The sequence below is a fragment of the Emydura macquarii genome, unplaced genomic scaffold (genome assembly GCF_026122565.2).
Source record: "Emydura macquarii macquarii isolate MOO-44397 ecotype Brisbane River unplaced genomic scaffold, CSIRO-AGI_Emac_v2 contig_2676, whole genome shotgun sequence".
Classification (NCBI taxonomy): domain Eukaryota; kingdom Metazoa; phylum Chordata; order Testudines; family Chelidae; genus Emydura; species Emydura macquarii.
The window spans coordinates 48,272,377-48,416,555 of record NW_027132813.1 but is presented as its reverse complement, the minus strand read 5'-3'; the positions used below and the strand labels follow the sequence as shown (position 1 = coordinate 48,416,555).

At 44.9% G+C, this 144,179-nt stretch overlaps 2 protein-coding genes across 5 annotated transcripts in view; both read left to right on the top strand.

Annotated features, from left to right (window-relative positions):
* Positions 1–27,910: 27,910 nt before the first annotated feature.
* Positions 27,911–104,442, top strand: SHLD1 (shieldin complex subunit 1). 4 transcript variants are annotated; one of them, XM_067565335.1, is made up of 4 exons: positions 27,911–27,980; positions 34,217–34,341; positions 37,305–37,477; positions 102,949–104,442. In XM_067565335.1, the coding sequence occupies exons 3-4, from the start codon at positions 37,312–37,314 to the stop codon at positions 103,458–103,460; spliced, it is 678 nt and encodes a 225-aa protein (XP_067421436.1). In that variant the 5' UTR covers positions 27,911–27,980; positions 34,217–34,341; positions 37,305–37,311; the 3' UTR covers positions 103,461–104,442. The 4 variants fall into 4 exon arrangements, 3 of the variants coding, with proteins under 3 accessions (XP_067421436.1, XP_067421437.1, XP_067421438.1); XM_067565336.1 differs by lacking the exon at positions 27,911–27,980 and having other exon boundaries at positions 34,155–34,341; XM_067565337.1 differs by lacking the exons at positions 27,911–27,980; positions 34,217–34,341 and having other exon boundaries at positions 37,155–37,477.
* Positions 104,443–136,852: 32,410 nt separating this feature from the next.
* CHGB (chromogranin B) overlaps positions 136,853–144,179 on the top strand; it is a 15,266-nt gene continuing 7,939 nt past the window's right edge. Inside the window, exons 1-2 of the mRNA XM_067565334.1 lie at positions 136,853–136,995; positions 142,903–142,946. Of these exons, the coding sequence (XP_067421435.1) occupies positions 136,947–136,995; positions 142,903–142,946 (93 nt within the window). The 5' untranslated portion in view covers positions 136,853–136,946. The remainder of the gene's footprint in view (positions 136,996–142,902; positions 142,947–144,179) is intronic.

Here is a 144,179-nt window from a genome sequence, read left to right as displayed (position 1 = left end):
TGGAACTTAAGAAACGAATGGGGACAATCAGTCCTACGTCAATGGAATTCAAGCTGGGATTTGTCAAGACAGAGAGGGCACAACGACGCTGGGAAAAGCTTGTGTCTGAGCATTATTATTATTTTTTGCCTATTTTTTACCAGGGAAGATCAAAACTTTTTTCTTCTGGCCAAGAATATCAGCCACAGTCTCTTAGGGCCATATGTGTAAGACACACTCATTTTACAGAAAAAAAAGAAGAGTAATGCTGAGCCACTGAGAGCACCGTGGGTGTAATATCACTACCAATTCTGAAGGATATTATTTTACTCACACTTTACAGAGGTGTAAAGGACTCCACAAGAGACAAAGGCAGTAGATGACCATTCCCACAGACCGGATCATATATGTTGTATCAGACAGTAGATGTTCTTTTCAGGGATCTCAGAAAAGAAGTTTTATTCTCAGAGTTTGACTGACACTAGGAAGGAGTAAACCAGTTTGGATAAAGTAGGAGCCCTACTACAGTCTAAACTTTGATCTACACCCACACCCTGAATAGTGTGAGGTTGGATCAGTCCTCATGGTGCCTTCACTGATGTGTTGGAAGAGCTTTTCTGGCAAAATCTCTGTTGATTTGACAGAAGGCCATCTGGGGAGAACTGCAGGGTGATTTTCAAAGGGGCCTGTTGGAGAGGGTGTGCAGCAGGGAATTGGAGCGATCAATTTTTACACTTGGATTCTTCCCCCCCCCTCCCCTTTAGGCAACCTGTTTCAGAGAAGGAACCTCAAGGATGATGGTTAGTGAGTTTCCGGCTTCCCGCATGTCTCCTTGAAGGCAAATCAAATTTAGTGAGGCCACAAAGCTCAGTTGAAAATTGAGAAGCAACAACCTGCCTGGCTGATTCACACTAACCCAGATAATTGCTAGCAGTTCTTCACTGGTAGGATGCAGCTTAATATTGCCACACTGTTCACCAGCTGTCTTAGCAGCTATTTCAATTAAATAACCAATAGGACACAGGATGTGGCGAGAAGAAGTCATATGAAAAAATTAATTAAAGCTGTCCTGCCTTAAAAGTGCCGTTTAACCTGAGACAGGGGAATGCTAACATCAACCAATTATAGATCCGGTCAGTACCAAGAATTGTCTGTAATATAATGAGGATAGCCCTGAGAGCAAAGACCTCCCATGTGACCTGCTGTACTTAAATTAGCAGCCCAGCTGAAATGAATAAACAGGCCAAATAAGACAGTGAACTGTTTCAAAGGTGAATAAAAGACTTTCCTCAAGCACAACAGGAATAGTAGATTAGAGTTAAATTTAAAAATTAAAGACCATCTCACTTGAATTAAGACCCAAATCCTGCAAAGATTTACGCATGTGCTTAACTTTCAGTTTATGATTTATCCTCCTGGGCCAGTTTCTCATTCCAAGTGCTCAGGCAATGTAAAGGACCTTTCAAGTGAGAACAAGTCACACATGCACCCTCTTTAAGGCCACAATATGCCGCCAGAGTTGTGTAGGTAGGTCTAAGTGTTCAGTGGGCCTATCCAGGAGCTTAAATCAAGCATGTGCATGAACCTTTGTGGGATTAGTACTTGAAACCCAAACCGTTTGTTTAGTGCTGTGGGCCTCACCATGTTTTGTGCTCTTTGGGAAACCCGCAGGTGTTGCAGAACCAGCCTGAAAATACTGACTTGCCCGTTAGCACTAATGAGCCCACTGCTGAATGCTCTTTGCTTGATTTTTTCCGATTTATTTTAAATACACATGGGTCAGATCATGAGTCCTTCGCTCTGGTTTTATTCAAACTTTAGCATTTTTAAAAATGAGCAAGAATATCAGGATTTGAGCCAATATATTTTTATGATCATGTGACAAATGGTTGCCATTTTCTGTTCTGCACTGGCTGTAAATCTCAGTCACGATATTGTTGAGGAATCAATTAAATCCTTTACATCCTTGCCAATTTTGCAGAGCTTGATTCTGGCCTCCTAGCTGATACTGGCTAGTACTCATGTGAGAAGCCCTCATTAAGATCAATAGGACTACTTGGGTAAGTGTTACTAAGCAGGGGTGAGGGGAGCAGAACTGGGCCCGCATTGATTTATACCCATATTTTCAAGTGCTTCAGCTGTTGGGTGACCATCTTGAGGCTGAAGCGTTGATTTTCAGAGATGCAGAGCACCCACCGTTCCAAATGAAGTCAATGGGAGCCAGTGGGTACTTCTGAAAATCAGGCCATATGAGCTCAAACTGAGAACCCAAAACCCAAAGTTAGGACCTGCCCTAAAGCCCATTGCAGTCAATGGAGAGACTTTCACTGGCTTCAAATGGCTTTGGATTGGCCACTTCGCTGACAATAGGTAAGCAATTTTATGTTATTTTAGGTCTATTTAATGTAATTTAATGTACCTAACATTGTGGTATCTAAGTTTTAATGGTGTAAAGTGCTGCATACTCTGCCCACTTTTCTGAAAGTTACGGCCTTTTTGAGCGCCCATCCTCAGTCACCCCAAAACTGAAACACCTCAAATCTCCAGTCACTTTTGCAAACTGATCTCAATACCTCTGGTTCTCCTGTAAAATCAATCCAGCTGTAACAATCAGTGTTACTTCTTTTCCTATAAAGTGAAAGAAAAAAGCTGTATATTTAAAAGATAGTTCTTGCATTTACAAAGAGAAATATGGCTTGTGATTTTACATTCATTACTGCATTTCATCCATCTAAGGTACTTATAGGGCCTCCATCATCGGAGAATCGGAACAAATCAGTCTTGTGATCTGTTTATCCTGACAACACTCCAGTGAGGCAGGGAAGAGCTGTGATCTCCATTTTACATACAGAGAGCTGAGACACAAAGAGACTAAGGCCCAGATCCCCCAAGGTATTTAGGCTTCTAACTTCCATGGAAATCACCTAAGTGACTTGCCCAACGTCACACAGTAGGTCCAAGGCAGAGCAAAGATTTAAACTCACGTCTCCTATGTCTTAGTCTAGAGCCCTAGCCCCTGAACCAGCCTTCATCTTTACAGATGCAAAATACAATATTTCTTCTTACAGTCCTGTCTATTGTTTTTTATGGTTAAAATTTAAGGATATCATCTCTGCAATTCTGAAAAGAAAAAGGAAAAAAAGAAAAACAGGAAATTCTTTTTTTGATAATCCCTGATTAGACAGATACAACAGTAATTTAACTGTCAAATTACCTGTTCATTTCTAAAAGTTTGTCATACAATCTGAAGCGGCCTGTGATGATCTGGACAGTCTTGAAATCTAAAAGCCATTAAAATCTGAATAACTGTGACACATACTGTAGATGAATGAAGTGTTAGAGAGAAATAACGAACACCACCAAATGCAAAAGGGAAGTGGAAAATTGTCTTTCATCCACAATAGATTGTTTGGTGTTCACTGCCATGTCATAATGTGACTGAGGTGTTAGAACCGTGAGCAGTACATCTCTTCCTCATGGTTGTGAAGCCAACCATGAAAATAATCTTGGGCCAGATTCTTGGCCCTATTCCTCCCAGCAGCATGGGGGAGATCGTACTCTGGGAACTTCCCCCAGCTGCAGGAAGGTCTGCGGCTGCTGCCTTCAGAGCCCAGTCCAGAAGTGAGGGTGGAATCCTGCAGCCCCCCTACAACAGCTTCACGTGGTGCCCAGTGACCTTGCACTCAGATAGGCAGCCAGGACATTACCCCATGTGGCCTCTTTTTTTTTTTGGCAGAATGCTCCAGCCTCGGTGCCAGCACTGAAGCTTCGTCACCATGTGTTTCTTTAAATCTGAGCCCGCCCGTTGACAGTTGCCAAGAAAGGATGCTTGGAGAGTACAAGTGCTTGTGGGCGTTGACAGGTTGAATTTGTGTGGTTTCCATAGAAACTCAAACTGCTGCCAGCTGGACTCCTGCGACAGCAGATTCATGGCCCCATAATGACTGGAGATTGCACCTGTTTGTTCCCTGCCATGTTTCTGTATCTAGGAAATCTCCCACCATTCACCATCACCATTGATCTCCCCTGAGGGTAGTGAAATGGAGGATTTTCCAAAAACACCTAGACAGGGCCCAGATCCACAAAGCTTGAGGTGTACATTGTGCATGTCCTGAGAACTAGACAATTTGTTAAAGAGGCAACAAGCAGCTGATTCAGGAGGACTTTCTAAAGTAGATGAGAAAAAGGCAAGAGAACTTGTCATGATATTTGTGCCTCTGGCACACGCCTGGGTAGTACATTGCTCGATAGTGGAAAAGGGAGAGAAAATGAGTCATTCCTCTAGTTGCTGGCATGGCCACGTAATGAGTCCTAAAAATGGCAGTTGCCAGAATGACTAAGGAATGTGATCTTTTCCGCTATGCTGGAGTAAGGGAGGAATGCCGAAGCCTGAAGTCTAATTACCTCTTAAAAGACATCAGCCTCTTTTTATTGCGCATCCCTGTCTGCATCTGATATAAATCTGCCCCTATGTTTGTCCTAGTGTCTTGTATGGTGTCCTGGATCTATGCATTTGTGTCCGGTCAAGCCAAATCATGGCTGATCGTTACTGTCTTCATTTCTCCTATGATAGCTGGAACAGAAGGTCGATCGTTATTGGGAATGACACTCAATTGGAGCATAGCTAGGTTGCATTATTTGCTACATACTCCTGTTCTAGAATATCTGTCTTTAAGCATGTAATTAAATATTTTTTTAAATGTTAGCCACAACACAATAAAGTGAATCAATTGCAGATGATGCTATTATACTGAACGCCAGCTGCAGTGAATGACTCAACACTTCATGTAAAGTGTTCTACAATGGTTCAGCAGGAAGCTTTTATGAAATAAGAGCATCTTCAACTTAAAAGGCTTTCTTTGGCTCAGACACAGGAGCATACATTAGCAATTTATTATATTAGTTCATGTTAGCCAGCTTGCTTAGTTTCTAGTACCTTAACACACTTCTATCTGATTAAGGCACGGGAGATCTTTATAAAATAGACAGGAGGTAGGGGGAGGTAATTGGTTACTTGCCTTTGATTCCATGAAGATGAAGCATGTTAGGAATTTTAAAAGACTCACCAGCACAAAATTTTATTTTAAAGAGTAAAAACAATTCAGATAGATTCTAGAATCTTAGCCACACCAGGGATTTGTATAGATAGCTACTAGCAGCACCGATGTGGCAATCCACTGCACTTCAATTGATTCATAAACTCCAAAATATACAATGAGCATTAAAAAGCTATGAAGGCTTAGTATTCATGGTTGTGCTGAATGAGGTAATGTATCTTTTGGCAGGAAGAACTATTAGAATGCAGGGACAAGGAGAACTTTTTGCTTAGCTGATTGATTTAAGAAATCAGAGAATTTAATTTGGGGAAAAAAAGTCATGCATTCATTTGAGTTCATTCAGGACCAGAGCTAAGGCCCAGTGAATTTAACAGAAAGATTCACTGATGGCAGTAGGCGTTGGAGCAGGGCCTTGAAGAAAAAGGATAGTCTTGTGGTTAAGACTCTGGCCTAGGACTCAGGAGACATGTGTTCAATTTCCAGCTTGCAACAGACTTCATATGTGACCATAGGCAAGTCACTTAATCTCTGTGTCTCAGCTTCCCATCTGTAAAATGGAGATAATACAACTCTCGTCTACTGAAACAAATTTCTTTGGGGCATGGACTTGCAGTGTCTGTGTGTACAGTATGTAGTTTGTCAAGTGCTACTGTAATACAAACATTCCTCATGCAATACACTAGAATGAAGACCGTATCAGTGCTGCTGTGGCCTATCGTTAGCCAAGCTGGGTGAATAATTTTTCAATTAAAGAAAGTTTTGTTTTAGGTCAAACCAAAAATGATTTTTCAAAATTTTGGTAAATCACATTGTAAAATATGTTGAGTCAGTGATGAAACATTTCAACATGGCCGAAATGTTTTGCTTATTTAGGTTCACTTGTACTAGTTGGTGAAATCGACAAATTTGTGGAGAGTTTCATGTCAACCGAAACTGCACGAAGAAACTATTTCCCCTGCTCTAATCACTGGCACATCATGCTGAAGGGTTTAAACCAGAATGTTATCAGACTGCATCGCCTAAAAAACCTTATCATTGTGGCTGCACCTAATGACTACTATCACTATTGGCAATGCTTTTTTCACCCTTGCTGGCCATAAACCCTCATGCTGATTCTGAAATAGACTAAGAACATGCCTGTACTAAACATTTACAAAAGAATTCCCACTGACTCAGCTGAACCAGTAGAGGCTGAACTGAAGATGAAGCTTCTATGGTGGGAACCATTGTTAAATCCACTGAAATCAAGTTTAATTGAAACAGGCAAAAAAGGGAGTCTGACTGCAGGAAGCTTGCCTACATTAGGTCTCCACATGGTTCTAACAGCTGCACTGTTGGAAATAGTTGGTCTATTTTTCCCCAATAGAGACAAGATTTAAGACTATATTCTGACTTGAGTGGATTTAACATCCCCATTTGGTTCTTATTTACATGAAGGGCTCTTTACATGGATCTCACAGTTTAAGGGGCCTTAAAGGGGATGTCAATATAATTCACACTCACTTTTAAGGCCTTCTTTGAAGTCAACGGAGCTCTGCTAGTTGACACTGGTTTAGGATGTAACGGCCAACTGAATAAGGCACTGGACTGGAAATCCAATGGGGTACCCCCAACACAGCTTTCAATCCTGCTCACAGCTGTTAAGACTTTCATAAGATTCAAACAGGAATTGAATCTATATAAAGAGAGTTAATTTTAATGATAGCATGCATTTTGGAAAGGATATGAAACTTCATGCTTCAGGGTTTAAACTAATCTCTATTAGAAATCAGGGTGAAAGTAATGTAAGGGACAGATTATCCCATATCTGATATGGCAGGGTTCTTACGCTGTCCTCTGACCTGGTGCTAGCCACTGCCAGAGATTGGGTACTGGGCTAGGTGGACCTTGGGTCTGATCCAGTTTGGCAATTCCTATGATCCTAGTGGAGTTTCTGGCTCACAGATTTTCTGGATGCCTTTTATTTAAAAAAATAATCTCTAAGAAGGCTCTATTCTCCCACTGTTCCCCATTACTACCATACAATCTTACTGTATGTAGAGGTCTCAAGAAAGTGCAAGGGAGTACATGGAGACTTAATGCACGTTGAGCCAGGGAGACGTCTACAGCGTACTAACTTGCTACGCGCTAAAAGTTCCATAGCGTGCTGTGACACACTGCTGTGGGCCACATGGCGCCCGGCAGGTTCGTGCACTGTAGATTCACACACTGACTTGAAGGCCACTAAGGGCCCCATCTACACTGCAATAAAAAAACCTCACAGCACTGAGTCTCAGAGCCTGGGTCAGTTGACTCAGGCTTGCAGGCCTTGGGCTGTAGGGCTAAACATTGCAGTGTAGACATTTGGGCTGGAGCCTGGGCTCTGAGACCCTCCCACCTCACAGGGTCTCAAAGTCCAGGCTCCAGCCTGAGCCTGAAGTCTAAATTGTATTTTACAGCTCTGCAGCATGAGGCTCATGAGCCTTAGTCAGTTGACCTGGGCCAGCCACAGGTCTTTTATTGCCATCTAGACATACCCTAAGTCTCTGTGTAGACAAGCCCTAATATTACACATTTCAAAGATGTTACACATAGAACTATTCATTTTTTGTAAGTTTCATGTCAATTTTGCTGATATTTCAGTGCTTAGCAGTTACCCCTTTAATGTCTGGGTCTCATTTGACATCCTTTTGCTATGGAAAACTTGTATCAGTGAAACAGGAGCATGAGGCTTCATATTTATAAACAAAGACTGAATTCCTTTACAAATAAAGAATAGTAAAACAGTTTTGAAACTAAACATACAATATTTTCATAGCCACAAATATTCTGTTTTTCTTCAAATACATTTTATTTGTAGTGCCACTCATTCTGCATTTTTACTTCCCCAAATAGTTGAACGACATTTGATATCATGTGCCGCAACATACAGTATGCATGAGAACCAAGACAACTTTCTGAAGTAGTAATGAATATCTTGTAAAGGAATCAAAGCATGTTTTGCAAACTGTCCTGTTACTTTAAGAATTTGTTGAGGGGGAGGAGGAAAGCATTACTCTAAGTCTGCCTTGAAAGAACTCTATAGAAGATTTAATCTACTGTAAACATGATGTCGCATCCAAGATTTTCAGTGTCTTTAAAAATCTACAGTTTTCATAGGGAAAGCTCTTGCTGCTTAGTTAACTCTTGGGTCCAGCTTTTAGTAAGTTCCAAGGACCATGCAGATTGTAGCTCAGTAAAGGTCAGATTCAACTGCTCAAACATGAATTTAGTTTCGTTTAGAATTTAGTTTAGAATTTAGTTGGAATCTTTTATGTTTTCAAAAAAAAAAAACCTTACATGAAAATTGTAGCGAAAAACTCACTAAATGTTTCCAGCCAGCTCTAAAAGAATGGCTTGAGTGTTGTGTGGGCAAAACTAGTTTTGAAACATCTCCTGAGCATCAGAAGTTACAAGATTCAAATCAGCTTCTGAAACATGACCTTTGCAACTGAAATTACATGATTACCCAACAGGAACAGAGTACAATAGTGGGAAAGAGAGAAGGGCTGTTTATAACACAAGTAAATAATGTTGCTTAGAAATAGAGTAAGTAGAGCATGGTGTCACAGGACATTAACTGACCACAATTGATCATCTCCAGTGTTACATCACATCTGAAAAATTCCAAATCAGGGTTTATCTCCAACTGTAGCTAACCTCATCGTAATGCTGGGAATCAGAATTTTTCTGGTGCTGAGGCACTTTCAGAATGCTTTAAAGAGGAAAGGCAGAAGCAAAGGACCGACCATTGTTCTACGGATTCAAACACACGTATTTCAGAGGGTCGCTAAGGCTGCAGCTTGTTCAGTCACGCTTTAGACTTCATGCTTCTAAGGGGCTGGGGAGGATTTGCAGTGGAGTGTGTCTTGGTTCATACTTTCAATGTCTTTTTTGTTCTGTGTTTGTTCAGCACGTGGCACAATGGGATCCATCTTCATCCATGGCAATTGTTCTGAGGCATGACGGTAAATAGGTGTGGTTTCTTTTTACGTTGGCTGATTGTCTCCTTTCTCTGATTGTCCTCAAGTCTAGACGCTTTCTTTATATAAACTACTTGTGTAACTACAAAGCAGATCCTCCATTGGTGTAAATCAGCATAGCTCAGCTGAAGTTAATGGAGATGTGCCAGTTTACACCAGCTGACACTCTGGCCCTTGTTCCTAACTTGACAGTGCGCAAGACTAAACTATAGTCTCTTTCAGTCCCACAGGTTGTGCCCCAGACCGTGTAAGCCAGCATGTTGGCATCCTAGTTTAACAGGCTTCCAATGACCATCTATGCTCATTGTGATATGAGCGTCATGTCCTAAGCCTCATATGTCCATAGCTACAGCCTGGTCTACACCAAAAACTTCACCAACCTAGCTGCATCGCTTAGAGCTGTGACAAATGTTGTACCCTGTGCAATATAGTTAGGTCAGCCTAACTCCCACTGTAGATGCAGCTAGATTGATGGAAGGATTTTTTCTGTCAATTTAGCTATCGCCTTTTGGGAGAGGTGGATTAACTACATGATGGAAAAAATCCTGCTGTCAATGTAGGAAGCATGTATGCTACAGTGTCACAGCTATGCTGCTGTAACCATTGTAGTGTAGATGTACCCTGCAACTACATCAGGTGTTGTCTCATCTACCTTTTACATGAGAAATTGTCACATAGTGACACAATTAACATTGTGGCAGAATCTGTCACTGGAGCTAGAAGATGTATAAACCAGCTGTGCTCATGGCTATTTTCTACCTCCCCTTCTCACACTGGTACAATCTTATTAAAGTGATCCCATTGTAATTAACGGGACTACTCAAGGAGTAAAGTGTGACTAAATTGGTGTTTGGGCAGTTGAATCTGACCTTTACTGAGCTACAATCTGCATGGTCTTTGGAACTTACTAAAAGCTGGAACCAAGAGTTAACTAAGCAGCAAGAGCTTTCCCTATGAAAACTGTAGATTTTTAAAGACACTGAAAATCTTGGATGTGACATCATGTTTTACAGTAGATTAAATCTCCTATAGAGTTCTTTCAAGGCAGACTTAGAGTAATGCTTTCCTCCTCCCCCTCAACAAATTCTTAAAGTAACAGGACAGTTTGCAAAACATGCTTTGATTCCTTTACAAGATATTCATTACTACTTCAGAAAGTTGTCTTGGTTCTCATGCATACTGTATGTTGCGGCACATGATATCAAATGTCGTTCAACTATTTGGGGAAGTAAAAATGCAGAATGAGTGGCACTACAAATAAAATGTATTTGAAGAAAAACAGAATATTTGTGGCTATGAAAATATTGTATGTTTAGTTTCAAAACTGTTTTACTATTCTTTATTTGTAAAGGAATTCAGTCTTTGTTTATAAATATGAAGCCTCATGCTCCTGTTTCACTGATACAAGTTTTCCATAGCAAAAGGATGTCAAATGAGACCCAGACATTAAAGGGGTAACTGCTAAGCACTGAAATATCAGCAAAATTGACATGAAACTTACAAAAAATGAATAGTTCTATGTGTAACATCTTTGAAATGTGTAATATTAGGGCTTGTCTACACAGAGACTTAGGGTATGTCTAGATGGCAATAAAAGACCTGTGGCTGGCCCAGGTCAACTGACTAAGGCTCATGAGCCTCATGCTGCAGAGCTGTAAAATACAATTTAGACTTCAGGCTCAGGCTGGAGCCTGGACTTTGAGACCCTGTGAGGTGGGAGGGTCTCAGAGCCCAGGCTCCAGCCCAAATGTCTACACTGCAATGTTTAGCCCTACAGCCCAAGGCCTGCAAGCCTGAGTCAACTGACCCAGGCTCTGAGACTCAGTGCTGTGAGGTTTTTTTATTGCAGTGTAGATGGGGCCCTTAGTGGCCTTCAAGTCAGTGTGTGAATCTACAGTGCACGAACCTGCCGGGCGCCATGTGGCCCACAGCAGTGTGTCACAGCACGCTATGGAACTTTTAGCGCGTAGCAAGTTAGTACGCTGTAGACGTCTCCCTGGCTCAACGTGCATTAAGTCTCCATGTACTCCCTTGCACTTTCTTGAGACCTCTACATACAGTAAGATTGTATGGTAGTAATGGGGAACAGTGGGAGAATAGAGCCTTCTTAGAGATTATTTTTTTAAATAAAAGGCATCCAGAAAATCTGTGAGCCAGAAACTCCACTAGGATCATAGGAATTGCCAAACTGGATCAGACCCAAGGTCCACCTAGCCCAGTACCCAATCTCTGGCAGTGGCTAGCACCAGGTCAGAGGACAGCGTAAGAACCCTGCCATATCAGATATGGGATAATCTGTCCCTTACATTACTTTCACCCTGATTTCTAATAGAGATTAGTTTAAACCCTGAAGCATGAAGTTTCATATCCTTTCCAAAATGCATGCTATCATTAAAATTAACTCTCTTTATATAGATTCAATTCCTGTTTGAATCTTATGAAAGTCTTAACAGCTGTGAGCAGGATTGAAAGCTGTGTTGGGGGTACCCCATTGGATTTCCAGTCCAGTGCCTTATTCAGTTGGCCGTTACATCCTAAACCAGTGTCAACTAGCAGAGCTCCGTTGACTTCAAAGAAGGCCTTAAAAGTGAGTGTGAATTATATTGACATCCCCTTTAAGGCCCCTTAAACTGTGAGATCCATGTAAAGAGCCCTTCATGTAAATAAGAACCAAATGGGGATGTTAAATCCACTCAAGTCAGAATATAGTCTTAAATCTTGTCTCTATTGGGGAAAAATAGACCAACTATTTCCAACAGTGCAGCTGTTAGAACCATGTGGAGACCTAATGTAGGCAAGCTTCCTGCAGGCAGTGCTTTGTAGGCAGGAGAAGCTTTCCTACTGACATAGCACTACCACTTCTCAGGGAGGTGGATTAACTACACTGATGGGAGAGCACTATCATGTCAGTGTAGAGCATCTTCATTAAAATACTACAGTGGTTCTCATACTACTGAGCACCATAGTTAAATTGACCTAAGCCCCAGTGTAGACGCAACTAGGTCAATGGAAGAATTATTCTGTACACCTAGCTACCATCACTTGGGGACATGGATTATCTACGTCAATGGAAAACCCCTTTTGTCGATGTAGGAAGAGTCTACACTATGGTGCCATAACAGAATCACTGCAGCGGTAGCACCCGTAGTGTAGACATGCCCACTATGCTTTAATCAAAATCCTAGCCCCTGCATCTGCAAACAGGAAATGCTTCAGGCCACATGGCTTAGCTTTGGACTGCCGTATGCCTTAAGTATTTCCTTTTTTGTTTGTAGCTGTCTCCATTACATAAAATTGTATGCAGTGATTTTGTAGCTCTGTTGGTTCCAGGATTTGAAGAGAGACAAGGTGGGTGAGGTAATATCTTTCTTTTTTGTCCAATAAAAAGATTTCACCCACCTTGTGTCTTTGTTACATAAAGGGGCTTAATTAATTCCTTCTTTCAGAGTCTGAAAGAGTGGTTGGCACAACCACTGACTAACTCAAAGACTCACTTGATAGCAGCCATTAGCGCCTTTCAATATAACAGTATACAGGGCTGGATGACTATCAGTGGTTTGCTCTTCTGAGTGATAGTCCTGAGACAGGGTATAAACTGATGACTAAAATACCTATACTTTATATTGTAATAGTGCTTATCACCTGGAGGCCTGGTGTGCTTTACAAAAAGCGTAGGGCTAATTTACTCCACCAGCTGAAGTGTTGCCAGTTCTGGAGTGGAACATGGCAACCAGCCTGCATCAGCAAATAAGAATCCTTTGTTTTTCAAAGCAGATGTGAACGTCTCTTCCACTCCTGACACTCTAGGAGGAATTCATGGATACACAACATAATGGCCTCTTCTGGAATTTGGCCAGGACATCCGGGTTAACTCCCAAACTCTGCCAAACAGTGCTATGAGATCTGTAATAGCTCCCAGAGGAAAGGACTCTGGTTTTACATCTCTTAGAAGACACTAGAACACACTACTCTACCTGCGGGAATCAGTTCAGCACATTAACATCAAGAAGAAAGCCAGATTCCGAGTCACTAAGGTCACCTCTACACTACAGCAGTAGGGCTGTGCTGCTGCATCTCTTCCACTGCCGTGCCATTGTGTAGACACTTCCCATACCCAGAAAAAGGGTTTTTCCCATCTGTGTAGTTAGTCCAGCACCCCAAGAAGTAGTAACTAGGTCGACAGAAGAATTCTTCTGTTGACCTAGCAGTGTCTACGCTAGGGGTTAGGTCAACCTAACTACAGCCCTCAGGGTGCCAAGTTTTTCACAGCCCTGAGTGACATAGCTAGGTCAATCTCGTTTTTAAGTGCAGACCAGGCCTCATGCGTTGGTTTTAATTAGCGGTCTCCCATCCAAACACTGACTAGGCCTAGTCCTGCTTAGGGACCGGCATAAGCACCAGCTAACATAGTACAGCAAATGTGATAGAGCACTCTATTGCCTAATGAGTGCATCAGAATTCAACAGAAGCAACGTACCGAGAGTGCACAAGGCAAGCTTTCAAAGCTGTTCATCTAAAAACCATCCAAAATTAGGAGGTAGGTTTTCTGAGACCTGCACAAAGGTGAAAATACCTAGTCGGTTCAGTAATGTCCTTCATGAAAATGCCTTAGGCTCAGATTTGTAGAGGTATTTAGGTAACTAACCCTCATTGAAATTATGAAGAGTTAGGAACATAAATAAACTAAAAAAACAAAAAAACAAAAATCACCTTTAAAAATCTGGGCCTTAGTGCTTTAAGAAACCTAGCTGCTAAGTCATTTAAAAGAAGTATCTATTGGTATATAGATCCTACAATCATCCCGAACCTTTGCAATTGACCCACGTCACCTGAGGGATTCAAGTATTTAGATTTTCCTGGCTTATGGCTGAGCACTGTTTGAGCTAGAAATGTCAAGTGTCATTGGGAGCAAGGTGCATGAAACCTGACTCAATTGGTGCTGGGTGCTCATTGTATTCTCTGAGCTCTGTAAACATCAGCTACCTGTGCAGAGGTGCTTGTCCCAGGGCAACGTAGAACCTGATTTAGGGCCCCTTAACATGGGCTGGGCTCCACTAAGCACTGCCCCCAACAGCAGAGATAGCAGTAGGCAAGCAGATGGTCCCTTGCCCATCTTCTGAGGGGGCATGGGTACAGCCTCACCCTATGGTGCTTGATGGACAAGCTGTGGAGGCAGACCCCTGCTGCAGCCTATTTATGGACAATGCACAGAAGAGCAGGCAGTGTGAACTCCTGAAAGTCAGCTACAGAATTCCCTCTTTTCAGTCTCCCAGAGCATGAAGGGCATCACATCTTGGCTTGCTGGGGTGAATAGTCCCCTCCTGGCCCTAAGGTCAGCTCCCTCTTGCACAGGCAGTTAGAGATGGCTTCTGCCACCACCTCCCCTCTCCAGAGTAACCCCAGGCGTAAGTATACTGGGTAATTTGCTCTCCCTAAACTTTCAGCTTGGGAGTACAACACTATGTCTGCCCCTTTTGCCCTAGTGTTTGGCTGGCTGAAGGGGGGAGGCAGGAACCCAGAGCAGTGCCCAACTCGAGGCTTCTGCTCTGTGTACCCAGGCCACTCAAAGCAGCTCCACTCGTGACCTCTGATCAGCTGATGGCTAGGAAGAACATAGCTGCAGTGCACCCTCCTGCTTCTAGGGGGCACACTGCCCCCTGTTCATTAATACAGCAGAAGGCAAAGACGAATTAACGCCATTTAATTTCTCCCCCCCCGAGATCTCATAAATTTTTGCGGCCTGACTCAATTTTTGAACATGCAGGGTTGATAATGATGGAATTAGAAACTAATGTAAGGAACTGGAATTAGAGAACTTCCACTGTAGGTAGTTCTTAGAGGTTTGTTGCACGGTAGCAGATGTTTTGCGTGCTATTTCTTCCTGATTGTGATTAATAAAATTAGTTTAAGACTGGCTCTGTGTGGGAACCGCACACTGCAGCTTCTCTGCAAGGAAGCATAAATACTTTAACAGACTAGGCCCTGGTCTACACTGCAAATTTATGTTGGTATAACTAAGTCATTCAGGGGTGTGGAAAATCCACATGAGCGACCTAGTTATACCGACTTAATCCCCCACTGTAGACAGCACTGTGTCAAAGAGAGCTTCTCTTGCATCTTGAGGAGGTGGACTACCTACATCGATAGGAGAAGCTCTTTGGTCAGCGTAGGTAGCATCTTCACTAAACAATACAGCAGCACAGGTGAGCATATCTGTAAGCGTACACAAGCCCTGAGAAGATGGTAATTTGTATAGCAATGCTAGCAGTTCCACCACCTTCAGTTTCACTTCTCCTTGTGGCTTCAGGGTGAAGGATGCCTGTTCCCTGTGTAGCTGCAGCTGGCTGGAGTAAGAGGACCAGGTTACAATCAAAGAGGAAAAGGGGCAATGTAATTACAGTCCTTGTCGAATAGATGACTGGAACATGGATGAAGCAGATCTGTTGCACATTGTTTTAATCAAGCTGTACTGTGTCTTGAATAGATAAGCAAGACTCTGGCCCCAACTCTGAGCTCAGGCAAGTGGGGAGACAAGAGAGACTGAATGTCACCTTTGCAACACCAGATGCTTGGACTGTCTGGGATCTTCTGGTCTCCTCCATGGCAAATTAGAGCATCCCAGAGGCAGCTGAGAACAGCCAGAGTGGAAAGACACTCTGGCTACACTGCCTCTCTACTGGCAAGACCCCCTGTGCTGGGGACTAGAGAGACTGGATCAGAACCACCATGCCAGTGTATGGCATCTAGGGATTCCCCTTACATTAAGGTTTGAGCAGGTTTAGCTCTGCAGCTGGAAGACAGCCAGAGAGGGACCAGGATTTGGCCAGGTGTGTGAGATCCTGGAAGACTGGCAGCTAGGAGCCCTTTCAGCTCATGACAGAGTGCACCGAACGATGTTCTGATCATAATCTACATTGCAGAGTGCAAAGCGATGTCTGCAGGGACCGCTGCACTGTTATTTGGGCAAGTGACTTGAAGGCCTCGTAAGTTAGAAAAAAACCATTTCAACTATTTGTTTCATTCAAAGAAATATGCCAGGACATCAAGACTGACAATTGTGTAAGCGGCCTGTTGGCCCCTTATTGAAACTTAGTGGGGTGTTTTGATTGGCATCTCCCAGTACCAAAAGAAAGGGGAAGGGCCGATGAGGAATCAGAACCCTGACACTGGCCGTAGGGACTATCAATGGGGAGAGGCCAATGCTCCAGGCCTCCTGATTGACAGGGCAGGTAGACCAATGAGGGAGTCAGGAGACCAAGGGTCCCATCCTCTCTGTGAGCTGGAGCTGCCTGGGCCAGAGCGGCTGAGCAAAGGAGAGACCAGGAGGCTGAGCTGGGGAGCAGAACCGCAGCAGACAGAGAGGCAAGAGCAGCAGCCCATGGAGCTGGGCTGGAGGCAGGGCAGCACTGAGGCAGAGAGCAGCTGGAGCCGTCCGGAGCTGACTGTGGCAAGCAGCTGGAGAGAGCGAGGGGACTCTGGGCAAAGGATCCCACACAGGGAGACGCCACCAGTCAAGAAGTCTTGCAAGCTGGACTAGGAGGGGGATCGTGACCCCAACAGGGTGGCTGGCACACAGGAGAAGAGTCCTGTCCCCTACAGACTGGGGGGCATGTGGCCCCCCGTCAGAACAAGTGCCTGACTCTCTGCATCCCTGCAGGGCAGCCAGGGCAGGAGGTCTGCGACGTGCGAGATGCAGACTGTGAACTTCCCTTTTACCCCAGAGACACTGGGTGCTGTCCCCCTGCCCACAGAGTGGGGTTACGTGTTTTGCTTTAACCTTCCTCATTTTTTTCTTTTTTAAAAAAAATCTGTTGCCCTTTAATAAATCGTATTTGCTTTGAACTTTATGCAATGATCAGTAGGTCAGGGAAGTGTCCAGTGCAGAGAGCGCACCCTAGAGTGGGGACTCCCTAGCCCCTGTCCTACATGACCATGATAAGGTTGGGGGTTGAGCCCCCCAGGAATCCTGGGCCCAGCCTTGTCAGGGTTACGAGGACTCCGCCACACAGGAGAGTGCAAGGGGAGTCCTCGAGGTCAGGCGGGCCTCTGGGGAAAGGGCGTGGGAGCAAGGACTCAGATCCTTTTGCTAACCAACTCCACTGGGGTAGCCAGGAAAGTTCCCCACAATAGCGGGACCATTCCCTCATTTACAATTGCAGAGACCAGTTCATTCCTCCCCAAGGCACCAGTTGAGACCTCAATGGAGAAACGAGGGTTGATGTTGTGGGAGCAGAGCACAATGAGGCAGACAGCACATTGTGGGAGCAGAGAGGGAATGACCTACTACCCAGAAGTCCCTCATTTCATTAAACCTCATGTACTTCACTTCATTTTCTCTAGGAGCTGGAGGACCAAGACCTCTATGGTTTTTCTGCTCAACTCCACAGATTGCAGATAAATCTTTGAAATGAAATGCAAGGCTAAGGTCACTAACAACTTGTGTTGAAATGGAGGCCAGAAGTATCCATGAAAAATTCCCTAAAGAGCCTGGAGGAGGAGACATCTCAGAAGATAGGCCACTCGAGACCTGGATGTCTAGCTCCCGGAGAGGTGCAGAACTTGCAGGCTGGGGCAGTGACAGACACACAGCAAAGGGAAAATGAGAAAAAACTATGACAGCAACCCCTGCCAACTGGTTTACAGAATGGCTGTTGTCATTGTCAAAGAGAAGAATAGGCATCCTGACCTCTGATTTAGGATGAATGGAAGTAGGAAATAAAGGTATTAGAATGGGGATCAGTGCTGGCCACCACTGGCTTACACCAACCAGCATGCAGACAGGCTGGACTCGTTAATACAGTGCAGCATGATGCAAGTATTTCTGGGTTGAAGTCTGCCATCTGCTACACGCACGACTCCCATCAGCTTTAATTGTTGTTGTGTCTATCCAGTGGCAGAACTTAATTTTTTGTATTTCAGTACCAATGCTCCTCCTCTACACTCCCATCAGCCTGATGATTTTGTTCCTGCTAATTGGGCTTTATGTGCTCTTGACACAGCCAGCATCTGGCAGCATTGTGCACCTTTCAAATGCCTCTGCTCTTTTTCCATCTGCTTCCTCCTTCAGACCTACACATAGCATCAGGAGAGGATCTTACCACGGCTCATATCTCGGCCTGACAATGATGTCAGCAACCTCTAAAAGCAATCTTCTGTGTCAGCAAGAGCTTTTTCCATAAAATGTGTTTATATGCAGGCTCACAAGGTGATGTGACTGCTTGTGAACCTTGCCTTTATTTGCTGAGAAAAGATAATTAAAAATACCAAATGAGATAAGCAGCGGGCCTACTGAGTAGATGTTTCTCAAAGCTAAGCAAAGAGCCCTGTAGAATCCCCTCAGAAAGCTGGAGGGGAAGGGAATGAGAAGGATCCTCTGAGGAGCAAGCCGAAGGAGCAATTAGAGAGGTAGGAGAACCAGGAAAAGACAGTCATGGAAGCCAAGGGAGGACAAGAACGTAGTCAACTCTGTCAAAGGAGGTCAAGGAGGATGAGGGTGGAGTTCTGCATCTGAGCTTCGGCTAGGAAGAAATCATTAGAGGCTTTGGTGAGTTGTTTCAATGGAGTGCAAACCAGACTGCAGAGGCTCTAGGATAGAATTGGAGGAGGGGAACCCCAGACAGTGATGGCAAACAGCATGTCCCACAAAAAGGAGACGGGGAAGTAGCTGGAGAGGGTTTGAAGAGTGAGTAAAAGGTAGCAAAAAGGTGACTTGGATTGAGGACATGGTGTTTAAGTAATTTGCAGAAGCAGAGTTGTGTGTCTTTTCTGTTTAGATAGCGAGTTCTCCAGGGGAGGGACTCTCTAATATTGCCAGACAAGTGTTCAAAAATTAGAAGTCAGATGCCTCAAAATCATGAGATTTTAAAAATAAGTGAAGGGTTATTTTTATTTGCCTTCCAGTGCCAAAACCTTTAGTGCTCACATTTTCAAGCTTTTCCTCACAACCATAAGGACCTGAAACATGATTCTAGGACCTGAGGCGTTGAGAAAACACACCAGATATCACAAGCCTTGCCACACAGTCTCACACTATGTGTACATACAGCACCCCACACAATGGGAACCTGATCTCAGTTCGGGCCTCTAGCCACTACAGTAATATAAACATACTATTTCTCCCTCCATTCCTGCTATTGCTACCCTGATGGCTCGGACACCTGATGCTGCAGAAATAAAATCCAGCCTTTGAAAACTCCTTTAATAAACTGGCATCACCAAAAGACCCCATGGAAATTAAATAACATTTTGGTTTGTTCAAAAAAGGACACTTTCATATGAAAATATTTGCCAACCTTAAATGTCCAGTCACTTAAAGCAGAATGACTGGACATTTCTGTTCTCTGAAAGCAGAAAGAACAGAAATAAATATTTTACAAGTAGAGAAAATAAATCCAGCTCAGACTGGCTTTCAGTGGCTATGAGTTTTCCCAGCAGCTGGCTATCCCACTTTTTGCAATGTATAATTAATATGCTTACTAACAGGAAGTGCTCTCTTATTACACTGAGCAAAGGTACAATTAATAGCAGCATTTAAAGTGTTAGCTAACCTAATAAAGACCTCCTCAAATAGAGCTGAGCATTATTAAACATTGACTTGAAAATATTAGTCAAGAGCTTGAGTCATCCGTAACCACACCAAGCAAAGTCCAATCAGATTTTATTTCAGAGAGAGCGAGACTGAACTGCATTAGCCACCTATTTAATGTTCTGGTGGAAAACAGAGTATGACAATGAACTCAAATATTTTAGTTCAAAGAAAATAAACTCTGAAGAACAGTAATATTAATTATGATACAATCCAGGAATAACCAGAAAAATGTATTTCCTCATCCCTATACTTGATTAACAGGATCATGCTTTCTCCATAGTGGTCTTCATTAACAGTCAAGTGTGAGTCTTAATATTGCATTTCCTGTCTTAAGTGTGCACCACCCTCTAGTCCAGATTGATTATAACTTGTGGAGCCACTTTATCAGTGTGTTATTTTAGCACACTGTTTAGAGAAAGAGGCACAGTAAGAACCTACAGATTGCAGCACTTGACCTAATTGATCTAGGTAACTTTTTTCCTCTTGTGCTGAGAATTATCAGCAGAGTGCTCAAGAAGCAAAGGTAACAGGATCATAGTTCATGCTGACAGGGCAAGGAATAAGAAAAGCTCTACTTCACTGAGGGTGCAAGAGGAACATGTTTCACTTTCAGCAGAAAATGAAGAAAAATAGGAAAACCTCGTTTGGTCTTTCACCTCATGTGACTACAATGACTGGTAACAATGAGAAGACCTTGCTTAAGAAGCAATAGCACCCTTAAGCCCGGGTGACCTCTATGATTGCATAGGTTCCTTACTCTTCCATGGACATCACTCCCTACCTTCCTCAGTGAGCCCAGTTTCCTATCCACCCTCCCCTCTGATTTCTGTGCCAAGAGGCCTGTGGCAGAGATTCAGGGCCAGCTGTAATCACTACAGCTGATCAGCTGTAGAATTGCACACAGCCTCTGCCCACCCCCCATCCATCTGTCTTATCCACATGTTACACCATGTCTTTTACCTTATACAGTCTTTGGGGCAAGGACTCTGGCTTTCTGTATTTGTCCAGCGCTTAACACAATGTTGGTTTCTAAGTGCCACGACAATGTAAGTCGTAAACAATGGATAATAAAAATCCACAGCTGGTGCAAGTTAACATTGCTCCTGATTTACACCAGTTGAGGATCTGGTTCCGATTCCCTAACTAAGCCCCAAACTCACTTCCCCTGAAGTCAGATCTGGCTCTACTGCCTGCTCCATGGAAGGGGATCAGAACAGCAATCACCAGAGGCTCACATACAGATAAGGAGTTACCTCTCTAAGTCCTTCCCACCCCCTCAGGCAGTGGTAAGAGATGGTAATGGATGGAAGGAGCTGATGTGACTATACAACAGCAGGTGGATTTACTGGTAGGAGGGAAACAGAACATGCATGTGTTACTTTGCACAGGCTCCCATAAAGTCTAGGGCCAGTCATACTGATGAATGTGCAGGGAAACTCATATAGGAACACACCAGGGCTACTCAAAGTCATGGTCACTATTACTGTGTCTACTGTGCACTACCAATTCTGGCTGTCACCCACCCCCTCCTTGTGCATATAATCCAGGGGGCCAACTCACCAACCAGCACATCAGAGCACCCCCAGCAGCCACAGGAATTCAGTCCTTTTTCCTCCAAGACTGAATTTTATTTCTGCCAAATAAGACAGTCAAACCTAGATTCTACACAAAGACCATGTCCCTTCCCTGACCGTCTGTAGGATTTTGTCTATGCCTCACAGGTCTCATTCCCCAGGCAATTTGCTACAGGGCAAGTCTCTCTATTCATACTTTCCTCCTACAGACTGACTTATAACCTACCTGTTCCCTGACTTCAGGCTGCCCTTTATATCCCAGCAGGCCTGGATCTGAGACACAGTCTTCCACTATGTGACTCTGAGACTTATTTCCTTCACCTGGGAAGGTAGGCCAAGCCTGGCATGGAGTGCAGCTGAGCTACAACCTCTTTAAAGGGCCAGCTCACTCTGTGACAATGGGGCAGGTTCTGACTTTCACAGGTGTCTTTCATCCTGATTGCCCAAGGCTTCCCAGCTTAGGTCAGGCATTCTGACACAGTGTAGCATGCACATGTGACAGTGACCCCACAAAATGACACATGCAGATAAGTGGTAACCCCTCCATAGCTTGTTATTTTTCATAACCACAAGTAGCAATAATGTAAAGTAGATGCGCCTCCTCATACGGGAGAGATTACTAGATCTGTGCCAAATTGAAGAAAAGCCCTGGAATAACTGGGACAAACCACAGGCGACGACAGACATATTTTAGGTCAACAGAGAGTTTTCTATTAGGATTTCAAATACAATAAAAAAAGGGGGATAGAGGAAACTTGTGTAGGACAGAACCAGACTATAGATCTTCTGTTTCCTTGAACTATGAGCTATCCTAGTTTAGCCCTTTAAGCCCTGTAGATACGGAGAGAAAGACATTTACAGCCTCCCAACCTACTATTTATGTAACAGAGGAGAACTGTTATCTCCAGACATAAGAACAGCCACACTGGATCAGACCAATGGTCCATCTAATTGAGTATCCTATCTTCCAGCAGTGGCCAATGCCAGATGCTTCAGAGGGAATGAACAGAACAGGGCAATCATGGAGTGGTCCATCCCCTGTCGTCCACTCCCAGCTTCCGACAGTCAGAGGTTTAGGGACAACCAGAGCATGGGGTTGCATCCCTGACCATCTTAGCTAATTGCCATTGATGGACCTGTGACGCTGGCTGGATTAGGGGGGCCCTTGAGGTGTATTCAGGAGCTCTGATTACTCCCTTCTACACCAATCTCGCATTGGGGGTGTCACGCTGGCTAGATTGGGGGGGACGGGACATTTATTATATTGTTTAACATCAATATGTCAAAATCATCATAATTCATGTGAGATATGCCATGTCAGATACTGTTAGAAAGACTATAATGTGCTAAGTAAGATGATGATGTTTATGTTCATGTGTTATAGGTGTAATGGAAGTTAGGGATATGTTTGATATATCTGTATTTCAAATTGTGCTGTGTCTGGGACACACCCAAGACAGGATGGCTGCAGCAATAGCCTGCTTACGGCCCATTAAAAAATTCATAGGTACAAGGGGCCCAGGGGGAGAAGCCAGGGATATAGCTGATGAGTTACCAGGACTTACTCATGTGACTCTGGACTCCATTTTGGTTCCTGCAAAATTCCACAAGCAGCATGGCACAGACCAAAGGACATAAAAGGCAGCTGCCCAGGATCCATTTTGTCTTCAGTCACCAGTCTTTAATCTATATTTAGCCGCCAGCCTACCTCTGGATCAACTCATCTATAACTGAACTGAACTTAAGCTGTGAAACAAAGGACTGAGATCCATCCAGATACTGGATGTATACCAGAGGGACTATACAAGCCTGCAAACTCCACAATTCTACTAGAAACCTGATATATATGGACTTTCAAATCATTTGTACATATCTGATTGATTTAATCCTTTAACATTTCTCTTACAGTTTCTTCCTTTCTTTTTATAATAAACCTTTAGTTTTATTTACTAAAGGATTGGCTGGCAGCGTGGTATTTTGGGTAAGATCTAAACTTATATTGATCTGGTACTGTGGCTGACCCTTTGGGGTCAGGAGAAACCTTTTTGGTAAAGAGCATAGAGTTTAAATAACTGGTCTCTTTACTGGACCTAGTGGCTGATTGGGAGCCAGAGGCTGAAATGCAGTAAAGGGGGCTGTGTATATCTTTATTTTGGCTTCTTGATAACTAGTGTGGGGAATCAGAAGCACTCTTCGTGGTTGGCTGGGTGACACTGAAGTCAGACTTCCCACCAGTGCTGGGAGAATCTGCTCTCCTTTTGCATCCTGCCCTGCCCTTGGCATTTTCAGGGTGGCTACCCTAGGCACGGACGGGTCACAGGACCTATCCTCCATGAACTTCTCTAAATTATTTTTTTGAACCCAGTTATAGTTCTGGCCTTCTCAATACCCTCTGGTAATGAGTCCACAGGCTGACTGTGCATTATGTAAAGTACTTCCTTATGTTTGTTTTAAACCTGTGGGGTGACCAGAACTGCATGCAGTATTCAGGATGTGGGTGTACATTATATTTACACAACTGCGAGGCTTGCCTGTTGCTTAGGGTATCTCCATCTGGAAAAGTCCTATAGAATGCAATACAACACGATCAACTTTTTAGTGGTTTAAAATCATCCTACAGACTGTAATAGAGAATGGCACCTCTGCTATACACTTCTATAGGATGGTTCATTAAACCTATAAAGAGGAGATTGTTCTGTGGGTTATTAGAGTTTGGAGAGCTCTATTACATTTCCATAGGCCTTTCCTAAGAGGGTCAGCCTACCTGACAAAAATATGGCTATAATCATTATCACCTAGCTGACGTTAGTCCCAACACCCAGTCTCTCTTCTAGGCGGCTGAAGTAGTTCACATGGACAGAAGATGGCTGAGATAAAAAGCCCAGTTGTTTCTGGATCCAAGTCCTCCAAACTTGGTCCTTTTCCATCCTGAACAGCCCACAGGAAGGGTGAATGAATCAGCCAGCTTCTGGGTGCCTCCTGGACATACCTTCCCAGATTTAAGACTGGAAGGGGACTGGTTTTGCAAGGGTGCCCGCCTCTTTTTAAAGAGGCACTCTATAGCCCTTATAAAGGTCTCTTGGGATGCTGTTGAGGGGAAAAGTTTGGTTTAATGGCTTTTTCCTTAGCCTCACTATCAGACAACCCACCAGCTACCCTCAGGGGGGACAAAATCTTTTACTTTGGCAGTAGCCCTTTAAGATACAAAGCCTTGCTGCTGGGTTTGTTTTTAGTAGTGTCAGCTCTGCTTCCTTGGAGCCCTCCTGGTGCCTGCCTCTCGTTGGAGCCATGCATCTGATATAGCCTGGCTTCTTGAGACAACCCATCTCTGAGCTCCCTCATTCTGCTGCTAGGGGCTGCTGCTCCTCTGAGCTGTGCATCTGCCACACCTCCAGCTCTGCCCTAAAGCCTGGGCAATGGCTGTAGGCTTCCTGTCACCATTCCTGACACTGTCTCCTCAACACAGGGGCCCACAGACTCTCCAAAGTCCTCTCAGGAGAGCCTTGGTACCTCTCGAGGGCAAGGGGAATGGTACCATTTTTGTAGAGAAGCACAAGCATGCTGGATGTTGCTTGAAGAAGCCCTCACTCTGAACTCCTCCAGCAGTTCAATGTGGAAAGAACTGACCAGGCACTGAGCATTAATCTCCACAAACAGAGGAACTTACTGTATTGCAAGGCAGCCCGTCCACATAACCTCCCCTTAGTTAATCATGCGGCCTGAATTCACCCATCATAACTGGCCCAGCAACAAGTTACCCTCTAACATCCTCTCGTGGGTCATCACAGTACTTATCCTCTTCAAAAGAAAGGACTGAGTTCTAACTTCTGAGCAAACAGAGTTTTCATATTAATGTGAACAGTGGAAAACTCTAAGCAACAGTGAAGACAATCTCTGTATTTCCCTGTCATGCCTTGTGCTGAATGTGTTTGTCTTTTTAATTACCAGAATTTATAATGGTACTTTCAATCTGACAATAAAGAACACAGAAAGTAGTTTGATATTTGATAACGTACTTTAAGACCACCTTCCTGTCTTCTGTCCTGTCACCATTTGGGCCTTAGAGCCCTGCAACTTCTGGATATTAAGGTAACAGCAGTTGAGCTAAGTGGGCTTTTCACCCCACTTGTGACCAGAGAGAAGCAAGTTAAGTTTTTCCCCTGATTGTCACCTCTGTGGCACCTGATTGGTGCACAGTGTGGGCCTGATCCTGCAAATACTTACACGTGAGCAGCTTTCCGTACGCAAATATTCTTGTGCATTAGTGTGAGTACTCCTATGTGGGACTGCCATTGCAGAGTACTTCAGCTACCACAAAATGCAGCTCTCTATTTGTTGAATGAAGCCTCTCGCATGTAACACATTACATGCATGCTCATTGATCTGCACTGGCTTCCATTTTGTCTGTCGGTACAATACAAAGCTTGCGTTAGACTTATAAAACCTTAAATGGTGTGGATCTCGCCTACCTTAGTAACTGCCTCTCTCCTCACGGGGCCCTGCTGAGTTGCTCAATTGAACAGCTCAATATAAGATGCTCAGACTAAGAGTGGGTAAGAGCTGCCGGCTGGACAATTTCAGTGAGGGGCCCCATGACTCTGGAGTTCATATGCCGTCTTGGTGTTACACAGTCCTGGCTATTTGTGCTCCTGGGCTTTGACAAGGGAATCGGTCAAGGTGGGCAGAGGCAACTGAGTCAGTGGAAGCGATTAGTTCTAGTGGGTTGGATGGTGTGGAAGAGATTTTTTTAATGGACATAGGATTATGCTGTAAACTCTATGTACTATCCTATTTTATATATATTCCTATGCTGCCCTCACCACTGTAGTATCTGGCCTCTATGTTTTATTTGTGTGTTCATAAACCACACTCCATGTCCAATATCAATGAAATAATGTACATATTCACCCCTGAGGCAGGCTTTATTCATCATTTAAGTGTCTGGATGTGCATAGGGGCAGCAAATGGAGCATCTGTGTAGCACAGGGAGAATCTCACCATCCGTGTGCTACTGGCGTGGTCTCTTGCCAGCCCTGAATAAGCCAGCATGCAATGGGGACTTGGAGACTGGGGAATAGGATCCTTAATTAACATGAATCCTGTGGCCAAGAATGTCTGTGGAGAGGTTGTAGCCATTATTCCAGTCCACGGAGAGGCTATATTACAGTCCTGGGGCAGACCCAGGGGCTGTGGGACTGAATTCCAACCCTCTGACCCCAGGGAGATGTCCGTGCAAAGTCTGATTATTTTAGCTTTGTGGCTGGCTAAGGTAGGAGGGAGAGGAGGAATTTCACTCTTACTTATATAACACCTGCCTATCTACAACTATTCTGCACAAAACACCCATGTTCCTACTATGCATAAAAAGTCTGCACCAACTGCTGGCAGACCATTGAATGAAACCATTACACCAAATACATTTGTGTATACCTGTGTATCACAATGCTGCACCAAGTGTCTGTGACTTTTTTAGAGTATAACAACACTGCACTAAATATCAGTGTTCCCACACATATATAATAATCCACACTTCAAATCTGCATGCCTCTCTTTGTATTTAACAAGTGTCATCATCTGTGAATTTAGCTGTAAATATCCACAGGAAAAACTATATTCTGATTTTAAAAAATCAGCTGAGGGCAAAGAGGCAGAAACAGAACAGGAGAGTGTTTTGAAGAGAAAGGAGAGAGACAAGAAATACAGGGTTAGGAGGAAGGAGATGGTGCAAGAAATTGGGGGGTTAGGCCCCAATCCTGCATATTGACCTGCATAATCCACTTTCAGCCTCACTGAAATCAGAAAATAATCAAAACAGTAGGTGCCTGGGTCCACCCCTCCCCGCCCTCCAATATTCTGAAGAACCTGCTGCACTTTCCTGCATTCAGAAGACTTTAAAACGTCTTTAAACAAAAATTTTAGACACACAAAACATAAATAGCTTTCCCTGGAATGCTGAGGATTTATTTCTGGGGCAACAGTGAGGTCTATGAAGGCACAGGGTTCCCTTTGTGCATGTGTCCTTGTGTGTTTGGGGTCTTAGAAATGAAAGGAAAACAAGTGGAGTAAAACTGGGGGGAAGGAGGGAATGATCATGAGAAGGAATTGCACAGCAGGCAACATAGTGAGTTTTCTGTGTGTTTTCTAGAAACATAGCAGCAAATGATTCTAGAAAATTAGACTTTCAGCATGCCTGAGAAACACATTTTTTTCTTTGTGTCTGATTGTTTTGTTTTGAAATGCACTAATCTTCTACATGCAGGATATTGCACCTGATTTTCCACAACGTTCTGGGGGGCTAAAAGGATTGGTGCATTCACTGCTTTAATTATAAACAACATCTCTCTGCTGCTAGTCAGAACTAAATGTTCACCCAGGGTTTGTGTGAGTTAGTCTCCTGAATGTAAGATGCTCGGAACTATAGCATTGCAGGTACCATGCTTTGGATTTTAGGATTTGCATTTTCTTTAGACTGGCATTTAAAAAAAAAAAAATCTTTTCATTTGGCTTTTTTTCCCTCATGTTCTAGCAGAGGGACATTTGTTATTTGACTGCACCTCTTTTGATCAGTTTCTCAGTGCTCTGTTCTCCTATCAGAACCCTTTGCTTTTACCCATAACAAATATGGTTTCCAGGTAACACACTTATCATTAGCAAGACTGAGCCCCCAATTACTTCCTCTTTGGCTTTCTTGCCCTCAAGAAAAATGGCTCATGCACTTCCAGTTCAGAAGCTGCAGCTCCCAGTTTTTTCTGCTTCCCTGTGTGAGTATAACAACGAGAAGGTAATCAGGGTCTGCTGCTCACCCTTTCCCCTTGCAGGCTGAGTCTGTGGGGTGGTGTCTGGGCATTACATGCTGCTTTAATGCTGTCAGCTAGGGTGGGGTATCCGTGGAGGGGTTGCACGGGAGTGTCAGTGGATTTGGGGCATAGGGGTTATGTGGAGGCTTGGGAGACATGATATCTTTTATCTGACCATCTTCTGCTGGGAGTGAGACAAGCTTTGGAGCTACACAGAGCACTTCTTCAGGTCTGCCAAAGGAGCTCTCTGGCCTCACAGCAAAATGCAAGGAGGAGCAGATTGTTTAGCATAAGTCGTTAGCACATATTGTAAGGGAGCCTTCAAGGTACAATGGCCCGTAAATACCTCTGATATCTGCTTTGTCCTGGATGGGGCAGCAAGGCCTTTGGGAAGCTGCGGGTGCTAGTGACCAGGGGTTAGCGAGAGGCGGGGAGGATGTTTGTGTGGGTGTGGGGAGGTGTCTGGTAAAGGGGCACTGGGGCATGCAGGAGGAATGGGTGGTTAATGGGGGAGGATTGTGTGTGCTGGGGGGAGGGGAGTGTTCCTCTGCCATGAGGGGGTCTGCTAGCAAGCCCTTGGCAGGGAACGTGTGGGAGAGGCTGGCAGCTAGTGGGGTCTGGATCATGTCCGAGATGCTACTCGGCTGCCCTTTGACAACCTATCAGTCCTGCTGCCACTGTCACAGCTTTCTCCTGCAGACAGACCTGGCCCCAGGCCTCGCCCCCAGCCAGCACACGCTCACACTAAGTAGTGTTGTGGGGCCCCGCTCCTGCAAGCCCATTGGCATGCATAGATCCGTGCTGGCAGAGGGGTCCCCATTACCAGCTTTCAGGATCGAGACCACGGTGATTTGTCCCTCCTCCACCCTGGTTATGCTGGAAAGCCAGGCTTTGTAAATAATGCTGGGGGACTGGCCCCATGGCGGAGCGCTACAGTGCTTTCTACCATCAGTGAGGGCTGTGCATCCCAGTTTGAGACCAGCGGCTTGAGCTGAAGGCCCGTTTGCTCTCCTTTGGTGTCCCTTGTTGACTCTCTCTGGGAGCTCTTCTCTGTTTTGCTTTTGTTATAAGCTGGCGAGCCCTTAAACTGAAAATTAACATTAAAAAAATATATAGCTGGCAAAAGCATCTGTTCAAATCCAGCTGCCTGCTCACATGCAGCACTGAGGAAGGATAAATAATGGAACTGGTCCAAACATTTCAACCTATTTTTTTTTCACGTGTCTCCTAAATTTTAATGAAAAGTTTGGTTTATTTTTAAACCAGCTCTAATAAATACTAATCATGGAGACTGATCCCACCATAAGATTATTCACCAGCTGTTCCCTACCAGCTCACCTACTGCTAGCCACAAATTATGTTAACGCTTAAGAGGGTGGGTGGGTCTTTAATTTGGCTTGCTTGTTTCAGTATTCCAAGGAGACAGCCCTTGTGGGGATCAGGGAGATGCCCTGACTCACTTTGTGCAGGAGGAGAGGGGGTAGAAGTTGTGAGTGTAAGCGCTGCAGAGACAGTTGACCTCTAAGAACGGGATGGTCTAGAGCATCTCAAATGGCAGGCCTGATCCAATACCCTGCCACTTGGTGTAGGCCACATTCGGCAAAAGTTATTAAAATAGAAATAGACCAAGATAAACCACGTTGGTAATGACTTACATTTATTTTACACCCCTCCAAAGCCTCTGGAACGCTACTAAGTGGTTCAACCCTTGTACAGGAGGTTTTGCTGGATGGCTGCGCTGGAGTCTGGGCTATGGATTAGCTCTCCCCTGTGGACCCTGCTGGCATATGCTAAATGTTCCTCAGTGTGTGTTGATGTAGTCTTGTTTTTAGCAGGACTGCATCAGTGCACACCAGCAGGGTCTACGCAAGGATGTTGGAACACAGCACACTGGTGTGCTCTACAAGTCACACCCCGAGAGTGTGGACTCTGGTGTTGTGAAGACAAGCCTGAATATTCATGGGAAGTCCACAGTCCAGATGAAACTGTTCTGCGGGCTGGATCCAGTTTTACATTTGACACCCCTGGTCTGGTCTTTGACACCTCTCCATTCAGTTAACAGCAGTGTAATTCCATTGAGATGAGGGGAATTATACTAGGACAAATGGAATCACAAAGTGGGGAAACAGGCTTTGGAAGGCCATGGGTTTTATATCAATCTACACCAACTGCTTGTGGACCTAGGACCATATAAAAACATTGCACCAAATACATTTGTATAAATGTGTATATTACAATGCTATACTGCGTGCCTGTGAAATATTGCTTTTTGGGGGAGGGACTGCTTTTTTGTTCAGTGTTTCCACAGCTAGGCTCTTGATCCATGGCTAAGACACCAAGGAACTACAATAATATAAATAATATGCTGGGATATAACACTGCATCCAATAGCATTCCTACACATATGATAATCCACACTTGAGATAAGTGCACAGATAATGACAAATGTTAAAAATCTGTATACCTATCTCAACATCCAGCACAACATACATTTTTTTAAAAATCAGCTGAGAGAAGAAAGGCAGAAACGTGAAAGAAGAGAGGCAGAAATATGGTCTTAGGCCCCCATCGTGTATTCACATGTTCATAATGTTCTGAAATATTCCTCTTTGATGCTCTTTTCCATGCTTAGCTTCTATCTGAAGATGGACTTTCTTTCTCTTTCAGTTTAAGCAAAATCCTCTCCATGACCTCAGTTACGAGGAGGTAAAAATGACATGTTTTTCCCATAGTAAAAAACCAAAAACCAGGGAAAATGATGATTCTCCTATTTCCTTCTACTTTGTGGGTGTAAGCTGGTGGCACAGTCCGGCCGGGGCATCGCAACCCTTCCTGAGGAAGACCACAGCGCCTTCCTTTAAGGGAATAAACAGTGCCCGTTTACAAGTCTTTAGCCCCAGCCGGGCAGGCTTCCTTCCCGTCTGTAGCCCTCTGGCCTTCCCATAGGGCAGGGCTGATATGGGGTCTGTAGTCCAGCCTTCCCACAGGCAGGGCTAGTAAAATAATCTGGAGCCCCCGGCCTTGCAGGCAGGCAGGGCAGGTAGAGCTCGGTGTCCTCTGTCTCCCATACCTAGAGGATGCCAAACACTCTCGGGGTAGTTGGGGAGGGGAACGCAGGCCCACCCAACTCCACTGCATCCCAGCCCAGGGCCCTATCCGTGGCAAAGCTGTTTGCCACCGAGTCAGCAGGGCTCCAGCTGCAACACGCTGATGGGGTTTAGCCCCTGACTCAGCCACTTGCTAGTTGGCTGTCCCTGGGCCACTTCCTCCCACCCTGTCCCTAGGTATCTGCAGGTAGAAGTCTTCTTCTGGGTCACTGGGTTGGAAGGCGAGCAGCAGGCCCGCAAATCCCTCACCATCAACAGGTCTGAAAACTCCTCTGGCTCATCAGCGGAGGGCAGGTCCCAGGGGTTCTTCCAGTCCACTGGGTTCAGTCAGCTCCAGGGGGTCCCCCGCATCAGGCAGCTCCTCCAGGTCAGGGCCAGCCTCAGGGGGTATTTCCCACCCAGGAGTCTCCAGTGGCTCATCCCACCTACTAGTGCCCAGCGGCCCTACCCAATCACTAGGACTCAGCGGCCCTATCCAGTCACTTGGGCTCAGCAATCTTGGCAGGGTTCAGTGGGGCAGTTGCTCCAAACAGCCGCTGGGGCACAGCCTCCAGGAAGACACCTCTGCCTCCAGCAGCAGCAACTTCCTCTCTACTGAGCTGCTAGGCCCGCCTTTTATAGTTCCCTTCCCTGCGTTGGCTCCGCCCCTCTGTTTCTGGACAGTTTTGCCTGTAGGGCCCTGTTCTGTCCAGCAGGGGCATTGCGACCCCTTCCTCAGGCCCAGGTTCCGAGGAAGGCCACAGCGCTTTCCTACCGTGGGACTAACACAAAAACAGCTGAACTTTGAAATGTCCAACAGGGAGCCTTTGCATCCTGCAGCGTGCTCAGCCCCTCTCATCTTTGCCCTGACTTCGGGCCAAGTTATGGAAGGGCAGAGCCCCATAGAAACTGCTCTCAAAGTCTTGACCAGTCCCTTCCAGGCTAAGCGTTAGGCCTATCCCAGGCCTCCTTCTCCCTGGATCTTTCCTCTCTGTTTGACAGCGTTGATTGCGTTCCTAGAATCCCACCCGTCCTTGGTTTCAGTGATCTTCTGGCACTCTTCCTGCCTCTATGGTCACCTTTGGCAGCTCTTTCTCCTCTCAGCTTCTGTGTGCTGTCCGGATCCCTCAGGGCTGTGTTCATGGCCCTTTCTATGCTGTTGTTGGGTGACCTCCTCCACTTGCATGCGTTTAAAAACCACTTCAACGGTAATGACTCACACATACTTCCCTGCTCTGAACTTATCACCTATGGTTCAGCCTTGTCTCTCTGACTGTTTCATTTTGGATGGCTCACCCGGCTCATAAGCTTTTCCAAACTGTCTTCTCTATGTCCCTCCATTCTGTATTATGGTTTGTAACTCCACCAGACCTATCACGTGGGGGGCCAACTTTAACTCCTCCTTCCCCTTTTCTTCTCCAATACAGATTGTTTCCAAATCCTGGAGCTTTTTCCTCTGTGGCATTTCAAACAGCCCCCCTCTTCACCAGCGGGGAAATCGCTGGTCCCTAATCATCTGACTTCACTACTCCAGTCTCCCCTTCCTCGGGTCTTTTTTATGCCAACTTTGGCCCCCTCCAGGCCATCCTGGAGGCCCCTACGCTGTAAGGTTCTGCATCACACAGCCCCTGTGCGCTCCTTTGACCTAGTTTCTTTTAGCATTTCCACTCCACCAGTGACATCAACAGCTTTTATCTCCTATCACAAAGATCACTGTGCCTTCTGCCATGGTGCCCTTTATGTCTGGAATGCCCTTCGAAGCCACCTGCCTCAAATTCAAATCCTTCCTCAGAGTCTATTTTTGCTGCAAAGCCTGCGAGAAATTATGAGTTAAAATAAACCAAACAAACCCACCACCATCAAGAGGCGTGCATGATAGACTGCCTTATTTTATTATTGTCACCCTTGTCTTTCCTTTCCTCTCTTCTTGTTGTGATACATTAAATTTAGTTGTACAGTCCTTGGGGCTGCCGTTATGCCCCAACTTTTCGTAAGTGACTTGTGATTTTAGGTGTCCAATTTGAGACACTTTAAAGGAACTTGATTGTGAGAGAGGAGATTCCCAGCACACAGGTCCCTTTAAAGTGTCTCTAGTTAGACACCTAAAATCATCAGCTACCTTTGAAAATCTTGGCCCATTATTTTGTGAGGTGCCTAGTACGTTTTTTGGTTTGTTTGAAAAATAACGAATAGTAATCATGCACCGAGAATTTGCTACAGGACTCTCATTGTTTTTGTTCTAACCAGTTGTTCATCTTTGGTAGGCTGTGCTTGGATTCAAAAAGTCTGATCTCCAAGTTGGTCTGTCTTCCAAGTAAAAATAGGAATAATGCTATTTGGGGTTAATAGAGCACCTTGCATCGTAGGATTTGAGAGTGCTTTACAAAAGTGAGTGTGCATCATTGTCACCTTTTTACAGATGGGGAAACCAGGGAAGGCCACAATTTTCAGTACTGTGTTTGCATATTTCAGTTTTTGGTTCCCAACTTGAAACGCCTTGGCCCTGATTTTTCAGAAGTTCCGAGCACCTGCATCTCCATTTGAAGTCAATGGGCGCTGCAGATGCTCAGTACTCGGGTGTCTGAAATTGAGATGCTGCCAGTCAGTGGCCAATCTTGAAAATGGGGTCGTCAGTGACCTGCCTAAAATCACACAGTGAATTGTTGACTAAGTGGAAAATAGAACCAGGTATTTATGAGCCTGTTGCCAGCTATGAACGCTAGATTATATCATCTTCCTAGTATATACTTCCTGGAAAGCTTTGCTACAGCATGGACAGCTGTTATAAAACTCAGCTTATTTCAAAATGGCAGCAACAGAACATAATGAGGTAGGTGTGCTGGGGAAACAGCCGTTCATTCACACGCGGGTGTGGGCTAAGCAAGGATACCGTTTGCTTTTAGTTTCCTGCTTCAAAGTGTTTGAATAGAAGAGAGCTCACATGGCAACAACCTACATATACAAGTATAGAGGATGTTGACTTCTTAGTGAGACCAGCATCACTGTAAAAAAAAAAAAAAAAATGGAAGGTGTATGTATTGACTTCAAGTAACATGCACACTCTGGAGGGCACCTAATTTTGGCAGCATGATCAGCTGATGCAAAGAATCTAATTGACCTGTCTTTCATTCCAGAAGGCTGCAGCTGAAAGACTTTCTATAAGGGAAAGCTGCATGACAGATGACCACAAACACTGACAACCTGTTTACTTCTGGACGCTGCCCAAAGGGTTGCTCAAACGTCAGTGATCCTTTCACAGGTAGAATGCAAATGACATGGTGTGTCCCCCTCTTGTGTATCTGAGAACTCAAGGGTTCAGTCACATCATCGCTTTTCCTCTGAGATCGATTGAAAACTAGTCAGTCATTTCTGCCTGTGTGTCTAGGAATAGGATCAGTCCCTCCATTTGTTACTTCTAATTCACATGCTATTTAATTCCACAAACCAAGGCCCCAGTCTGGCAAAGGCTTATGCAGGTGCTTACTTTGTGCCCTATGAGTAGTCACGCTGAAGTTGACAGGACAGTTTGCAGTGCAGAAAGCATGTGCCTAAATCTTTGCAGGCTTGGAGCCCCACTGCTTTGGAGCAGTGTGAAAACATGGAGACAAGACATACCTCAGCATTCCTCGTGACAGTTTGGCAAGGTTGCCCCAGGGGCTTTCAAGAGTAAAAAAATCTGGTTTTTTGTTTTTAAAACAAAGGACTGAATTTCAAAATGTTGCCTTGTAAATATATACAGACTCAGAGCAGGTAGTGCAGAAAGCGGAGCATAACCTTTACATCAAGGTTCCCCTTATTTACTACCCTAACTAATGCCCATGCGGGTTCTGGTGTGGAAAGCAGTGGAGACACATGGTTTTCATCTTTCACTCTCTGTCTCATGGAAACTTTTTGTATTATGCGACAGCAATCTTATCCTTTCCTCTAGGGCAAGAAAACTGATCTCTGATGTCAGAGCCAATATCCTGCAGTTCTCTGGCAGGCGTAACAGAAAAGCAGGTTCAATAACATTCTGCAAAGGTCATGGGTGCTTTTTAGTTAGATGTTTGTTCTATGTCCAAAGGCACCAAGGAATGAAGCAAAAAATCAATCTCCCCCCAAAGGTATTAGATTTCAATTTGAAAAGCAAATCTCTCCATCTACGGTACTGTAATATCCGAGTGCTTCACAATCTTTAATATCTTCACGACTGTCTGTGAGGTAGGGAGGCAATGATACCATTCTACAGATGGGGGACGTGAGTTACAGAATGACTTAAGGTATGTCTACATAGCAAGGTTCAGAGCCTGGGTCTGCCGAGTTGGGCTTGCGCTATGGCGCTAAAAATAGCCGTGTAGACGTTCCAGCTCAGATTGGCGCTCTTGCTCCGGCCCAAACCGGAATGTCTACATGGTTATTTTTAGTGCCGCAGCAAGAGCCTGAGTCTGCAGAGCCAGGCTCTGAGATTCGCTGCTGTGGGGTGGGTTTCGCAGTGCAGACATACCCGAAGTGACTTGCCCAAGGTCATATAGGCAGAGCAAAGAAACAAATGTGAGTCCCAGGCAGGTGCCCTCGTCACTGAACCATCCTTTCTCCCCCAAATGAATGTCTCTGCCCTATGATTATTGTTTGTATTACAGTAGCGTCTAGAGCCCCCTTTGTGCCAGCTGCTGTACAAACATATTGTAAGATGCTTAGGGTAGGGATTGTCTTTTACTAGACAAGACAGACAAAGGGTTGGAGAAAACATTGTTATCCCCATTTGGGGTGTGGAAGCACAGAGAGAGATTAAGTGACTTGCCCAAGGTCATGGAGGAGGTGGGATACAATGGATCGGCATCATGACACGTCCCCCATAAGTAGCCAGCTGCAGTTTGTCTGTGGTCCAGAGAAACGGACGATCCAACTAGCAGACCGAATTCGAAGACTACCATGAATCTCAGGCAACTGGTCAAAACTGCATACGTCAGATAAAATGGAGGAGGGTCTGTGGCTGGAACTGGGGCTGGAACAGTGCTGGGAACTGAACTCTGAATCCTAATCCAGCGCCTTAGCCACTGGACCACCTTACCCTAAAAGCCCCACTCTTCACTATAATGTGAGAAAGGGGGGGGTTCAGTTCTCATAGCCCCCACATCCATTCACTAGTACCTGGTGCTGCCAGTTGCAAGGCTCTGGTAGACCAAGAGGGGGACAGAGGAGAGCTTTATTCTTCTCAGCAACGGTTTCTTGTGGTAATTAAGGAACAGAGTTGATGGGCCCTAGATGGTATCTAAGCCCCTCTGGCCAAAGGAGCTAAGAAACGGAGCTGACTCGGTGTGGAATCGTTAAAGCAAGGGAAGGCTGGACCTCCCGTGGGGCCAATCTCTGCCTGTCTTTGTGGTGATAATCTCTGGGGGGCTAGTCATAGCTGGTCTCCATCTCATCCACCAATCAATGCGAGTTCCATTTGGTTCTGAGGGTTCCCGCTTCTACCCTTCCCATCTGCCCCCTGTGTACCATCTCTCGGTGTGAGAGGCAGGCACACAGAGCTTCTCTGGGAGCTGCTCCACCAAGAGGAGTGAGAGGCACCTGATTCCTCCTCCCCAGCTATCTGCAGCGCAGCCTCCGAGCTGCCTTCTGCCTGTTTAAAAACATTGACCTCAGGGCTGGTCAAGCAGCAGCAGGGCAGGGAACAATGGGCAGGCCCACGCCTTGTTCCTCGAGCGGGCTGGGGGTTCTGTACAGGCAGCATATCCACGCCTGGCAGAAAGCCCCGTCCCATGATGCTCTTCACTGACTCAGTGTAATGATACCTTGCGCTGCAGGGTCCTGCAGTGCTGTAGCGGACAGGATAGGTAGAACATAGTCAGTCGCTACTAAAGGGCACTTGCCTCTCTGAGCGCACATCACCCCCCAGATAACTCAAAAGGCCTGGGAGCAAACTCAATGTTTAGCAGATGCCTCAGTACTTTCCTGGACTCCCCGTGTTTCTAGGGAGGCTAGGTATGTCAGACTTGATGCTTAGAGTTGCAAGTTATCCCCTCTGGCTGAGAGAAGCAAATTCTACTTATTTCACACCCCCTTCTTCTTCTTAGACCCACTCCCCCTGAGTTGAAGCAATCACTAAATGCTGAGACCAGAATTCTGCTGTGTGATGATAAAGCGTCTGACCAGATCAGCTCTTCAGGGTTTGCTTTCCTGTGGATTTTCAGGCTATAAATCAGCCCCTGGAACTCAGTAACAGTTGTGTCTTCACTGCAGCAGAGCCATGGAGGGAGATGAAACAGTATCGAGCCACCCCTCAGAGGACAGCAGCATACTGGACCTTCCTTCTGCTTATGATATAGCAGACAGCTTCCTGCCAGAAGACAGCACTGGAGTCAGCGACGAACTTGTTAGTTCTCTGGATACTTTTGCCTCATCAGCATCCTTGGGTAAATATTAAACTAACTATGAATGTAAATATTCCCATTCACACACGCACTCTCTTTGGATATAGACATGTCGGGTCAATATTTATTGCTTCAGGCAACGTGTTGTTTTGAATAAGCAGCAAACCGCATGCTGCCGTTTGAAGCAAGTGCATCAATCTTAGTGCAAAGTATGGCTTCTTAGAACTGCAGTATGGCTCTGTGCATCCTAATAAATAAAAAGTGTGCTATGGGCTGATGATACACATGAGAGCAGTCCAGACAGGAATGTTGTCTGCTAATGTTTGCTGCCGCCTAATGTCGCTGTGCTCATGAAGGAGGGAGTTACTTGAGGCCAACAGACAGAAACAATCCTGAAGCACTCATAGGCATCAGCAAAAAATATTGCTTTGTACAATTCCAAGCCAGGAAACATCTACTTTGCAAATCCTTCTACCTTCCCTTCCCCCACCTGCAATCTGTGTCCTCCTTAATCAGTGCAGGACAAATGTTCTGCTTATAGAAGGTTAAAGAAACAGGCAACTGAGCGGCTGGTTGTGCTGCATTTCTTCTGGATTAGCAATAAGCTTGCTGTGGGATCTGGTTATGCTCAGCAACTGGGGGGAGACAGTTAACTTTCTTGCTTTGTTTTGTTTCTTAGGAAGGGTGGATTTCTGCACAGAGGTCAAGAAACTAAGCTTTGGCCCAATTCCCACTTTCTCAGCTGTACTGTTGTATTTTGTAATATTTACCCATGAGAAAAGTGAATTGTGGTTGCAAGGACAACTTTAATTCTGGTATTTTCTAATTTTTGAGTCTGCGACTTTACAACCTGAAAGTTCATTTAATGTAGCTGTTATGGATGTAATGTGTATACAGGGACTGTTCTGCTCTTTGTTTCTGAGAGTGATTCTGGTCAGTTTCCCTTACCTTCATATGTTTGTAGGGTTGAATTTTTTTACAGTATCAAGAGCCCCTTTGAGAGGATTATATTAAAATGCAATATTAATATAGTTATTGTAGGTGTCACTAGGTGGCCCTGTTACACACAGTCTTCCAAGTTCTTCTTAACATGATAGCAAATTTTCAGTCATGGAAAGACAGGCTGTGTGATGGTGTTAGTTTCTGGTTATACAAGATTGTGGGTTTGGGAGCTATGTGAGCAGCAGGAGAATTTGCTCTGTGCTTGGGGCTCTGAGTTCTTGAAGCCGAGTTGCTCCTAGAGAATCAGGCATTGGTGTTGTCCTGAGATTCTTGGAAAGAGGGATTGCCCCGCATACTGTGTGATGTCTCTGTTACAGGTCTGGTGCGTTTGTGTGAACAAAATAAGTTATATTTAGAATTAGGGCTGGTTGAAAAATTTCTATCAAAGCTGTTTTTAAATGGGAAATTGGGTTTTGGACTAAATTAAATTTTTCACAAAAAGTGTCGGCTTTCCACAAAAAATTTAGAATTTTCATAACCTGTTCTAATTTGAGTCTTGATTAATTTCAGATCTTGGTAATGGCAAGGTGTCTGCATGTGAGTAATGGTGTAGTGATATATTTCCTTGTTGCTAATGAGAATATGCCAAATAAAATCTTTCTCTGCTTTGGTAGGGAAATTCCTCTGACAGTGTAATAGGCTGTATTTGTTTGTTTTTAGACAGTGTGTCATAGACTTTCTGTAAATCTTTATATGTGTATTCATAAGTGCTGGGATCTGTGGGCAATCCCTGTGATGGGTGTGTATGGTGACCTATTTGCTCCTGGTGACGCTATTCCTCTCCAGCAAGGGTTGGTGCTGTTTGAATTAATTGTGTGGGTGATTAATGTGGAGTGTAGGAGGAAAGTGTGATTGCTCTTCAGTCCGAAGACTGGTTTGAGGAGCACAGAGTTTACAACTAATCAGCCCGTCATGACACATGGAAAAACAAAGACAAACTGTTCAAGCTAAAGTGGAATTTCATGTTGTGTATTACTGCAGTAGAGGGCCAGATCCTGCATCTTTGCTCATGTATAACACCGGCTGACTTCAGTGGGTGCTTTGGGTGTGCATAAAATGAAAGATCAGACCCCAAATTTTTCTTCTTTATTTATATTACAATAGCACCTAGAAGCCTTGACTAGAGCCAAACTACAATGGACAGTGTACACATAATAAAAGACAGCCCTGATGCAAAGAACTTGCAGTCTGAGCCAACTTATTTGAGTGCAGTTTTCTATACAATTGTGTCTATATAAAACAATGCTGCTTCAAATATCTGAGTGCCTGCTCTGTGTAAAAGTGTCAGCATTTTATATGCACATTCGCCTAAGCACATCTATAAAATCATTAATGTATTTTATTTTGAAAGGAGATGTCTGCTTTCTAATTGAGGTTGTTTAAGGTAACATAAGTCCTGTGTACCTCACTGCATGTCAGCACTGCAAAAAAACAAACAATGGCAGCAAGTCTCAGAGCCTGGGTCAACTTGATTCTTGAGGTTTGCGCTACAGGGCTAAAAATCTCAATAGAGATGTTCCCGCTCAGGCTGGAGCCTGAGATCTGAGACTCCCCTCACCAGATTTCAGACCCTGGAGTCCAGCATGAGCAGGACCGTCCACACTGCTATTTTTAGTCCTGTAGCGTGAACCTGAGTCAGATGGGCCAGGCTCTGAGACTTGCTGTTGCAGGGTTCTTTTTGGTGCGTAGCTGTACCTGTGGTCATCTTGGCTGTAGAAAGCCAAGCCTTACATCTAAAGGGAACTTCCTTAGAGAAATAAATCATACCACCGAATCTTTGAGTTACAATCCTAGCTCTTTTTTCCACCTCTCATGAAATAGTGAAAATTGCTCCAGTGACTGTTGTTTATTAGTATTGCTGTAGCACCTAGGGGCGCCAGTCCTGGACAAGGACCCCGTTGTGTGAGGTGCTGTACAAACACAGAACAAAAAGATGGTCCCTGCCCCAATGATCTTATATTCTAAATAGGAGACAACAATGGACACAGACAGACAAATAGGGACCGGAAGTAAACAATGAGCGTATGTTGATCAGCATGATAGGCAGTGGTAGTATGTCAGCACCAGATTGCAAGACTGAAGTTAAGAGCAGTGATTTGCTCTAACTTGTGCTATGAAGAGTTGTGACTTGGAGACCGGCTCCTATGGTTTAGACAGTGGGAATGACAGGTAATTCTTTAAACTCTGTTTTAAATGCCATTTTTAGTTTGACAAGGACAATGGTCTGAATTGCACCAGTGTTAATTTTTCCACACATAGAAGTATGGCCAGCAGGAGTCACTGTCTCTTAGAACGTAACAATCTCTTTGTAGAGATGCAGATAGAGACCAAATACGCTTTTTCTGGCATCCCTCCTGTATTGGATTGATATTGACCAGAAGGCATGTCATTCTGCCTTCAGGCATCCAGAATAGATGTTTATGTATCGTTAGTGTGACTGAGTCGCTAGGAATAATTAAAAGTGTATATAATATAGAGAGGAGATATAATTTTATTGAAAGAGAAATGTGTCATAGTAGTTGGGTAACTCCATTGCACTGTTGAATTAGCAAAACAGTGCTCCCAGTCTCATGGAAATGCTAATAACAACAAATGTGCATGTGAATGAGTGATTTATGATTCAGTAGCGAGTGAAAGTTCTCCTGCTGTAACGCAGATACAGCATATCCAGCAGTAAACGCATGAGTTTTGTAATGAAGGTAAAGGTACGTTGGTATGTCAAAAAGAGCATATTTAAAAACACACGCACCCTCAAAATGTCCTTACTTGTTTATGTGACAATGGACCTTAGAATACTAAAACAGATGAAAATTGTACTTTTCATCCTTTTTGCTCCTTTTTTTTTTTTTGTTTAGTTTCCACTCAACTCAGAAAACAAAACTAAATGACTATGTTTATAACATTTGTAATCTGCATCATTCGTGTACTAGCACAACAGTGCAGGGTTTGGGTTTGGGTTACTGGCTCTGCTAGGGACTGTTTTAAATCCAGGCAAATTCTTTATCATTTCAAGTTTTTAAAAAGGGTCTTAAAATATTTAAATTAATACTTTGATTTTGTTGATTTTTTTCAATGAAACCTGTATTTTGTTCCTGACAGGGTTCCTTTATTTGTTGCTGTGGTCTGCATTATAGTAGCTACATATGCTAGGTGCTGTCCGGGCACAGAGGAAGACATGGATCTTGCCCTTAAGAGCCATGCAGTCTTAAAAAACAAAGGGTGTGGAGGAGGGGATACAGCATCCAAGCCAGTGATCCTGTGGCAGGTTGGCTCATCTCTAATTCATGCTGTGGAAGGGTTATTTGTAATGGAAATCGTTACAAGTAATGGCTAGAGAGGGTGGGGTTGGGTAGGTGGGAAAATGAAGTGGGAAGGAAAGGAGACAGTGTAGGGAAGAGATGATGTCAGTGGAGCAAGTGAGTAGGAGAAGACAGAGGAGAGAAGAGGCACCTCAGAAGCTTCCCTCCCTGGCCACGCAAGGTCTGTCTCCACATCCTGCAGCAGCGAGTCTCCAAGACCAGGTCCACAGATTTGGGCGCATGCTACCACGCTAAAAATGGCTGGGTAGACAGCACTTTTCAGTTGTCCTCCCCTCACCCCCCAGCTTCAGAGCCCAAGCGGCAAGGTCTACACAGCTATTTTTAGCACAATGGCACGAGCCCAAGTCTGTTGTTCCGGGCTGGGAGGTTCGTTGCTGCGGGTTGTGTAGACGGACCCATAGAGGAAGCCTCTGGGTCCCAGAGCTGAGGAGTCTGAGTGTGAATGGGCTGAGTCTGGTGGGGAGAGAAGAGTTGGTGAACCGTGCATTCACACTGCTCTGGCAGAAGCAAAAAGCCGTTCTTTCACAGTCCCCTGCTTCAGGTCAGTAGCTCTAAATGCACCGTGTGGCTTTTATGTCACTGCAGTCTGTCTCGGATTTAGGCTTGAGCTTATTGTTGATTATTTGCTGTAGCTGAGTTTGAGCACACGTGCCCAATCCCTTTGGAAATGATCGTTTATGACAGGACAGGACTGTGCTGCTCGAGAGCACAGAATATTCCTTCCACCGGTTGCTGTGTAGATGTGTTTCCTTTGATTTTCCCTCTTTGCCTCAGAGCCCGTCTCAGTGGTGGTAAATTTGCAGCACTTCTCATGAAGACTCAGGAAAAGAAAAGAAATAGTAAGAGCCACCTCCTCAACTGACACAATATCAGCATATCTCCACTGATGTCAAGTGTTCAAAAATTATCAGACCTTTTTTTTTAAAAAAAATAAGTGTGCTCATTTATTGCCATCTGATTTTCTTGACTCTCTAGGGTGCATTGCACCACATTTTCAAGCTTTACTCCACAACCGTGAGAGCAAGAATGTTTTATTTTTGTAATGAAAGCTGAGATTCTTAACTAATTCAACGCCTCCAGGGCCTGGGTCTTCAAGAGAAACACCAAATATCCGGGGAGTTGGCAACAACGAGTCTGGCAGAAGAAATGCTAGAGCTGTACAATATGTCTATTGCCTCTGTTCTGCACTGATTAAGATCTTTTTGAAGTAGTATCTGAAATGAGACATGTGCACATCAATCCCTGTTTATTCTGACTGTTCCCTAATTATTCTATGTTTACTGCTCACTTTGCCTTTTAAGAGCCTCTTGCAGCTTTTCCAATAGTGCTATGTCATGTACGCTATAAGAAGAAATGGCTTTAGGTGCTGTAGGTTTTTTCTTGTACTGGGGTAATGCATGCATGCAGTTGTGGAACGTTGAAAATTAAAGTCACAGGCTGTACTTTTAATATCCTCAATAATTCATTTGGGTCAACACTAGCACTTGAGAGGCCACTCAGAGGTTCATGGCAATATAAAAGTCAATGTATTTGTTCTTTTTTATCCTGCATATTTAAAGGAAAGCCCAGCTTAGTAGCTCAAATACCAGGAGAAATGGAAGTTCCAGAACATATTTTATCTCGCTGCATTCATTACAGAGAAAGAGCAGTGCAAAGACCACAGTCTTAAAGCTCATTAGGAGAGTCTGTATGTACCCAAAAGAGATTTTCTCCAGTCACATTATCCACGCAGGGCCAAATTTTAGCTACAATAGGACGCCCATTGCGTGAACAGTTGCCACAGTTCCATGCAGAGCTTGGATGTGCAAATGGCAATTTAGATCCTAAATGCCTTTGCATATGCACAATCGTTACTGCAAAGGTAGAGGCACGCTTGTGCATGCAAAAGGTAATGAACACAAAATAATAATAATCAAAGTATGTGCCTGCCTGCCACATGCATTCTGATGTTTGCCTTGGTTGGGAGGGATGTATAGACATACACTGTGTACTCTTTTTTTCATAAGAGAACCCCTAAGAGTCCCACTGCGGTAACCTGGTCCTGGTATTGGATGTTGGCATTTAGAATGCTAAGCTAAGGAATGCTAGTTTGATTTCTGCTGCCCTCTAGTGATCATTACTACTTACTTCCAATACATTAGAAATGTATCAAATGAAGGTGCAATTAAACTTCAGCCACTTGTGGTGGTGGAAGAAAATTGACATGGCACATTTCTGCGGGGAGGACCACATCCTCAGCTGGAGCAGATCAGTGGAGCTCTATTGGTTTCAATGGAGCTACATCAGTTTACTCCAGCTGAAGATCCTGATCTGGAAATACTGCCAAAGGAGACTTGATTGTTCATTGCTTAGCTTATAGTGTGTAGTTTCCTACACAATGTCACTCCTGTCACATGCCGGTGAAGTTATTTTTGTGTTTGTTTCTTAGTCTGTGTCTACATTGCAGCCGTGTCAGGGGATGCAGTGAGAACCAGTGCCATGACGCTTTAGAACCTGGTTGCGGCATTTGAGCATAAGATGTGACTGTACCTACCCCTGAACTGGGCCACGCCTTTGAATACAAACAATGTCTGGTGATTAACAAAGGTGCAAGGTCCTTCGTTATTCCTATTTGCTGATTTTCTCGGAATAATTCCAGGTTTTGAAAGAGCCAGGATTTGGGTTTCACAGACTTTTTTTTTTTTCCCCTCTCCCAGATTTTGGCTTTTTCGGGACCTGGGAATTTTTTGCAAGGGCTGTGTCTGGCCGAGGGGACAGTATTGATGGGGTGCAGCCTTCTGCTCCGCTGCTAGCCCCAGACTGTCAGTGCAGTCCCATCCGCTTTCTCTGCTCCCTGAGGGAGTGAGACAGGAAGGGAGTCTTGTCCTGGCAGCTGAGATCGTCCAGCTGCTGCAGGCCTGCAGGGAGAGGATGACTTCCTCCACTGCTACATTGCGGGTACCCCCTGGCCCTGCCTGCTGCACCCTGGAAGTACCAGGCACCCTCCTCCCCACCCCGCTGCTACTCTTTATTTTCTGTTTTTACCAGTTTTTCACTCGTTTTTAAAATTGGGTACTAAACACTGCAAACAAAGGGCCTTGCGTGGTGGTAAATGAGTTCTCCAATGCAGTCATAGTGGAGTTGGGAGCATGGACTCTAATCTGTCAATTGCTCTGTACCATGTGGTACAAACTGGATCAGACCCATGCTCCATCTAATCCATGTTCTGTCTCTGACGGTGACCAGCATCAGATGTTTCAGAGGAAAGCATAAGTACTCCCCAGTAGGCAGATGTGGGATAATCTCAGCCTGATCTCTGCTAGTTAGAGGCGGGCTTAAACGCCAAAGCATGAGGTTTAAAATTCCTTCCAAAATTTGTAGAATTATTTATCTCTCTGGCTATTCTTGATGTCAATGTTCAATCCCTTGTTGAGATTGTCATTTTAGTCTTGTTGTTTACCAAGAAAAGGGAAACATTCATACAGCTGGTTTGTTAGTTTTAAGATGAGAATGTTGATTTTTTTTTTTTCAGGTTGCAGGACTGATGTGTTATTGTGCTTCCAATTAATCATTATTATTTTTATTCCCGGTGCACTCACTGGAAACTCCACCAAAACATCCGTCAAGTACAATTTAAAAAAAAAATCTCCTTCATAGCTAGTTGGAGTAATTCTGAAATATCTCAAATCTTAATACTGCACGTATACAACTTGGTACAGTGGCCCAATCCTCAGATGGAGTAAATTAGCATTGCGACGCTGAGGTTAAAGGACACACCCTGGTTCACAGCCATTGAGGCTCTGGCCATTTGTGTTTTGTAGTGTCTGTTAGCAAAGTGGTGGAATTGCATCAAATATTAAATGAAGTAGCAAAGCTAAATTATGGTTTATGTAAAATTAATAGAAGTAAATTAAGCCATGTGAAATGTGAAATAGAAAACCTGAGATCTCCAGTGAGATGAGGTGCTGCATGTCCCTATTACCAGCTGTAATTAATTTTTCAGGAATGTGCTCTATAGAACATTCAACTAAAAATAAACCCAGAGAAAGAGAAGCAGATAACTTCGATATATGTAGAATAAGGAAGAAAAGTAACCACGGATTGTTTTTTTAAAATGAGAATGAGATTTAGAAAGAGCACCCTATTAATCAGATTTTCCAAAGATTTTTCCTTGAATATACTTACTCTTGATGTCTACAATCCTGTTACTGGGAGTGTCTCAAATATAGTAATTAAGCATTTTTTGCTTAACTATTAATACTTCGCAATTGACTATTGTATGGAAAATACACACTTGAAATTAGAACTCTGAATCTCATATACACTTAGCTTTGCTTCATCAGATTCTGGGGTTTTACTTGGGAGTTTGATGGCACTGCTAAATTCCTTTAGACAAATTCCTGCTCCATAGTCTGTTTCTCTTTTTATGTTGATCTGCAAGGGGTGAATTTCATTCTGTTCACAGAGCTGAATTTCCCCGATATCCATCTTGCCTGCATTTATTAAAAAGGTCTCCACAAGTCAAAAGCTTTTCATCTCATTTTTAAAGATCTGATTTTTTCCTACAGTATCCACTGATGCCATCACAGACCCCTAAGGCAGTGCAGGGAACAATACACTCTGCACTCCCTGCTTTAGATGGTGGTAGCTGTAAATCATGCAAGTAAAAAAGGAACCTTGAATTCAGGTTTCAACAAGTGACTTAATAAAAGGATTGCAACTGATTTAGAACCATTCTGATTGTTTTCAAATGCATTTATTGGTAATTCTAAGTTTAAAATGTTGTCATGGGCCAATGAGAGAGGTTGCTGAGAATGCAAGTCAGCAGAATTTGGCCCATTGATTTGATTTCTGATCTGGATCTTAGAGACTCTCACATGGGACTTTAACCCCCACCAAAAAACTGTAGAACTTAGGAAGTGCTGAAGAACATTAGAAGGACCATACTGGGTCAGATCAATGGTCCATCTAGCCCAGTATCCTGTCTTCCGACAGTGGCCAGTGCTTCAGAGGGAATGAACAGAACAGGGCAATTAGCGAATGATCCATCCCCTGTCTTCCAATCTCAGCTTCTGGCAATCAGAGGTTTAGGGACACCCAGAGCATGGGGCTGCATCCCTGACTATCTGGGCTAACAGCCACTGATGGATCTAATAAGAGTTTCCAAGAGTTTTGTTTAATTCCACTGCAGTATTCTATTTAGTTTTAAACAATTCCCTGCCAAGTTTGCAACCTATACACTGTAGCATTGTCCTAATAGCTAGTGGATGGCAGCTTGATGGTTAAACTGACTAGCTTAATCACGAGGCAGTTTTCAAGGGTAGTTTTCAATGAGTAAGAAGTGTAAGAAATTGCCACTGTTTGATAGCTGGTCATGGTTTTGTCAGTTAAGCAGGTGGATGGTTATATGGCTGCTTTTCTAAAAAGAGGTATTGATGGCTCAGTCCTACCCCACTGAAAACAATGGGAGTGCTGCTCTTGATTACTCTGGGAATAGACCCTTGGATTCCAGAGAAAATTTTGCCATGTCGGTAAAATTTTAGGCTTCAGCTATTTGATAGTGATCCTTTTACTTGGATATTCCACACTTAGGGCCAGATCCGTTGCTCTCTGACGTCAATGGGTGTCTTTCCATTGACTTCAGTGAGCGTTGGATTGGATTCATGGAGCCCAAGCCAGGAAGGCTGCTTAGCACCCACAGCTCCCATTCGTTTCACTGGGAGTTGTGGGTGCTCGGCTTCTCCCAGGATTGGGCCGTTTCCAGCACACTACGCTCAAAGAATCTGTTTCCCCACTCCAGGAACATGAATCTCTTTTCAAGCCCTGAACACAAACTTGATATTCTAATGGCACGAGAGGACTGGAGCGAGATATAGCTGCATAAGTTAAGGCTTTGCCAAATAGTTATCTGGGAAATAAAGTCCAAATGAAACCTGATGATAAAAAATTGCTGTTCATATACTTTTGGCACGAGCCCATTTTTCCAAAGGTAGTTGTTTAATCTTTCCTTAACTGATTTCACCAGGGTGCAAAACACACGTTGCAAACGCTGCGTATAATCTGTGCATTACGATTTGTAAAGGAATAACAAACTAACTCTCTGAAAAAGCTTTCATGCCACATGAAAAATATTCAGCTTTAAGGCCAAATTCTGCTCTCACTTACACTCACGCAGTGCAATCCCACTCATGTTGCATGGATGTAAATGAGAACAGAATTTGACTCTTAGCGTCAAATAGAGCTGCTGTATGGAGGGGGGAGCCTTTCAACATGTATATTGTTGGTTAACAGAGTGCGTCTCATTGCGTCCTGTGGTGCATGGCATCTCGATGTATGGGGACTGATCTTTCATTTCTTGCGCTCTCCGAACTCCCACTGAAGCCATTAAGAGTTTTGGGTGCAACAGGTATGTGCAATCAGCCCCTGCGTTTGGCCTTTAATGGCGCTGCTTTTCAAATACGTATTTTTGGGCCTACGGTCTGCTCCAGTCGGGACGAACTGTCACCTGGATTCTGCTCCCGCACATGGGAGTAAATGGGTGTAAGGATCCTTTTGTTCCTCAGCATGGATATCCTGCATTGTGGGTCGGTGAGGGGAAAATAGAGCAGCCTCCACTGCACGTCAATTCTTTCCTCATGTGGGAGAGGAGTGGGTGGAGCCTTTCCTCTGCCATCCCATCGCACCAGCCAGTGCAGCTGGGCTGCTGTACTAAGGGAGGTGATCCAGGCCAGCCATATAGCTGGCTCAGACTAGTCCTTCCCATCTCGGCGTAAGGGAAGCCATGAACCAGACTGTTATTCTGCGTCACAATAGTCATGTTATTCCCAGTAACGGTATCATAGACAATAAACCTAATGCTCTTGATTTGGCATTCATCATTTCTTTTTGATGTGAAAAGAGGTGTGGCAGGGAATTCATGCTCTAGAGCAGTGGTTCTCAACCAGGGGTACCCCTGGGGGTACACGGATTTCTTCCAGGGTACATCAACTTATCTAGATATTTGCTTATTTTTACAACAGGCTACATAAAAAGCAGTAGCAAAGTCAGTAGAAACTAAAATTTCATGCGGACAATAACTTGTTTATACTGCTCCATATACAATACACTGATTATATTCCAATTGATTTATTTTATAATTATATGATAAAAAGGAGAAAGTAAGCAATTTTCAGTACTAGTGTGCTGTGACACTTGTCTTTTTATGTGTGATTTTGTAAGCAAGTAGCTTTTAAATGAGGCAAAACTTGGGGATACGCAAGACAAATCAGACTCCTGAAAAGGGTACAGTCGTCTGGGAAGGTTGAGAGCCAGAGCTCCAGAGCATGTTTGTGTGTCCATGTGTGTTTGTGTGTATATAGTTAGATTGTAGCATTGGGTATATAAACACCCAGGCATCGCTGTCCCTGGCACAGACTGTGAAATGTTGGAATTTCCCTGGAACAGAAATTTTGGCTCCTGACCAGCTCCAATCTTAGCCCAGCTGCTAAATCATCGAAAGGAGAAATCCTCCTGTGCTCTGCCTCTGAGTCCAGGGGCGAGTGTCATGGCCTGGTCTGAAGATGAATGTGCAGTAAAAATCCCCCGTAACTTAGCCCCGTACCTTTCCATCCTCCATGCATGGCCATGGCTATGATTTTGAAAGGTGCAGTGTTTTTTTTAATGGAGCTGTGGCAGGGATTACATTCGCAGACCTGCATGAGTGCCGTGCTGCAGGAATCCTGCTGTACATCCAACAGGATGAAGATGTCTGCCAGCTTCTTTCACGGAGAGACCTTCTGTCTCTTCCTCCTGATTCTCCACCTCACCAAAAAGCATTACAAGGGGGTCAGGTCCAGCAAGATGGGGTCACAAAGGACGGATGCTTCAGTGATTTCTCGGGCCTGATTTCTCGTTTCATGACGCTGATGTTATGCTGGTGCAACTCCACTGATCTCAGTGGAATTGTGCTACTACAGAGCTGGTTACACAGAATGGAGAACCAGGCCACTTACGTTTCTAACTGTGTGTAAAGCACAAGCGTCCCCTTCCTGAGGATACTTTTTGGGGTCTGCTAAATTGATGGTCAGTGATGTAAAAGAAGGTTGGCTGACTCCTAGCAGCACATCATGTTAATGTCAATTGATCTCCATGTGGGTCTCTAGATTGCTTTCCCTCCTCCTCAGGTGAAAGGGGGCTGAGAGAGGTGATCCCAATGGGGAGGAAAGTAGAACAAAGCCTCTTGAGATGGAAGGTGGTCTAGCTGATCGGGCGTCTGTTTCCCCTTCCATGCATTGTTTAGCTAGTCCCTGCCCCAGAGAGTTTACAATCTTGTACGATTTGGCTGTACAGTGCCTAGAACAAGGGGATCTCTGGGTGCTACTGGAATACAAATATTAGCACTTTCCACTTCTCTCTGATGAACTCTTTGGCCAACTGATTAAAGCACTTATTGGCTCTTTATCAAGCCCTCCTTGGCCAGAGGAAAGCTGATAGAATATTTACTAGTCCCAATCCCACATCCTAACATAATTATTATGGTCTAAGCTAGTACTGTGTAATATTCACACTAGTTATTAAGGATATGACAAAGCTCTGGTTCAGATTCTGGTTGTATCTAGAATCAATGAACAGCAAGTCATGCATTGTCAATTCAAAACTCTGCAATACATTGGCAGCTGAAAACATGGGGGGCAGCGTGAAATAAATGGAACAGATCACCAGAATAAACAACACTGGGGGAGGGGGAGGTTCTGTATTGGATGTAATGTTCATTTCAATACTGAATTCAGTAAAATATACACTTCAAAATTTAAATGAGGGTGACAATTTTCAGTGTGTTCTAGAATTCAGGGGCCATGATGCAGCATTTAATTCTCGCTTATCAAAAGAGCATATCCTGGGTGTCGTTGCTAAGGGATTTTTAGCAAACGATTTTGGTTTCATTGTATCATTGCCACTCCAGGTTGCATGGGGATTTTTCCCTACCAGTTCCAAAGAATATTCCTTAGCCAGAATGGTAAAGCCTAGTCTTTTTTCCCCCAGAAAACGGTTTTGGGATTCATTTTGCTTAGCAATTTACAGACAATTCTGTCTCTGGGAGCTTCGTTCATAAACATTCCACACTCGTCATTTGCAGTTAGTGATCCAAATGCCCAGTACGCGTGAGTCAGCATCGCTCCGTTGATTAATGGGTTCTTGTACACTTCGTTGATTTCAATGGAGCAATGTTGATTCATACCAGCTGTAATTCACACACAGTGGAATATGAAGCAGCTTGATCTTCTTTCAGATTTTAATGGCCAAATTGGAAACACTGGGCAGAATCCGTGATTTGGGTCGAAGTAGCTTGTGAGCATGCCATTTGATTTTCTCTTTTGAGCCATGATTGAAGATAGTGGGAGGCTTCCATTGACTTTGGATAAGCATTTCTAAGGTCTTTAAAAACCCATAAGTTTGGAGATCTTAGTGATTGGAACACTGTTGTGTGCTAACGGTGTAACTGAAGCTTCCAACAAGTCTTTGCATTTTTCCTCTTCTATAACTCTGCCAGTTGGGTTCATTTTGTTGCTCTTCTTTTCCTTTCCCTGCAGAATTCCTGTCCTTTGCAGTTTTCACTATCTTGTCTCCTGGGCCATCCTTTTGTTCGCACTTCATCGTTTTCCAAACACACATCAACCTTCCTCTTAAGGATTCTGGGTAATGTGGTCCATTATGCTGTACTCAGAAATGTACACTGAACTTCCACAAGAGGGCTCTCAAAACAGCATGTATCTATTTACACAGTTTGCCAAAAGTATACACTGGAAATCGTAGGTATCATTTGTCTCCAGCACTGTACTATTTTGTATTTGTACTGCACTCTGTATCTATGAGCTGATTCTGAAATTGTCAACCTTTATTTATGATTTGCTTCAGGAAGTACCATGGCTTATTGTCTTTGCTTTTAAAGACTTGCTGCAATGAATAAGGCATTTTCAACATAACATGAGTTTTGTCTTATCTGGGTTTGCGATTGGTATATAGTTCAATTTGAGCCTTTGGTATATGCTGTTTGTCATATCTTCAAAAGTGGATCTATTGCACGTAGCTGTGGGTTATGAGTATTTAGCTAAAGGCTATTAATTCTGAAATGGCAGAGTTAATATGTGAAGAAAATCCTTTAATGCTAGAAAAAGGTCAAACGACCATAAAACAGTCAGGCGGAGAAAGAAGAAAATCAATGAGATCATGGTTAGTAGGGAGCGAAGGGATTAGTAAATGTCCCTAGTGAGAATTAATTGTCTCCATAAAGTGTCAAGATGTAAAACTACTGTTAGAGTTCATTGCAAAAGACAGTAAACCCTGTGCAAATGCTTCTGCAAGCTTTTAGGATGCGATGTGCCCAGTTCTTGTGATTTTGTTGCGAGATTCGCAATGTTTGTGGGTTGTTTTTTTTTTTTTTTTCCTTAAAACCCAGCTCCTGGAGTTATTTGATTGAGAGAATTTTAGCTTTAATTTATTTTATATATGTTTTTTCTACCCTCATGGTTGCAGAGAAAAGCTGAAAAAAATGTGACAGTTAAAGGCTCAAAAAACAGAAGACAAATACAAAGACTTCACCTATATTATATATATATTTTTTAAAATCTCATGATTTTTAAGCCAAATCTCATGATTTTTAGTGGGTCTGACCCATGCTATTTTTGAATACTTAAGGTTAACACCACAGAGGACACCTGCACGTAATGCCAGGAATTGAGGAACAGTAGATCTGTGTATATACACTGTCAATTTTTCTACCCTGTATTAGGTATACAGTGCTGTGTCTGCCATTGGGTATGTTTTGGATCTTTTAATCTTATTTTGCATCATGGTAAGGGTGAAACAGACCCTTCAGGCCAGTTCTACTTTATTTATTTGGCCTGTCACTCCAGTACTGGTCTCTTTCCCTCGCATTATAACCTATCTGTGTTTGTCCACACGGAGCACTTGCAGCACCCTAATGTAATTTAGACTGCCATGATTCCATTATGGTGATTGCTTTTAATGCGGCTCTGAGGCGATTTTGTACATGTCTACGCCAACATTATTTTATCTCACCGGCTCAGTGAGTGAGCACTGGCTGTTTATGTGAGGAGGAATAAATACTGTAAATAAATGATGGAGAAGACAACTTTGTTCAGTTCTTTGTTTGCTGCTCTACCCAATTCCAGGGCGCTAGTGCAGACTGCTTGGAGATGGAAAGTAATTGGGCAGGAACGTGAAAGCAGTTTAAAAATGTTTGTTTACACAAGAGTGATGTGTGAGTTTGCTATATAAATAAAGCTCTCAGCTTAGTAGGGTATTGTGTCTCTGACCCACTGTAGTTAGATAGTACAGACGGTAAAGGAGAATGTAAGAAGTCCTCAAGAATTCAGTATGCTTCTCCCAAGAGTTTGGTCCACCCCAGTGCAGTGCATCTATGACCATCCTGTTCTGTGTTTCAGCCCCTTGCACGCTAGGGTCCTGGTCAATGACTAGGACTTCTAGATGCTATTGAAGTACAAATAATTAATAATAGTGAAATGCCAGGGGATTGCATTGTGGTAGCTCTTCTGGTGCAACAACCTCCCCAAACTCAGTAAAGAAATGGCTAAAGAGGCAGCCCGTGCCCTGGCCTCATCCGTGATCAGCATTAGAAACTGGTGCCTGGGTTACACCGTTTTGTCAATAGGATTTTTATTTCATGTTTAGAGTAAGAAGTTTCTACTGTGGGTCTGCATTTTAGGCTCTGTTTTAAATGTTCTGTTTCTTTTCCCCTTGCACTGCATGTCCACCCCACCTGTGACCTTTGTTTCGATGCTGAAGGGTAAGGAACAGTGTTCGCAGTGGAATTGCATTAGAAGAACATCCTGGCACTAAGATTCTAATCATCTGAAGGAAAGGGTTGCAAATTTCTTCTCTTGATCCAGCCTAGCTGGCCTATGTAGTATGGCAGATGCCTGCGGGGAGCTACGTCTGACAAAAGGAGCAGAGAATTAACTGAACTCAGTGGGACTCTCTACAGCTGGAAGAGTCCACCCACTGATCCCCTGTGCAGCATCACACGGTCAGGAAGCAATTTTCCCCCAGGGCAGATTGGCATAGGCCTGGGCTTTTTTTTTTTTTTTTTTTTGCCTTCCTCCGCAGCATGGAGCACAGATCACTTGCTGGTGGATTCTCTGTACCTTGAAGTCTTTAAACCATTATCTGAGGACTTCAGTAACTCAGTCACAGGGTAGGGGTCTATTACAGGAGTGGCTGGGTGAGGTTCTGTAGCCTGTATTGTGCAGGAAGACAGACTAGATGATCAAAATGGTCCCTTCTAACCTTATCAGTCTATGAATCAGGACCCCGTCTGCAAGTTGTTTTGTTTGTAAATCATCTTAATTAAATTATAAACTCTCCAGGGCGAGGGCTATATCTCTAGTTGAATGATCAATGAATAAATAACAACTTAAGCAATGATTTGGGTTAGTAGATATAGTTGAATCTAGGTCTTTTCTAGAGTGTGACCCTAATAAGTTTTATCCAAAGGCAGTCCAGACTGATACTGGTGGTTTGAACCATTTGGAGCTCTTCCAAGGTGTGTTGCTTTCTTCCTAGATACGAGTCCCAACAACCAGGCCTGGAAGCTGCAAATGCATGGATCCCCCTGGTCTGGTGTAGCTGGTAAGATAAGGTGCAGTGCTGTGGCTGGTTGCCGGTGGAAATAAATGTATTATTGCTGCCGTAACTACTTGGGCGCCTGGTAGCAATGAGGAGACCTAAAGAAGCCCGCGGTAGGACCAAAGTAACAGTCCTCAGGCAAATGATCTCAAATGGTGGTGGATTTTATAAGAGGCAAATCCTTTGAAGAGTTTTGTCCTACCTAGCAACATCACCTCAATCTTGCCTGCAGACCAATTCGGCCATCAGCTCCTCATCCAAACGCTGGTGAGTGGGAACCAAGAAAGCCATTTGCTTCATGTGATTATAATCTAAAGTACAAGATGTTCTCGCAGGGAGACTTTAAGAAAGCCGGTTGGTAACATGGCCCCTTATCCTTCAGCAGTATTGTTGCTTGAAGTAAGGAGTTCAAGCATCAATATAAAGGAGCTAGAGGGGATGGAAACAGAGAATTTTGAGAAGGGAATTAGGAAATTGTACTGGGGATTTTAATTTCCTATGATAGAAGTTAAAACCTTCCCTAATAAAATGAATCAAAACTAATTAGATATTATTTACCTAACCAAGTAACTTAAGGAACAATTGCCAGTGTTATGTTTGAGCTGTCTACCTCTTTCAGGATTTCAATTTTTTTTCCCCTGGTTATTAATATTAAAGACCATGACATAGGAAATATTTTCCATGTACACTGAGCAGGGATAGAAGTTCCATCTCAGTCATGCACCATAGGCAGTCCATAAGTTGCATTAACTGAAATATATCCTCTCCTTTACAGAGGTGTTACATTTCCTATGTAATGTTTTACGCAATTGCTTTTTAACACCAACATGTGACAGTTAGTAAATATGCGTCCTAAGTACCTGGCATTTTCCCTCCATGCATCTAAAAGGTGCTTTACAAACATAGGGCCATAGCGATCTCTGTGCAGACAACTCCCAACTGGGGGACAGGACTTGTGGAATTTCCATTGTATCTTTTTGCCACGTGGTCAGAGGTATCAGTGAATTTGGCCCCCATACCCAGGTGTAGGGCAGGTTTACTCTGTTCCCCTCTTGTGGCTGGACCTCAGAGGTTTATGAATCTGATATAGCCTTGAGCTCATAGAACTGGGTCTTTTAGCTTAGGCCATAGAGGCTCCTGCTTTTAGGGCCGGAAAGCCCAGGATTCAGTCCCTGTGGCGGATGACCGACCCAAGGGCATTGTGTTGTACAGGATCCCCAAGGCTTGCAAAGGTACAGAGATGGACAGAGGCTCTGTTCTATGCTGATGGTGGCAACAGTTCTGGCTGCTGGTGCTACCAGTCCACCTCAAGGAGCTAAGGGCATGCTGCAGTACGGAAGGGAACCAGAGTAAGTTCAAGCTGATAGAGTCAACTTCATGGTTTGTTTTCCCCAGACTGCCTACAGGACCAGAAAGCATCCCACCAGGCAGAAAAACTGGGGGTAAATGGTGCCCCAGAAGTGGCTTTCCCCCTCTTCTGTTTCCCTCACCCACCAAGCAGAGATCTGGCAGGCTTTCCATCCCTTCCACCCACAGAAGAGGCCCTTTTCTACAGTACCAGTGCTATTGGCGTGCATGGTGCTTTACATAGGGCAGCAGTTCCCAACCTTTGAGTGTGCAGACCCCTTTTCAACCTCCAAACATTTCGCGGCCCACCACATGCTGCTAGTTTTATTTGAAATTGTACATTTCCTTGGTGAGGAGGTTATTTTTCTTTATCACGGACCCCCTGTGATAGCCTCATGGACCACCAGGGGTCCACAGGTTGGGAACCATCGACATAGGGTAACGCAGCCATACAAAGGGCACAACGGCCCAGGGCAGCTCCTGCCTGCATAGATCTGGGAGGAAAGTCTTTCTCTGTGTTTCTAATGTTAGTAGGCCTCACCCAAGCATCCCCTCCCACCTCTCATTTTGATGGGATGTTTGGCAGGAAAGACAACAAAGGGCAAGAATGTAGGGAGGGGACCCTACCGGCCTCTTATGTCCTGGTATAAACTAGCCTAGATTTTCCACTTACGCTGCAACAGCCCCATTCGTATCTGGCCTCTGTCTTTGTAGACAAACAGCCTTCAGGAACTCTTACTTTAAAAGTTCTGAGATTTTCAAAGCCATCTAGGGGATTTAGAAGCATTTTTCATTAATTCCAGTGGCAAATGTATCTAAGTCCCTGGATGGCTTTAAAATGTCAGCCCTCCAAGTCTGCCGAATTCTTCTTTGCACAAGTGTGACCTCACCCTCTGTACAGATTACAGTAAACTCTATATCAATAGGAGCTATGGAAGAAGGTAACTGTTCTAAAGAAAATACAATGGACCAAATTCTGCTCTCAGCCATGGCAATTGGTGGAGTTACTCTGGAGTTATGCTAAAATAATTAAAAATCAGAATTTGATCCATTAAGTGATTCAGATGCTTAAGAACTGGCTTTAGACATGTGAATGTACAACCATAGAAGGTACAGCTAGTCAGAAAGTGTCCCTGCCATGGAAAATTTGTCTAAATATTTCGTTAATTCTTTTTCCCACAAAAATGTGAAAACTGAAAGAAGGGAGGCAGTCAAAGCATGGACTTACCACCAGTGCACCCCTTGTGGCCGGGTGTAGTGTAGCAGGCTCTCCTTCTCTAGTGACCCCTGCTGACCGCTGCTCCATTCCTGCACTAGTCTGCTTCTTCTCCTGACTCCTCCCTCCAGCCATGTCATGTTTAGTCCCACCCTCTCTGGGGGAGACAAAAGAGTCCAACAAACAAAAGTCCCATCAACGTAATTCCTCACCCCAGTTGATGGCTCTCCAGACTCTTACCCCTTCACAGGCTCAGTAGGGTTGTCCTCCCATTCTGATGCAAGGCAATGCCTCCCTGGAGAGGCCTGCCTCCAAACTCAAGAGTCCTTCTCCCCCATGTGTCAGGCTGATTCTGCACCACCTCTTCCAATGGATCAGGTAGGGGAACCCGGGCCCTCCCACTCCCAGCAGAGGGACCATTCAGTGAGCATGCAAGGTCTGTATGTCCAGACTCCTACCCCACTGCTACATCCTGGGGCATCTCCCTTTCTCAGCCTGTCTGCAGGCCTCTCCAACAGCCCCGTCCTGGGCTTACTGTGCATCTGTCTCCCTCTAGGCTTTCCCTTCACTCTCTAGCACCAGGGAGCGTCTGCTAAATTCTTTTCCTCTCTCCTTGCAGCCTCCTTCCTTTATGCTCACCCCCTCCAGCTCTCCTGCCAGCTAGGACTCATCTTCTTCACTTGGGCCTGGTCCGCCCTCCAGGGGCAACCAGGTCCCCTAACTGAGTTCTACAGCTCACTTTTCCATGCCAGTGTGGGGTTTACACCCCATCACAGAGGAAGTGTATCATGGGAGATGAGGCTGGCTGGGGAAGCTGGCCAATAGAGGAGAATGGGGATGTGAGGCAACTAAACTAGACCTCTCCTGAGGTGCTGTGCCAGCATATACCCAAATTGGAATAGTTGCATTTTCAGCCATTTGGGTTTTTTACCAAAAAAATCAATTTTCCATAGAACAAGTTTCCTGAAAACCCCATTTTCCAACAAAAAATGGTTTTGATGAGCAATTTTTGACCAGTCGTCAGGGTTGGTCTAAGTTGGACTTTTGAGCTGGTTACTGAATGCTTTATAAATGAACCAATTCCTCATCCTGTTCCACAAATCTGACCAAATCCTCATATCAAGGGGCGATTTAGGCAGTCACATGAGCTACACTGTGCTCTATAGCCTTGTATTATTTTCCCCGTTAGATCATAGGGATTTTATGGCCCTAGATAGGAATGCAGGAATTGCCAGATCAGACCCAAAATCCATCTAGTTCAGTGCTGTGGTTTCCTTTTGCTTTTTTTCCCTAAAAAGAAAAAAATATAAATGCACGCCCCGAATTCCCCAGTTATTCAAGTACCCAGAGGAAACACGCTGTAGGAGTGTGAATGTTCACATTACGTTGACATTCATTCCTACCAGGACGCTGGTGGATTCTCTCGTTAGTGTGTTAGGCTGCATGGTCTGGGTCCGCCAAGGTGTCATACATTTTATACTTTTTGTCTAATAAAGCTGCTCCCTGTAGCTTTGCATTATGTTCTTCTCCCAGTCTTGTGGCAATGCACATTGTAGAGAAATGACCCAAATGGGTTATATCAGTGCTGAGCAGCCAGCAAATTATAAGACATTAAAATGGCCAAGATAATCTCGTTGGATAAAATGACTGTTACCTTTTCCTGCAGCTTTTAAACTTGCATTAATATTTCAGTGTTTAAATTGTTAGCTGGATCATCGAAAAGTGGCTTGTAAAGTTCTATTAGAAACAGAACTAATCTTTAAACCCCAATATTGTGCAGGTGAGGAACGGTAGCTTTGGAGGTGCAGTGGAAAAGGGCAGTGAGTCTCCACCATTTCCATGCTTGAAGACCCTCTCCTTTCCATACCAGGAACCCCCTCTTTCAGCCAGCTGGGACACCCCCTTCCATTTAGTGACACAGGAAGGGCAGAGTGGTCGTGAGCCCCTGACACCTGTTTGTGACCCCTCCAGGTTGTGAACTCCTGAATAAGAGCATACGATGTAACTGGACATAGGGTGATATTCAGTGCCCAGTGGAGTCAATGGAGATTGGATCAGACCCATAAAGCTCTGATTGCACATTTTGGGTCCTATCCTGTAGTGATTATTCTTCTGAATAGTTCTTACTTGCACAGGAATGCTATTGAATTCAGCAGGCCTAGTCACAGAGCAATGGGTATAGGATCAGACCTCTATCAAATTCCTAGTCCCAAATATGTAACCGCAACCAGACATCTCATCGTAAGTTGAACTGTGCTGTACAACTTCAGTATGGGGAGTTGTCAGATGGAAGGACATTTTTAATCTGAACCCAAGTGTTGTGTGTGTTTAATTGGTTTTCCCCAGTGGAAAAAGTGCTTAAGTGCAAGATTAGTTGCAGCATATGACAGCACACAGGTGGTTGTACTGAACAGTCAAACAGTTTACTGGGAGCAAATCAGGGGGGGCCCGGCTAATCTCCATCCAAGAATATTAAAGGAACTGGCACATGAAATTGCAAGCCCAATAGCAAGGATTTTTAATGAAGCTGTAAACTTGGGGTTTGTACCGTATGACTGGAGAATTGCAAATATAGTACCTATATTTAAGAAAGGGGACAAAATTATCCAGGAATTACAGGCCCATTAGTTTGATCTCAGTTGTAGGCAAAGTCTTAGAACAAGCTTTGAAAGAGGGAGTAGGTAAGGACATAGAGGTAATTGGGATAAAATACAACATGGTTTTCAAAAGGTAGATCCCTCCAGTCCACCGTGATCTCTTTATTTGAAAAGAAAATGGATTTTCTACCCAAAGGAGATCCAGGTAGATTATATCTACTGTATTTCAGTAAAGCATTTGATACTGTTCACATAGGAAATTATTAGTTAAATTGGAGAAGATGTGGATTAATACGAGAATGGAAAGGTGGGTAAAGAACTGGTTAAAGAGGAGGCTACAACCGCTTATGTTGAAAAGCAAACTATTAGGCTAGAGAGATGTTACTAGTGGAGTTTCTCAAGAATTGGTCTGGGGACCAGTCTTATTTAACATTTTCATTAATGACCTTGGCACAAAAAATGGGAATGTGCTAATAAAATTTCTGGATGATACAAAGTTGGGGTGGTATTGCCAATATGGAGGAGTCCCAGAATATCATACAAGAAGATTTGGATGACCCTGAAATTAATGCACTTAAGGACTAACAAGAACAATTTTTGCTATGAACTGGGGATGTATCAGTTGGAAGTGACTGATGAGGAGACAGGTCTGGGTGCACTGGTCAATCATAGATGACTATGAGTCACCAATGTGATGCAGCCATGAAAAAGGGCTAATGCAGTCCTAGGCTACATCAGGGAAGGTATTTCCAGTAGAGAAATGGAAGTATTATTACTGTTATAAAAGGCTCTGGTGAGACTTCATCTGGAATACAGTGTGCAATTCTGGTCTCCCATTCCAACTGGAACAGGTGCAAAGAAGAGCTACTAGGATGATCATAGGACTGGAGAACCTACTTTACGAGAGGAGATTTAAGGAGCTTGGCTTGTTTAGCCTAACCAAATGAAGGCTGAGGGGAGATATGATTGCTTTCAGAAATATAGCAGAGGGATCAATACAAAGGAGGGAGAGGAGTTACTTAAGTTAAGGGCTAATGTTGACACAAGAACAAATGGATATAAACTGGCCATCAATAAGTTTAGGCTTGAAATTAGATGAAGATATCTAACCATCAGAGGAGTGATGTTCTGAAACAGCCTTCCAAGAGAAGTAATGGGGGAAGGAAGGTAATAAAACCCTAACTTGTTCCAAGACTGAGCTTGAGGAGATTGCTTACAATAGCATATAGCCCATCTGCAACTACTATTAGCAAAAATCTCCAATGGCTGGGGAAGAGATACTAGATTGGGAGAGCTCTGAGTTATTACAGCAAATTCTCTCTTAGGGATCTGGCTGGTGGGTCTTGCCCACATGCTCAGGGGCATAACTGATCACCATATTTGGGGTCGGGAAGGAATTTCCCCCCAGGTCAGATTGGCAGAGACACTAGAGGGTTTTCACTTTCCTCTGCAGCATGGGGCACAGGTCACTTGCTGGTTTGAGCTAGAGTAAATGGTGGCTTCTCTGTAACTTGAAGTCTTTAAATCATGATTTGAGGACTTCAGTAACTCAGCCAGGGGCTATGGGACTATTACAGGAGTGGGTGGGTGAGGTTCTGTGGCCTGTAGTGTGCAGGAGGTCAGACTAGATGATCATGATAATCCCTTCTGGCCCTAAAGTTTATGAGCATATCTTATTTTGTAAAGCATGCATTAACTGTGATTGTGTATGCAATTTAGGTACCTGCCCATGCAAATAAACAGATGTACATGGATTTAGCACTTAGATGCACATAAAATCATGGCAAATATGCCTTTAGTTTCAGAATAAAAGTACACACACATACACACACACACGACTTCTATCTGCAAGGATCTGATACTCTAGTGATGGGCACAGCATAAACGTCCAGATTGAAAACCTGGCTCCCTGAGTCTCTTTGAAAACCACAGATATGGCTCTGCTCTTATTTCCACAGTCTACCTTCTGTGCATATTTGCATCACACATAAATAGCTTTCCTCCCTGATTGTCTACGTGCCCATCCCTCAGCCTCCACCCTGCCTGAAGTGCTGTGTGAAATCTTTCCAACAGACCCACACCAAAGAGTTTTGCCCTGTAGAGTAAGCCAAAGAACAGAATATTTTATGTTGATCAACACCATCCCACTGGAGCTTGTGCATGTACATCTCTCCCTCCCACTCTGTTGGTGTTCTCTTATGTAATTCTGTATAGTGTGGCAAGGGCAGCCTGTCCCACACACTCTTCAGCTATGCTGACAATATGCCTGGGTGTTCTCCCTCAGGCCTGTGTGCCTTGGATCCCTGGCCATACCCAGACAGGCACCCCCTCTTGTCTCTGTTACCTTTTGGGTTGTGGTAGCAACAGTGTTTGCACCAAACCCTGTAGTAGTTCTCCACTCCACTCTATTCCTCCTCTTAACTCTCTTCCAGTTGTCCCTGTCTGCCTGAGAGGGAGGCTTTTAACTGCTGGGGCAAGCTCCTTGATTGGCCTCAGTTGGCCTAATTGGCCTAATTGCCCTGGAGTAGCCCCAGCTGGATCACCCAGGGAACAGGGATTTGTTGATCCTGGGGCTAATATAGATACCCTCTGCTACTCTCCTGTAGCCAACAGGTCTGGCCCTGTCACAATAGTTACTGCTGATGTGGCAAACAGCATCGTTCTGATGACTTATTCATGTAACTAAGACATTCTGTATTACAGATTTATGGGCATGTCTTATGTAACTAGCATATGCCAGGGCATGCAGTCCTGAGATATCTGTATGTCTTGTGTATATCTGGGTGTCTTTAGGACCAAGAAGTGCATAAACCTGGTATTTCAAAACAATCTCAGATCCTAAGCTGTAAGGTTCAGTTTTGTTGTCTGAAATATTGCATTAGCTTTTCTGAATCTGTGTATACACCTTCCCTCCATTGGTCAGCCACTTCACTGACAGGCTCTGTTATTTAAACATGTCCATTACAAGCTACATTTACCTGGGCACCATCTTTTTCACCCCATTTGATTGCCCTGTGATCTGACAGAGGCAGTGAGTCTTGGTGTGAGTTAACTCTGGCCAGTCCTGCTTTATTGCACTGTTGTTTAGCAATGGAGATCGCAGCTTCTGCAATGCCTTGGACTTGCACAAATCTTCTCCCCTTACCAGTGTCCCCCTTTTGAATGTTATTTGTTCCCTAACGGGTGAACTTTGTGGCCAATCCCTTCCTCTCTCCAGCCCCACAAGGAGCAGTAACATCACAGAGAAGTGAAAGGGAATTCAAAGGGTTAAGTAGAGAAACAAATGAAATACAAATCATAAAACATACAACAGCAGGGAGGGTTTGTGGTGGTGAAAAAGCCTGGCAAGCGGCACAGCCTGTACCTACATGGGCCCTGAGTCATGTAGTACTGGGAAAGAACCACAGAAACGGTTGCTTTCTTCTAACATTTGTGACAGGGCCAGACCGCAGGGCTATGAAAGGGTGCTGGAAGGCATGTATATTAGCCCCAGGCTCCATAAAGCCCTCTTCCCTGGGTAACCCAGCTGGGGCTAATTGAAGACAGTTGGGCCAATTAGGCCACCTGGAGCCTATCAAAGAAGCTGCCCCAGCAGTTTAAAAGCCTCCATTTCAGGCAGGCCAAGTAGGCTGAAAGGGAGTTAACAGCCAGAGGAGAGGAGGCAGAGCAAAGCGAGCAACACAGAACAAAGAGGAGTGAAGTGAAGCAAAGCGGAGCGGAGAGGAGCTGCCCTGCCCTGCCCTGCCCTGCCCTGCCCTGCCCTGCCCTGCCCTGCCGCCACTGTAGCTGCAGGGCTTGGGACTATCATCCACGGCCGCTACCATACTGAGACAGAGAGGCTCCAGCCGGGGAAGACACCACAAGCCTTCACGCCGGTACGAGGGAGCAGACTACAGGCCGGGGGGGCCACGGACAGGCGGCCCAGGGAAGGTAGTAGGTCTCCAGGACTAAGCAGGGCGAGACCACTCCTTGCAGGGTCCCTGGGTCGGGGGCCCGGGGAAGAGGGCGGGACCGGGTCCCCCCCTCCCCCTGCACTCCCCTCCCCGCCGCACGACTGGCGTAGCCGCTGAAGCGCAGGATCCACAGAGCGGGACAGGCGCACCCTGCCACACTGGTGTCAGGAGTGGGATTCAGCATGCGCAGCGGCTAGAGAGAGGGAGAAAGAGAGAGAAAAAAAAAAAAAAACCCAGGAGGGTGGGGGACTTTTCCTTTCTTCCCCTCCTCACCACAATGGACGACGTGGTAAAGGCCCTCATACAAGCCACGGCGGCCCAGCAGGAGGCCACCCGGGCCCAGATGGCCACCCAGCAAGAATCACTGCGGCTTCAGCAAGAAACTAATCAGTTGTTGATCAGCCAGGCCAACCAGGACCGGGCCCTTTTGCGAGAAGTGGTGGCCCAGCTGAGGACCCTGGCTTCTCAAACCACAGGGCCGGATGGGGCGCGAACACTACGTGCCACCGGCTATCTGCAGAAGATGACTGGGGAGGACGATTTGGAGGCGTACCTCCTTACTTTTGAGCGGGTCGCCGCACGTGAGGCTTGGCCCCAGGCTCAGTGGGCTGGTATTCTCGCCCCCTTCCTGAGTGGAGAAGCCCAGAAGGCCTATTATGACCTACCCACGGCGGCGGCGGCGGACTATGCCCAGTTAAAAGCAGAAATCCTGGCTCGGTCGGGGTAACGACAGCCGTGCGGGCCCAGAGGTACCACGACTGGAGATTCCAGGAGGGCAAGGCTCCGCGGTCGCAACTATTTGACCTCGTCCACCTCGCCCAGAAGTGGCTGCAACCAGAGGTCAACCGGCCGGAGAAGGTCCTGGAGATCCTGGTTATCGACCGGTATATGAGGGGGCTGCCGGCCGACCTCCGCGCTTGGGTAGGGCAGAATGACCCCTCATCTTATGACGACTTGGTTGCACTAGTAGAGAGGCAGGTAACGGCCAGGGGTCTCACCCGGCCAGTCGGAGGGGACTTGCCCCGGGGCAGACGACCCGCCCCAGTTCTGGGGGTCCGGACGCCCGAGAACCCGGCGGGGACCAGGTGGAAAGCGAAGGGGACTGACGGCCCACCGGAGGCCACCAAGGGACGGGGTGATGCGGGCAAGGAGGACAGAGCTAGACCCCCTAGCCCAAAGAACAAAGGGGTGGCTAGGGCCCCCTACCGCTGCTATGCGTGTGGGGAGTGGGGACACATAGCTGCCCAATGTCCCAACACCGAAGAACCCATGCAGTGCAACCTGGGAACCTGGCCGGACTCCTGTAGCCTAATCCACCTCGTAGGGGTTGCCCTAACCCCCCACAGATACACGAGGCCTGTGAAGCTGAACGGAGTCAAGACCCTGGCACTGGTGGATTCTGGGAGTGCCATTACGCTCATCTCGGGAAGACTGGTGAAGCACAGCCAATTAGCACAAGCTAAACGCACGGGGGTGACATGTGTCCATGGGTCCGTAAGCTACTACCCCACCATCCCAGTGAACATTGAAGTTCAGGGGGTGTCACCAGAGTGACAGCAGGAGTGGTCCCTAGGCTCCCATACCCAGTTCTTATAGGAAGAGACTTTCCGGGCTTTGGGACCCTCCTTCCCCCAGAGGGGCCCGGGGGAGGGGAGGAACCTGAAACCCCCGGGCGGGCCCTCCCCTGTGAGGACCACCCCCCGATGTTCTCTGAGATCGCCCAGGATCTATTTCTAGCCCCAGGGAAGGGCCGAAAGACCCGGGCCGAAAGGAGGGCGGCTAAGGCTTTGGGCACAAGAATCCTGGCCCAGGGGCTAAAGCCCGCCATGGTAGGCAGACAGACCCGGGCGACAGCTAGAGAAACAGCCCAGAGCGAAGAAGGCCCTGAAGCGGACACTGAGCTGAGTCACACAGAACCGGAAGCCGGGGTAGAAACCGGTCCCTTGGAGCTGGGAGAACTAGGAACAGTGCGAGAGAACTTCGGTCGAGACCAGGCCGGTGACCCAAGATATGTCAACGCCAGGACAGAAGTGGCCGAGATCGATGGAGTCCCAGTGGAGGGAAGAGCTCGAGGCCCGGGGCCATACTTTCTGGTAAAGGGGGACCTGCTGTATCGGGCCACGGAGATAAGCGGGGAGCAGGTGTTACAGCTCCTGGTGCCGCGGAAGCATCAAAATGCCGTGCTGAGCTTAGCCCACAGCCACCTCTTTGGGGGGCACTTGGGTGTAGAAAAGACCCTGGCCAGAATCCTGAGGAGGTTCTTTTGGCCAGGTATACACGAGGAAGTTCGGCGCTATTGCGCCACCTGCCCCGAATGCCAATTACACAGCCCCCAGCCTCACTTGCGGGCCCCTTTAGTGCCCCTACCCATCATTGAAATCCCATTCGAGCGTATTGCTATGGACCTAGTGGGGCCCTTGGAGAAAACAGCCAGGGGGCACCAACACATACTCGTTGTCCTCGATTACGCTACCAGGTATCCAGAAGCCGTTCCCTTGCGGAATACCACTTCTAAAGCGATCGCAACAGAGTTAGTGAAGATTTTCGCCCGGGTGGGGCTGCCCAAAGAGATACTAACGGATCAAGGGACCCCATTTATGTCGAAGCTAGTGAAGGACTTGTGCACTCTCCTACGGGTGCGGGCCCTACGGACCTCCGTCTATCACCCCCAGACGGATGGCCTGGTGGAGAGGTTTAATAGGACTCTCAAGGCCATGATCAAGAAGGTGGTGAGCCGAGATGGCAAGGACTGGGATACCCTGTTGCCGTACCTTATGTTCGCCATTCGCGAGGTTCCCCAGGCCTCCACGGGGTTCTCCCCTTTGAACTACTGTACGGGCATCACCCCCGGGGCATCTTGGACATAGCCAGAGAAACCTGGGAGGAGGAGCCCACCCCGGGAAGGAATGTTATTGATCATGTACTCCAGATGAGGGATCGGATAGCCCGAGTGACCCCCATTGTGCGGGAACATTTAGAGAAAGCCCAGAGGGCCCAACAGGTCCACTATAATCGCCATGCCATGGTTCGACGATTCCAGCCAGGAGATCAGGTGATGATCCTCGTACCTACCGCTGAGAGCAAACTGTTGGCCCAGTGGCAGGGGCCCTATGAGGTGGTCGAGCCTGTGGGAGAGACCAACTATAAAGTACGGCAACCGGGGCGCCGGAAGCAAGAGCAGATCTACCACGTTAACTTATTAAAACCATGGAGGGCCCGAGAAGCATGTATGACCTTCACCCAGGAGGTGAGCGCGCCTGAACAAGTGAAGATATCCCCTGATCTAACGCCAAACCAAAAGGCCGAGGCAGCAGAGGTGGTAGCCCGGAACCAAGATGTCTTCACGACTAGCCCAGGCCGAACAACGGAGGTCTTTCACCACATCGTCACCAGCCCTGGGGCGAGGGTTACGATGAGACCCTATCGAGTACCCGAGGCCAAAAGAAAGGAGATTAAGGCTGAGGTCAACAAGATGTTGGAGATGGGGATCATAGAAGAGTCCCATGGTCAGTGGTGTAGCCCAATAGTGCTAGTACCGAAGCCAGACGGCACTACGAGATTCTGCAACGACTTCCGCCGGCTAAACGAGGTATCTCGGTTTGACGCATACCTCATGCCTCGTATAGATGAGCTTGTGGACCAAGTGGGCAAGGCCCGATTTCTGACTACCCTAGATCTGACCAAGGGATACTGGCAAATCCCACTAGCTACAGAGGCAAAGGAAAAGACGGCATTTTCAACACCAGATGGATTGTTCCAGTATACGGTCCTTCCCTTCGGATTACATGGGGCCCCAGCCACCTTCCAGCGCCTAATGGACAAGCTGTTACGCCCTCATGCTGACTATGCCGCTGCGTATCTGGACGACATAGTCATTCATACCCCAGATTGGGAGACTCATCTGAGGAAGGTGGAAGGGGTACTGCACACTTTGAGGCGGGCTGGCCTCACTGCAAATCCCGCCAAGTGTGCCATTGGTCTAGCCGAGGCTAGATACCTCGGATACATTGTAGGGCGGGGCACAGTAAGACCCCAGCTCAACAAACTGGAAGCCATCCAGGATTGGCCTCGGCCCAACCGAAAGAAGCAGGTCCGAGCATTTTTAGGGGTGGTAGGGTACTACCGACGGTTCATCCCCCATTTCGCCTCCAGAGCCAGCCCCCTGACGGACCTCATCAAGGCCCGGGGCCCGGACATGGTACGATGGACCGCAGAGGCAGAGGAAGCCTTCGCAGACTTACGGACGGCCCTCTGCAATAACCCCGTACTCCTTGCTCCTGACTTTACAAAAGACTTTATTCTGCAGACCGACGCCTCAGACGTGGGGCTGGGGGCGGTCCTGTCGCAGATGGTAGGTGACGAAGAACATCCCATTATGTACCTCAGTAGGAAGCTCCTCCCAAGGGAGCAGAGGTATGCAGTAGTGGAGAGGGAGTGCCTCGCCGTCAAGTGGGCTATGGAGGCACTCCGTTACTACCTGCTGGGACGCCACTTTACGCTGGTGACCGATCACGCTCCCCTCCAGTGGATGCAGCGGAACAGGGAGAAAAATGCGCGGGTGACCCGGTGGTTCTTGTCCCTCCAACCTTTCCGGTTCACCGTACAGCACAGGGCGGGACGTCGCCACGGGAATGCTGATGGTCTGTCCCGGGTTCACTGTCTGACGTCCCAAGTTGCCCAAACCTGGGGGCTTGAGCAGGGGGGGAGGATGTGTGACAGGGCCAGACCGCAGGGCTATGAAAGGGTGCTGGAAGGCATGTATATTAGCCCCAGGCTCCATAAAGCCCTCTTCCCTGGGTAACCCAGCTGGGGCTAATTGAAGACAGTTGGGCCAATTAGGCCACCTGGAGCCTATCAAAGAAGCTGCCCCAGCAGTTTAAAAGCCTCCATTTCAGGCAGGCCAAGTAGGCTGAAAGGGAGTTAACAGCCAGAGGAGAGGAGGCAGAGCAAAGCGAGCAACACAGAACAAAGAGGAGTGAAGTGAAGCAAAGCGGAGCGGAGAGGAGCGGCCCTGCCCTGCCCTGCTGCCACTGTAGCTGCAGGGCTTGGGACTATCATCCACGGCCGCTACCATACTGAGACAGAGAGGCTCCAGCCGGGGAAGACACCACAAGCCTTCACGCCGGTACGAGGGAGCAGACTACAGGCCGGGGGGGCCACGGACAGGCGGCCCAGGGAAGGTAGTAGGTCTCCAGGACTAAGCAGGGCGAGACCACTCCTTGCAGGGTCCCTGGGTCGGGGGCCCGGGGAAGAGGGCGGGACCGGGTCCCCCCCTCCCCCTGCACTCCCCTCCCCGCCGCACGACTGGCGTAGCCGCTGAAGCGCAGGATCCACAGAGCGGGACAGGCGCACCCTGCCACACATTGAACAAAGAACTGTAAGAATAAGGAAAGCAGTATTATTCTCTCTCTCTCTCGAGCCACTGCCTAGAGCCTTCCCCAGCCCCTTGTGCTGACTCCCTGCTACCAGTTTAAAGAAACTGCACACACATCCTCACATCTTCACTCCCCTCTTTGCCTGCATGAACAACAATCCTTAACAAGAAATTGTAGACGCTGATGGCTGAGCGACTTCACAGCCAGCTTGAGAGTTCTTTGCCCTTTGATTCACTTGTAGAAAGGAGTCTTGATCAGTCTCAACCACATAATGTTTTGCATTCCAATATGGCTCAATACGTCCCTTCGTTTTATTTTGCAGAGATTGGCCAGAGTCACAAAATTCAGATCCAGACTGAATGTTCCCAAAGATTGGGAGTTTGGGGATTTAATTCAGCCTCTTTTAGAGGTAAACGCCAGACGTAGCTTGAGATCTGGAACTGCATTTGAATTCCACCAAAATGTCAGGGGTTCTGATGCAGGGCATTGGTTCCAGCTCCTCTCTCTTTTTATTTCAGTAGAGTGTAGCGATGTGTGAACACAGACTGACTGTTTTATTAAGACTGGGAAGTGAAGAGACAAATAGTAGACATTTTCAGCAACTCGCAATCTTTTAGGACCAGATTTTCAGTGTGTGTGTATGTGATTATCTATCTATCTACAGATATAAATATATAGATTTTATATATATTATATAATTTATGGATAGCTATAAAAATAATCTGGTCCTAAATGATCACGAGTCACAGAAAACACATGTGTAAAAATTATAATAAATACAAAATCTGGTCCTAAAAAACTGAGGTATATCATGCACACATCTGAAAAATCAGAGTAAAAAAAATACGCACTGGCACAGAAGTCCTAAAGCTACCATTTTGTGGGATTAGTCACGTCCATCCATCAACACTTTTCAGAGCGCCACTCTGTTTGATACAATTATTCCAGTGTCTTTCACACTTGCCCCTTTCATCTGACTTGGTTCACACAAAGTGTGAAAGTTCTAATTGCATCTTGGCTATATGGGAACTTCAGAATAAGAACAAACATTGAGATGTCTGGCGTTTTCTTGAAACGTATACATTAACAAAACGGCAAGCTAGAAAAGCTTTTTCTTATGACGGAGAGAGATCGATCGCCTCATGATGACTGTCTTGAACATGTACCTCAAGAGCCCAGCTGTCAAAGCCTAATTCATGTTGGTAATCCTTTTGGAACTAATCTCATTTGAAAGAAAGGATGGCCTTGTGGTTAAAGCAGTAGAATGGGCTGAGGGAAATTTGGGTTCAGTTTCTGGCACTGCTATGAGCTTCCTATGTGACCTTGGGCAAATCACTTAATCTCTGTGCCTCAATTCCCCACGCGGCTGTGGTAACACTTCCTTTGTTCACCCCAATCTCAGTTGTGTCCTCTAAATGCCATCATAACACTAGTAACAACTAAGTGCTCACCAGCACCTTGGGTTCCCCTTCTGAACCCTGAATTGTCCATTTAGGAAAGAATTCCCCGAGGTTCTTAGCAGGACCGTGCACAGGAAGGTGGAATCTGCCACTGTTGAAGTAGCTTTCATGGATCAGTTATGCAGCCAGTCCATGGGCTTGCAGAGCTGGGCGGGGAAGTTCCTCACAGGGGAAGTGCAGCTCTTGGGCTAGGGTATGAGGACTGAGGATTTGATATGAGGCGCACAGGTCAGACAGGGTTAATCCCTTTTTCTTTGTAAAACATGTTCTCGATTTGGTGCTGGCTGAGCCCATTGGTTACCTAAAAAAAAAAAAAATCTCTTCCAGAGCCGGATGGAATGCTGCCAGGCTGAGCCGTGCTTCTGTGTTGACACTGAGCCTTCGCTCTACGGTTATCCACTAACGATAGCTGGCAGCTGGTTATTTATTGCTGTAATAAGCCCTGGCAAGCAAATGACAATGTTTTCTGCTCTGCGCTGTTCTTTTCAGCATGTTGAGGGATTTCTCGCCGGGTTTCGTTATTTATATTCGCTGGGTGAGGGTTGTTCTTTTTGCTTTTGCACAGTGGCTTCTGTTCCCATATAGGCAATCTATAAACCAATCATCTCTCTTAAAAACAACGTCCACGATACAGTGCTTCTTACAGCGCAGATAATCTCTGGGGTACACCTGAAGATAAATCCCTGACAGTCCCACTCCTAGAAATCTCCGGGGGGGTTTTCTGTACTATTATTATTTTCTGTATTATTTTACTGGCTAGAGACCCCAACTGAAATCAGGGCCCAATTGTGCTAGACACTGTCCATGCATATCGTCCCTGACCAGGGGTGCTTGCAATCTAAATAAACAAGACAGGCGAAGGGTGGAAGTGTGGAATGGAGAATAAAGCAGAAAATAGTATAATGCCTTTATATAAATCATTGGCTTCATCTGAAATAGTGTTTGCAGTACTAATACCCGATCTCAAATAGACTATTGCAAAACTAGAGGGGTTTCCAAGAAGGGTGATGAACATGTTTCAGGTCAGGGAAATACTGTCATATGAAGAGAAGTTGAAATGGTTGGGATTGTTTACCGTTAGAAAGGAGATCAAGAAAAAGGGCCATGGTAAGAGTATAAAAAATGGTGAATGGTCTAAAGAAGGTATATCGGGAGCTTCTGTTCTCCCTGTCTCCTAATGGAAGAACAAGGGGACAATTAGTCAAATTAAAAGGTGGCAAATTCAAAACCAGTAACGGGAAATATTTTTTCAAAGAACGTATAATTAGACCGTAGAACTGGCTGCTGCAAGAAGTTATTGAGGCTTAGAATTCAACAAAATTTTAAAAAGGGATTGGACATTTATGTGGCTAACAAGAATATCCAGAATGGTAATAATTAATGCTAACAAAAAATTTGGAAGGGATATTAAACCTTGTGTTTCATGGCTTAAGCCAGTCTCTGACTATTAGAGGGGGGTAGATAACGAACCCATCCACCTCCTGTGGCCTTCTGTGGGGTTCTTGTGCTTTCTCTGAAGTATCTGGTGTTGGCCACTGTCAGAGACAAAACGCTGACTAGATGGACCTCAGATCTGATCAAGTTTGACAATTCCTGTTTTCTGTGTAGAAAGGAAGCAGTATCATTCCCATTTTACAGATGAGAAACTAAGGAACACAGAAATTAAATGACTTGTGACAGACCTAGGTATTGAACTCAAGCTCTCTTGAGTCCTAATCCAGTGCTTAACCACAAGGCCTATCTGTATTTGAAAGAATTTTATAGTAATGTATAGTGTATTTATAGAAAGCTGTTGGTGAAGTTTCTCATTTAGCCTGTAGAGCATATGACTGGCTTTGTTATAAATATCTTGTCTACTGTTTGTGAAGGTGTGAAACAAGTAGGGTTTGTTCACTGATGCCTTGCAATTTAGCAGCAATTTCTTGATGCACAAAGTCCTCTCTATTAAAGTGCTAAACGGGAACCAAACCTGATTATCAAATCTGTAATCCCTGTTGAAATCAATATTCCTGTGCTTCTCTGCAAAGGGTATTGGGTTTTCTAGCTCAGATATACCAGCTTCATCCTCGCTGTCATGAAAGAGCTCGTATCCGGGGTAACCCAGACTAGCACAATGGGGAAAAAAACTCATAATTTGGAAGAACTGGCTGAGCCAGGACATCATATGGATTTTCCTATTAGTTAAGGATGAGACTTTTATCTCTTTCTAACACTAAAGTAGCACTATGGCTTGCCTCCCTCTGCGGAGTGGCGGTACTTACAACTAAAACACTTGCAAATGGTATCAGTTTGGTCCAGATGCTCTAGGACTGCCAGAGGCCCCAGAGTTACTGGAGACCTTGAAAATGCTTCATAAACTCTCCAGGTCCCTGTCCGCTATGCCTGCATTAAATGAAGAGGAACTCCCTTGGTCTGGCGTTCTTTGTGGAAGTGTGGAAAGGGAAGTCACCGCAGCCCTGAAAAGAACCCCATGGCAGAGCATATTACGGAATGATAAAAATGCTTCCATAGCACTCAGGCAACGCCCGATACTTTTTGAATAGTATCTTTTGCCGTATGGGATGCCGCAGAGGTGGTGCAAGATGGGGGCTTTATCCTCTGATGTTCGTTGGCGCTGTGATAAAGAAACAGGAACTATGGGACAGTCCAGCTGTCAGGCAGCCATGGAAAGAGGTGGACACAAGAGTGAAAATCATGTTTGGCTTCAGGAAGCAAACCTCAGCTGCAAATCAGAGCCCAGCTTATGTGCCTACTATGCTGGGTTTAACTCCACCACAGAGACTTTGGTCACCAAGCATATGATTTTACAAAAATGAAGGAGAAGGCTTCTGGCCAAGGTAGAGCAGTGGTAGTTGGGCCTGTCGGAGTTAGCTGTGAAAGCAAGAACAGCTGATCAACACAGAGGGCAATTATATGAATTCTCAGAAATCTGGACCCTGTTTCTCGATACGTTTGGATAAAGAATGCTGAGCCTGTGTCCACACGTAAACAGCTACAGTGGCACGCCCGCACCTCCGATGCTGTAGCATGTCAGTGGAGACCCTCATTACAGCGACGGAAGGGATTCTCCGTTGATGTAGTTAATCCATCTCCCTGAGAGGCAGAAGAATTCTTCAGTCGACGTAATGCTGGGCAGGTCTACACTTACGGCAAATTCAGCGGCAGTCGACAGGAGACACGCAAGCTACATAGCGTAGCTTGCATATCTCACATCGACGTACTAAATTCTCTTCTGTGCACCGTCTCCACTGCACTGCACCGATGGGAGATGTGTACCCATTGACGCAGCGCTACATTTTTTCTGGAGGTGATTTTACTAAATCGACTTCCAGATCGATTGAGCGGGTCTTCACTTCTGCTCAGTCGATCCGGATAAATCGATCTGACGGCGGCGAATTTGCCGCCATCAGTGTAGACACAGCTGCTGTCTACACTGGGGGCTATGTTGGCTTAACAATGCCGCTTAGGGAATGTGGATTTTTCACACCCTTGGGTAACATGGCTGGGTTGACCTAACTTTTTAGCATGGCCTTGGCTTGATATAGCTCAAATAATGCCAGCCTTCCATTCCGCCTGACCTCTCCACCTTTCCCTCCCCCTATGCCCAGGCCCTTCCTTCCCTTTTTTGCCTATTTGTGCATGTCCTTCTCTCTCTCCTCCCTCCCTTTTTTTTTGTTTTGTTACCCCCACCTTAACATGTTATGTCTGTGTAATGTTCTCTGTTTTATAGTGTCTGGTCTTGCACCTTTAACACGGTGCCTAAGTGCATAATTTGTTTGGCTATCGTATAAAATGTACGTATTTGGTAACACATACAAACTGTAAGCTGTTTACCTTTTTGTATTTTATTATTTGTGTCTCTATGGATATGGATACAAAATTAACCATACACACACACACACACAAATGACTCTGCTTTGCTTCCTCTGTGGCCTACCAGATGGGGTTATTTCTAGTTTAATTTTTCTCCTGATGCAGTTTTAATTAAAGATAATAAAGATAGCAGGAGACCTGCAGCATAAACAGTGCGAGCGAATCCATTTCATGCTGCACCAGCCCTTTGGTGTGAGATATTTGTTATTGCTGCTTGTTTAATACTATGTGTGAGTCATGCATGGAGTCGGGGCAGCAGTCCAGAAACAAAGTTTGATTCAGTGGAGAACTTTGTTGCCATTGAATCATTGAAGTGGAAGGGGATATCAGGAAAAATTTTAAATGGGCCACACAATCTGCTCTTCAGCTCCAGCAGTTTCAAATATAAAGCTGGAATATTTGGGCATGGGGAAGATCACGGGCTGGTGTCAATATGCGTCATTCCATTGCTGTCCATGGAGAGATACCAGCTCAGGATCTAGCCCTGAGTTCCCAGATGTGAGAAGGAAAAGTAATTTGTTTTCTGAGTATAAAAGATTGGAGTGTACTTGTAATATGAGATCTAGTCAGAGTGTAATGCTGATGCTTTATGGTAGGGTACTTTTGGTTGCTAGTTATTAAACACCTGGCTGGAGTGAGCCACTTGAGGAGAGCTAGATGGAAGAACATGCATCAGTAACAAATTTGGTCTTGCACAGGGAAAGCTAAATACTCCTTCCCCCCTGCAACAAACAGAGGCTGAATATTCGTTCAGAAATATAAATTTATGGAGGTATTCTCTCCTTCCCACCCTTTGTTCCTGTAAACAGAACCTAGCAATGGAATTGTTTATAGATGAGTCCCATGTCCTGATACTATGGATTGGACAATTGGCTAGATCTCTTGCATATCAACCAGTTGAAAAATACTGTGCACTATAAAATTGTATGTTGTCTCTCACTCGTGCCTTATCCATTCTTAACTGATTATCTCTGCAAAAGTATATTGGTAATTTCGACCACCCCAGGCCGGTAACTTGCTTAACCGCATTGAGGGTATCATGCTGCTTCTAGACTAAGGCCTGGTTAAAAAAAAAAATTGTACAAATCTGCTCTTTTGGGGTCCACAGAAGATACTCTTTTCCAGATTAATTTGTCCACTGCTGGCCATTAATAGAAGCCTGGATATGATTCAGGAAATATGTAGCTAGTTTCCCCAAAAAATCTTTACTGGTTCTGGTTTAAAACTTGAAGTTGATGTAACAGACAGCCTCTTGTGTTTGCAAGCTCTCTTGAGACCAGGGTAATTTTCTTTCTGAGACCAGCTGGTGTGAGTCTTCGCAGCAAATTCATTTATTTTAAACCATGAAGAAATTGTTGATATTTCCTTTAGGAATCTCCTATGCAATAAAAACAGAACTTGTCCTCCAGCAGCAATACCACGTTGGTACACAATGATTAAACTTATAGGGCCAGGTTCTTCTTGCAACTACATCTGTGAAGTCAGCGGGCTTGCAACTTGGAAGTCAAGGAAATATAACTGAATTGCACTGATGTAGGTGGGCAGAGAATTTGGCCCCTTGGAAATAAATAAATTCAGCATGCATCAAGAGGCCGCTCCAACTCACCTTGAAGTCAATGGAGTCTTTGCAATGACTTCAGTAAAAGCTGCATCAGACCTAAGAATAGGGATGAGTAGGATTGCCACACGTCCAAGTCTTCCCGGACATGATCTCTTTTTTGATCTTTCACCGTCTGTCTGGGTGGATTTTTCAAACAAGAGGCAATGTCTGGGAAACAGTCTCATGCCCTGGATGGTCTCTCCCCTGCATCTGCAGCTGCTGGATCCTGCCCACCCCGGCCTCCAGGTAAGTGGAGCTGCCAAGTGCCTCTCGGCTGGGCCACCTGCGCCACCCTGGAGCCTCAGAGCCTGGCTGGGAGGGGTGACAGGGCCAGGCCCCAGATCCCTGCCTTGGGGAGGGGGGAGTAGCCTATGGGGAGGCACTGACTAACAGGCTGGCGCCATGTCCCGGGGTAGCGCCTGCCACCATGACAAGGAGCAACACTGCCCCCCACCTCCAGTGTGAGGCTGCAAGTACCCCCTCCAGCCCCTCCCAAATGCCCCCTCCCAGTACACACTCCCCCTACTGTGGAATCTCTTCTGAACCTTTAAACCATTTTGAAGCTTCCCCAGACAATTGTCTGACCTTCCCCCTCCCACCGCCCAACTTTCTCCCCATGGCCGGCCTTTGACTTTTTTTCTCAGCTAAACCAACAGATACTCAGCTTGTTCCAGGCCTGCCACCTTGCCATTGCAATAGGGAAAAGCAAGTGTTTTGGTTTATTTTTTCCTGTGGAAGTCTGCAATGTTTGGTAACATTTTCTCAGGAGATTTTTGTTTCCTGTTCAACAAAACTGGTGCTTCTCTGTTTGGCTTTGGAGGAACCAACCTTACTAACATGTATCCTTAAGCTTCACTCTTTTTATGGATGTAACAGTGTCACTAAGAGCTTGTCCAACAGCAGCTGGAGCAACAGCAGAGGTGGCCAGTGGACTTGGCAGAAGCTGGTCATTTTCAAGTAGAGAGAAACATGAGCTTGGCTCGGGATCTTCGTTTCCTCAAAGTTTGGTTAGTTCTAAGATTTTGAGTAAACCCGTTTTAGAGAAAGGGGCCAGCAGCAAAGTTCAGAACCAGATCTAAACTCCCTCAAGAGTTGGAAGGATTGTCCAGTAACAGGAAGGATGGGCCAGTGGTCGGACCTTGGGCAAGTGGCTTAGTTTCTCTCTGCCTCAGTTTCCCATCTGTAAAATGGGGATAATAGCACTGTCCTACCTCACAGGGTTGTTGTGAGGACAAATACATTAAAGACTGTCAGGTGCTTAGATAATACAGTGAGGGGAGCCAAACAAGTACCATAGGATAGGAAGTTCGGGGTAGCTGAGAGCTGGAGTTTTAGTTGAGGACCATCTTTACTTTCAGGACAACTTCCTCCCAGCGTTCAATGTTGAATGTGCCAGCCAAGCCACGCGTGGGCGTCATGCTGCTCCAAATGCACGTCTCCCATTGGCATGTTTCAGCGTGCCCATGATCCAGTAGCAAAGGTGTGACAGCAGGATTAGCAACAAAAAAAAGAAAGGAGGCACCACAGAGCATTTCTTACCTATGTTTACTCTGCGAAGCCCGGGTTATTTCTCTGGTCCATTCTGCTCCCATTCTGTGCAGCTATCGTATTAGCACTGGTGAATTAGCGGAGGACAACAACGAGTTTGAACCAGCATCTATGAAGAATTAAGTCATTGCCTATAGTATGCATCCTTTAGAAAAAGCTCTGCAGAATGTCATAGAAAGTGAAACTGTTCCGTAGAATTTAATAGTTATATCCCTGCTGTTCTGTAGATTGGCTTAAATAATCTATAGAATAGATATCAGTCTCTCTCTCTCGAAGTGTTATCTATAGAACGCTATTGGTTTCATCCTTAAGTTCTTTTTATAGGACTTTTCCATAGAAGGGCTTTGCTGGCTTTGAGCAATGGCTGCAGGAATGTCAGGGCTCTGTTTAATGTTCAGTGTGCATATTCCCAAAAGCTCAATGCAGGCTTTGAAAAATGTCAGTGCCCCAAATGCGCATCAGTGCCCTTGGTTACAGGCAAAAAATTAAACAAAGTAGTGAGAAGTAATAAACCATCCTTAGTACAGTGGCTTTATCCTTGTAACAAAAGTACTTTGGGGAATATAAGAAATAGAGCATATGACTTTTAATCTGAAGAGCATGTGCAGTCAAAGTAGAGGGTGGAAGCAACCTTTGATCACTTAGGGTCAGATTCTGCCATCCTTACTCATGGTAAGCAGTGCCTTGCTTGTGAATAAGCCTGTTAAAATCAGTGCGGTTTGGTATACTCAGCGTCCTTGTGAAAAGGTTTGACTTGGACTCCATATTTTATGTAGTGTTGTTGAAAGGTAAAAAAACCACCCTTTTCCCACCTCTGCTTCGGATATAATTGTGCAGGCCCAGCTCACAGCACATGATCTGCAGGTATCTGGCCCTTAGAACCTCTCTGGGGATCAATGCACATGAAAAGCATTATGTTCAGAGAGTTTTCTACTAACTGCTTGATGTCAGCTATATTGATAATATCAATAGGTTATTGGGTTCAGTGCAGGAGTAAAGAGATGGGGCTCTATGGCTTGTGTTCTAGGGGATGTTAGAGTAGATGGTCCATTCTGGCTTTAAGACTGAATCTATGAATAACTGTGACTGTATCATTCACAATTGGGTTGAGAATGAATGTTAGCATGTTCAAATGGGGGCAGCAAATCTTTAGCACTTTACATCTTCAAATTGCTACCCCCATAATGAATTCCCCCATTTCCTTTTGAGGTTGCTGCTATTCTCCCCAGTAAGGCTGGCATTTTTCTTCAAATGTCACGTGTTGCCCTGATACCAGCCCAGCCCCTCTTTCTGTGGGAGTGCCACGAGCTATTCAGCTGAGTTGACAATGTCCCAGCTCGCAGCGCTACTGCCAACAGAGATGCACCAGCGGCAGTGTGTGGAGATGAAGAACTGGGACCAAAAAATGCTCATGTAAGCATGGCGCTGAGGCGAGGACACGGACCGGGGCTCAAGAGAGCTGGGTTATGCTCCTGCTGTGACACTGACCTGCTGGGTGATCTTTGCCAACTCCCTTCCTCTCTATTTCCCCTCTTCCTCCTGCTCTTCCATTTAGATTGTGAGCTCTTTGCAGCAGGGACTCTTTTACTCTGTGTGGCCAACCCTAGCATAATGAGGCCCCTAGGCACTACCGTAAATGACAAGAAGAAACCACTGCATCTCTCATCTTTGGAAAGTTGCTGTGTGGATGTTGCCTTCTCCTGCTAAGCATTTTACAAAGGCTGTGGATTCACAATATTTTAGTAATATTCTGCCCAGATCTGAAATGCGGTAGTAATTTCCTAGAGAAAATGACTGAAACACTACAAAAACCGTGAAAGATTATTTTATGCAAATACATGCTAGCTCCCCTCCATGTAAACACCTATCTGATATGATTCCTTTCATATTGCTCAGTAATCTCAACATCTCAGTCTTCCTAATCTTTAATATTTTGACAAAACCTTTTAGAAAGGAAATTAAACTCTGTTTTCAGATAGGGAACTTTGATTAGGCATAGTGGCATACACTATACAGCAGGCAGCAAACTATACAGATATCAGGAGGTAATTAGGTTGAGCGTTTTGAGCAGTTTTCTCAAGACCTAAACCCTAGAGGGGGGAAATATTAATGTGCCAATGGTCTTCATAAAATGAAGGCAGATTAAATCTGGAGCACTGTCACTGCATTGCTTTTACTGGTACATCTGCTGCAGACTAATTATCTCTTTTCTGCCCGTTAAGTTAATCAGTTAATCAGTATTTGTTTTGTGCCTGCAGTAAAAACAATTAAAAGCTCAACACTCCTATTTTTATTTTTTTGGTAAATTTACAGGTGCTCTGCTTTTGAGGGTAATTTAATTTAGTTTGATGGGTATCATAGTCCAAAGTGTTCTTGTTAGACAACATGCTCTCTCTAATATAATTTACCTGTATCTAGAATGTAATTTTCTTTTCAATCACCTTCTTTCAGTTCCTTGGGCTCTTTTTATTGAAGAGTACAACAGCTTTCTCTCTCTCTCTTTTTTTTTTTTTTAAAACCCCCAACAACTTTGTATAAGTGATTTTAAAGCAAACAAAGAATTGCCTTTGGCCTTGATTCAGCAAACGACTGAAACACATGCTAAAAACTAAGCATGCATTTAAGTCCTGTCAACTTCAGTGTTTTGTTGAATAGAGAAGGACTTAAACACATTTTCAAGTGCTTTGCTGTCTATTAAAAAATAATCGGGGAGGTAAATGCAATATATGGGGGGCAAATTCTGTCATGAAGATGCAAAACAGGTGTGACATGAGCCACCATGTATATATTGTGGTCAACTGGGTAGAAGTAAATTGGGATTTTGCTGTGTGGAACAGAGGAAAAGATAAACACACTCGTATGGGTAGGGATTGGGCATTTTATAGTGACCGACAAGGTAGAGGTGGGATTTTCAAAGGAGCTTAAGGGAGGTAGGTATCCAAATATCAGTGAAATGCATCGAGAAGTAAGCACTTACCTCCCTGTAGTCTTTCTGAAAATCATGGCCTGTGGTCCTAAATCACCTGGGTCCTTTTGAAAATCCTATTCAGGATTTCCTTCAGCGTGTCACGTAGATGGATGTGGTTATAAAAAATCCTCTAACATCTGATGTTACAGACTAGCTAGGCTTCATCCAGTGTGGCCTGAGTGCCTAACTCCCTGAGGCCCCTTTGCAAATGTGAGCCGAAATATACAGAAGTTGGGCAGTTCAGTCACAGGACCAGATTCAGCCCGTGATTCGGCCACTGGAAACGCAGGCGCAGGCCTGTGGCAGCGAGGAGAGATTGTGGGCCAGTTCAGACCGAGCAAGTGAGTGGTGCTGGCATTGGGAATGTGTTAATATTATTGCAGCCTCTGCGGAGAAGGCTCCCATGGAGTCACAGTAAAGGAAACAGCAGGAAGGGGGGATGTTTATAGCCTAGCCAACGTGTGCGCGCTTTGTTAGGCCTGGGTCAGTACACCGCCTGCTGCCATGGTGTCAAAATAGGAGCGAAAACCCTTTTTCACAAAGCAGGGGAAGATGTGAAATGGCATCAGGAACAGCAGGAAACAGCGGCAGCCGCCCAAGCTGCCTTTAACAAGCTTTGCTGTAATTTAGGGTGGAGAAAGGGCAGCAGCAGCATTCTGCACAGTACAGAGGCCTACGAGTTACAGCCACGTACAATTTCCTGTGAATTGCAGGTAGCAATGGCCTTGGAAAACCACAAACATCAGACTAGATCCTCAACTGGTGATAATCCACATAGCGCTACAGGTTTACACCAGCTGAGGATCTGGCTCATCACTTCTACCTGTAAATGTGTGTGGTGAAGCAGAGCAGTTGGCTGTGCAGGCCATGTGCATACCTCTTAAGGCCAGACTTGGTGTTGCTTCGGTAGGAATGGCTATTTTGTTAATTAAATCAAGTTCCTAGTCTTATGTAACCATGAGACCCCACCTTTCGGTGAATAATGAAACTGTGTTCAGAAATCCCATATCTGGGAGACAGACATTCTACGTTATAATAGCTTTTGCCTTTCATCTTGTCGACTTAATTGGCTGCCAGGGTGCTAAAAGTAACTGAATTTCATCTTGATGGTTTCATTTAAATGAGCCTTTCATTCCCATTTCAACTTACAGCAGTTCTGAAAAAGAATCTCTTCACGGGTCATTAATTACTTCACCCAGCAAATCCTCCTAAGTAAGCAGAGCAATATCCACACCGTGCTTCTCCATCTCCCCCTTTCCTTTTAAAAAATGAGTCCATAAAAGCCTGCGTTCAACTAGTAAGATACTGGAGTAGATCTTATGGGCTGCAAGAGTGGAGAGGAAAGGAACTGTAAGCTATACCACTATATTAAAAGGAACTTGCTGCACCTTAAAGAAAGCTAGTGGGTAGCTTCTTCAGCTTTTCAAAGGACCCCAACTGCCCACCCAATTCAGGATGCCTCCTGCAGAAAGCCTTGGCTCTTTGGATGGCCAAGCCAGAGTCATCAACTCAGCCTGTCACTGGCAGAGAGCAGAATTCCTCCAACTGAATGCAAGGTTATAGAAACTTCTTTTTGATGCATTTGGATTTACATTGTGGCCACTAATCTGTCCTAAATAGGGGGCTACTCTCCTAGGCACAGCACCTGTTTGACTAGATGTTTCCCTCTGCATGTGGTTGCTAGCTGTTTATTTAGCTTGGTTATATTTTCCTGTATTTTTTGTCTCTATTGGGAGTTTCAGCAGGAGCTATGCACTTTAGATGCTTAAGAAAGATCTGAGCACTTCTGAAAATCTGCCCTGTGATCAACAAACTTATAGGTCTTCCTCACACTTTAGCCTATGGCTATCTACTGATTATAACTGGTTTAAGACCTATGGGGACTGTAATTTATCTGACTGCTGTGTTAAGTCCTGCAAATACCCCTACAACCGTTGTAGTCCAAAATGTTCACTAAACAATTTTTGAATAAATAAGATTTGTTAAAAAAAATTCAAAAGATAAAATCCTGGCTGCACTGAAGTCAGTAACAAAAGTCCCGTTTACTTCAATGGGACCAGAATTTCACCCAAAGTCATCTTCATGGATAGTCAACCAGAGAATAAAGGGCTAAATTCTTCATGTAAGTTGTTTGCTATGATTAGTGCATCTGGTTCTGCTCATGGCTAATGATTCTGTTTAAAAATGCAGGGGTAAGGATGTTGGTAATGAGATGCAATCTTTCTCACCTACTGTACCAAACTGGTAGGGACTAAAAGTGGTTACTGTTTGAGTTTAGTGAAATAAGTTGGATCTTAGTTCAATTCATACTGGGCAAGTGTCTACATCAGACAAGCCACCCCAATAACCGGCATATGTATTGGCACCTAGCTGAGAGACCAAGGACTGAATGGTCAAGGGGACTACACTAATCTGTTACCCAGGAAGTGGTCCCTCCAGATCAAGGATGAGGCATTGCTGCTGTGCATGTCAGAACCACTCTTAGGATGCACCACGTTTTGCCCTCTTGCTGAGACACTGTACTGTATCATGGAGTCCATGGCCCAAGTGCATCATGGGAGATGTAGTGCAGCTGAGACGATGGGCCCAAATAGGAGAGCAGGGGGGCTGAAGACCCTGAACTACAGCTCCCATGAGGCACTGTGACCGTATTTCCAAATAAAACAATTGGTTTGGGGATAATTGTTTTTTCAATAAAAAGTCAGAATTTTCTGCAGAAAGACCGTTTTTGTGAAAGATTTCATGTAAGTGGAAATCCAATTTTACGTTTAAAAAGGTTATGTGGAAAATGTTCAGCCAGTCCTAAACGTGAGTAAAAATCAGAAAAACAAATTGTAGCTCTTCCTAAGCCTCCAGGGTCTGAGCATGATCTGTAAATTTGTCCATCACTCTGCTCCAATAATTTTTCTACTCATGACTTGCCTTAATGTCATACTGCAGCAGAGCGTATTGAAACCAAATGCTTGTTAAAAATGCATTCAAGTAAGCAAACCAAAAATGACAAGGAGTTTACAAAGTGACAAACATCCCCAAAATAGTAAACTTTTTATATATAGCTGGCTTTTCATTGTCTTGTATGGAAGATGCATTTTCTCTGTCTGTTTTTCCAAAGTTTCCTTGACAACTGTTTAATAATATTTGAGCCTTCACTTTCCTCAGTAACAAGGGGTTCCCTTCATTGGTTTTAGCCAAGGCAGATAGCCATCTCAGTTATATACAGAAGGCCTCCAGTTCTTGTATCTGGTTGTATCTCATTCTTGATCAACCGCTGTGATTTGAGAGGAAAGAATTACACGTTTTTGCTCTTGGCACACAGATAAAAAGCAAGTCAAAAACGTGATTCCCACCCTCCCAGGACTTTGGAGAGTTTAAAGAAGATTAAAAGATGGCAAGTTGCTCATTAAAACATTTGAAAGTTTAATCATTCTAAGATAACTTACATGGTGCCTGTTACCACACAATCTGAACACCTAATAGTCTCATGTTTTTATCCTCTCAACACCTCTCTAAGGCACTGACATGCAGTTATCCTCATTTTACAGTAAGGGAACTGAAGCACAGACAGACTAAATGACTTGCTTAAGGTCATACAGGAAGTCTGTGGTGGAGCAGGGAATTTAATGTGTATCTCTTGAGTCTTAGCCCTAACCATTAGGCCATCCTTCCTCTTTTTAATACCCACTAGAGTTTTGTTTGCACACAAGAGAGAGCCTTTTGCTTATTTTGTTCTGCTGCTTGGACATAATCTAGCACCATTCTGTGCTCATATAAAAGATACCATAGGGCTGGTTTACATGGCCACACAGGTTATAAGGGGAAATGAGACCCCATACTCTCACACACGCCCCCGTACAGCCTCACTGAACCTTGGGTCTGAGCACAAAAGACTAAGCAGACACTGTGTGCCTGCTACTGCATCCTGTTTCCAAATGAAGGGGGCAGGAAGGAAGCAGAGCCATATGTCCCACCCACTAATCCACTAGCCAGTGATTCGGAGCAGGGAAAATGTTTTGTACCAGCTCTGGCTGAAGTTGAGATGTCTTATGCTAGGGAACCCTAAACCGTAGCAGCAACTCAAACAACGATCAGGATTTTCCCCTCTCCATCAGCCTACCTGTCCCTGATAACATTCTTAGGGGAAGTAGCATCAGGCAGTTGGAGACTGCTGCTCTGCCTGCAGGGGTAATTTGTGGCCACTGACTAATTTGCATGCACAATCATGGACACGCAGTCGGGTGGTGTTAGATGTGTAACTCCTATGCATCTACAAGTTGGAAAGGGGTCTAGCACACCCCCTTGTGTAGCAGGCTCTCCTTCCCTAGTGCCCCCTACCAACAACCTACTCAAGAGAAGCACTGCAGTGCACCTTCTAATCTGTGCTTCCTTTCCTTATAGTCCTCACCCAGCTCCTTCCCTAGCTGGACTCCATCTTTAATTAAGCCTGATCCCCCCCTTCAGGTGCAGCCAGGTAGTATAAGCTGTTCCTTAACCCTTTCACTGCCTGTGTGGGGCACACAGCCCATCGCACACTGGCATAGAAATGCAGGGGTAAGCTTTGTGGGTGTCAGTATTGAGATGAATGCGATCTTCACACATCAAAAAGGGAGCAAAAGAGGTCACAAATCCATTTGTCTCCTTTACAGGTCACCGCTGAGTGACTTCCCCAAGGTCCCACAGCTGGCTGGTATTAAGAATCCCTTGCTGAATTTTATGCATTATTCTGGTATGTCAGAGCATACTTTCCCTTCTTTGGTTTCTCCTATTTCATTGGAAAAAATCTCTAGGCAATCGGTTCTTGTCTTATGACAATTCCGGCTTCAGAATAACATGACATGCTTCGTTCTTCTGGACAAAACGTCACAGAAATCTAATTTGTGCAGCAATCTGCAGCTTTTGTAATCTCTGAGATTGATATGGAAGTACTCGGAACAAGAATACAAACCTGAATAACTGATCGCTAGCGAGTAGCATGACTGCTTATCACATTCAGTAGATGCCCTTAAGGAAGAATTGTCAGTTTCTACTGGAAGATTAGAAAATGGGCAAATTTTGGTGCACATCTGGGAATCTGAGATGCCTAGTAAAATGTATTGTTGGCTACTTTATCTTTTAAGTATCTTTGAATACATAGGAAGTGCCAGACAGAATTAGACGCAAAGACCATCTTGTCTAGTGTTCTGTGTCTGACAGGGCCAGCCCCAGATGTTTCAGAGGAAGACGTAAGAACCCTTATCAGGTAGATGTGGCATAATCTAACCCCCACATTTTGTCCTGATCTCTACTAGCTAGAGACTGATTTAAAACCTGAAAGAGGAGGTTTCATATCCCCTTCACAACTGTTATAATTAATTATCATCACGCTGGATATTCTTGCTGTCCATATAAAAATGTACAATCACCCTTATGAATCTTGCTAAGCTCCTGGCTTCAATGACTTCCTGTGGCAGTGAGTTCCACAGTCTAATTCCATGTTTTGTGAAAAATAATTATTTTTATCAGCTTTGAATTTGCCAGCTATTATCATGTGAGTACAAACTGACTAGGTGACAGCTGAGAAAAGGACATCCCTCCTTTTCGTTCATGTATCCCTCAACCCTCCCATACAGAAATAAAAGGTTTTTTGTCTGCTGCATGTCTTTTTAACTTGAGTATCAAGGAAGTTTTTCCATTTTTTGGGGGGGTGGGAGTGGCTAGAGGACACTACAGATGACTTGGAGATGTCCCTGTGAACTTTCTCACCTCTTAGTTCAATGGTGGGCAAGTTGAATCTTAAGCAGTTGGGAGAAAAATTAAACATGTATTAACCAAAGTCAGAGTTTTTAAAGAGAGTCTGAATAAAAATTCCTTCCCCCCCCCTCTCCCCCCCCCCCCAGTTAATTAGGGTTCATTGGCAACATTTCTTTTATGTCAAAATTCTGCTAGTTCACCAACTGCCTGTGGAGTCTGCTGGGAAAAACAGACTCGACAAGACTTGGATTTTTAATCGTAAAAACCAGGAGAAAAAAACCCTGTAAAAACCTTAAACCTTTTAAGCCTTTTCTATGCAACATAACTGAGCAAAAGGAGTTCTTTATGCATCATAAAAGACACATTGAAAATTTACTTTACAGGCCAGCTTTACATTTTTGCAATAAAAGCCAGGGATACAGTGTTTATTCTAAATGGTTCGGAGCTCAGCTTTTGTTTTTATTATAAAATACAGGTAGCTTAAAGTCTGAGAGTCTACCTGTCAACTTCACTGTCTCTTTTTAAAAAAAAAAAAGTATGGATGTGTTAGAAATTTCTACGTGAGAAAGCAAAATTTAAAGCTGTTTACCAAAAATGATCAACAAAATTCCAAAGGTTAATACTTTAAATAAATAAATAAATAAAAGTCTACAAAAGGAAAAGGATCAGATGTGGTCAGTACTCAAATGTGTGTGTGTGCTCCCCAGTGAAATATCCAGAGGTGCTGCTTGTTTGTACTACAATAGCAGCAAAAGGCCTGAACACAACAAGACTGAAGTGTTGTGAAGAGCCAGCATCCGACTTTGCTGGAAAGATCGTGCACATTTGGGAAGTCATCCCAGACTGCGTGGGTCTGCTCCCCCATGGCATCCAACAAATAGCTGTCTGCGTTTCCGGATTTAGCACATTGGTTAGTGGACACCCCCAAGGACCTCTGACATCAACCCATGGCTTTCCTGGATGGTGAAAGACAGTTGTGAGTAACTTGCCACTCGTGATCAGGATAACTGATGCCTGATTCAGGGAAAGGATCTTCACTTCCTCCTTCAAACATGCCAAGAGTGTGACTGACAGTGAAGAAATGCCCCTTGGATACAGCGATTCTAGCCTGGATACGCTGGTTTTAGCCAATTACTGCCATTGCAGTTACAAACCCCCTATTCCTGAGCAAGCGCTGAGTGAAGCTACCTAAATGCTAACTTCAAGCTCAGCTAGTTGAAGCCAATATCCTAGACTTGGCGCAATCTGAATTCAGGCCAAGACATGGAACTGGAACTGCCTTAATGGTCCTGATGGATGATCTCTGCCTCTCAGCGGAGAGAGAACAGACATCCGTTCTCACCCTGCTGGACCAGCTCCAGCAACTGTCACTCAGGGAGGGGGCTCAGCTGCTCCATGTGACCGAGTGGGGCCAGCAAACCCTGGCAGAGATTGGAGGGGCATGTGACCCCCATATGCTCCTCCCCACAGACAGAACATGTTTCTTTTGTTAAAAAGTGGGGGGGGGGGCATAGCCTCCTGGCTCCCCCAGTTCCAGAGCCAGTGGTTAAGGGTAACACACTAAAATGGTTTGGGTGCATCCTCCCAGAAAGGGCTGAATGCACCTCCATCACTAGCTCCCTCACTTGTAGAAGGTCAGTTCTCTCTTCAGCCCTATTCAACATCTACACACAGCACACTAGATGAACGAGTCAGACAACAGGAACTTAAGTGCCAGCAATATGCCAATGACACGCAACTCTACCTATCCTTCACCGCATACCACCACCTTCAATTTGACCCAGTGCATGGACAAGATCCACTGGTGGATGGCGAACCAGAGCAAGACAGAGGGCATGTTAGCTGGCAGAGGAGAGCACTTTAAATCTCTAGGATGAAAACTGCAGTCAGCAGCTCTGCTCCTCAGAACGTAAGAGTAAAGCTCATCTGTTCAGGAAACACAGCTTTCTTTGAAGCCGGTCCTAGGCTGTGGAATAAACTCCCCGAGGGACAAAGGCCCATCAAAAACCTCAGCACCTTCTGCTCCAAATGCCGGGTGCACGTCTTCAACCTGCCTTCTTGGATATAAACACACCACCACATATATTTAAAAACATAAACAAAATTCCCCCAGTTCCACACAATTTTCTCCCTAGGGAGAGGATATGAGAAACAGAACCACATGTGGCAGGTGTTACCACATTGCTTAATGCACTACTAGATTGCACTCACATTACGGTGATGAGGGTGGGATAAAGTCCTAATAGAACAGAGGGCACTGTGCAGGCATTGTGAAAGACAGCTGCACTGAAGAGCTTACAGTCTAAGTAGACAAGACAGGCAACTGGCAGGAGGAGAGGCTCAGAGGTAAATGTCTGGCCCGCTGCCTCACGCCAGATCAGTGGCAGAGCTGAGAATAAAACCCAGTTTGCCCGAGTCCCCATCTAGCCATTGAATCATGCTAGTAACAGTGAGCATATTGTTGGTGATTCACAGGTGGTCTTCCCGCTGAATCAGTGACACAGCATTGATGCTAAGGGACACTGTGTTACTGTTGAGGTGGGGGTGTATTTTCAGATGAGATGTAAAACTGAAATATTGTCCAGTTGTGTCCATTAAAGAGCCATGGACTTTTTAGTAACAGGGGTTAGTTCTGGGGTAAGACTCTGCCTTCCCATATACCCCATGCAATCCCACTATCTCTAAGACCTGATGGAATTTGGTCCCTGGTTTCCAGAGTTGGCAGCTTACCTTTCTATCTACATTCCCACCTGCAATTTCAGTTGGTTCTGGTGGTGGTTCCTCAGTGGTTGAAATTATTCCTGCATACATCTGGGCAAATTCTGGTCCCATAAGAGTTTTGCCATTAACTTCAATGCAAAACAAGATTCAGCCAGTAGCTCATGAAATGCTCCATGATCCTTGTAGATGAAAGGCACTTCACAAATATAAGTGTGAGTGTTTCCCTCTGTATGGAATGGATGCATTCAGTGGAATTTTTGTAAATGGCAATTTTTAAAAAATTGAATAAACTGTCACCTAAATCAAAATGATCTAATTGTAAACTTAAATTCTTACTGGATTCTGGCTGTTCAAGAATGAAAGTGCATCAGGATATACAGTGGTGACTAATAAGAGTTTGATCTTATAGAAAACTGTGCCCAGCACATATTTTTGTGACACTCCCCCAGTTGTCACTGAGAACATTTCCCTGACCTCTTAATAAACAGCATCAGTTTTCACTCAGACTCCAGATAATTAGCTGAAGCAGTCTTAACAGGAGTAAATTATTGGGAGTTATTACTTTCATCAGCATTTTGTAGATGGAAGTGATTGGAGCTCACAGTTATTGATATTATATATCTAAATATGAAAGGAATAGTTTTAATAGAGATTTTTAAATTACCTCTTCTGCTGGCTAATAAGATACCAGGCCACAATAACTTTAATCTACAGTGAATGCTTGAAGCAGGAAATTTGCATTTTATTATTTTTGTTTCAGACAAAGCCTATGTTTGATAATAGAATCCCTATCTGATAGATGGTAGCTTTTATTAATCACTGGTTTAAGATGTGATTACAAGAAGCTTTCATAATTTTATTTTTATTGGCTGCAAAGGCATAAGCTGTATAGTGCACCATTTTAAATCTTTTTAAAAGTTTTAAAATAACAAAATTAAAATACAAACAACATCCTTCAAAATGTGGCTGTAATGTACAAGATCAATATAACCAAAAATCAACCAGGAACATTCTCCATATCTCTTGAAATATCACTGGGAAAACCATATCAATTCTTCCAGAGGGGTAGCCATGTTAGTCTGTATACAGCAAAAACAACGAGAGTTCTGTGGCACTTTATCAATTCTAAGTTTCCTCTGTGTTTAGAGCAGCTATTCTGATTGGTTCTTATACTATGCCTGTCACTGTGGCATCCGTCTGGGTCCGTGCCAGTTCCAGGTTCTTAATTGTGGAAATAACTGTACAAAGATTGTGTCATTTAAATCTCACTTACCACCACTCCAGCACGTATCCATCATCACATATGATGGGTAGGTGCTTTAGAGACAGATTCTTGAGACCAACTGCGTATAGATGTGCTGCAGTTTAGAAAACCATGAGGGAGCTTAATTTGCAACAGTTTTCATTCTAGCTGCCTTATTCGGCTGTCAGTTCACAATTCCCGATAGTTTTAAGGAGCAGATTTGTCTCCTTACTATAGCATTTAATGAATTATAGTAATGTAATTTAAAATTCCATTTCCCTTTATGTTTTAAAGCTGGAACATTTCCCTATAGCAATACACAGAGATGAAAAAATGTAATACAGGGAAATTTGTACAGAGACTAAAAATTATATAGTAGATTATAAACACTATTACAAGCCTTTTAGATGGTAAATTCTTTGTGGGCAGGGACTGCCATTTATTATGTTTGTACTGCTCCTAACACCATGGGCCCTGGACCTGATTTTGGCCTTTGGTGCTATTGGAGTATAAATGTGAAATAGATTCATAGATTATAAAGCCAAAAGAGACCATTGTGATCATCTAGCCTGACCTCCTGTATAGCGCAGGCCATAGGACTTCCCTGAATTAATTCCTGTTTGAACGAGAGCATCTCTCTCAGAAAAACATCAAATCCTGATTTCAAGTTTTCCAATGTTGGAGAATCCACCAAGACCCTTGGTAAATTGTTCCAATGGTTAATTACCCTCCCTGTTAGAAATTTGTCCCTTATTTCTAGACTGAATTTGTTTAACTTCAACTTCTAGCCATTGGATCGTGTTATACTTTTGTCTCTTAAGTTGAAAAGCCCTTTATCATCAGATTCTGTTCCCCATGTGGGACCTTACCAGACATCCTTCAGCCTTTTCTTTAAGTTACACTCCTGAAGCTCAATCGTCTTATCACTATAAAGCAAGCTTTCTAATCCTTTAATCATTCTCATGACTCTTTTCTGAACCCTCTCCAATTTAGCAACATCCTTCTTGAAATATTCCAGCAATGGTTGTACCAATGCCAAATAGATAGGTACTCTAATCTTCCTACTCAATATCTTCCCATTTGTACATCCAAGGATTGCATTAGCCCTCTTGGCCATAACATCTCACTGGGAGCTCATGTTCAGCTGATTATCCACTATGACCTTCTCTTTCCCCAAAGTCTTTTTCAGAGTCACTGTTTCCTAGGATAGAGTTCCCCTACATTCTCTGTTCCTAGATGTAGGACTTTACATTTGGCCATATTAAAATTCATATTTGTTTGTGCCCATCTTACAAATGAACCTGATCACTCTATCAATAACCTGTCCTCTTAATTATTTACCACTCCCCCAATCTCCATGTTCTCCGTAAGCTTTGAGTAATGATTGGGTTTTCTTCCAGGTTTTTGATAAAAGTGTTAAATATTGCAGGGCCAGACTCAGTCCCTCTAGGACCTAACTAGAAAAATAACCACTTGGTAATTCCCCCTTTGCAATTACATTTGAACATCAGCTGGCCCATTTTTAATCAATGTAATGGATACCATGTTGATTTTTTATCATTCTAGTTTCTCAGTCAACATATCATATGTTATGAAGTTAATTGCCTTATAGAAGTCCTAGTTATATTACATCTATGTAGTTACCTTTCCAAAGCTTGCAATATCATCAAGAAAGGTAGTTTGGCAAGATCTATTTTCCATAAACCCACGTTGACTGGCGTTAATTATGTTACCCTCCTTCAATTCTTTATTAAAAGAGTTCTGTATCAGCCATTCCACTATTTTGCCCAGCACTGGGGTCAAGCCGACAGGTTTATAATTGCCCAGGTCATCCTGCCTCCCCTTACTAAATATTGGCACAACATAAGCTTTCTCTCACTCTTCAGGAATTTCTGAAAAGCAGCTTTAATAGTCCAGAGAGCTCCTCAGCCAGCTCTTTTAAACTTTTGGATTCAAGTTATCCTGACCTGCTGATTTTGAAGGGTTCATCTTTAGTAGCTACTATATAACATCCTCAGCTACTCTTTGAACAGAAAGTATATCCTCCTCATCCTAGGACTACCTCATCTGACTTTGTTTCCAAAATGCACAACAGAAATATTCATTGAACACTTCTGCCTTTTTCAGCACTGTTTTACTGTTCAGTTCTATTTCCATCTAGTAATGGACCAAGACTATCTTTCTGTTCCTTCTCTTCTTAAAAAAAAGTCTTATTCTCTATCTCTGCTGGCTATATGTTTCTCCTTGTGTCCCTTTGCTTCCATTATCATTTTTATACAACATCTAACTTCTTATTCATCTTCCTTGTGGTCCGCTTCCCCTTCCTTCCACCTGTTCGATATGATTTTTTTTTTAAATAGCTCTTTTCACTTCCTCTCTAAAATAGTTTGGGGGTTTTTTGGCCAGTGTGGCCTTCTCTCGATTATGGGAGTGTGACTTTTTGGACATTGAGTAACATGTTCTTAGGCGGTTCCCATTTTTCTGTCTACCCACTGAAGTGGCTCAGCACTGTTTACAGCTTTGTGAAATTGGCACTTTCAAAGCACTACAGGCGCGATCCATGAATGGATTTAGGCACCCCTGTGATCTACAAAACCACCACTCAGCTGCTGCCTAACACGGTCAGAGACTATACTGACTTGGTGAGCGCGTTTTTGCCTCGAGGCATGCACACTGCTGCCTCAAGCTAGGCACCCAGATGATCAGGCACACTGTTGTCTCAGGATAGGTGTCTGGTTGTCTATCTCCCAGGTAAGCCCCAGTGTGATTCACAAGCCAGAAAGGACAGGTGTTCAGCCACCTAAATTACATGTTGTTCAGATCCCTTCTCCTCATCAAGCAGAGGAGGGACTTAAACCAGGGGTCTCCAACATACTGGGTGAGTACCCTAACCACTAGGCCAAAAGGTTTATAAATGTCCTTCTCCCCCCTCCTTCTGGCCTCCCACCTGTTTTGTTTTGACCCCACATATGACTTAGGTGGCTGAGTGCCTATTTTTCCCAGTTCCTGACTTGCAGAGATGCGTCTGCCCCTTCATCCCAGACTTAGGTGCCTAACTCGGAGGGAGGGCAGAGGTTAGCACCCACCACTGTGGTTCGCATCTCCCAGTGGCTAGCATGGATGGTTCCCTGCCTGGCATGCTGACTTTGTGTATCACTGTCTAAAGTGCCTATCTCTCCCCCTTCATTGTGTAGGGAGCCTAGGTGCCTCACTCAGGCTTTGTGGATTGTAGCATTGTTCCCATGATTTTCTAAGTACCTCAAAGTTAGGTCATGTCACACCGAGCATTGCAACACCTGCGTCTCTTTGTGGATCCCACCCCAAGAATATATATTACTGGTCTAGATGCTATTATTTTGCACATAGCAAATGTAATCCAATCATAATTACTTGTACCTAATCTACCACTCCTTTTTAGTTCTGTCATCTAATTCCTCTCTCTTTCAAGACGAGGTCTAATATAGAATTCCCCCAGGTCGGATACCACGCCTTTTGAGTTAGAAAGTGTCATCTAGTGTCATTTTTAGCCATTCCAAGGACAGTGTAGTATAGCCCCATGAGACCTCCACCATGATAATGCAGCTTTTCCCTATACATTATAGACAGGTGCATAAGGAGCCAGTCATCCATTGTCTTAGGCCTGGTCTCCACTGCAAAGATAGGTCAATGGAATGCGGCTTCCGTTGACCATGTAACATATGCGTCTCCATTGGCTGGTCAGTTCCATCGACTTAAGTCATGGGGATAATTTGATGTAATAAAACCACCTCCGCAAGTGGTGTAGTGCTGAAATAGAATTGTTTGGGTCAAATGAGTGGCAGTGTAGGCAAAGCACAGCGTAAATCAATGTTATCCCACAATGCTCTGCTGTGACTGCTCTGCACATTTGCACCCTTCTGCACTGTGGCTACGTACACAGGAAACAGCCCCTCCCCTCAAGCCCCAGGAAATTTTGAATTCCCATTTCCTGTTTGGTCAGGGTGGAGAGAGCTTGCCAACAGAACTGATCATAGTGACTGCATGCCCCAAACGCACTCCAGCCTGGAGTCGACCTGAGGTCTTGGATCTCATCAGTCTGTGGGGTGAAGAGTTTGTTCTGGCTCAGCTCCAAGCCAGCAAAAGGAATTTAGATATTTATGAAAAGGCATATTGGAAAAGGGGCACAGGAGGGACGTGCAGCAGTGCCACGTTAAAATCAAAGAGCGGAGTCAGGAGTATCAGAAAACTCGGGAGGCGAACAGTCATTCTGGCTCATCATCAAAGAAATGCCACTTTTATGAGGAGCTGCATGCGATTCTAGGCGGTGACCCCACCACTGTACCACCACACAGCATAGATACCTCAGGGGAATCCAGGATGAACGAGGAGGACTCTGTGGATGAGGAGGAGGAGAACAGGGACCAGGTGACTGGGGAATCCATTCTCCCCGAAAGCCAGGAGCTGTTTATAACCCTGGAACACCCCAGCCAGACGCAGGACAGTGTGAGTGACCGAGATGCTGGAGAAGGCACATCTGAGGAGTATGTACTGCAAATCTCATTTCTATGGTTATCTCCCCAGTCCAGCTTCTTCTCATAGGGGGGAAAAAACTGAATGGGGTGGTGGGGATGGGCTTCCTCATTGTTAGTTCATCTAAGCAAGGGGTTTCCCCCCAGAAAAGAATGTTTATCTGCACAGGGATGCTCCAAGAATCCTCCATGGATATCTCCAGGAAACTTTCATTTAGGTACTCTGTGATCCTGTGCAGAAGGTTTCTGGGGAGAGCAGCCTTATTCTTCCACTGCGAGAGGACCGACTCCAAATTGATTCCCAACTGACCGGTAGCAGTCAGGCATTGCTAGCTTCCACAGAGCAATGGCCACCTGCTTCTCCATTGTCAGAGCTGGTCTCAAGTGAGTATTCATGCCTTTCAGGGCTGGAGACAGCTCTGCGCAGAGTTCCAAGAAAGTGGCCTTTCGTATACAAAAGTTCTGCAGCCACTGCTCGTCATCCCACACCTTCATAACGACGCAATCCCATCAGTCAGTGTGTGTTTCCCAGGACCAGAAGTGGTGCTCCACTGACTGCAGATGGTCCATGACAGCCAGCAGCAAACAGGAATTGTTTCATTCTATGGGTTGTAGCAGGGCGTCTTGAGAAACATCACAATATTCAGTGCTGCAGCCCCTGTCACGCCCTTGAAAATACTGCAGGCTAAGACATGAAGTGTTTGTGACACTCATAATGATAGTGCAGAGCTGAGCAGGCTCCATGCCTCTCCAGCAATGGCGTATGCACTGCAGAGACTGGAGGGTTTAGAAAAATGGTGCGAAAAAGCATTAGTCTGTTTGTTTGGGACAAGAAAGAAGGGGGAGAGAGGGAGGACGTTGCATCATGGGAGGACGACAACCTTCCCAAAAGCTTCTGCAGTTAGTTGCACTGTGGGGATAGCTACCCAGGGTGCACTGCTTTGATTGTCGACCCAAGCGCGGTGAATGGGGACATAATCCCCTGACGCAATGAGAGTGGTGTCATCACGCTCTTGCGACTTGTAAAATTTGGTCAGTGAAGGTCGATTAAAATAAATCGACTTCACTCCGCAGTGTAGACATACCCTGAGTGTAATGTGGTAGTCTACAGCAGATATCAACCAGTACCCCAGCATGTTCTTTATCTGTTAGGACACTGAGGCACAGGCAGTCGAGATCATTATTTTCCGAGTTGTCAGTGACTCAAACAGGGAATGGGAGTTTTGACAGAATGTCTCTGCCTTCCTTTGTGCCCGTATGATCCTTCCTAACTAGGTTATAGCCTTTGCTTTGCACATTCCATCACGCCACTCTCCCATCAGGTTCCAGTTTTACCAACTAGGTTGCATTTATGCTCAGAAGTGAGCAGTTCCAATTACTCTTGTTGACACCAATGCGAGGAGCCTGGCTAATACAGGCAATTCAAGAATTAAACAGCAGTAATAATAATACAACATATACTCTAGTTCAGGGGTTTTCCAAGTGGGGGTTGCGAGATGGTTACACGGGGTCCCCATGTTAAATTAAAATAAAAACTGAATTTAAACCCACTGTTTTTATTTCATACGGGGATGGGTCACCCTCAGGGGCTTGCTGTGTGAAAGGGGTCGCCAATACAAAAAGTTTGCGAACCACAGCTCTATTTTATTAAAAGGGACACTTAAATCACACACACTTTCTGCTGTTTAAAATCAATGGAGGTCCCTTTGGAGTAAAGTACCATCCAAAGTGAGTAAAAATCCAGCCCGAAGAGCCCAGTTGTGCAACCCTTATACATGCTGGTGAGCACTTTTGTCAATAGGACATCATGCACAGCAAGGTGCTACTTAATATGAGTATGGTTATCCCCATCTAGCCCTGTAGTGATAAATTCTGGCACTGAGTTTTCTGTATTTTCCCAGTGCCGTGCCAAAAAAACCAAAAACCATCCCATTGCCACATTTGTTCCCACATCAGCAAGTCCAAACATAACCTATTGAACTGAATTAAAAACGGTTTTGTCTTTAAGTGTGTAACTGTAAATTGTGTGGTTGTCTTGGGAATTCCAGTAGGTTACAGGGTCTGTTCTTACCTCTTGTATTAGTATAAGCAGAGCAAGATCCTCAGTTGCTGCAATTTGGCATAGCTCATTCATAGGCGTGCGCAGCACATTTCATTAGGGTGTGCACCCAGGGAATTTTCATGTTCTTTATTAGTGGTGTCAAACTCAATTCCATCGGTGGCCCACATTTGAATTACCCGCTGGCGGAATTCTCGCCGCGTCATAGACTCCGCCAAGAAACATCGTGAGGAACGATATTTTGGCGGCAGATTGCGGCATACTCCCATCCGCCCCAAAATCTAGCAGCTCCTTCTTTTTCGGTGGCAGATCACAGAGAACACAGCAGCATACTGAACTCAGACCCAGGAGGCAACAGTGACCAGGTGGGGCCCGCCCTCTCCCCCACCAAAATTCCCACTTCCTGGCTCCCCCATTCTCCAGTAGTAGCTGCCCTTCCTTTTCCTGTGGTGCTTCTTCATTCCACCATGGTGCATGTCTCCATTACTCTTCGCACTCCTGACAAAAGGCAGAGCATTGCCCATGCCCCAATGCCATAAAACATTGGAGCAGGCTGAGAATGTTAAAAGGGCAATAAAATCCTGGCAGTCTCATCCATTAGCGTAGCGCTCGCTGCAGATGAGGAGCACATGGCAACGGAGCTACCCAACTGTTAAGTCAGGTTCTGTGTCCTGTGTTATGCATGAGATCAGACTAGATGATCGTAATGGTCCATTGAGGTCTAAGTCTCTATGAAAGCTAGACAGGCTTGTTACAGTGCGAAGCAGGCACACTTCTAATTGAAACAGCCCCATATTAAATACCGTCATTGGGACCCAGCCACAGCATCACTGTATGGCTAAACTGTCTGTTACTCCAGCACACTAACCCTCAAGAAGTTTATGATCCAACAGAGCAACATACGAGCGTGCCCGCATGCCATCTAGTAACTTTCATCACCATACTAAAGGTGGAGTGGTTTCTGTGGTTCCAAAATTCATTACATTAAAAAATCTTAAACTAGAGAACTCAGTTTTTCCAGCAGTTTTCTTTCCTTGGTCCTAATTTAAGGCCCCTTTTTTTAAACCTACAGGGTTCTTTGGGCACAAGGTTTGCAAACAAGTGCCTTAAAGCCTCCAAAATTCATTCCTGCATTTTGGATGCTGGGTCTGTCTCCAGTATAGTTAGCATCTTTAACCAGAGATGTTAGCTGCCATTGTCTATATACTGTATAGGAGCAAAGGGCAGTGACCTCTAGAGTGGTACAAAGAAACTAACCCCTATCTTGCCTATACGTCAGGAGAACATCTTCAGTACCATCCCTATTCAGAAGCCTTGACAGCTGACACGTTGCACTCGCCTCCCATGCTGCGTAATGCTGATCAACACTTGTGGACAATGGGTCAGCAACAGGCAGAGTTTAAATCTCCCTGCACTAAAGATTGACTGTTTGAAGTTTTCTGTAATTCCAGCTTTGAAATTAAAGGCTAATGTACTGCAGCAAAATACTAAGGGCAGATGACAAGAAGAAAGATTTGCTGCATTCAGAGAGAAATTTCCATTTTCCCTTTCATGCAGAAGTGCACAGTCCTTTTTTAAAGTGTTTTGAGTAGACTTACTGGGAGGAGGGCTAATTAGTTGGAAATTGCTGAAACATGGTCAGAAAAAGAGGCTGTCATGACAGCATCGCAGTCCTCTGTTTATACTGAGGAAAGTACATGGATTGAATGTGAAATACAACAGTATGCATTACTAAGCATAGTCCCTCTATTAAACCTTGCCTCAATGGACAACCTAGCCTCAATATTCTCACACATTAGTCTTTTTGAGCACATCTTAATCCCATAATTAATATTTACACATTATGCACTGGGCATTTCCCAAGCACTCCATTAGGGACAGTTCCTGCTCTGACAATTAGACAGAGACTGGGGTAAGGGAAATAAACAGGGAGGAGATTTTCACTTAACTCCCACTATCTTTGTTCCTAGGCAGATTCCTCTCTGAGCCTGGTGACCATTAGTTTATATTCTGATGCATGAGCTTAAGTGACCCTTATCATAGAAGTGTGTAACTTGCTTCTTATGATAACCACGTTACTCAGTTCTTTACAAAAACCTTGCTATAGTATTAAACTTTGGTTAAATTCAAAACAAAGAGACATCTTCCAGGCCATTGAAAGCCCTGCGTCAGTAGGACTAGCCCATTTCTGCTCTGTAGGGAAGGAGCCAGCACATGGAAGACTCTTGCAAGGGAATGATATGCCATGCATGCTGTGTTCTCTGGGAGTTCCACCTGCACTAGCATTGAGGAGAGTAGTGGGAGAGGTTCAGCAGAAGGGGTGTGGTAGCATCAAGCAGCTATCCAGATCCACCAGGCATACCCCTGCATAGATGGGACATGGACACCACAACAATGGGCTGTAAAGCTTCCCTGATGTTTTAGCAGCAACTGTAACAGGCACAGGCCATCCTAACAGAGAAGGCTCTCGTTCCAGCAATTCAGCAGTGCGGCAAGCTCCCCCTCTGCTGTTCCCTCATGAAGAATATCTAATTTTACACCCCAACTATATTTGCTCAGCAGAGCCATTAGCCTGGCTCTAAACTCTCAAATGGTGGCACAAGCTGATATGGGGAATGCAACCAATAAAGCTGCAGTGCTGTGGTATCACTGAAAGAAGTCCCAATTTCAAAGCAGTTTTTCCATATGCAGAGACTCGGTTGTGAGAAACGGAGACTTCAAATTATCAGTAGGATTATAAACATACAGAATATCCTTTTGTCAGCCCCCACATCTTGTGCAAATAAGTTCCAAAGGCAGAACTCCAGTCACTGTGGAGGCGGATCAAGTAATATACCTTCTTACTGATGATTATTTGTCATGAGGGTGAAGGCACGATGAGTAATGGAATGGGTTTTCACACGCCATCTGCGGTATAAATAGACGAGTGAAGATATTTTAAAACAGTTTTGGGCAAGATCCTCGGGCAGTGTAAGTCTGTGCAGCTCCCCTGAAGACAAATGGGGGTACAGAGATTTACACCAACCGAGAACCTAGCCTCCTATATCGGCTGTAACCTAACGGACCTGTCCATTGGTTTTGGTGGGCTTTGGTCAGGCCCTTTGAGGCCTTGTAACATCCATATTGTCATTGAGCTTCTCCATGGAAGACCTGAGAAACTCTAGATGGTTGAAACCCTTCCCCCAGCAGCAGCCACTGGAGGCCCAGGCACCGTTGAGCCACTGTGGTACAGCTATGCTGTCAGGGGCTCTGTATCCCCTGGCACAGTCTTCTCTCTGGAGCCTCACAGAGAGGGTGACTTATCAGGGGCAGGCAGAGGGTGGATTTATGCTGGCTCAGTTCCACTGCCCCCACCACCGATACAGCTCATCAGCCATTGCAGAGTGAGCAGATGTACCTTTCACCAAAGAGGCTCCTTCCCTCACCTCCTAAGAGAGACACCTGTAGGAAGCCAGTTTACTAGGGCTTTCCCATGAGGGAAGGGGGCAGCATTTGCCCTGCTGGGTTTAAACCCACAGAGGGGTCGTGTGGCATAATGGCAGATTGAATTTAGCTTTGGAGACATGTAAGGTCCAAGCGTATAGTCAAAGAGAGTCTGACAGAGACTCAACTGGAAGAGAGAGAGTACTCAGCGGGCGTTACAGAGGGAGCTCAGATAGACACTTGTCCAGTGTGAATTCTCAAAATCAAAAGCAAGTACAATGGTTCAGTGCATTAAGAGATGGGAATGATTTGGGATGGGACTCACTAGAGAGAGTGAAAAGGATAATGTGGAAGGTACTGATATAATGAGCAACAATGCATCTTCATATGGAAAAGAATCTCCTTAGCATCACCGATTTTGGGTCTGGCCCTTGGAATTGTGTCTTTCAGTGTGGTCACCTCACCTCAAGAAAGCAGCAGTGAAAAGGCCCAGAGGAGGAGGAAGATGCTAAGGGTTATTGTGATGGGATTTATGTCTGAGGAGAGGTTTTTTTTGGTTTGTGCAAACAGATGCTATCGGCTGGAGCAGAGACTTGAATGAGGTAATCACAATTATTTAGAGGTCACATTCACACTTATTTGGTAATGTCACATATGTGTGATAGGTACTGTTATGCTAGTGACCATCATCTCAGTGCTAGCATCAAGGTTGGTGATTCCGGACATTCATGGTCAGCAGCAACTCCAGTGCTGAGCTGGGATCTCATAAGATCAGAGCCAAAGCCTATTGAAATCAATGGAAAGATTACCATCTAAGCCAATTAAGTGATACCCACTGAATGTAGGGGGCTTTGGATCAGGCCAACAGTGACTATTATTGTGAAGACAGAGGCCTCCTACTGAAAGTATAGTTACTCCTTGTAATTAATTATACATGAGTATTTTCTGCCTCAGTCAGGAACAAAAGAGATAGCCCTTAAATATTTGCTGGTCACTTCTCCACTGGGTTGTAAGTAGAAGTGGCAGCAAATATGATCCAGGTTTGTTTATAAATAGGAGAAAGGAATAACAGCAGAAGTCTTTTCTAATAATGCAAAGCTAGTGGTACTTTGCTTTTACCAACAGGATCATGTTGGGTTTCTGTATTTGCAGGAAGTGGCAACTGCTGCTTTTTCACAAAATGTAACTGCAAGCTACATGTAATAGGTAGCAAGATGGCAGCATGGGAGTTGCAGACTGCCACAGGAGTCTGAATTCAAGTGACATCTGACTGAGTTATTGGAGATACCTGATTCTTCAATTCAGACCTAACCCAGACATCAGGGACTGATGGATTATTAAGGGAAAATGAACCTGCTGTCTTTGATTAGCTTTGATTTGCTACCGCAATGGCATATAGTGATGTAAAAAGGATGCCACGGAACTTCTCTTTGTACTGTATTGGAAATGGCTTTGTGCAGGACAAGGCTAAGTTATTTCATCTCAGAATTGAGGATGAAGTCAATTTGAAAGGAAAGATCAAAAGATGGAAAGTCAGGAGGAAGCGCTTGTGAAGCAATATACGGTACGGCTACTCTGCCACCTTATTTTTAATGGACACAAAGCTTGCGTCCTCATATTAAAGAAACCCTTTATGGTTGGAGCTGATGTTCCCTTTGAACATACCGCTCATTTAAATGAAGGGTTGTGTGCCACTTCCTATGCCAATGAATTATAAAAGACTCAGCTATTTTCTGACTTTCTGCAGACTGCTTATGCAATCTGCAGCCATTGGCACAGTCTCTGAGTGAAGAGCAGAAAAGGAGCCATTGGACTATGTCTACCCAGGGATAAAAGACCTGTGGCACAGCTGCGACTGGCCCAGGCTCGTGGGGGTTGGACTTGCAAGGCTAAAAAATTGTTGTGTAGACGTTCAGACTCATGGGATCCCAGAGCTCAGTCCCTCCCCGAGCCCAAACATCTGCACAGCAATTCTTCAGTTTGGGAGCCCAAGTCAGCTGACCTGGGCCAGCTGTGGGTTTTTTATCCCTGCATAGATGTACCCATAGAAATTCCTTCCTGTCAGTGCCTGAGGAGTTCTGCAAGTTAGCTTAAAGGAAGGGGTGGAGGGGAGAATGCAGTAAGAGGTATCGGTTGCGGGGCCAGTTTTCCACCTCCCTGTGAAGGCTATTTAGGCTGTGAGATGTATTTGCCCTGTTGTAAACCCTCCTGTTTTCATACATAACTGCCACATGCCTGTAACACTGCCAACGCTCCATGAATAATAAATAGGTGCCTGGTTGCAGATTGCTCCTATTGATTTCAGTGGGAGCCGGAATGGATCTGTGTAACTGAATGACATCCAGAATGTTGATCCGTCAGGAAGTAAGACAAGAACTAGACTAGAATGAGCTAAGAGCGTAAGCAAATAAAAAGTCCCACATGAAAGCAGTGTGGGAGAAGCTAGTCTGAGCGAGCAGGAAAAATGGGACGGAGGAGCATGGTAACCCTATACAAAACCGAATCCAAACCCCACTAAATCAAGAGTAAGACACTCTGACTTCTATGGGATTAGGGTCTGACCCCTAGGCAGCTAGCTATAAGGTGCTGATAGAAGGCTGGGGAGAGGATTCTCTACAAAAAGCTGGAGGGATACGATGAGGACTGTGATTGTAGAGCTAACCCCAGAAAGGGGTAGGAAAAACAAAGTGAGCTGTGGAGAAGATTAGGGCAGGAAGCTGCCTAAGGCAGTAACCCCCAAGATCCACTCACTTCCTCGTGAGGCAGTCTTGGCTAGGGCCATTGGCAGCAGAAAGTCTGCAAGTTACCTGCAACCGTCTCACTTTTCTAGGAGCCCTGGGGGGGCAAGATCCAGCCAGCGCAGACAATTCTGTTAATCAGCTGCAGCCAGGGGCTAGTTTCTCCGTATTCCTGAATGTCTAACATATTTCAATGTTTCTCTGCTTGCAGGTGCTAGTAGCCCAGATCCTGAAGAAGCTCAGCGTGCAGCTAGCATGAGCTTTCGGCCTAGACACTGTGAGGAGGCAAATCCTAGACATCGGACGAATGCAGAGCCATATCAGCCCACTGAACCTAGTGGGATTCCATCCTCTTGGACATCTGAGCAAGAGGGCACAGAAGACACCAGTATTAGAAAGTCTCTAGATAGCTTCTATGAAATCTGTTGTCAGCAGCAGCCCGGCAGAAGGGATCCAACATACAATGCAGCTTCAGAATGTCTCTCTCTCAAAATTCAGGACCTGGCAAACAAGGATGGAAGAAAATATGCCTTGCGCACTCTCCACATGGCCCAGATGGTCTTGAACAGAGATGGGTGTAAGGTCTTTCCGAACCACTCCAGCAACGCTTGTTTCTTAGCACCAGCTAATGGAGGAATTGCACTGGAAGAAGGAAAGCGAATACCAGGACTGTCAGATGATGTCCTCCAATTTCTCTTAAAACAGAAGGTGATGAAATCATAGGGTCTGATGTAGGAGTTCAGGGAGGGGTGAGTGAGCTGATGGTTTGGTTTTGCTGTGTTTTTAAATTGAGGGCACATTGTGGCAGTTAGCTCCTGTTCTGAGTAGGGATGGATCTATCTCGGGAAGGCACAATCCTTCCTTGAGCCTCCCAGAGTCGGAAGAACACACCACTTAAATTGCAAAACCATCGGTTACATCTTCTCTCCTGCCCCCAGACTCCAGCCTGAATTTCACCTATGTACTGAATTTGTTTCTCAGCATCTGAGCCGTGACTCTGGTGCTTAGAGAACTCATTCTCCAGTTCCCACTGCTGCTGTTATCCTAAAGCTCACCCTGTTGCCATGGGCCAGAAGACATGCTCTTCTACAAACCAGCCATAAGGTCTCTCCATCCTCGGATGCCAGGAGGTGCTCATACAAATCCATATCCTATCACCTTTATACTCAATAGTATTTTACTCAAGTAGCTCCATGTAGTCCTCTGGAAATGTGTGGATTTCCAGCCACCAGGGCTGCTTAACTTATCCGAAACCCCAGCACAGCTGAACAGTGTCCCCAGACTGAGACCTATCCTCCTTCTACTTGCGCCAATATCTGTAAGTGCCATTTACTGCAACAAACAAGCTACGGATTGCTCAGGCCTAGGCATATAGCTTTACAGCAGGTGTAGGCTTGGAAGAAAATTTGTATTGGCAAATGTCAATTTCACCCTGTACACACAAAAAATATTTCCATTAATAATTAACATGTACAGATAAGCAGCATTTTTCTTTGCCTGAGAATTTAGTTTGATCTGAGCCTATATACTTTGTATATTTTGACTTGTGATGTTGACAATGTGTTTTAAAGGTTAGAAAGCTTTACATTTTTTAACTTCAACGACTGTCCTTAATTATTGTCTGACCCCCCACCCACCCATAATTTCCTGCAACTGTATAAATGTAAATTGATAAACATTGAAAAAATGCTCAAAGACAGGTATCGTCCATCAAAATAATTAAATATATAGATAAATAAATAGAATTCTGCCAAGCCTAACTTTGTCATGGATTGGAGCAAAAACATCTGGAAACTTTATACAGCACCAACTCTGATATTCCGAAGAAACAGAATATTTATATAAAACCATTATGCAACCTCCTCCTCTGAACAGACTGACTGATAACTGTGTCTTCGGAGAGGAAAAGCCTGGCTGTGATCTCACACCAGTTTAGTGCTATTGGCCTTAATGGATTTACTCCTGAGAACAGAATCGGTTTGGCCCTTAGAGAAGCTAATTGAGAATTAATTGGGTTCATACCACTTATCATTTCCCTGAGAGCATTTCAAGAAGGTGTCTGTAAATGCACGGGCTTAAACTGTGTGTTAAAAATGTGAGAGATCTGGATACACCCCTTGGAAAAAGTGAGAGCTAGAAATGCTAGAAACACTAGCAAAAAGGTCTGCAACCTCATGTTGATGCTCGCAGCTCTCGGGAGCTCCCATCTGACAGGAGATTTTTTTCCCTCTGTGTGGACTGTAGAGAGACAACCTGAAAACCATGTAAGGATTGTGAGGTTAATGAGTATGTCTGTGAGGTATCTGTGAAATGGGACTCCAGAGAGGTGTTCCTCAGAGTGAAGGCTCCTGTGCACAGCATACCACCTGCTGCTTTGCTGCTAACAGCTCTGGGAAGCAGATGGCTGAGCTCCAGTGTTTCAGCCATTTGAAAACAAAACAAAATCCCCAGCCGGTGCAGTTCACTATAGCTCCATCGGACATGCACGGGTTTCTCCAGAGCTTGATTTGTCCCTTAACATCAAAGAGGCTATGTCCCTTTACACCATTTTTAGGATTTGGCCCTAACTGTGTCATCATTCATAGCTCACATACAGCCCATTATCATTGATGACATTCTTTGTCACTCCTATAGAGAAGGCATAGAGAAGATTTTCCTGGTATGTTAACAGACAAGAGGGAATTGTACTTTAGAATATTTTTTCCATAGATTTTTGTTGTAGTTGTGTTTTTTGGTACTGTATTAACAGCTGACAAGGAGTTGACCGTTGGTTACAGCAGTTCATCAATTGCTGTCATTCTGTCCTGAGCCTGTTACTTCTCTGGTTTTACTCAGGGAAAATGCCTATTGGCTTCACTGAGAGCTTTAACTAATTTAAGGACTTCAGGATTTGGGCCATTCTTACTTTTCCATTGTTTGTCGAGTAGTGACGCTAGAAGGTGGTTGATTTCAGTCTCTTGAGGTCAGCGTTTCACATCACTGGTTGCCACCTTCCACATGCAGATCCTTACGTCAGTGGGAGTTGTAGGGGCCCAGATGTCTTCTCCCTGGCACTGCTGAAAAGCAGGAAGCTCCTTCATAGGCAATCTGTGCAGTTACGTTGAAGTACGTGGGAAGAATGGGGCCCGAGGTGCACAAGAAATGCAGGATCAGACCCTCCAGCTACACTTTAATTGGAAGCAAGCTGAGATAGCAAATGGCTTTAGTTTGACCTCTCTTGGTTGTCGCTGATGCAGCTGTCAGATGGAGGCACCTTTGATTCTAGCTGTGGCCTGTAAATGGCTATTTAGCCAGGATCAAACAGTGCTTCCTACCCTAGCTCAGTCATTTAGATTTGTTTTATTCACTCATTGTTAGTTTTACAAGTTTCCGAATATTATGTTTTTAAATATTTAAAGGGGGCACTTGGGTGAAAAAGCCATGTCCTTACCTAGGTCACTAACACCCTAGGCGTGACTTAGAGTAGGTCGATGCTGTAAGCGGAGGTGTGTCTGTAGCATGTCCAGACATAGCTAGATCAAAGCTCGCTTAGGTATCTTGACTAACAGCAGCAGTGAAGCCACAGCAGCGCAGTACAGGCTGTCCGAGCCCACCCAGGATGCCGGGATCAACTAGCCTGAACTTCGCTGCCATCGTTACTTGAGACAGGTAGCTCAAAGCTAGCTGCCGTATGTCTACCCTTGCTGCAGTCACACCCCTGATGGCAATGTTGACATAATTTCCTAGTGTAGACCAGGCCTAAGGTTAAGTTGGTATAACTACATTGCTGAGGAGTATGAAAAATCTACACCCCTGAGCAATGCAGTTAAACCAACCTAACCCCGTGTGTAGACAGTGCTACGTCAACCTAGCTACTGCATCTCCAGGAGGTTGAGTACTTACACTGACAGGAGAACCCCTCCCGTTGGCGTAGCTAGTATCTTCACTGAAGTGGTACAGCTGCGCCATTGCAGTGTTTTAAGTGGAGACAAGCCCTCTGTTTTCACTATATATGCTGTTTGCTTGACCTGTACACATTCATTCAACAATTCAACTAGTCAGTTTCACTGCTCTTAGCCGTTTCCAATGTCTGGTTTTCAAGCACTGGCAAAAATACTGGAATATTTGGCTAAGAAAATTTGCAGGAAAATTGTTTTGGGGGAGGGGGTGAAAACAGTTTTTGCTGTTGTGGGGTTCCTCCCCTGCCCCACACACACACTTCATGAAACGACCTCTAGTGTTAGAATTTGTACATTCTACAAACATCACCACCCCACACGTACCCCCGAACAGCTCTGGAGCAGATTTTCACAAGTCTTTAAACACTGAGTGGGACAGTCAAACGTCCCATTGACCTCAACGGGAGCACAGACATAGACACCTCGGTTGTTTAGTTGCTTTAGAAAATCTGGCCCTGTCAGCCATACCTGTCTGCCTGTCCCCACTTGATGGTGCAGTGGCCAGTATCTGCAGAAACCACTTGCCATTATTAGGTGTTTACATCAGTTTTCTCTAGTTCAGTCATTTTTATGAAATGAAACGAGATCACTGCAGTGAACAAATACTACATCATTCTTTCCCCACTCATTCCTAATTCGTTTTTTACAAACCTATTCTGGAATCTACTGTATATACTTCCATCTCTGCTGAAAGCCAGATCATTTGCATTACTCATTTCCTGATAAACATCTATCTAGTGTTTCTTCTTCAAGGAATTGGGAAACAAGTATGTCCCTCCCCTTTGTCCAGGAGTTTAAGCAAAACTCTGACTGCTTTGAACACTTTAAAGAAATGGAGTCAGTGCTTAATTTGTGCCAGGGCAGAGCCCCGGCACATCTAGGCTGGGCAGTTCATAGCCCTGGCACCTCGAGACTTACTGCATCAGTTAAGCAATTTTTTTTTACATTCGTGAGCCTCAGCTCCTAATTGCTGGAGCCCAGGCACTTCTTTCATTAAAAATTAAGCACTGATTGGAATCCTGTCTGGCATGGTATGCTGCTAGAAAGAAATTGCAATAATATTATCACTTGCAAGCAACAGACATCTGGTCTAATTTATGTCAGTGTCTGAATTTTACAAGCTGATTTGCAGCTATACCTAGGGCGGGTTACGTGGAATTAACTAAGCAGTTTTCATATTTACCACATTAAAACATTCTGGGGTTTGTTGTTTTTTTTTAAAAAAATACACAAAGCAAAAAAATAGCAGGGTGTTTTACTTCAAACTGAATTCTGACACCTGGACTCCAGTAGTAGTCCCATTGCTATGGGGATCTCAAAGTACTACCCAATGGGGCCAATTCTCTAGGGCTGCTAGCCCTTTATGCCACTCCAGCAATGTAAAAGAGTTTTAAAGGGAGCAAAAGCAGCCACCAGACACTATTCACCCCGATTCACCACACCCTAGGGACAGCTCTGACACCAGTCTTCACCAATCCAGGGCCATTGCAGGGCTATTACTGTCATCTCCATCCAATACTCCTCCCACAATGCTTACGGGGCCTGCCTGGTCTACTTTCTGCACTCCACTGCACCTGGGCCAAGTTTGCCAGGAGCTGCAGACCTATAGTAGTAATGTTGCATGCAGCTTGGAGTTAATTGGTGGGCTACCCTCACAGTAATTGACTTTGGGGATCGACTCCAGCCTGTCTCAGGGGCGGCCTCGCTGCAAGCATGCTGCCAGCTGGGTAGAAGCCAGCACATAGGCACCGATGACCAGCTTGGGGGAAAATGAGGAAACCCAGCCTCAGCTGAAATCAATCCTGGAGAGCCTTCTGCTCCACAATGGTGCATTTGGGTTCCCAGCTGAGACGGGCATCACTTTTGGGGGAGGAGAACACAAGCCACATGAACAGGGTGTGACAAATGGGATTTTTTGTAATATTTTTGTATAAGTCCTATGTGTGCCTCAGTTTCCCTCTGTACTTTGCGTTGCTATCCAGTAGGGGACATCAGTGGGTCCACTCCTCACTAGGGACGCCTCCTCCTGGTGGCTCTGGGGATTAGCTCCTTCCAGGTGTGCTCTGGCGGTCTCTCCACCCGTTGTCCTCTCACCCTGTGGCCCCCCTTGCTCCAGGAGCTACAGCTGCTTCTTCATGACGTGGCCCTTCAGCCAGGTCACTATGGCCTCCCCCTTCCAGGGTATCAAAGTCTTTCAGGGCAAACTGTCCCAGGCAGGCCACTCTCCAGTGCCTGGTCCGTGCCACTTCTCTGTGGCCATAGGAGAACCCGGACCCAGGCCCAGACCCACCCCCTGCTCTTCAACAGCCAAGGTCTGCACCAGTCCTATGCCTTGCTGCTTTTCCCTGAGCCTTGCCGACCTTTCTGCTCTCCCCTCTCTGGATTTGCCAGCTGCACAACTCCCTCCTCCCAGGGAATAACTGTAGGCTACTTGCCTCTATCACCACACCACACCACACCACACCACACCACACCACACCACACCACACCACACCACACCACACCCCATCCCATCCCATCCCATCCCATCCCATCCCATGGAGGGGCTACAGACTACTTACCTACTGCTCCCAGCTTCTGGGCTGAGTTTATACAGGCCCCTCCTGTTCCCATCCAGCTGAGCTTCATCTAAGTCATTTCGGCTCCCTGTCTCCTCCTCCAGATGCAGCCTGGGCAATTAATTGGCCCACCTTGCCACCTTAACCCTTTCAGGCCTTGTGTGGGGTGGACCACCCATTGGGGAGGGGAGGGGATGAAGTTTGCTCTTAGGGCAGACTAAAAGACAGAGGGGTGTGTGCGTGTGTGTGTAACAAATAGAATCATCAAGGAACCGGCTGAAACCAACCCAGATCAAGAAGGGGTCCAGAGAGACAATGCAAGCTCCAGTGACTCATGCATTGACACTTTCAGCAGGGAAGCTGACAGAGACCCAGTTTTGAGAACAAAGGACTGAGAGGTGGGGGAATAACAGTCGGCTTCTAGAAGAGGCTGGGAGCTCTCACCTGGGAAATAACTAAGCAAGAAAGTCAGAGAGACAGCTAGCATGGGTCCCTGAAGCGTGCACAAGTTTCGACCAGGAGTCTCTCATGTGAAGTCACTGAGCAGAGCCCCTGGAGTGAAGCAGTCGTGCTACAGCCCGGGTGTGCCATCTAGGAAGTGGTGAGCCTGCCTGGCCTAAGCTGAAGGAAGAGTGAGACCCCGTCAGGGTCTGACACACTAAAGGCATTCCTCGTACAAATGATCATACTGGGTCAGACTAACGCTCCATATAGCCAAGTATTCCCTCTTCCAACAGTGGCCGATGCCAGGTGCTTCAGAGGAAATGAAGAGAACAGGGCAATTAGTGAGTGAGCCATCCCCCAGTCCCAGCTTCTGCAGTCAGACGTTTAGGGCCCAGAGCATGGGGTTGCATCCCTGACCATCTTGGCTAATAGCCAGTGATGGACCTATCCTCCAGGAACTAATCTTATTCTTTTTTTTTAACCCAGTTGCACAACGTCCCCTAGCAAGGAGTTTCACCGGTTGACTGTGCGTTGTGTGAAGTATTTCCTTATCTTTGTTTTAAACCTGCTGCTGCCTATTCATTTAATTGGGTGGACCCTGTTTTTTGTGTTAAGTGAAGAGGTAAATAACACTTCCTTATTCACTTTCTCCACACCACTCATGATTTTGTAAACCACTATCATGTGCTCCCTTTGTCATCTCATTTCTAAGATGATCAGTGCCAGTCTTTTGGATCTCTCTTGTATGGAAGCTGTTCCATATTCCTAATCAGTTTTGTTACCCTTTTCTGTACTTCCAATTCCTCCAAGAGACTGTGGAAAATCTGGGGCACAGAGCTGATCCTGTGGATTTGTGGGATAGGGCAAACTAGAGGGGGGATGAGAAACTGGGCTGGGAGATGACTGGGAGCTTGCTAGGATGCAAGATCTGTTTGGGGGAGCTCTAGGATCCAGACACACCAGCAGAGGCAGTGGCTGAGCCAGCTCACCAGGAGGAGGAATTAAGATGAGGCGCGCTCTGCGCCAGGGGTGCAGGTCTCTAGGATGATGTATCTCTGCAGGGGATGGGTTTGCAGAGAAGATCCTGCACCTATGCAGAGCCTAACCAACACAGCCATTGGTTCTGGTAAAAGGGCAGAAGTCTTCTTCCAGGCTCAACCCCTCCCCTCTCCTGCCCACTGCCTCAGCACAAGCCGCCTCTGCCAAGCCCTCCCCTGGCCCTACAGTTGAGCTCCCCAAACTGTTGCATTCCCCTCAATATCTTCCTGCCTCCCCAACCCCTCCTTCTCCTACACACACACACACACACAGTTCGGGCACCACAGGCTGCTGTTCGGGGGAATGGTTGGTGCACCCAACGGCTGGCTGAGCTGGGCCATGGGGCCAGACTCAGGGAGATATGCCCAGAATCCTCCCTGCCACTTGAGGGGCCATTTCACCAAGGCTACTTCCACCCACTGGCCTATATGCAGCTCGGCTGAGGAGGAGGAGGTGAGACAGTTCTCAGGGTGCCCCGGACTGTGTCACCTTATTACCCCTGCCTCCAGCATGAGGGGAGCTTTGCCTGTCCCTCACTGAGCATCAGCTATCTAGCACCACCAGCCTTTTAGCCACTCCCACACTCTCTCCTCTGGGCTGTGCTAGCCCGGTCTTTGCCTTGCAGTTAAGAACAGGTGCACCCCAGTCCCCGGATCCCTCTGAAGCAGTCCCCTGTGATATCCAGTCCTGACATCGGCTAATCCCAGACATTCCAGAACCTCTGCTCTCAAAGGTGCAGAGTACACCAGTAAAGTACACCAGGCGCAGAGTACACCTTCTCCTGTATAGCACAGCACTTGTAATACAACAAAAGAAAGTTTAGGGAAGGACAAAAGATATGACTAGAAACAAGAGAGAGATGGAAACAAATGGTTACTATACAAAAATTCAGAAACCGCAAACCTGGGTCTCCCCTGTAAGAATAGTTACCTTTCCTATCTAATAAAGTAGGATCTCCCTGCCCCAAAGTCCAGTCTGTTGCAGAGCTGGCTGGTTTCACAGGAACCAGGATCCAATTTGTCATGAAAACATACCTCCTCAGTCAGAGGATCTAGCGTGCCTTCCCCTCACTCTGTATTATACTGAAACAGTCTTTTGTCCTTACTCATGGACAAGGTGATCCCCGGTCTGTTGCAAGTTTCCTTTTTACCGCCAAGGGGTTCTGATTGTTTGCAAGTTGTCTCTGATGGTTTTCTATTGAAAGCCTTGGAGGGGAGCAAGGCTAGACCACTGAGCCTTGCATTGCATCACCAGCGGAACAGAGCCCTGTGACATCACCGAGACTTGTTATCCTCTGGTGAGTTAACTTTTGCTCCAGGACCACAAAACATACTTTCCATATACTTACATTCTTCCTTAACTATTACCCAGATACATGTATCTTGAAGTGCTTATGCATCATGACAAGCTGCGAGTTTTCTATAGATATTTTATGTGCTACTCTTCATGGACGAATATCCTGTAAGGCATGTGTTTGGTGTGGTGAGTTTGTCAGGTCTGAGCCAAGAGTTGTTTGCAAACAACAGGGGACCCATTGTAATGGAGCCTGTGTGTCACAGGAAGGTTTGAGCAACAGCAGGTCATCCTGCCCTGTCCTTGCCTTTCCCCCTCAGAGCTGAGCAGCAGGGGTGCTGGATCTGGCCTTCACCCCCCTTGCCTCAGGTCACACCACATGTCAGTGATTGCCAGTTCCAATTTGGATACCAGGTTTCATGGCTTCCTGTCCTGCACTAGCTCACTAGCCAGCACTGGCTCATATAGTCTATGTTCCCTAGGCCCTACAGTGGTTCATGGCCAGGTACATGGAGCATGCCCACTTCAGAGACTTCTTTTGTCAGTCTCTAGCACTGGCTTGTGGCAGGGCTAAAAAATGTAAAGGAAACAGCTTCTTCTCCCCCCTCACCCCAGTTTATTGCAGACAACGCTTAAGCAACCGCTTTGTGACAATGCTAGCTGGATCTCTCGGGGAGCCTGCTCTTGAAAAAAAATACATCAGAACTTCTGCTGCAGCAACCCTTGGAGGTGGATGTCATTCTGTAAACCCAAACACCACCACTTAACATCTTCCCTTCCCAGAGTGCCTCTCCACCAGTACAATGGTTCCTCTGCTGCTCTGCTTCCATTGCCCAGAAGGCAGGGCTTAGCACTCTTCACACATGCCCACATTATTCCCCACTGGTTTGCTCTCCATTAAATGTGGATTTCTCCAGCGACGCTAGTCTCATGGGGAGTTTCAGTTTGAAGCAGTGAGTGCTTCACTATGGTGCCTTGGCTAGCAATGAACAGCAGCACAAGATAGGGCACAGTCCATTAATGAAAGAAAAAGGGATTCTGGGGGGCCAAAAATCCCATAAAGCTCTATGGCCAGATCTTCAACTGGTGTAAATGGGCATAGCTCAGTGGAGCACTACCCATTTACACCGGCTGAGTATCTGGTCTTTGGTGCACTTTGTATAAACCCATTTCTGAAACTGTCCGCACCCTGCTGCTGCCTTGCTGGAATGATCTGGTCTCTATTACAGGTCTCTGCTGGCCAGATTTCAGGCTAGGTAATTGCATTCTGTCCACTTTAAATTCCTGCTACAATTTCACATGAGTGCAGTTTTCCTCCCTTCCTCTATTAAACTAATCAGTAGCAGTGCTCTGGCTCTGCAGGTGCCCCCAAGGAAGTCAATAGGAGTTTTGCTATTGACTTCAATGGGAGCAGATCAGGCCCTTTGTTGCTACCTATTATTCCAGAGATGCCTGGTTTCCATGGCAGGTGCAGTGATTCTTTAGTCTGCAAATAGGTTTGTAAAGTACATTGGAGGCCTTTCGGAGGCAATCACTATCATTATCACACGGCTGCTTATCTGTTCTAGTCAAGGTTGTATCACTGTTGCCTGTTGTAATCAAAGAGAGGATTATTAAAACAGGAGTCAGGCTAATGGGCCAGATCCTCAGTTGGTGTAAATTGGTATGGCTTTATTGAAGTCAGTGGGGCTATGCTGATTTACACCAACTGAAGATCTGTCTTAAGGTTTTTAAGCTCAGGGTAACGCAATTCAGGTGCACTTCTATGGGACCAAATACCTTTCAATCCTTTAGGACACAATGGTAGTCGCTCTCCACACACGAACAGATGTACTCATGTTAGTGTGGCTGCAGTTGTGTCAGGAAGGCGTTCAGTATGTAGCAAGAATCAGATACAGAGGTTTTCCTGTGACGCTTGTTCTGATTCAGGAAGCTAAATGTTAGTTGCCCTACAAACAATTTAACTTTCTTTTTGAAGGAAATAAATTCCCATCTAGGAGAATCAGAGATCAAAACCAGGACCTTGTGCCTGAATCTTTTCAAATCTGGTCCTGGGTTCAGATTCAAATCAGTCTTCATTTCAGGTTAGCCCAAGAACCAAAAGGCCCTAGAACTTGTTTTCCCATTCTGATTTGCCAGAATCTCCCAAGAACAGCTGTGAAGTCTCAATCCAAAAACGGCAGAAATTTTTCAAGATCAGTCATTCTTGGGGGAGTTCTGTCGTTATTGGCCTACAACTTCTGAGAAGAATCTACAAGATTTCAACACCATGGAAGCCAATCCCTAACTGACTGCCAACCCAAACCTTAGACTAACCCTAATCCAGACCCAGACCCTGAATTCATTGGCACCATCTATTCAATGTCACTGTTTGGTGACATGGAATTATCACCTGAATCCTGACAGATACTGATATTCTGTTTTCCCAATTCTAAATATATATGTAAGCTATTCAATGGGCTCAGTGTAGAACTTACTTTTGTTATTGATGTGCGCTTTTACAGTTAAACATACATTGCACTAGCTTGCCCACAACTCTTGTACAGCCATTTAACTCAGTAAATTATGTACACTGTACAGCAAATTGCTGGTAAATATTGTAAACCAATTTCCACACATGCACAATTCATACAATGACAGGGAGATCATAAGAGATGATATTATGTGACATAAGTACTGATCACTTTAAAAACATTAACATAATCAAGCTTACATCATCCCACCCCTACACATGGTAGGTAAGAATGCAGATAGTGGAAGCTGAGGCAGAGAACTGAGAACTATTGGCAGAGGGACAACTGGAACTGAGAAGTTCTTCACCCCCCCCAGCCATATGTACAGACCATTAGACAGTACTACCCACACACATAATTATATTAGTGACCAAGGAATTCCCACACTGGCTGAGAACCATGGTCCCTCTACTCCAGTATCCTGTCTTTGGCAGTGATCGGTACCAGCTGCTTCAGAGGAAGGTGCAAGAAACCATGCAACAGGCAGTTGTGCAATAACCACTGGAAAAGTTGCCTCCTGACTGGACAGTTTGAGGTTAGTTTATGCCCTGAAGCATGATGATTTACATACCATCCGACCTCTAGTTTATTTTTAATCACTTTCTGAACCCTGTGAAGGTCTTCCAAAGGTGAATGAGGATTATCACCCCCTACAATAAAGTTTGCCCCACCTTAAAGCTGAAGAAATTCCAGTGTCCATGGGAATCCTATAGGTTACTCGATGCACCTTCCTTTGTGACATTTCCTGGTAGAAGCTGGGTGGACTGAATACTCACTACTTGCATCTTAATAGACAACTACCCCAATACAGCACATACATTAATTCCACTTGAAAAGAACTGATGCCTGGAAATATTTGTAGCTCTGCCCCTGTCAGATGAGACTTTAGGGGATATAGGCTGGCCTTCCCAATCTATATATACCTCAGATGCTCTTAAACATACCCAGCTCTCACTGATCTGCAAATTTTTAAACAGATGAAAGAAAAAAGAGATTCCATCTGCATTCAAGCCTTCTGAGAATGAGACGCAGCTAAGAGCAATGAAACAGAGACAGGGCAGAAACCAAAAAAGCGTGGATGTAGAGCCTTAGAAGATAATAGCCTGAAGTTATTAAACTTGACATCTAAGCAGAACATGCTGGATGCAGCTGAGATTCCAGGCACATGACTCAAATCTGCAATCTCAGCTGGAGCTGCACAAGGGAATACATGAACATGTCCTGTGGGAAGGTGCAGCTATCGCAGTGTATTGAAAAGAAGTTTGTCAGCATAATAGTCAAGAATGTCACCGGAGTTCACATTCTGCCTGTGGCATTGTTTGCTTCCAAATACATAGCAGTCCACACCAGTAAACAGCAGGTGATATTAGCAACAATAGAGGGTAAATGTATCATGCCATCTCATAGGGAGGACCAAGACACACACACAAACACCCCTACTTACCTTTATTCTGGGGTACTGAACCATTATAACAAGTGGCCGACATTGCCTCCTGGAATAGATCTAGCTATACCCTGCAGGAGAAAGATATTAGACATACATCTGATCCACACTGGAATAATTTGCCCTCTGGGCTAACCTAACCCATTTTGCTTATGCCCTGAAGCACTGCCCCACATGACATGCTCATAAGCAAACTGGGGAAATGTGGCTTAGATGAAATTACTATAAGGTATGTGCACAACTGGTTGCAAAACTGTACTCAAGGAGTTATCAATGGTTCATTGTAAAACTGGGGAGGAAATATTTAATGGAGTCCCGCAGGGGTCTGTTCTGGGCCCACTACTATTCAATATTTTTGTTTATGACTTGGATAATGGAGTGGAGAGGATGCTTATAAAATTTGTAGATGACACCAAGCTGGGAGGGGTTGCAAACACTTTGGAGAACAGGATTAGAATTCAAACAATCTTGATAAATTGGAGAATGGTCTGAAATCAACAAGGTGAAATTCAATAAAAACAAATACAAAGTACTATACTTGGAAAGGAAAAAAACCAGATGCACAACTGCAAAATGGGGAATAACTGGTTAGGTGGCAGTGTTGCTGAAAAGGATCTGGAGGCTACAGGGGGTCACAAAGTTAATATGAGCCAACAATATGATGCAGTTGTATCATATTAACAGGAGCGTCATATGTAAGACATGAGAGGCAATTGTCCTGCTCAGCTCAGCTGTGGAAAGGCCTCACTGGAGTGCTGTGTTCATGGGATGGTTGTAGAATCCCCTTCATTGGAGGTTAAAAACAGGTCAGACAGACATCTGTCAGAGGTGCTCTAACTTTATTTGATCCTGTCTCAGCACTGAGGGGAATGGACAGGTGATCGATCAAGGGCCTCCTACCCCTACAGTTTGATGATTCTATGAGGCCTATATCCCTTCCAAACTCCAGGCTGTTTTTTTATTCCTTGCTGTTATAAATCTGGATATTCTCATTATCCATTTAACAGCCCAATCCTTTTCTGAATCTTGCTAAAATGCCCAAAAGGAGAATGAGAATTGTTCCCCGGCAGTGGAGTTTATCCAGTCTTAAAGCCACTGGTGCAAACCTCTCAAGTAAACATGATTTACACCAGGTCATCTTAACCTGGTTTCAGGTTGTGCCATTGTAAGTCATGTCTGCACTAGCAGGTCCGCGTTGCCACAGTTACCTTGGTGGTTAAAATCCAAGTGCACATAAGGCCCTGTTTGCAACCCTACATCCAGACGTACAAAGGAAAGGTCTGATGATACCCCCAGAGTCTCTCCTCACTTGTCCATATATGGATGCAAGTCTCCTGCGGGGCAGATCTGGTTACCAGTTTTAATGAAGTGTAATGAAAGGCCGACAGGCTTTTTTCAAAGCATGAGTGAGAGGGAGGGTGAGCAGGTTTTGCTTGTTTCTTTCCTTTAATGCCAAATGTGATCTTGCAGGAAGACTTTTTGGAGCCCTCCGGTGTGTATTTTCTGCTCTGTCACTTTAACTTAAAGGAGGGAGGCCTGTTTGACTCTTTAACAAGGGCATCCTTTCTCTCAAGTGTGTTCTAGGCATTAGGGTTAAAAAGTGTTATAAAAAACACACCAAAACCGTATCCCACCCCTATAGAAAGACCTAGCAGGCTTAAAAGTGTCCTAATTCAGGTCAGCTGTGTTCTCATTGGCTCCTGAGGGCACTGGCACTTAAAAAAATACTGATTTGCATGAAGGGCGATTAAGAAGAAAAGTTTTGTGGAAGAGTCAATTATCTACAGTGGAAATAAATAATTCTGGGATTCCTAGGGGAAACCTACAGACAGCCCAGCATTTGTTTAGCTGGATGATAACCCAGCATTTGGCAGGCAACTCCGAATAGCTGCCACAGCTGGGCTGTTTATGTGATTGGAGACGTTTCCATGGTTCCTATGAAATTCTAAGTATTCTTAGCCTTTGTGCCCCCCCCCCCCCCCCCACCGCCTCAAAAAGGAGGCACACCACTTCCAAACCAAAATGGATGAGAAGGAAAAATGCAGCCTTCACAAGTAAAATCAAAAGATGCTGTGCTTTGCTAGGAAGGGACTCAAACTGCAGGGGAATTGAGGAGGCCTGAATGTTTCCATTGGTTGCACGCGTTGTATGAATGGGTTCGGGGGCTGTAGCATAGCTGTGCAGGAAAAATGCCTTACATTGTCTAGTGTCCTTCACTGCAATTTAAAGATATCAACAAATCAAAGCACCAGAGCTGACCACCCCTACACTTTGATGTGGAGGAGGGTTCAGAATCCAGATCTGAATTCTGCTTGGTCCCTGCCTCTGTTATGGACCCAAAACAAGACAACAGCTCCCAAACGCTCCTGACCGATTGCATTTTTTAAATCTGGATCCAGACACTGGTGCTCCTGACATATCCCTGATGCACTATCGAGTTTTCTGTGTCACTTGTTCATCGGTTACTTACACAGAATATCTCCTATTATTCAACTAGTTCATACATTTCAATTAGGGCCAGTGCCCAGCTGTTTTTCCCCTGACTGCTAGAAGCCACAGACATCCAATCAAAAGTTCATTTAATTTTGATCCAACTTCTATCTAGCGGCCCTTGTTAAGATTGAAATAATGAACTAAAAGGGTGAGCCAGACATGGGGATCTGCTCCTTTCTCTGACACACGCGGAACAGTTTATTGGATGTCCCAAGCATTCATAGCGCGTCGTCTTTCAAAGCCTGACCCAAAGCCCATTGAAATCAATAGGTGTTTTTCCATGGACTTCAGTGGCCTTTGGATCATGCCCTCAGTCTCTGTAGTAGATTTTTTGCATTGGGGCCTCCCTCCTGTAAAATAGCATGAATAGCTCAGACAACAAGAAGGTGAAGCGAGCATCACTTGGCTGGAAGAACATTTGTCCTCTCCACCCCCCGCTTTCAGATTACAGCCTCATGTTTGGAATTCACTGAACTGTGACTCCTCAAGCCTCTGCTTTGGAACTCTAGGGAGGGATGAAGCCTTCATATCAGCCAGCCCATTTCTCCTCTTCTGTGGCAAGGCCTTTGCCGCCGCGACTGATTTCATATTTTTGTCTGCTGCCACAGCTGGGCAGGAAATGTCAATTCACCACCAGAAGAAGAGCCAGTTAATAACACCAAGCCCTTATGTAGTGCTTGAAAACTTAAATCTGCTTCATTGCATTAGCTACTGAGAGAAGGGTTTTTTCCTTTTTTTTTTTTTTTTTTTTTTTTTTTTTTTTAAAAGAGGACTTAGTTGTAACCATCAAAGGTTTACCTGAACCCAAAATAAATGGTCTTTGAAATGGGATCCCTGAGAAACAATGGGCTACACCATGTGTTCCCTTAAGCACAACTCTGAGCAAGGGATATAAGCTACACATCTGCTTTTAACCCCTCCCTCAAAAAGGCTAGACCTGCAATAGGTGTCAGAAAGCAATGGCTGACTGAGCCCATAGCAGTGTGCTATCCCTTTCCTGACCAAGGTGAGGTTCATATACCCCATCTCATTTCCTGTCTGTTCCCACTTTCCTCCTCATGATCTCCTTAAAGATGATTAGCTCACTATTGTCACGATGGCCTAGCTGGCAGATAGGTTCTGGTTGACAGAACTTATCACCTCCCACACCTTCCCTAGTGGGAGGAACTGATTCATGCCAAAGACCTGACTGATACTGATCAGTAAAGAAGCACTCTGCCAGGAGAGAGCTGAACCATTTCAATGTACTGTCCCTGGGCCAGACCCTTCACTGGTATAAATGATGTAGCTCCATTCCCTTGAATGGGATCCAGTGGGTTTCTGCCAGCAAGGATCTGCCCCCGTATATTTTAGTGTTTCGTAGTGTGTGGGTACGTCATGACACATGGTTTCTAAAATCAGTGTACAACATGCAGTATATGATCTATGTAAATGATTCCCGTTCATTATGGAGTGTAGGCAATTTTGTGGGGGGCACATGTTTTCCCCACAACAAAATTTCATTTAAAAAAATATCACCTTGCGTACCTCTTCACTAACTGCTTCCTTCCCTCTGCCCCCACACATTTTTATTAACTGACAACAGATGCCAGCACTTTTTCTTAAAAGCAAGAACCAGCGCAGTTAACAAAGAATATTAGAGGACAAAATGAGATTAGGACAGTAACTGGGGCTAACTAAAGCCCGAAAACTCCTGGCTGAAATGTTAAGTGATGCTTAAATTGACTTTGTTGTGAGCGACAGATTTACAGGGATCTGTGAAGGCAGAAAAAAAGGAAGATGGTCTTGCGACTAAAGCACTGGGCTGGGACTTGAGAAAGCTGGGTTAATAAAATAAACAAACTTAACTCTTACTTAGCACTTAGCGGATCTCAAAGCTCTTTACAAACTGACGTCAGTATCATTCCCCCCATTTTACAGATGGGGAAACTGCGGCATGGGAAGCAGCTGCCCAAAATCCTGCAGCCTGCAACAGTACTCAGATCGCCAGAGCCCAGTGTTTTTGCCACTCGGCAACACTTCCAACACTATGCCCAGTTCTGCCACAGATTTCCTGTGTGACCTTGGGCAAGTCACTGAATCTCTCTTTCCCCAGAGGCAGGTTTTGCTGATGCCAGTGAGGACTCTCCATGGTTCTGGGCAGTTAAGGGTGCCAAGTGAGCTACAGATGGATGGGGAATTTGCAATACACTTTTCTGCCCTCCAAAGAGGAGGTGGTCACATGTCCTAGCATGACAGGGACAGTCCCATGTTTTCATGTGAAGTCTCGACGTCCCAGGAACTTTTTGGGACACCCAAAATGTCCTAGTTTTTCCATTTTGTCAGTCAAAGCATTTGATTTCTTTATCTTTGTTCCAGAAGTACTGCCACAGTGAACAGAACTCACACCATTCAGCAGGAACCAACAATCCACTGGAACAAGCAGTCAGCGCTATGAAATAGTGTCTGAGGCAATGAGAAAAGTCAAAGGAGGGTGGGCATGCCCCCAGCTGTAATGTGGCCCACATGCAGTGGCGTACCGAAGAGTGAAGCGGGGGGGAGAGGCAGGCCCTTGGGTGCCAGCCTGCCGGGGGGTGCTGGGCGCGGACCTTCACGATGTGCAGGAGGCAGGGGATGCAGAAGGCTCTGAGGGCACAGAGCCTCCTGTGTCCCCCACATATCATGAAAGGCCGGCCCAGCACTCCCACCCGCCAGGCTGCCCCATCCGAGCTGGCGCCGGGCTGGAGCGGCGAGTAAGTGTGTGCTGGCCTGGCCTGGCCCCACCCTTCACAACGGGCAGGGGGCACAGGAGGCTCTGAGGGGCACCCCTCAGCTCCTCCCTGCCCCCCCCATGCCTCATGAATGACCCGGTTCCCCCTCCCAGTGGGTAACTGCGGGGAGTAAGTGTGGGGAGGGGGGGGGCAGTGGGGCCAAGCCTGCATTTGCACCTCAGGCCTCACGCTCCCCTCCGCAGGTACAGACCTCTCCCCCTCCCCCCCCCCCCCGAGGCAGCTGGGGAGCAGTGCCGGGACCCCTCCTCCCCTGCGCGGGGAGGCATAAATGTACGTTTGACCCCCAGCGCTGGAGACCCTTGGTACACCATTGCTCACACGAGTGTTCAAGACCCTCACTCCGTATTCCAGGACAACCTCATTGAGATGGTGAGGTACTACGGAAAGTAACTCCAGGCTGAGAAATTTGCCCATGTCACTGCTGAGTCAGAAGACAGCAGCAGCAGTGACACCACACATTTAAAAATATAAATAAAAATATAAACATGTACCTGCATCTTTTGTCTGGGTGTTCATGACCCTCAAAATGCCACCAGAGAAGTGAACCAGTTCGTGCTTAGGAAACTACGGTCACCCCATTTAAGGAGGCCCCTGAGAGAAGCTACAGATAGCAGATTTTCTAGACTCTCTATCGGGGGCTTGTCTACACTGAAAATGCTGCAGTGGCACAGCTGCACCCCTGTAGAACGTCAGTGAAGATGCTAGCTATGCTGACAGCATACATAATCTGCCTCTCTGAGAGGCAGTTGCCAGGTCAATGGGAGAATTCTCCTGTCGACCTAGCACTGTCTACACCATGGGTTAGGCCATTTTAACTGCTTTTCTGAGAGGTGTGGATTTTTCACAGCTATGACTACCATACTTTATACCGACCTAATTCCCTAGTGTAGACCAGGCCTGGGAGACTGGTTTGGGACGGTCATTATTACAGGCAAGGCTGTTAGTGTTCTTAATGTGTCCCAACACTCTCTGTTATAAGGCTGTGTTTTCAGTTGCTCAGAACTGTACCAAACTTTACCCATTTGAGCTGAATTTTTCCATACCAGGTGTGTGTCTCAAGGTGAATATTTCTGGAAAATTAGGACAAGTGAAAGGGATTTTTTTTTTGGGTCGGTGGGGGGGAGGGGGGGACGACACAGAGAAGGGACTAGCAGCTTTAATGCTGGCACATATTGGGGGTATAGCAGTCCCAGAACACCCTCTCACAGGCAAGACTCTGCAGCAACTCTGCTGGAGTTTCCCCCCTTCTCACAGCTCCTCGAAAACTCCACCACCCTAGTTTAGCTGCTGCAGCCACTTGGCCCTCTAGCTAAATCATCTGTAAACAACAAAAGTTCACCCCATCCAGAGTAGCAGAGTTTCTTAGCACAAAAACCAAACACAAAACACACACTATCTTTGACCCTACCACAAGCTGGGCCCAGCACCACCTTCCCAAGGAGTTTGTCTCCTCTAATTCTTCTGCCTATCTTCTAGGCTCAGCTTTCACCCAGCCCAGGGTATTTCTATTTCTCCCATCAGCCCCTCCTAGCATCCTCTGGGTTATTCCCTGATCTTTCCTGAGCAGCCACTCCCAAGCTTTCCTACCTGGAGTCTTCTATGGACCTAGTGCTCTCTTCCTTTTCTCTCCAGACAGCCAGGCCTCCTCCTCCTCTAGCTCAGGGGGCCTGATTGAGTCACATGGTCTTCTTTGTTTTCCCCACCTGGGAGGAGAGTTGTTTATGCCACAGATGGGCTGAGACCCATCTACCTTGAAAGGGCCAGCCCAGCCTGTGACATGGCATTTCCTAACTCTAGCGTGCTTGACTTTGCAACTCCAGTAATGTTCTCTTATTGTAGTTTTTTGGTGTGTAATTAGTATTCGGAGTGCAGTAGAGCCTGCAGTGTGCAAGGTGCTTCACAAACACATGGGATAATTGGCCCTGCCATTAACTCTAGGAAAACAATCCAGGAAAGGGGTACAACACACGAGCCATATGCCCAGAATGAAAACTGGCATGGGTATTGCCTGAAGACCCCTCCTGGTGTGCTGGCTTGCCAAAGTCTCCTACAGTCCCTTGCGCAGCACCCTGATGGGATTTGAGTTGGTTGGAGGAGGTACGCCCACCGGCCCGCCTTACTAGGATGAATTTCACCTCAAATAAGTTCAAACATTCCTGACCATGTTTTAAAAACGCCTCAGAGGGATAGCAAGTCCAGACCAGAGCCGAGGTCTGTCTAGCCCAGTACCTGGCCTCTGACAGCGGCCAGTGTCAGATGCTTCAGAGGAAAGTGCAAGAAACGTTGCATTTAGGCAGATGTGGGCTAAACCGAGGACCAAGAGCTCATGTTCTGTTTGACAGCCCAGAAGCAGTGCGGGCATTTGCAGACAGGCCAAACAAACACCAAAGCATCCTTTAAAAAAATTACACAATCAAAGAGTATACGACATTCAGCATGGGAGCTGGTATGCTTGTCTGCTCCCCAAACCAGGCTGGTAGGGCCAGGGCCCCAGGGGGATGTGCAAACAGGGCATATGTTATGTTGTTTTGCAGAGAGAAGCGAGTGCCCCCAGCTAGGGCATGATGCAGATGGTGAGGTCTGCACTAGGCAGTTTGGGGACGGGCTGACATTGTTCTCTTGCCATAGGGGCTCTGGTGCATAGGACAGGGTCAGATTTGGTCCCTTGAGTGCTAAGCTAGGGATTCAGTTCTTTGAGTGCTCCTGTCTGCAACTGTACATCTGCTTCCCCACTGTTGCTGCTGCAGCATAACAGAGAGCAGGAGCATAGCCCCTTAGGTTCTTGGGGGAATATTCTGCTTTAAAAATCCGTTGTCCTGTTGTTCCCTCTGTCTTGAACAACTGCAATCCAGGGGTACCTGTTTATTTATATATATATATATATTTTGGACAAGCAAACACACACAACAGTGTGCATTTCTCTGTGTAGCAGAAAAAAAGCAAAGCAATCTCTTCAGTGGCACAGGCTGACCCAGAATACAAATCAGCATCCTCGTCCTCGGGAGAGACCTAAGCAAAGAGCCAAGGAAGAAAGGAAAAGGGCAAGAGGAAAAATTAAAAGAGTAGAGGAGTGGAGTGAATTTCCAACAGATTTTATGCAGCCTTAACCGGCAATTCTGAGCATCCGCATTTGTGCCATATGCTAACTAAGCTGTATTCTCCAAGCATAGTCCTTGGGATGGCAGCAACATTTGAAGCTGGGACCTACAGAGCTAACAGCCTGAGTGCTTACTGCTTGAGCTAAAAGGCCATGTTCCTGGACTAAAGTCTATTCAAATCAGTGAGACTTTCTACTGACTTCAGTGGGCTTTGATGAGGTCCTAAATTGGCTGCTGGAGCAAACTTATAAACCTCTTATGTGGACTAGCCACTAGAGGGGGACAAAGAGCTTCACTCACCTAGCATGGGTGACACTTGCTCAGAGCTAGTACAGATGTGTAAGTGGACGGGACAAGAGCATATGCTCTGCAACAGGAGCCAGCTATAGTTTCAGTCCCTGCCCCCTCCGAAGCACAAAGACTGATTCCAGCTAATGTAGCTCATTGCGCACAAAGGGGTCCCTAGCCCCTTTCCACATCAGCCAGTGGGGAGGGCCAGCTTCAGAGCAGTACACGCTGCACCCCCTTTCAGGGGTAAAGCAGTGGCCATGCCCATCTTGTCTTCCTTGAGCAGGGACTCCAGAAGCACGATGCCCCTTGGAGCGCCTGTTGAGGCAATGCAGCTCTACACCTCTCCCAGCATAGGCACGGGGCTTTAAAAGGAACATTGACATCTCCTCCATGTGGTCTGGAGCTCGTTACAAGATCTGGGGCCTTAGTTTTTATTACACACAAAACACACACTAGGAGACATATTATCCCGAGCTCAGCACATTGCAATATTTCCTGGTGCTATCTTCTTGCTGGTCGCTTGCTGACCATTCAAGTCAGATCTATTCAATCCAGGATTTTGCAGTACTGGGGCACCAGCTGCAGTTGTGTTTGTTTGTTTTTGGTTTTCTTTTCTACCCTGCAAAGCTTCTGATTAGTCTGGCTGAAGGAGACCATTCGCTGTCCTTTGGCTGAGATTGTTTGGATTTGAAAACATTAGCCTTTCAGGAGCAGAAGACTCAGTGAACTTGGAGCTGACCTTTTACAAGGGGAGACCATTAAAACTGCTTAGCTTCCATAGCCCTCGCTGATTTGGCCTGGTGAATGGAATAGGCTCTTTTCAGACTCTCACTTCCAGCTGTCTTTCCCTAGGGGATGTGTGTACGGCAACGACTGTTTTTCTGGGTGAGGTTCTGAGTCACTCTCCTACCTGGAATGCTATCACACTCCACGCTGTTGCCTAGGTCTCTTGTGGAAACATGGCATCTCAAATGCTTTCATTCTGCAAAAACAACGAGAGTTCTGTAGCACTTTAAAGACTAACAAATTTAATTTCTGCAGGCATAAGCTATTGTGGGCTGTAACTCACTTCGCCAGATGTAAGGAATAGAAATCAGATAGGGGGTATATATATACATCTAAGGGTAAGAAACAACAATGGGGAAGTTAGGTATGAGCAAAGTCCATTCAGTTAGAGTAGTTGAGGCCTATTCACAACCACTGATTAGAACGTGAGAATATATGAACAGTGACAATTACTTCTTGTAATGAGAGACAATTACTTCTTGTAATGAGATAACCATTCCAAGTCCCTATTTAGACCCAGTTTAATTGTGTCGAGTTTGCATGAATTCCAGTTCTTCAGTTTCTCTTTGAAGTCTGTTTTTTGACGTTTTTTTGTAGAAGTATAGCAACTTTCAAGTCAGCTACAGTGTCCTGGGAGATTGAAGTGCTCTTCGACTGGTTTATGGATGTTACCAGTTTTTATGTCTGATTTGTGTCCATTTATTCTTTTGTGTACTGACAGTCCGGTTTGGCCAATGTACATGGCAGAGGGGCATTGCAGGCACGATGGCATATATTACATTAGTAGATGTGCAGGTGAATGAGCTCCTTATGGTGTGGCTGATGTGGTTAGGACCTGTGATGATGTCACTAGAGTCGATGTGTGGACAGAGCTGGCAACGGGGTTTGTTGCAGGGGTATGTTCCTGGGTTAGTGTTCTTCTTGTATAGTGTATGGTTGCTGGTGAGCATTTGCTTCAGGTTGGGGGGCTGTCTGTAAGCAAGGATAGGTCTGCCTTCCACAGCTTGAGCGAGTGAGGGATCATCTGCTAAAATAGGTTGTAGATCCTTAATGATGTGCTGAAGAGATTTTAATTGGGGCCTGTAGGTGATGGCCAGTGATGTTCTGTTGTTTCCTTTGTTGGGTCTGTCCTGTAGTAGGTCAGTTCTGGGTACCCATCTGGCTCTGTCAATTTGTTTCTTCACCTCTCCAGGTGGGTATTGTAGTTTTAAGAATGTTTTATGGAGATCCTGTAGGTATTTGTCTCTGTCTGAGGGATCGGAGCAAATCCGGTTGTATCTTAAGGCTTGGCTGTAGACAATGGATCGTGTAATGTGTCCAGGGTGGAAGCTGGAGGCATGAAGATATGTATTGTGGTCAGTTGGTTTTCGATATAGTGTGGTATTAATGTGACCATCCTTTATTTGTATTGTAGTGTCCAGGAAGTGGATTTCTTGAGTGGACTGGTCCAGGCTGAGGTTGATGGTGGGGTGGAAATTATTGAAATCCCGGTGGAATTCTTCGAGGGACTCTTTCCTGTGGGTCCAGATGATGAAAATGTCATCAATGTAGTGTAGGTAAAGGAGAGGTGCTTGGGTATGAGTGTTGAGGAAGCGTTGTTCTAGGTCATCCATAAAAATGTTGGCATACTGTGGGGCCATGCGGGTGCCCACAGCTTTGCCACTGACTTGAAAGTATAGATTGGCTCCAAATCTGAAGTAGCTGTGGGTCAGGACAAAGTCAAAAAGTTCAGCTACCAGGTGTGACATATCATCATCAGGGAAAATGTTCCTGATGGCTTGTAGTCCATCTTTGTGTGGAATGTTGGTATAGAGAGCTTCTACATCCATAGTGGCTAGGATGGTGTTTTCTGGGAGATCACCGATGGATTGTAGTTTTCTCAGGAAGTCAGTGGTATTATGAAGATAGTTAGGAGTGCTGGTGGCATAGGGCCTGAGGAGAGAGTCCACATAGCCTGACAGTCCTGCTGTGAGAGTGCCAATGCCTGAGATGATGGGGCGTCCAGGATTCCCAGGTTTGTGGATCTTGGGTAGCAGATAGAATAACCCTGGTCGGGGCTCAGGGGGTGTGTCTGTGTAGATTTGTTCCTGTGTTTCTTTAGGTGTTGGAGAGTTGTCTGGTAGCCTCCTGTTCATAATCAGATCTATTCATGATGACAATGGCACCTCCTTTGTCTGCCTCTTTGATTATAATGTCAGAGTTGTTATTGAGGCTGTGGATGGCGTTGCATTCTGCATGGCTGAGGTTATGGGGCAAGGGGTGTTGCTTGTCGACAATCTCAGCTTGTGCACATTGGTGGAAACACTCTATGTAACAGTCTAGTCTGTTGTTTCGACCGTCAGGAGGAGTCCATGCAGAATTCTTCTTCTTGTAGCGTTGGTAGGAAGGTATCTATGTGTTGTTCAGTGGTGTGGTGGAAATATTCAGAACCAGCTCCTCTGACATAGTGTAAGCCCACTGAAGCCAGTGGAGATATAGCAGGGATGAATTTGACCTATTATGCCAGCTGAGAGAGGATAACTGTAATGAGAGAGGCCTGTTGTCTAGTGAATTAAGCGTAGGACTGGGTATCAGGAGTCATGTGCTCAAATCTGGGAAAGATGAATTTTCCTATCAGACCTAGAATGGGTGTCCATATGATATTTTGTAGGCTGGTTATAGTTGTAATTCACTTCAGTCCAGTGCAAGGAGTCCTTACATCACAAACAAGTTAAGAGAAATTTATCTTCCTACCCATCAAGGAAGAAAGGCCTGAAAACTCAGACATTGTTGGTAATGCCAGATAGAAACGATCATAGGGCCTGAATAAATTCTGTGGGCCGGATCCTCAGCTCGTAAAAAACAAAGTAGTATCATTGAAGTCAATGGAGAAAGGCCAGTTTACACCAGTTGCGGATCTGGCTGGATATTTCTTGTTCCCAAGTCTACTTTTAAATCTAAACCCCTTACATTTCTTCATTCAATTCAGCCTTTTCACACAGACAGCCTCAAAGACTCAAAAAGCATGTGCAAAGGGGATTTTCTAGCACAAAGAGCACACCAAAGACTCTCCTTGAATTTGTGAGTGTAGCCCAGACCTTTCATACAGAGTGTTTTTGTAGCTGGGTTTGCATTACTTTTATGGCATGGTAGTAGCAGTAAAAAACAATACAAACAAAATCATTCATTTCACTGAAGTGTGTGAGCACTGACATAAGGCAACAGACCTTTTAGAGCTGTGCTTTAAGAGCAGAATTATGTGTGAATACATATTCAGATAATTTATTTTTAAAAAAAGTATATTTACCCAGCTCTAAAATGGCTCCTTTGGAATCATTATAGTCTGTTGCAAATATATATAACATAATATATATATATATATGTATATTTAGCCTATGGAGTTGGAATTAGCCTCTGTGAAGCTTCCAGGACACTAGCAACCACAGAGCAATATTATTCTTATTGAACAAAGCCTTGTTGAGAGTTGAAATTCTATAAATATTTAAATAAACAAATTTTTAAGTAAGCCAGGCTATCCCCAGTCATTGTAAACATTAAACAGAATCTACATTAGCTGACAAAATACTGGTGTTTTGAGAGTGAGATGCGGTAAATGAACTGTTTTATTGTCTAAAGGAGGAATGGTTAGTAGTATAAATGCAGTTGTTAAAGTTGTTCTGTTTAATGGTAAATAGCACTCAGGCTGTTGTTCAGAAGCAATGTTCTTTGTTTGTACAGACTTCTCTGTCTGTACAAAAAACAGTTTTCTCCACCAATTATCATACAAGTGGGATTGTTACCCTGCACATTTAGGCCCAGATATTCCTCAAAGTTATTTAGGCTTTTACCTAGGGTTGCCAGTTTTGATTGGCTGTATTCCTGGAGCTTTCGTCAAATGACAATCTTTAATTAAAGATTAATCTTTAATTCCTGGAGACTCCAGGACAATCCTGGAGAGTTAGCAACCCTACTCCTAACTTCCATTGAAGTATGTGTTTATGGAATCAATGGAAGTTAGGAGCCTAAATACCTTTGAGGAATAGCTGGGCCTTAGTTTTCTAGGTATATGACTAAAATAAGACCCATAGGGCCAGAATTTCACAAGTGCTCATCAAGACAGTGGGAGGCTGCCTCTTTTGAAAATCTGGCCATGAGTGTCATAATCAGTGCTGCTGTGGACTGAGTTCTTTGGAAAATCTGGCCCTGATTGTGGATGGTGAGTGCTTGAAATTCTGGCCCTTATGGCACAGCCTGTTATAGGAGGCAGTCTGGAGACATACTGCCCCAATGGAAGCTCCTGAAATATCTGGGCCTGATTGTCCATTGTCCTGTTCCTTGTGTAGCCATTAGCGCAAAGGGAGTGCAAACCATTAGCATTCTACACTCACTGTACACAAGTGACTGAAATGTGTAAATGACTCACCCTTTTAACACTCATGCCCTGTCTGTTCCCGAGAATGTGGGAGGACATTGTGTTTCCTGGGGGCATTACACATGCACTCTCTGTATTGGGCAACTCTAAACTCGCCGGGGGGGAGTGGGAGGCAAGGAAGACCTGCTGTCCTTATCCCATGAAGGAGAGGTTCCAGCCATTAGCTGTACAATTCCACACCCACTCCAGGAGCTGTGAGTTGATGGGATTTCTCACTCTTCCCCCATACAAAATTCCCCAGCGTTCCATGAAGTTCCTCCAGCTAGGCACTCGGGGAAGAGGCTTGTAGCTTAGGACATAAGTTAAGCCATGATTCCAGCTCTTCAAAGGGATATTTACTGCTGCTTAGCTTAATGATCAATTAAATTGACATGGCAGATTCTGATCACTTTTCATCTTCTTTCTCAATTGAAAATCAATACACCACTTTCAGACTGCATATGGGAAAGGAAAATCTACATGGACGCAAGAACTGACAGCCCAGATGCATGGAAGAGACTTCAAAGCAGCTCATCTAATTCACCTTTGTAGTACACTAAAAATAATAAATTGTGTGATGACCTTACTAGGCAAATTAAATTTTATTTATGTGGGGGGGAAGGGAAGAGAATCTATATTTTATTTCTCTTTTCCATGAGTAACGCACAAGTATAATTACAAGAGGTAAGTTGCATTTAGTGCCTGAAGCAAACAAACCCTGCTGAGTCGTTGTCAGGGAAGTACTTAAGAAGTGGCAGCATTTTTTAGTGTCAAACATGCTGAGAATACAATATGGAAAATTATTCTCACTTCAGTAGGCCCAAAAGGGATTTCTTTTTTAAAATGCTGCAATGTGGTTAAGGGTTCCTGTGTTGCCTGATGATCTGAAAATGTATTCCACAGGGACAGAGGCACAATGCTCTGGAACCACGTTGACCTCAGGGCATCAGCCGAGTTTGGGGCTGTAACCCTTCCTTCTTCGTGCTTCTTCCTCTTTATTTATTATTCGTATTACCGCAACATGTAGGAGCCCCAGATATGGACCAGGATCCCATGGTGCTATGCACTATACAAACACAGAATAAAAAGAGTCCTTGGTCCAAAGAGCTTCTTCTGACTGAATCTGCATGGCCTGAGGGCTTCCAGAAGAGCAGAGCAGTGGCTCTGGGTTGGTTCATATTCACCTCCATCTGTATTATGTCATACTGTACAGGTTATGTTGAGAGGTACTGGTGACTGCATTGATCGCAAGCCTCTTTGACACTGGGTGTGAACATATCCTTCGATCAACATAACTGTCAGAATAAGTTATTCACAAGACAACAGAGTTGTGAACCTGTCCAGGAGTTTTGGACTGACTGGCCAGGGTCTTTGCTGATTATTGTTTGGGTAAAGGATGGTGTATGCCTGGATATGTAGAACACACAGAATGAGAGAGATTAAGGCCAGGTCTACATTACACACTTATTTCGGTATATCACACCACTGAGCAAAGTAGTTATACCAGGCTTAACCCCTGTAGACGGTGCTATGTCAGCAAGAGAGCTTCTCCCATCGACATAGCAATCACCTCTCTCCGTCAGCTTAGCGCGTCTTCATCAAAAGTGCTACAGCAGCGCAGCTGCGCCAATGCAAGTTTGTAGTGTAGATGTGCCCTGAGAGGCAGGAAGAAAGCCAAGAAGCTGCCTGTAAGCATGGTCTGACCCTGCAGAAGTCTAAAGGAAGGTTCTTGGTCTGGTGCTGGCTAAAGAGACTTGCAGCTGTAAGCAAAGAATGTATCCCCTATATTTTGGTTCCTCCTGCCTTCAGAGGAGCAGGACTATGTACATTTCTTGTAAATAAACAAGACTGCTTCAAAGAAAACACCAGATTCCATCATCAATTTCTGCCCCCAAATATAACGTTCCCAGGGCCCTGAACTTTGACTAGCCCCAGAGGTTGAAAAGGGGCAAATTAAATGTAAAATCTATTTTTCAATCTGGTCAGCTGATATCATGTCTCACTTTATCTCTTGATATAAATGAAGCAGTGTGCCCAGGAAGGTAGCAATCTCCTTTTCACCTAGGGGTGAGAGAAAGGAACAGAACCCTGCCGAAAGGAGAGCAGTGTGTAGTAATGGCATTGAGCCACAGCCTGCAGTAGGGTGTGTGCCGACGGTCACTGTTCTAGCTAACCTAATCTAGTAGCAGTTTCGTTTTACCTTGCATAGGTATTGCATAGTATCTGAATGCCTTAGGCAGACACAATGCCTGTCCTGGCCCCTGACAAGGGCAGCCAGGCACTATGGTATTGCAAATAATAAGTAATAGTAATAACCAGGCAAGCGTGGCCATTGTATCATACCGTATATGTGCTAAACACATTTGGCTGACTCTGCAGGTCAGTACAGGGGGAGGGCCCTGATCATGGCCCTTCCCACTTCACATGCCTCCACAAGCCCTTTAAGGGTGTACCACTGTCAATGGAAACTCTAACCTGCAGTGTGTGAATTCAGAGAAATTCAAGGATCCATTGTGCAGGGGTGTGACAGCGCATGCAGTAGAACTTTCTTCCCCATTGCACACCTACTCAGGGCCAGAGCACAGTGAAGAGTGATTGTAGCATGGGCAGGCATACCCATGTTAGTTTTAATCATGTTAACAATAGCAGTGTAGATGTGGTGGCACAGGCTAACAACCAGGGTATATACCCAGGGTCCCTGGAAAGCTTGTACTGAAGTTGCTAGCCCAGGCTGAAGCCTGTGTCACCATGTCTACACTACTGTCACTCCTGTGTTAGCTAGATTAAAGATAGCACAGGCATGCCTACCCATGCTACAATCACACCTTCACTTGCAGTGTAGACATATGAGTCCCTAGTTCTGTATAACTATTGCATTTCTGCTATCTACCAGCTAGGAAATCCTCCTCAAATGTATGAGTCAGATGAGTTTTAACTAAGGTGATCAGATAGCAAGTGTGAAAAATTGGGACGGGAGTGGAGGGTAATAAGCACATATATAAGACAAAACCCCAAATATTGGGATTGTCCCTATAAAATTGGGACATCTGGTCACCCTAGTTTTAACACACCTAAAATCATTGTTCTGGGGATGCACTTGTGAGTGAATGATAAAATTGACCTTGGAAAGAATTAGATCCCTGATCCTACTTAGGTATGGAGCTACTAAGGAGATGGTTGAGTATGTGGATTTTGTTTCACCTCTGTGTTACTCCAGCTATATGCCACTTTAATTGCTGATTTCAGTGGAGTCACACTAATGTAAAACTGGAGTAAAGCAGCAGTGAATTAGGCATAGATGATTTTGCATGTACACTTCTACCTCTATTATCCTTTTATCATGAAAGGCATTGAATATATATGGAAGGAATTTGCATTGCCATTAATAGAAATTATTAATATGATTAATGATTAATAGAAATCTGTTGATGATGTCCCTTTAGAGTTCTACCTTCCAGATTTGACTGGTATTTACCTTTGGTTCATCTCCTTAGCACCTCCATGATGAAAGGTATGATTTCACTCATGAATTGTGCTGCAGGATTTTCATCCCATAAAAATGACTGACAGTCTGGCATAGATATAATCCTGCCTCCACATCTAACCGAAGGAAAACAATACTCATGGTCCACAGAGTAGCCTGCTGAAATCTCTAAATACAAGGTCAACTCAGAAGCAGACATGAAACTTCACTTGTCATCTTTTGAAATTTCAGCTTTTCATGGTTGTTTAAAAAAAAGCTTTTTATATTTGAGCTAATTCAATAGGATAAATATTATTTATCCATAAAATGACAGATTGCCACAGCATTATGTGGTGTGCATATCTGTGAAATGAAAATTCTGATGCATCTGAAAAGGAAGGATAGGAAGTGCCATTCACTTCATGGGCGGTGTGAAAAATGCCATAGCCTGCTATAACCCATACTTTTTAATGAAATCAGACTTCTTGGGAATAGTACCCTCAACTCAATGGAAAGTCCATCCAACAGATACATGGCTTGGAATGTTCTGGTGATGTGCCATTTTTGGAAAATATGGTCTTCAATAATCCCTCATGGAGAAATATTGGGATTAGGTATTGTTGCCTAGGTTTTCCAGCACCAACCTAAATGTACTTCACATCATGCTTGTCCAAGTCAGGATGATATTTTCTCTATGTCCATTCAAGCTGAGGTGAAATCCACTCATTTGGCTCTGTTCCTAGTTCTGTTATAGACATCTTGGGTGACCTTTGGCAAGTTACATGAATTTCTTCAGGCTAGATTTTGATCTCAATAGCAACTCAGAGTTACTCTTGCCATGTTTTGATATAACTGAGAGCAACATTTATGCTTCCTGGGCCTTAGTTCCCCATCTGTAAACTGAAGATATAAAACTTCCCTACCTCCTGTGCTGTGCAGATGGATCCATTAATGTCTGTGGAGTGCTCAGATTCTGTGGGGAGGAATGTGTTACAAAATCAAGTAAGTAAAAATAAAATATAAATAAATCCACCTGTGAGGCTGAATACAGAGCTGTAGTACAACTTCCTCTGACTGCTACTGCAATGTACGGGATGGAATAGCAGCTACTTAAACAGAGGTCCTTGGACCTACATGAAGCTAGATCTTGTGGGCCCTCACCTGTTCCAACCCTAGTGCCACCCTCTGTATCAGGAAGCCATCTCTGTAGCTGTTCCACCAGCAATCCCCTGTCAATGGGTCAAAAGTAGTGCAGGTGCCTTGTGCATTTCTTGTGCTCTGGAGTGAATTTCACCCACTATGAATATCATACACATATTAAAAATAACGCAGCAGTTTTTAAAAAAATATCCTATACTGGCAAGTGACATGCCCCTCCATACGGCAGTGCAAACACAGTAATTTAGTAATGATACAGGAACAACCAAATGCCATCTAAATAAATGGGGAGGCCAAGAGCACTTTTCAATGACAATAGCAAATATTTTATTTAAATTGTTTCTAATTAACTGTTGAAAATGGTAATTCAAAGATTTTGATCTCACAGCACAGCCAGGGCCTGAACCAAAGGCCACTGGAGTCAATGAGATTCTTTCCAGTGACTTCAGTGAACAGTGGACCAAGCCCAAAATTTCCCACAGTCAGTAATATCAGGGAACAGGGCACTGGTGTTGCCTGAGGGGAGCTTTGTTGCTTACCTGATACAGGAACTGCAAGACAGAGAGAACACTGTCCAAAACACAGATTGGATCACAGTGTTAAAATGAGCATAGATTTGCTTCTAAATAACTGTAAAGTAACTGTTTTAGCTTGGATTCAGATTCCAAAGGAAACCACTTTGCACAAATTACAAAGGTGATTATGGAGGTACTCTACCTGGACTCTATAGTTAAGGCTATCTTCTGACACAAAATTAAAATAGTGCATGAACATCTAGTTTTCTTTATGCATAGATGATTGTTCACTGTGAAATTTCACACAGTGTTATGTGTCCCTAGGTCCTGCTTTATGCCCTTTGAATATATATCAATCTAGCATCATCGATAACAATTCAAAGAGGGGACTGTCTATTGTTCTAGGTTTCTACAGTGCTTAGCATGATGGGACTCCGTTCTCAATTGCGTTTTAGGCACTGTTGTAACATAAATAATAAATAAGACAAAAGTATAGAATAGCTGGTGTTTGGGGAGTATAAATTCACCCATCTTCAGGAATATTGGCATTCAAATACAGGCTCCTGCATCTATTATTTGAAAAGAACAAATGTCTAATACAAAGAAATGGGAGCCATCCCTCTAAGATTCAATGGAGGGGGAAAACAAATAAACAAAAAACCCAAACCTGGAACAGGAATATTTTTGCTTGGCTCTGTTTGTAGTTGTATTCAGAATTTCTCTCTGCAGAGAGTTTGTTATGGGCTTTAATACTTTACATTTCATGAAGGAATAATCAGACAAGATGGGGTCTGTTTAAGAAATTATTTAAAATCTCTTTTCTGTGAGTTTGTTCTGTCTCCCTAGATCATAACAACAGAAGAGTAAATAAGAGGCTGGTGTGGAGATAACTCATAAGAGATTTGCTCAGTATCACCTTTTGAGGAACCATGTGTGCCATTCACTCACCGGATGAAATAAGTAGCATGATGTGGAAAGGTGTCAACGCTTGATTTCTGCAAAAAGAGCTCAGTTTGCTAGCAGGTCTCTGCTTCTGCACTGCTCAAGGGGAGCAATGATCAGTACCCAAGACGTGGATTTTTCCCCCCAAAAGGGAAAAAGATTGCAGCAACAGCCGAGCTGGACCCCAGAAAGCTTTGATCAGAACTGAACTAGAAATGCAAAAACTATCCCAGCCAGCCCTCCCCACACCTAGGCCTGGAGGTAAATGTATCGCCTCCCATGCTCATGGGGACCGGCGAGCCAAGAGGAAGATTCCGCCTCCTTTGCCATGGAAAAAGGGAGGGGAGCTCTGTCTATTTCCACCCTGGGGGAGATACGGGGAGGGGAGGGAAGAAGATTCTACCTCTTGCTACCTTGGGAGGGGGGGAGGAGGCAGAAAGGGTAAGAAGAAAGGAAAATGGGCTGTGCTTCTTACGGGGGGGGGGGGGGAAAAGCCCTGGCTCCCCGGTTCTGGGAAACCGGTAAGTGGGCCGAGATGGGAAAGGGTCCTCTGCCTCCTGGAGCCGGGGCGGGGGGTGAGTAAAGGGGAGGGAATGGGGGCCAGAGAAGGAGGCTGTGGGGCGGGCAGAGCAGGGCAGGGGTGTCGGAGTAGAAGGCAGGGAGGGAAGGGGGGGTCTGTGTGTGGCAGGGGGTGGGGGGTAGTGAGGGGAGGGCATTTGAGCGGGGAGGGTGGGGAGGCGTCTGTGGGTGGCGGGCAGTGAGGAGGGGGTCTGAGTGTGTCGGGGGGAGGGGGAGCGGAGTGTGTGGGTGGCGGGGGGGGGGGATGGGGCCTGGGAGGCGGGGGAGCGGGAGCGGGGTCCGTGTGTGGCGGGGGGGGGCAGGAGGGGGGGCTCTGGCTCGGGCACCGCCCTCCCGCCTGGGGCTCCGTGACGTAGGCTGCTGGCGGGACCGCGGCGGGCTCCCCCCTCCCCGCCGCCTCCCCCGCTCCCCCTTTAAATAGCGCGGCGCGGCGGTGCCGCCAGAGCAGCCTGTGCAGCAGCCGCCGGCCCGCATTGCCCCCCGCCTCACCGCGCCATGCCGCCCCTGGCGCTGCTCAGCCTGCTGGGAGCCGCCGCGCTGGCAGGTGAGTGGCCTTCAGCACCCTGGAGAGCGGCCCCGGGCGCCGGACAGCTCCGGCCCAGCCTGACGGGGACCCTCCCGCAGCTAGAGCTCCCCCCCCCGCCCGTGTGAGAGGGGCGAGACCCGGCCCCTCGGCGGGTCGGGCTGTCTGAGCCCCCCCCCCCCCCCCCCCCCCGGTCTGGTGCAGGGCTTTGGTCACAGAGCCCCCGCCCCGGGGTCTGTATCCACATCGCAAGTGTGCGCGGAGCACATCGTGTGTGCCGGGCGGGCACATACAGAGACTGTGCAGATATTGGCTGTATCAGAGCTATGTGCAGATATAGAGCCTGTCTGTGTGTGTGTGGTGTGGTGTGTGTGTGTGGTGTGGTGTGGTGTGTGTGTACACAGATCTGTATAGTGTGAGCACTCGCAAATGCCAACACGCCGTCGTGACCATATGTGGCTCAGAGTAGAAACAAGCAGGGCTGTTTTAACTTGACCAGAAAAGACTGGACAGAAGTCAGGACAGCTGAAAATAATTATAAACAAAGAGAAGAAAAGGTCCCCGTGCTGGATTTAGGAGAATACAAACGGGTAATAAGTGTCTGGCATGGTTGTGTCTTCCCCCATTTCCATCCTCTTAACAGGTTTATATGTGAAGAAAAAAAAAAAAAAAAAGCAAGAGTCGGGGGCCGAAGGGCGGGGAAGGGGGAATCTACTATGTGGATTCAGTTTAAAATGGTATGTGAATTAAAACTCCAGATAGATTTTTTAAAAACTGGGTTTTTTTCAGTTAATGTTAGCATATGTTTTAAAAAAATTAATAAAACAAAAATCGTCCAACCAACTAAACAAAAAACCTCTTGCTCTTGAACGGAAATTTTACCTGAGAAGGGAAATGTTTTGTCCTAGAGGATTACGCCATCTGTTGAGATTTTGTTGTCATTTCTATCCACCCCACTTTAATTATTTAGAGCATGGATGGTGGCACTTTGCCTCCTTGCTGAAACTGATGGATCACTTGAAATCAACGGATGGATTTACTTGCTGCAACTGTGAAACAGACCTGAATTCAGGAAGAGGAAAAATACCCGATAGTTGAGTGGTTTATTTCTGTCAAATGGTCTGTGAGTTTGCATAGACCTCAGGAAAGCTGGACATGAAGAGCCCTGGAGTTTTAACAAGATGATCAGAATGAATAAATAGTATGACTATGGAGAGGTGCTTTGCAGGCAAAGGTTTCTATACAATGAGAGATGGCTAAGCACAAGGTGTTTCTAGAAATTTAAAGAGAAAGCAATTTAAAAAATCAATATAATCTTCATGGATGGTTAAACAGTAAAATTATATAGATGGAATTCCTTTTAAATTTACCAATCAATTACATTCATATGCCCGATTTTAGAAAAGCTTTAATATGTTAAAAATAAGAATGCAAAAACATAATGTCTTAAAGGGATGTGCCAATTTAGTCTTTCTTTCATAAATTGTATTCTTATTCTGTATTCTGCTTCTATTCATTTGGTGTCTGATTCTGCTGCTCTTACTCTCAATGTGTAGTATCTAACTCTTCCAATATTCCTACTGATTTCAATGGGACTAATCACAGAGTAAGGCACAAATCACTGTAAAAGCCTTTTCACTGTAGTGTTTGATAATCTTCCTACCCTGGCTGTTAACTGTATAATTTGTGCTAAAGATCAATTTTTAATACATCTTTTCCTTACACTACTTAAATGCTAATTGGCCATCTGTTTATTTTATCTCCAGTATGACAATTACATTGATTTCTCTGAAGTTTTTTGGTCTAATTTTATGCAAAATAAGTAATTAGAAGTAACTGGTAAAATATAATAGGGAGCTGCTTTTATAGTAGCGAAGTTTGTATTTTTAGGTAATAGAGATTTTTGTTCATGTTGTTTTGATTTCGCAGATTTTTTTTAAAAAAAATTTACTCAAGCAATTTACATGAGATCTAGAACTAAAACCAAAATGAATATTTTCTAATTCATACTACCTAATTTCATTTGGGAAGTTTAAAGGCTAACAGTGCATTTCTAGGATATTATTATTTCAGGTTTAGATCCATTAAGAGGCATCAAATGGAAAGCAGGGTAAACCCAGCTATAGAAGTACAATAATTCCACAGAATGAACTATCCTCAGGTGTCTTGTTGCTATAATAAAGCAAAAATGAAAAAGGAAGAGATAAATGCTTACATTTAGGACATGATTCAAAGTCCACTGAAGTCAATCAGAGTTGTCCCATTGCTTCATTTGGCTTTGGATCAGGCCTTTATTGTGTATTTTTATTTGGATGTGACATCACTGCGAACCCTGTCTGAATGCAATTTTTTATTTTGACTATATTGCTTCAAAAGTCAAATAGGTGTAAGAAACTGTAGGATTGACAAGCTGATTTTTTAAAAAAACATAATTAATTCCTCCAGCCTCCTGAATTGTATTTTCATTTCTACAAAACTTGGACTTCGATGATCTTTGTTAAAAAGAATTTTTGCTGAAATTTCCATTTCAATCAGAGATTGTGCTGTCGTGAGTCATCAGCACTGGTGAAAATTTGAAACCGTGACCTACCTGAGAATCTACATGGCTACACCTAAATAATAATAAATAAATGCAAGTAAAACTAATACTGATTTATGGCTTGATTTTTCAAAAGTGGTGAGCACGTGCAGTTACATTTTTAGTAGTATTTGTGATCACTCAACAACTCTGAAAATCAAGCCATCCGATTTTCGTGGCCTAAATATATTTGATAAAGGAGGTGGAAATGTGCATATGATATCTACCAGGTAGGTATAAAAAATAAAGTTAAGATAGTGTTTAAAATATAGGGTTTGCTTTTCTGTACACTTTCTGATTTTGTTCCTACTTTGTCAAGCTAGAGTTGTATACATGGTAGAAAAGACACATGTGGCAGATTCATTGCTGTGCTCTAGTCCTTTGTGCTACTGAGACAGTGGAAACATCTACATCTCCTGGGCAGCTACAGAGCCAGTATAGAAAGCTCCTACATGTACCATTGCAATCCAGTGTAGGATGCCTTTGTAGCCAGAGTGTGTCGTACTCCAGCTGTCCCCAGCCGGCAGCCAGTCCCTTGGGGATTCCAGCCAGCTTGCATGTTAGAGCAGCTTACAGTGGGGAAGAACGGAGCAGACTGGCTGCCTGATGGCTTCCCCTGCTGTTGTTTTGAGTCGATCTTCGCCACAGCAGAGAATCTGCCTATCATATTTTTTTCAGCTCTCATATGAATTTGATATTCATTTTGTTCCCCACATGGAGGAATATGACATTTGTCCAATGCTCTCTATTTCTCCTGACATTGTTATGATGGCCTCACACCTCTTATTAGCCTTGGAACGTCATCTTTCATCATCAGACAAATGCTGCCTGAGGAACATTTATCTGCCCATGAAGTGTCTGACTCTTGGAGACTGGAGTTTTGGAATGACAGAATGGCACAGTGCTGACTTGATTCTTATATTAATATGCACTTACCTGCCATTAACATAACATAACACTCAAGAGATTGCATAGAGTTAGGATGTTTAATATTTTAAAGAGATCAAGGGATGATGAAGATTTTATATTCTGTGTCTTACTGAATTAAACAAGTGTCAGTGAGATGGGGTGCTCTGGGGCTGGATCATTAGAAAGGACACAACACAGATTCAGGCAACAATTTAGTCACATTTATGCAGCAAACTTTGTACATCCTCATGTTTTCTGACAGAATGAGTCTCACAAACTCACAAAGGTGAGAAGAGGCTATGAGCTAAGTCATCCCCTCAGCTTTATTCTCCACACAGAGGGACCCAAGGGATGCCCCTCCAGTGGGAACCCAAGCACAGGGGCCTCTACTGTACTTTGTATGTGTGGGCCAAGTGATGTGCTCTCAGGGAATAAGTTTCAGCAGGAAGTTGAAAGCTGCCACACACCCTGCCAGACATTGCATGGTGCTACGTTTCCTGTTGTCCCTCACAGACACACATACAGGGACTTGTTGCAGAGATTAAGACCGAGGATGCAGGTAGGCTTGATTCCAGCAGCATCGGGACTGTGATTACTTGGTATGCTATTTCTTCCTGTTACCTAAATAAATCACCTGCCTCTGTCAGCCCTGAACTACTGATGGTGGAGAAAGTGATTAGCTTTAAGCAGCACCATCACCTGCACACCAATTGGAGTTCTGCTAGAAACGATCGGGTAGGGACTTACTACAGTTTGGGGCTGCATTAATTACCTCTGGGACTGTAACACTGCAGCCATAGAGGGAAAACCAGCCCATGGTAGCACATCTCCTGCTATCTCCATGCTGCTGGGTGTGGAAGGGAGGCCATTGGAGCTACATGGAGATTTAGCCATGTGTGAAAGAGGCCCGTGGCTCTACAAACCCATATACCATTGGGGCTCCCAGTCAACAATGCAATACCACAAACTCCTCTCTATTCAAGGGATGAAGTCAGCCCTCTCAGAATTTTGCTGGTTATTAAAAGAACGGAAATCAGACAATGGCCCATATTCTTTCTCAGCGTCTGCTCCAGTTTCTGGGTAGGATACAGAATGTCTACCGGGGGAAGCTCAGAGCGCTGACTAGGATCAGTAGCCCAATCCTGAGGATGGAGAACAGCCATAATCCCTTCTCCAACTGGGGCCTCCAGCGGTCCAGTGCAGCCTGAACAGTGTGAGGTAATTGTTGGGGCCGAGATGGGCTGATCCAACAATGCTTCCTCTTAGCAGCATCCTATGCTATGGCCTGCTGATGGGGAGCTAAATCCCCAAGGGAGGGACATTGCAGAACCACCCCCACAAGGGTAACAAAACCAGGCTAGCACCAGGGATATGTAATTAACACCTCCTTGCACCAGCTTTAGTGACTTTGTCCCAAGATGTTTACAGTTGGGAAGGAGCTGCTGAGTGTGAATAGATCATTTTTACTCTGTTTATTTCATGCACTAGTGCTACAGGAGGCTTTTACTGCTGAACAAGCATGGTTACTGTCCAATAATAAACTGTGCAGAATCACATGAATAGGACTCACTATAGGTTTTTTTGGAAATGGAATTAGATAAGGTTGCCATTGCCAACCAGATGTAACTATGCAGAAGCAAGGGGCTTTGGAGTAAAGGCTGTCTCTGTGTCTTTGCCTCACCCTCCTCTGTATATAGTTAAGCTAAATAAATATATAATATTTGGCCTGATTCTGCAGTCCTTATGCAAGTAAAGATCACACTCAATTCACCTGTTGCCTTCTGTGTGACCACGAGTGACAGAATTTAGAAGAGAGGCACAATAAAGCAGACTAAAAAGAAGACCGGGCCAGCTTGTCCTCTCTTACAAAGAACAAAGAAGACACCTCTACATGAGCTAACTTACTATACAACTCTTTATTTGGCCCTCACACAGACAGAATGACATGGGCTTTTCTGGATTTCCTTCTTATGCTACAAGTGTCAACAGCAGCCACAGAAATAATGTGTGGGTTAAAATGCATTGATGAGCTACTAGAATGTAGATTTGAGCTTTACATGTTAATTAATTAAAGCCTCACAACATCCCGGGGAGAAAGCTATTCTACAATGTTACAAACGGCCATCTCTCAGAAACTAAGTCACTTATCCAGTCATGTAATCACCCAGGAGCAGACAAGGGAACAGGACCCAACAGTCTAGATTCCCATTTCCTCTTCTCTAATGTTAGCCCACAACCCGGGCTAGCAGTTACTTTAGATAGGTATTATCTCTTGAGTAAGGAAAGGTATAATATAAAATAACTCTAGGCTACTCCTGCAAACTCCTACTCCAGCAAACAGTCCATTCAAAGCCAATTTGCCCAAAGATTCTTGTCGATTAGATTAATGTAAGCTTTTGTGTTGTATCAATCCATGATATTTTAAACTTTTCCCCTTCCAGGTGTCAGTTCCATGCCAATGGAAAAAGACCATGTTGAAGAAATGGTGAGTAGCCATATCCCATAAAGTGTGTATTTAGAAAATTTAAATCAAAATATTCCAGAGGGGTAGCCGTGTTAGTCTGTATACAGCAAAAACAATGAGACTAACAAATTTATTAATTTCTTCAGGCATAAGCTTTTGTGGGCTGTAACAGACTTCGTCACTTTAAAGTGCTACAGAACTCTCGGTTTTTTTTCCCCCCAATCAAAATACTCTTCACCAATTTTTAACATTTGGGGTAACATTTTCAAAAGCACAGAAGTGACTGAAGATCTTACATCCCATCAGCTTTCAACAGGCTCCTTAAACTCAGTGTTAAAAGATATTTAGTCATTGCTGTGCTCAGTGTTGCAATGCCTAATTGCCTGAGGAGCCTACATCTAATTTTCAAAATGGATTTAGGCACTTAAGAGCCTAAATCCCATTGATTGTCAATAGGATAGTGGTGCCGAAATTCTGAAATCCGTTTAGATAATTTTGTTTGCAACACCTAATTGATTGAAGATCCTAACAAAAGTGCTGAAATCCCTTCAGATGATTAGAAGCCAAAATCCCATTGACAACTGATGGGATTTAGGCTCCTAAATGCCTAAATCCATTCTGAAAATAAGGTTTAGGCTCCTCAATTAGTTAGGTGTTGCAACACTGAGCACAGCAATGCTTAAGTATCTTTAAAAATATGTGCCTAAGTCACTTTTGAAAATGGGACTTGGAAACCTTTGAAACTTTTATGCCTGACTGAAAAATTTGAAATATTCATTTGAATAAAAACAAATGTAGTTGGATCACAAAAAGTGAGATCACAAATCTGAAGAAGTTTATAAGTGTAACATGACTGTAAGGGTGAAATAAGGAAGACTGGTTATTGATTCTGTGAGGAAATCCTCAGACTTCTTTCCATGAAAAGGGTGATCTGATCTCCTGTGATAAATAGAATGTATCTGATGTCCTCATCAGCTACACTTTGGCCACTACTCTGTTCCCATTGGTTTACTTCTGACGGTCCATGCTGCGGAGCAGCTTCAAGCAGCAGATGGTATTTAAAAAGAAAAAAATTGTTGCAAAAATGTTTTCTTCTATCCTCACAATCAAAACCCCCAATTACATTGCCCTAAGGCCCCGGATGGGCAATATTTGTGTCTTAGACCAAAGAGAGCTTTGTGGTTGTGAATTATGGGACCTGTCTGAAACTTTAAACTATTAAAAAGCCAGAAGCCCTGTACATTTTGTTACTAG

Bases quoted from the DNA above. Each gene is read 5' to 3' on its own strand.
- SHLD1 (XM_067565335.1), top strand. From the start codon at position 37,312: ATGGAGGGAGATGAAACAGTATCGAGCCACCCCTCAGAGGACAGCAGC. The intron at 37,478-102,948 runs GTAAATATTAAA...CTCTGCTTGCAG, and splicing joins TGCCTCATCAGCATCCTTGG to GTGCTAGTAGCCCAGATCCT.